This window comes from Gadus macrocephalus, chromosome 2 (assembly GCF_031168955.1).
Source record: "Gadus macrocephalus chromosome 2, ASM3116895v1".
Lineage (NCBI taxonomy): Eukaryota > Metazoa > Chordata > Actinopteri > Gadiformes > Gadidae > Gadus > Gadus macrocephalus.
Window position 1 is genome coordinate 13630797 of NC_082383.1, and position 142391 is coordinate 13773187.

Genomic DNA, 142391 nt, shown 5'->3' on the forward strand with positions numbered 1-142391 from the left:
TTTCCTCTTCCTCTAAATATATGTCCATTTTAATATATAGGCTATGTTGCACCTATTTATAAATAATGCTTTAGGCCTAATATTTAGCCTTCATACATAGATAGACGGCTTTTGTTTTTGTAATTAGGCCTTAGTGTTAGAAATAAAAAACGGAACTTTAAATGTTTAGTAATCCTACATTTTGTCCTTGTTGGTCATGTTAAGTTGAGGATGTGGCCTTATTGAGCTGTTGTCATCACCATACTATAAACCTGTATGTTTGGTCCTATGCTTAACTTTAAGTTTAATCTCTAATGTTTACTTTGAAAGAAAGTAAACTAATCCTCCACTGTATGGACTCTCTCATGCACTGAGCCAAATGTTAAATCATCCAAAGCCTGTTAAACAAAAGACCCCTTCATTCATAACCTCCCCCAACCCCCCTCTCTGTCTCTCTCAATATATCAAATATGTTCTCCAAAGTCTTACTGCGATGAGGCCCAAAATAATAAATCAATTAAATCTTATATATTACAACGTGGATGACCAGGGGGCATAATTCTGTGTACCATATTTCAGTTATAGCCTGTGGTCATAAATACCTTCTGTTTGTTGAGTGATATCCACAATGTTGCTATGATACCAACTAAATTATTTTTATTGCAAGAGGTATAGCAGGACTTTCATTCTTAATAGCTCACTGATTAACCTTCGTCATGTTGAGATCTCAGTGTCATGTGTTATTTTGTTTCTTGACCTTTTATTAGTTTAAATAGTATACTCCATCTCTGCTTAACTGAATGTTAGTGCAAATGTAGATGCAGAAAAAAGAATATATATTTATACATAATATATATACTGTATTTTGATGGGCTTCTTAGCCTTCATTCATAGGACAGTAGGTTGAAGGAGAAAGGGAATGAAATAAACCATTGTCAACCATCACAGTTATCTGGTGCTACATGAGCTCACTGATAACTCTTCGTCTTCATCTTCGTCTTCTTCTTCTTCTTGATCATCCTCTTCCGCTTCCTCTTCCTCTTCGTTTGCAGCGGAGACCCAGACAGGTGTGACATCTGGGGAAACACACCGTTGCACCACGCTGCCAACAATGGCCACATGCACATCCTCAGCTTTCTGGTCAACTTCAACGCCAACCTTTTCGCCCTGGACAACGAGTTCCACACGGCCATGGATGTGGCCGCGTCACGCGACCGCATGGACTGCGTGCGCTTCCTGGACGCCTCCGCCTCCCAGCGTACCACCAAGGACCCTAGGCGAGTGGCGAACCTGAAGAAGGAGGCCACCAAAGAGGCAGAGAAACGAGTGAAGCTCTGCGAGAAGGTCAAGAAACGCCACCAGACCAAGATGGACAAGATGTACCAGACCAACAGCGGGTCCATATCCAAACACGGCACCGGGGCGCAGACATCCACCACGGGCTCCTTGTCTAATGAGCAGTTCTCCAAGCTCATCAATTCCAAGCCGTCTGGTTCACTCTCTAAAAGCGTCATGGGAACCCTGCAGAGATTTGGGAAGAAAGATAAGGGGGGCACCTTACCAAAAGGGGGAGGGGACGGGAATGTCGTCTTCGGGAACCAGGGGAACCCAGAGTTTCTGGACGTCTTCAGCGAGCAGGAAGAGAACGAGGAGGAAACGGAGGACGCCCACAGGGGCGAGGATGACGCGGAAGGCGCCCAAAACAAACTTTCCATCTTCAACCGACCTGGCCTCGGGGGTCTGACCTTCATGAAAAAATTGGGTTCGGATGCCGACGACATGCCCAACGAGAGCAACGAGAACCTGGGCTTCCTCGTCCAAAACGAGATCTTCGGGGCGGGAGACGACGATGGAGGAGCCGGCGGCTTCGACGCCGACGTTCCCTGGGAGCAGGACGAGCTGGGGCTGGACGACGAGCTTGACGAGGAGACGTCCCCTTTGGACACCTTCTTGTCGACCCTCTCCCTGCAGGAGTTCACCATGGCGTTTAACCGGGAGAAGCTGGACCTGGAGGCACTCATGCTCTGCTCCGACGATGACCTCAAGGGCATTCGCATCCAGTTGGGCCCGAGGAAGAAGATTCTAGAGGCGGCTGCTCGCAGAACAAGTGCACTTTCAAGTCCTGGCAAAATGAAAGTCACCGTCCTGTGATAGGATCGGAACTATTGAACTGTTGATTAGCAATGCTGTTTAAATATAAAAAACAAATCAACCGCTGTGTTTTTCGGCATGACCCATGTGTCGGTATTTTAATAAAATAGTGAAAGTTGGTGACACAATTCATTTAATAAAACGTATTTAACAGATAATTTGTCAAATGTGTGAGGATGTTGATATTGTCAGAAACCCAGGAGGGTTTAAACCGCAATATGAATGTCATGTATTATTATACCTGGCATTAAGGTTAACCACAACATATGGCAAAAAGCCACATACAAGTAAAATGAAATAATCGACTTGATTGCGTGCTGATTTATTATTGAATAAAATGTATTTCACAGATGTTTTGTGAAATGTGTGATTATGTTGATAAGGTCAGGAACCCAGGAGGTTAAACCATGACATGAATATCGTACATCATTACACTTTACATTAATGTTAAGCATAACAGACGGTAAAAAGCTACAAGAACTTCTACATAATCTACTTTGTTGCTATGGCTACAATTTAAGAAAGTTATTATTTGATAGCAAAGAACATCGACAACTAGGAGTGTATCTTCAAACGGGGTCAGCACTATGTTCCCACAGCCCAATGGTCCCGCAGCCCAATGGTCCCACATTTCTAAGGATTCCTTTTCAATGAAAATTTAGTAAATTAGGCCCTAGTGTTCCCACAGCCCTAAGTTCCTAGATTTCTATGATTTTTATTATTTCTAATTTTTTTCTCAAAATTAAACCCTTTGGTCCCACATTTCTAGGACATTTTCAAAATGAGGTCTTGCGTTCCTTATATTTCCCTTCAATTCATGCCCTATCCTCTCACAAGATTTTTTGGAAGCACTTTATAGTAAATTAATGTGTATTTTTTCCGTCCATATTTGGTGAAAAGCATAGCAGACAGGGTTAGGGGTAACCCTAGCTCAATTTCAACAAGATGTTTTGGCTCAAATGAGGCAGGATCCAACGGTGCCAGTGAAATTTGGGATCATAAGGCCTAATTTTGAAAAAAAAACTTTTAAATGTGGGAACATAGGGCTGTGGGAACATAGGGCTGTGGGAACATAGGGCTGTGGGAACATAGGGCTGTGGGAACATAGGCACACTCCCGACTAGCCAATGACAAATGGGAACGCTATAAGTGCTGCAAACCAGGAAACTACATTCTCGCTAGAGCAGGTCGGACGTACCGGTGTACCATACAAATGGATAGCACCTTTACGTTCCCGTTTGTCTTTGTGATGTGTCATGTCATTGGTTAGTCATTGTTATTGATATCTTCATAAGCTAGGGACTGCAGATGGAAATGAGCTTTTAGCTATAATCTGGTACAGGCCATTTTTTTACTCCACGTAATTAATGAACATTGTACATGGTCCCTGTTTCAAATAAACCAATAAAATAATAAGCCTCTTTAGCAAACCAGCTCAAAAACAAACAACACAACTTTACATTGTAGCCTATTGCACGCACAGCAAGACCGTGCAATGCATAAATTGGTGACCGGAATAAAGTAGCAATATAATCAAGTGTGTAAGAGCATTTCAAATCGATATTAAAATTGTTAACCATTTATGTTGTCGAGTCGTATGGTCAGCCTCACTGAACTCGTTATACTCAGAATCCTGAGTATAACCTCCTTGAAATGCTGCAAGAAAGCTGGGAGATTTACACCTTACGACTCGTACGGGTGGGCGTACCATACAAATGGAAAGCAAAGTGCTACAAGTCAGGAAATTACGTCACAAGAGCGTCATGAGGCATCTGGAACACACAATCAGCCTGGAAGACTACGGTCATACGCAATGAGTCCACGGGCGCGCAAAGTTCTAGCAAATCTAATGACGCGTTCATGGTCCTGGTAATAATGAGACACCTCGTCAGTGATGACGCTCACGCTTCCGCGTGTTCCCGAAAGCGACCGTTCATGTGCACTGCGTTCGGAATCTAAAAGTTCCTCAGTCAGAACTAAACAGAATTTAGTAGGATCAGTTTCATGTTCGAATGCCTTTATTTCCTTGTAGCCTATCACCTCCTATCCACTGGTGTAGTCCAGGGTATACGCAGGTATATGGCGTATACCCACTTATTTTTCAGTCAGCATTGCGTATACCCACTTCTAAATCCCCCCAGATGTGCACCATTCAGTAGTATCTGCAAGCCAAATTGCCCACTTTTTCCCTAGTATGGTGAAGCCATGACCCACGCTACTCTGCCGCTTATTGGCTAATACTCGCTGCCTTTACTGATTAGATTGGTATCTGACCCACGCTACTCTGCCTCGTATTGGCTACTACTCGCTGCCTTTACTGATTAGATTGGTATCTGACCCACGCTACTCTGCCTCTTATTGGCTACTACTCGCTGCCTTTACTGATTAGATTGGCATGACGATGAATGAGCCAATCGGAGGGAGAGAAGGGCGGGTCATGCCGAGGTAAATATTGCTAAAGACAAATTTACTTTTACAAGTTTACTTTAAATAATTTGCCTTTAGGATTTATAATAATAATAATCCGGTCAAATGAAGCGAGCTATCCAAATAAAATTTTCATTTGACGATTTCAAACGTCCTCGCGAATCAATATCAGCCAGCAGCTCAGCTAATGTTAGCGATGCTACACCGGTACAACGCTGATGCCCGCTCTGCCCCCCACCCCCGCCGGAGAGGATGCTGTCAGTGAAGGAGATGCTGCCTCTCTGCCCACAGCCAAAGATGCCGGAACAACTTCGGATGAAGACGTCAACTACGGTAGGTGGGCGTGGGCCCTTTTTATTTTATTGCTGGACCTTGTAAATTATGTTAATAACATATCAGGGCTCGACAGTCACGGTTATAGCTACAGCTACTTCATGTGTAAGTTACATGACTTATTTTTGTTTAATTCGCGCGCGCGTGAGTTAAACAATGACAGCATCCATGTCACCTCCAGGGCTCCATAGTAATTGACTGTTTGGGGGGGGGGGGATAATAAAACGAATAAATAATAAAGGGATTATGCAACTTTACACTTTTGAATGAGTTGTGGTCATTGTTTCCCTTGCTACAGCCTGTTATTCAATCACTTTAGTTATTTTATAACCTGTAATTCAATCACTTTTGTTGTTTTTCTGTAGACATTAATAATGACTGGCTAGACTTGTGGACTGCCGAACAAAAATAAGATTTTAAATCCAAGAACCCCTGGTTGGGATCCAAAAACAAAAAAATGGGTAAGTTTAGGTAGATTGCTAGTTTGGGTAACTTCTGAAACAGTGGACACAGAGAAATATTGTGTGTGTGTGTGTGTGTGTGCGTGTGTGCGTGTGTGCGTGCGTGCGTGCGTGCGTGCGTGTGTGTGTCCTTGGATCCTTGGATGTATGTGGAAGAAATGGACCATGCACACATACAGCTGGGGATAAAGTACTTCAAGTTATCTCAGGACACTTTTCAAATAGAGTAGGTCAGAGACCCAACAGTACCACCATGAGCAAGCACTTGGCGACAGGGGCAAGGAAAAACTGCCTTTTAAGAGGCAGAAACCTAGGACAGATCCTACTGCTCTGGGTGGGAGAGAGAAAGAGAAAGAGAGAGAGAGAGAGAGAGAGAGAGAGAGAGAGAGAGAGAGAGAGAGAGAGAGAGAGAGAGAGAGAGAGAGAGAGAGAGAGAGAGAGAGAGAGAGAGAGAGAGAGAGAGAGAGTTGCACAGCAACGACACTAGCAAAAACTACACTAATAGTAGATGATGACGATGACAACAGCAACGTTGGGGGACAAAAAGCAGTGACAATAGAAACTGTAGTAATACATTTTTGTACTGTCTGTATGTATTTTTGCATTGTTTGTTTATGCTTCACAGGATGTCTGGTCTGTAGCAGTGTGAACTCCATTGGGATCAACAAGGAGCAAGGTGTATCACTCTCAAGAGAATGGATGAACTTTGAAATTCAAGTGTCTGGCCAGCGAAGTAGAACAACAAGTCTGTCTGCCTTGAGAAATAAGGTGAGGAAACATGCTTTGTCCAAGGCCCACACTCAGGCAGTGAACGTGGCAGAGCAACAGGACCAAGCTGCAATTGAGCAATGCTATGACTGAGTCCTACATGAAGGAAACTGAAGCTGTGTTTCGAACAGCCTACCATATTGCCAAAAAAACCGACCCTTTTCTGACCATGAGAGCCTCATCGAGCTGCAGGAAATGAATTCTCTAAAAATGGGCACAATACTTCATTCACGTTACAGTGCAACACAAATAATACATCTTGTTGCCAGTGAGATGCAGAGCAAAATCGTCAGGAACATTATTGCATTTTAAATTGCATCCAGTAAATTGGCTATCCTAATTGACGAGGCATCTTCTTTAAGTCACAAAGCTGTCATGACAGTTTCTATTAAAGCATCAATTCAAGAAGAAAGCCCTGAGTTCATATTCATTGAACTTGTTGAACTGGAAAATCAGAGAGCAGATGGCAGAGAACAGGCGTTACTCACCTGTTTAACTAATGCTGGCTTTACAGAAGAGCGGCTACCTGAAAACTGGGTAACATTTGTATCTGATGAAGCCAGTGTCATGTTAGGAAAGAAGTCAGGCGTAGCAACCAGGCTGAACTCGAGATTCCAAGCTTTTTGTATGGCACTGTATGAACCATAGACTTGAACTCGCTGTGTCAGATGCAGTTGATGAGGTAAACTCTGTCAATCACTTCAAAACTTTTATCCAGAAGTTATATTCTCTGTAGAGTACGTCAAACAAAAATGAGCGTGAACTCATAAATTCAGCAGCTGAAGTAGGCTCACAACTTCTTTGCATTTGCAGAATCTTGGATGTACGCTGCGGCCAGTAGCTGTCGGACTGTGCGTGCTGTTTGGACATCCAGCTCTTGTGCAGCACTTTAAAAATGATTGCTGTGATGAGACGAGGTCCACCAAAGACAGGCAAATGTACAGAGGTTTACTAGACCGTGTTCAAAGTCCAGAATTTATTTGTGACCTTGGGCTCATGTATGACACACTCCATGAACTAAGTCTCCTGTCACAGGAGCTTCAGTCTCGTTCGATAACTCTGCTCAGAGCTGAGCATCTGCTGAAACGCTCAATCAGAGTGATCCAGTCATTGATCCAGTCATCAGAAACGCTTGTCTTTTGAGGATGAGACCTTCAAGGACCTCAGCATCCTTGATCAGAGTAAATGGCCATCAAAGCCCAGCATCCACCATGGTGAAGAACAAATTAAGCGACTGTGCAAGCGATTTAACCTGTGCACAGACCAAGCACTGAATGGGATGCGGGACCTACTGGAACAGCCCACTAGTGAGCCCAAGGCTCTAAAACCACTCATGAACTGTATGAAAACATTCCCTGTCAGTACAGCAGAGTGTGAGAGGAACTTTAGCCTTATGAACAATATAAGCTCAGACAAAAGGGCTGTCCTACTGATCTCAAACATATCAAACTTAATGATGATTCATATCAACGGCCCGCCTACTTCCAAGTTTGATCCTATACAAGGACCTGCTTGAAGAGCCATCGTGCTGCCTCTTCTCTGCGTTCTAGACAGTGCAGTGTGAAAACTCCTGCAGAAAGCAAGTCTGTCTGGAATATACTGTGAGCAAGGTTAGAGGTACTGGGTTCAGAGAGTATATCACTATTGATGTGTTGTAAATGCATATATATTTTTTCTTTGTAAACTAAATATTGTTGTTTTGTTACATATTGTTTTGTTGAATAATTTGAATGATGATGTTCAATCATCATATGATATTTACATATATATTGATATTATATATATCTAAAGAGATGATTGATGTGGAAGAGAATGATGTGCGTTTTTTTAATCTAAGGTGAAATATGAACATGGATGCATTGTCAAATTCAGATCTAAAGTATTTTATTTAAATAAATGTTCAAATAATGACTGAAACACCATGTTTGCCTCATCGATATTTTAAATTCATGCAGGCTGCCTGTGTGACCAGTAATACCTACAAACTGCTCCTGGTCAGGTCATGTTAATTTAAGTGGCACACTCTGGCCCATCCAATGTGTTGCAAATCAGCTGTTCAAAGACACAGTTTACAAAATAAATGTCTGACTTGCCAAGTGAGAGAATAGATGTCATTCCAGGAATAAGGAATAGTTCACTCAAAATGCATAGTTGTCTCTCACTAGTAGGTGGGCCAGTATTGGTTTAGTAATTATAATTACATAATCCTTCCTCCCTGAGATCAAGCAGCAGAAATTATGCGACAATGAGAAAATACTACTGACGGATTTTCGGGTAAACTATAGTCTCACATGTCACTGTTTCTAAAACAGGGCGTTTTTCTGGGCTGCGTTAAAAAAAGGGCAAACATTTCGAGTATACCCACTTCTCCAATGACCACTACACCACTGCTCCTATCCTTTTGCTTTTATTTATGAGAAGCACATTTTATTGCCACTGCATGGAAGGCTACACTTGCAGAGAACTTTTAGTAGGATCAGTTTCGAGTCCAAATGCCTTTATTTCCTTGTATCATCTCCTATCCTTTTGCTTTTATTTATAAGAAGCACATTATATTGCCACTGTATGGAAGGCTATGCTTGCCCTTATCTAGAGCTGGTTTACCAGTACACAACGTTTAAAACTGAGTAAACACTAGTAAACCATACGTCACCAACTGGGTGTAATCAAAACCTGGCCCTAGTGGCCGAACGGAAACATAACCATAAGAGTGTCATGGGGTATCGTTCACGAGTACTTTCCGACATCGCAAACGTTTTCCCCATAATTCCCATAATTCCCCATAATAACATACTTTTTATTAAATGGTGGTCATTTCAGGTTATCGATGTCATAACAAATGAAACAAGCGTTTAGAAGTAATTTAAAAGTTTGCGTAAACGTTTATCCAAGCACGACTGGGTAAAGGTGGGCGGAGTTGAAAGACGTGTATTTAACGTGCCCTCGCATTTACGTGTCTGCTGTGCGACTTTGTAGAGTGTTTTGATTTTGACAGGTGTGAACAGGGTTATGCGTTACAGGTAGGTTGTATTGAATGCTATTCAAATTCTCACTAGAATAATTCCCTGCAATCCCATCACGCGGTACTAGTGAGACAGATACGTTTTGTGATCGACAGCCAAGATATGTCGTTAAGGAATAACGATGCTTTGCATGGCTAACTTTACATCTCTTTTCAAATCCACAGTTGGTAGTTTATATGCAGGCTACGTGTTACCTGGTCTTTTTGTTTCTGCATTGTTTTCTCTTGTTAGCTAAATGAGATGCTGGTGGCTGGTAGACTTAAGCCTATCTCTTTAGGTTTAATGTTTCATCATTGCATGAATGCAAAAAAAGATTGCTTATTGTAATTCAGGAGAAAACATTCGGGGCTGTAGCCCAGAAGTTAAGAGTCCTTTTTAAAACGTGGGTTCGGGGGGGGGGTTTCCCCCGAGAAAATTTGAACATCGGGCTGATGAACATGCAATTGTAACGTAATTTGAGAAGGAAAAGAAAGACCAATCGTCATGTCTGACTCACGTCGGGGCAGGCCTACTGAGTAGGTTAATGTTTACCTTAAGGATAGGGAAGTGCAACGCACACACCAGCAGCCAAAATGAGACATTAGAAAAGCCTGTAGCCAAGTAGTCATGCGCCTATACCCGATGTCAATGGAACCGGGTTCAATTCACTCTGCGTGTCTCCTGAATCTGTGCAAACTAGAGCATGGCACTAAACCGCAATATCGACGTGGTGCGCTATGCATAGAGAATACAATTTGCAACATTTTGCAACAAATTATTCTAAATTTGCCCATAAATCAGATTTTTGCAGGTTTCACTGGCTACAATATTGCATCTGTCAGTTGTCAAATTTGCTGAACAAAATGTTAAACTTCAATAATTGTTCATGGTCAACTTGTGTAGTCCATTTATTTAAGCTCTCTAAAGCATAACCATACAGGTCGCCACATCGACGGGAACACTGCACACGCAAAGTACGGAATCAGCCGTTCAAAACCAGTCTGCATGAATCACCAGTCTTAAAGGATAACTCCGGTTTAAAATGGATCTGGGATATGTTTAAGATGATAACGAGATGGGATGTTCGTTTTGGAGCACAAAAGCGCATGTAAACGCTTTCTTAAATAGGCTGTTTTTAGCCGATTCTACCAAAACAATATAAACTGGGAACCATGGGGGCATCTTGTCATGGTAAAAACGAAATCGTTATTTTAAACAACTTAAAAGGCTAGAAGTAGCCTGACACTTCTTTGATAGTATAATATGGGTCTTAAAATATAAAACGAGTCATTGAGAACTTTAAGTGTACAGATTGTTTATTAAAAAGTATATTTTATACACACAATACCATCAGTAGATCACCCGTCGACGCCATTTTGTTTTCAAGACTCGATAAGTAGATTGACGAACACAGAGATTGTATGTTGCTGACGGATGTCACAATCTCTGGCTGTTTCCCAAAGTGAAGGCTGCAGCCTTGCTAGGACGCGTCCTTGCTAGTCGCGTCCTATGGAGATGAGACTAGAGTGCTAGATCGAGTGCTTCCTAGCGTTTGTAACGTCGGACTTTGGGAACGACTTGGTAGTGTGGAAGCGCTTCCGCTTCCGCTTTTTAATACTGCGTGTCCGCTTGTAAACACATGTGCACTTTATGAATAAAACATGGCAGCAATCAAGCTGATCGATATTTATTTGACTTTTGTCTGTTATGAATGCGGTCATGTCTCCTTCGCATGGAGCCTCTTTGGGGAAGTCACAAAAGCTTTGTTGTGGGTGATCGAATTGTCTTTATTAAAAGGAAAATCCATTCAATTTTTATAAAACTAAGTGAAATTGTCTGAGAACTTAATTCATGCATCACATTTACAGTACGGTTGATTACTATTATGCAGGGGGAAAAAGACAAAGAAAGAGATGATAAACGTGTATTTATTTGGATATATTATTTAACTGATCTGATTCATTCATTCATATATGCCTACAATCTACCAGTGCTTTGAACACATAAGTATATCATATAAAATACAATTAAATACGTTCATTAAAAATTACAAACATTGCAAATGATCGGTTGTGCATTAATTGTACAACATTGGATAGTGGCACTATCCCTTCCACCGGTAAACAAATGTTTGTGCGCCACCCTAAGGCGCACAAAAGCCTCCGTTTGCTGGGCTGACCCTAAAAAAAAACCGATTCAACACAAACATAAATAGGTATACATAAATAATGTAATCTTGTGAGCGAGTAAATTTACATTGGTGACAGTGGTGTTTAACACCAGCTACGTCCATGCAAAATATAGCAACAGTGTTTCCCACAGAAATTTTGGAGACTATGGGGGGGGGGGGGGGTATGGAGCGATTGGCGATTGTTGACCCGGGGGGGGGGGGGGGGGGTGTATGGAGCGAAACACTGAGCAACGTATCATTAAGTTGCAAAAACGTTTGAAAAGTGGCACAGGTCTTTAGGCTTGTTTATTTGCATTAACATGATGAATCTATAAAAAGCAATACGGCACAAAATATTTCTGAAAACTAATATAACTTCACTTCGTTTGAATGTGTACTGCTCTGCCATTTTCAAGAACCCGCCCAGTGAACGCAGAGGATTGTGGGTAGTTTTGGCTCGTCTAGGATGCAGCGATGCATCCTTGAAAAATCTCGGAATTCTCAAAAACAAAGGACGCAAAAATGGCGCGGCTTTCGAGTGTCCTCAACATTGGAACAGTGCTTGTCGGCGTTCTATGACGTAGCGTCCTTAAAAGGGCGGCCGTTGAGCATGCTTCCTTGACATTGGGAAACAGCCTCTGTGTTTGTGTTAGGGTGTGTGTCTGTGCCGTAAAGCATTTTTGAAACTACAATCTGACTACATTCTCGAGGCGCGATTAGATACTTCCGCTGCGTCACATCCGGATTGTGTCGGTCCGAACAGAGCAAGTTGCATATGCGCTTTTTCCTTGGAGAGGTGACATGGGGCAATGACACACCCACCAAACGACCCAGAAATGGAATGCAGAACCATCAGAATAACTCTCAACCAGCATAATTAATGTAATTTTGGCTAAAAAAGTTGCATAGTGGGCCTTTAAAGCGTGGAATAAGCTGGATACGGAGCGTGTGCGTGCGTGCGAGCGCGTGCGAGCGTGTGTGTGCGTGTGTGTGCGTGTGCGTGGATTGCCTGGTAAACATGTAAGGTAATATTCAAACTGGTCTGAATAATACATTTGATAGTATTTCCCATTGTTGCTGAGCAAGAGTTTTTTTCGAAAGTTCAGTGATAGAAACAAATAAAAGCCTGGGCTATTGAAGTTTTACGGTAAGCCTACCACTGTCATGCACCTACCCGATGTCAAGTGGACCGTATACTGTATATCCATCTAACCAAAGATATTTTATTACTGTCCTTCTTCTCAACACTCTTTGATCCAACTAAAAGGCTAGAAGCACGAAATAGCATGATCGAGGAGATGCATCGCTATGCATCACTCGCTACAATGTTGCATCTATGGCTGCTGGTAATTCGACCACGAAGAAGTAAACTCTTCGGGGCTATTTTCAGCATTATGTTTGTTTTTTTTTTGATGGCACCGCGATCCGGGGCTATTCCCAAAAGATCCGTGGCTATAGCCTCGAATGCGCAGGTCTAACGATGCGCCTGTTGTAAGGCATGGACACGAATTACGATCATTAATATACATTCCTTACTCTACATTACAGGTTCGTCTAGAAAGTAGACATGGCAGCAATTGTTCCATTAAATGCCAACGCTGCGTCGTCAACGGTTGCAGACGTAACATTTGAAGAGGAAAACGACATTCATCAAGCCAATGCGGAGTGTGAAGACTTTATGTTTGTGGAAGCGACTCATCCCGACAAAGTCCTGCAGGGCCTAAATGGCATCCGTCTTAATAACGCCTTCTGTGATGTCACGCTGTGTTGTGGTGGACAGGAGTTCCCATGCCATCGCATTGTATTGGCGGCAATAAGCACCTACTTTCAGGTAAAAGCAACTCCCAAACTATGGTAGGCGTCCAAAAAACAACATGCAGCAAATGTCGTCAAAATGTCTCCCCTACTCAAACTGGCCTATAATTAAAGTGAGTTTGTGTGTTTTTTGAGAGCTTTGCCAAGAGCGAGACAACCCTTTTCTACTAGTCTCGACAACCCATTGCTATGGCCACAATTTATTTTAAAACGACAACAAAATAAGTTTCACCTTTTTGTCTTTAGGCAATGTTCTCTGTCGATTTGATAGAGTCCCGACAGGAAAGGGTAGCCCTCAATGGGTTGGAGCCACAGATGATTGGCATGTTGGTGAGCTACGCCTACACATCAAAGGTCTTCATCTCCAAAGCAAACGTTCAGGTAGTGTAAACTTCGGGGGACGGTGTCTCGCTCAGTTTGTTTACATCCACACATTTGTTTGTTTAAGGCTGAATAATCATGCACAGACGTTAGGTATTCGTATATATGCATTGCATGCTCACATGGCCACAAAGTCATGTTGTGAGAGCCAGTTTCAGTTTGATGTAATGTTTGATTTATTAATATACAAGATGGTTTTGGCTTGGTTATTTGAGTTAATTGTTTGTTTTATCTGTTTTCATTTAGTAAAAACATATTTTGCATTTGACATGTTGGGGATGCCGTATTTGGGTTAATGAAGCACACCTGTATTTATTTAGGAGAGGAGCCACAGGTGAATAGATGGACGGGAAGCCGTACAGTTGTTTTTTTTAATGAATGTCGTGACTTATTTTGCGATAATCAAAAATGTACATGTTCTTTCGGGATTGTGGGTTTTAGACATGATCCCTGCCTTTATTTTTTAATCTAAGGAGCGAGCGTGTCTAAATCCCGAAAGAACGTGCATATTTTTGATTAACAGCAAAATAAGCCATGATACATTGTTTTGAAAATTGTATTTTCATGACAAAAGTGCATAGATTGAGTTGTTCATTCATCGATCATCAGTTGTTCAGTCATATCAAATCCAGTAATCAAACTTCAATGGTTACACAACAAACAATTTCAACAATTACCTTCACCCGACTTGTATGTAAACATCGTCTCTTTTTTCATTGTCTCTGAAATAGCTTTGATCCTAATAAAAAAGAAAGCATGTCATATCAAACATCATATGCTATAGGGACTGCTAGCAGCCGCCAACTTGCTAGACATCATGCCTGTCCGGGAGGCGTGCTGTCGTTTCATGGAGCGCCAGATGGATGAGACCAACTGTGTGGGCATCCACTGTTTTGCTGAGGCCCACTCCTGTAAAACGCTGGAGAAACGCAGCATGGAATACATCTTGGCAAACTTCAAAACTGTCTACCAGCAGGTACATTTGTACCGGATCTGTGTGTGCTATCATGTGGGGGTGTGCCAGCTGTGATGTAACACAGACTGTTGAATCTTCTAGAGGTTGTTGAGTGTTTTTTATTCCTAATTACCTCATCCTTGAGCAAAGGGCCTGCCCTCTCCCCTCCTGCCAAATTCCTCTTCAATGTATCGCAGTCCTTTGGACAAAGTAAAAAAAAAAAAAAGATACAAACTTTATTTGTCACAGCTTGTCGTCTCTGAGCAGAACATCAACCTGGGACTGTTGAAGTAACATTGAGTTGCGGTCCTTGATGTGTTTCTGCCCTAACACAGGAAGAGTTCCTGTCTCTATGTCTGGACAAATTGACGCAGATCATAGCCAGCGATCAGCTCAACGTTCCTCAAGAGGAGATGGTGTTTGAGGCGGCCATGTTGTGGCTCAACAAATGTAGCAGCCGTAAGCCGAGCTTTGATAAGGTCAGTAATTGAAATGGTGTTTATTTGTTCCCTGAAACGAGGGCTAAATGGCTGCCAAGCCTACTCTTGATATGGGAACTCTTTCCAGGTTAATATTGTTATCTTTGCACACAAATGATTGACGTCTTTGGCTCATCGGTTTGAGCGTGGCATAATCTGGGCCATATGCCATGGGCCTTCCGCAGCAGTCATTAGCAGCGCCATAAACCTTTGACAATGGCCTTGGTGTGTAATCGTTAAGACTGCAAGCCCATGATCCATCCTGGCTCACTCATTGATTATCCATTTCTCACACCCTTTAACTCTTACCTGTAGTATAGTAGCAAGTAAAATATGACACACAAAAGACTTCTAACATACAAATGTAGGAGAAAATACCCATATACAGAGAAGTACCCATACCAATAAATGTATACACAAAAGGCATGCATGCCCATAAAGTGGTTGTGTGCGCAATTATTAAATATTGAAGGTTGCGATGTGGTTGCGATACTCCACATTGAAAATGGAACTATTGCACATAGGATAAGGTGGGGCGAGTTATGTCCCACCCCCCCCTTACTGATAGGGGGAGGAATTGGTAAGATGCCTACTAGTACTGGATGTGGGACCTAACGCCTCCCTCCCTCCCTCTGTCTTGGCGGTGAAGGTGCTGGAGCACATCCGCCTTCCCCTCATCAGTCCCTACTACCTGCACGACGTCATTGAGTCCCTGGACGTGGTGAGGGAGGACCAGGGCTGCCAGAGGCTCATCTCTGAGGCCAAGGACTACCTGCTGCTCCAGGACCGCCGCGGGGAGCTGCAGTGCCCGCGCACCCGGCCCCGCAGCTCCACAGGTGGGCCGTGGGTGGGTGGGTGGTTGTGCTCTACAAAGAGACCCCTAGGGTGACCCACAGAGGCGCCCATGTAGGACAAACGCTGGTGTCGCTCTTAACTATGGGCCTGCTACTTGTTTGTGCCAGTGCAGAGGTAGCTGACTGGCAAAGATAAGTCTGCCCTGGTACATAACGGTAGCAGACCCATTATGAGTGGTGTATACAAAAGACGATGTACTGATCAAGATTTTAATTCCATTTCAAGTGCATATTTCTTTGTAATCGTATTTTATGCTTTTAGAATGTAAACAATTAAAGTATACACCTCACCCACAATACACTCACAACATTACAAATTAAATGAATGCTACTAGCCCATCCTTTCATGCAAAAAAAAATGCTAAATGCTAAATCCACTGCATGACGAACCAAGCCCGCAGGTGGCACACTTCTCGCTTACGGCTCGCGCCGCTGCGCTGTCCCTATGGCAACAGGGATGGTGGAGGTGATCATAACGGTGGGTGGGGAGGACGACAAGGTGGTGCTGCGCAGCGTGGAGACCTACGATCCCAAGTTGAACCAGTGGAAGAACCTGGCCCTCCTGCCGTTCGCCATCAGCAAGCACGGCCTCGTCGTGTCGGGTGAGAGCGTGCCGTGCGCACTATTCATCCGGTAGTCTTTAAAACGAGGATAACGGAAGAGGCGGGTGTGTTTCTATGTTTGTTTCTCGGTGACCTTCTCCTCAATTAAATGAACAAAGAAAATGTATTTTCTTTAACATACGGTTAGAGGGACATCATCCACAATCAAATTAAGATCTTTTTTTTTTTCTCCAGGCATAAATATTTATATTTAGCATAGGCAAACTGACATGATCGCCTCCTTAAAAACAACCAAAGATGCTTGACGGCCATGATGCTCCCAAATTAACTTTAAATGTTTTACCTGCCGGTGCGGACTAATATACCGGCCAAGCAGTTGGGTTAACCCAGAATTGTTTCACATGCCAACTGATCAAATCTCTCCACCATTGGTGGCAGGTGTTCGTTTTGTTGCCCAGTGTTTCCCCTCCCCGTCTGTGCTCCGTCTTACCCCATACCTCTGTGCGGCGCTGCAGGCTCCATCATGTACCTTGCGGGCGGCGAGTTCCCTGATGGCTCAGCCAGCCGCGAGATGTGGCGCTACGACTCTTGCTTCGACTCGTGGCTGGAGATGGCGCACATGAATGTAGCTCGCTCTGAACTAGGTGAGGCCACGGCCGCCACCCAGATGCAAGACGGCTTCATCTCATACAAGGACATCTTGCTGTGGAGGGTATTTAACCTTCCAAAGGACAGAATGACACCGACGCATTTGATCCAAAGAAGTCCTAATTCTATTGGGAAATCGGCTGAAATCCAAACAGAGACTCACTACTCACTTTTCTCTTCAAATCTAATGGCCATGACAATTGCAGTCCATTCAGCTGTCACCTACTGGCATTTCCTCCCATACCACCACCACCTAACATAAAAATAACAATTGAAACTGAGGAAGGGGTGTGGTTGAAAGATAAATGGCGATACCTGCTGTTGGGAATGTGTAATGACAGCGTTTTAGAATAGTCTTGACGGCTTTCACTTCCCTTGCCTCCAGGCCTGGTGATGCTTGACGGCTTCTTGTTTGCGATGGGCGGCTGGGAGGGGCGTTCGCGTCTGGACTCGATGGAGTGTTACAACCCCCACAACAACACCTGGCAGTTCATGCAGTCTGTGAAGTTGGCAGTCACAAGTCCTGCCGTGGCCACGCTGGATGGCTTTCTTTATGTCACTGGTAGGACAGGGCTAATACACACAAGTGTAGCCATTTACGGTGAACATGACCTGGTCGGTATGCAATGATCTGGCTCATGTACTGTAGTTGATGAGTCTCATAATGTCAGCATGCTGGTTCCAAACCCAGTAAGGGATTAGTTGAATTTGGTTTGCAAAACTAACCTAGAGTAACGCAATTTGTTATTTAGCAGACCCTATTATCCAAAGCTTAAAGCACCCTTGGAAAATCATACTTCAACGATGTCTCACTTTTTTACTTTTGTATGAAATGTGATCCTTTTTTTTTTTTTTTTTATGTACGGTTAAACTTTTAAATAGACAGCTTTCTTATTTTTATGGGTGATCCATATCTGCCACACCTAGGCAAGGGACGTCTGGAGATCTATAATTTGCACTGCTGGTTTATCCTCCTGTGCCCCAGGTGGTGCTGTTCTGGAAGATGGTGACGGAACAGACCTGACCCAGGTGTACAACCCCAAAACGGCTATGTGGACAGAGGTGGCGCCCATGCAGATCGCCCGCTCCGGTTCGGCTGCATGTACTCTGAACGGAAAGATCTACGTCATAGGTAGGAGCCCGGTGGAATAAAATAATATACAAAAATAAGAATGTTCCATATCGAGAGATTTCTTACACAAACTTGTTTTACTCAATACCGTCGTTTTTATTAATTTATGTGATGAGATGACAGGGACTGAACTTGACAGCGAAAAGCCTCTTAACTCGATGACGTTCTTTGCGTGTCTTCATCGTTTGGCAGGCGGCTGGCACGCGTCTACAGAAAACACGGACAAGGTGGAGTGCTACAACCCCGAGACCAACAAGTGGACCAAGTGCGCCCCCATGAAGGAGCGCCGCTACCGGCCCGGCGTTGCCGTGGTGGAGGCCCACATCTACGTGTTGGGAGGAGAGGAGGGCTGGGACAGGTGAGGCGCTGCTGGGGGGCGGGGATTTACTTTTTAGTATAAATTCCATCCCATAATTCACACCAAAAGCAGTCTTGGTCGGGTCGCAAGAGCACTGAACCCCACAAAATTGTGAATTGTTTATTTACAAATTTTTACATTGTAATTCTTTTTTTTTTATGTGTTATCCAAATGTGTGGTGCAGTGGGTGGCAAGAATGGACTTCATTTCTTGATCGAATACCAAGCATGTGTTTGTACCAACCCCCCCCCCCCACCTCAGGTATCACGACACCATAGAGCGGTACTGCTCCAAGACTGACACGTGGGAGATAGTGGGCGAGATGCCGTCCAGCCGCAGCTGGCTCAGCTGCGTCACCCTGCCACTGCGGAGGGACTTGCAAAGCGAAGACTCCATGGAACTGACCGATACATAACGGTTCTCAGCTGAGGAAGAGGAGGGGGACGAAGAGGAGATACACTTCAAAGCTGTCATTTTAGGGATGAGAGCTATGCTTCATGCGTCTGTTGGACGTGTGACGTAGGCGTGCAGTGCTGCCAGAAACCTAACCGTGGGACACTGAAGATAAGCTTATAGGAATTGGTGGGCCACGTGCTGCGTGTATCTAGGTATTTTCCTTTATTTTTGTTATAGATTTTTTTTTTTGCTCTTTCAGTAGCAAAAGAAGAACCTGGACTCCCGTTCGACAACAGACAGCACTCGCCACATGAAACCATGGTTACCGTTGTGAAAGGACACGCCAAAACGAGTGTGGGTGATCAGCTATTGTCTGTGCAAAGTGAACAAGGTCTGAATGTCGTATTACGCATGTTTATGCACCTTTTTAGATCTGACTTTCAGCCAACACAGTGTATATTTGTATCCAACTTGAAGATCTAAATGTTTATTTTTGTGGTGTTTAGCCAAGTTTGAAGTATTTGCTATAGCAGAAGTTGCTCTATGGGCCAAATTAGAGAAATGTGAGTTCATATTTTTGAGGATTGCTTGACTGAAAAAAGGAAAACATTTGTATGTTCAGAATGTTACGTGTCATGTTTTTTAATGTATTGGGATTTATGTAATTTTAATAAAGATGTTTAATGCATTAAAACGGTTAATGTTTTTCAATTAAACATTTTATGATTGATTGCTTAAAATGGGCTAAACTGAACAAAGCAGGGAATGAAATGGTCCTGTGAGCATTGGATGGGCCTGGCCCTGCCGTAGTACAGACGGTAAATATTTTCTACACCTTTCAGTATGGGGCTGGTAGAAATGCATGTTGGTCATCATACTTATAAATGCGCTTGAAGGTCATGCATGAATTCAATCCGCAGGGTCTGTAAAACGATAGACTAGTTTTAAGGGTACTTCTATAAGAAGTACGCTACACTTTATCGTTCTGATTATATTTGGATCACAACCCCATACCGAAACCTGTTGAGCATCATTGGTTGGCATTCTGAGTCAATAATTGTACACTTTTCAGTTAGGAACAGCATAGGGCAGCAAAATGTCTTCTATCAACTACCAACTACAACCAGGTTGATCAAGTCTGAAGAAGACTAGTTATTCTTGGTCCCTTGCGGACAATGGACCATCCATGGAAAAATTATGCTAGCAATATGCATGGTTCATAGCACCAAGGGGCCGACTCATGATGGTGGGCTTGGTAGCAAAGCCAGCCTAAATCTTGCAAGCTCATTTCCAGTTTTGTCTCGAGCAAAGACTTTGTCTATGAGTCTTGGTCACGGTAGTTTGTAACTCCCTTTCATGTCTTTAAGAGTGGGAAATTGTTTACCCAATTCAAGAATACCCGATTTCAAATTGCAATACCTGTACTTTCTGGTGTTCCTAATTTCACATCAAGGATTAATGAAGCACCCCTGATGGCTCATAGGGGTCCCGACATAGGAAGATGCAGACAGAAACTACTTCAATGCATACTAAATAAGTACAAGACCAGTATTACAACAAAACAAGTTTGTGTGTGTTTTTACATGGGCAGTAAATCCTTCTCCGAGAGGACAGACCCCCAATGTCTTCAAATCAAAACAATTGGGATATCCAAACAGACATGAATAACACAAAGTCAACCCTACATGCAGGGGGCCAGAACCACGAAGCCCAAGCCTGTGCTTACTGGTCTGCGGTTGGAATAGAGTGCTGTGTTTGCAGCCTCCCCATCTCACCCCCCCCCCCCCCCCATACCCCGCTGTAGGGAGGAGCAGCAGGAAACAAGAACCTCTTAACAAAACCACTGTAGGGTTCATGAATCTCTCTCTCACACACACACACACACACACACACACACACACACACACACACACACACACACACACACACACACACACACACACACACACACACACACACACACACACAGGAATAGTAAGAGATGTGTTGGATTCGATATCTTGGGTATTATCAAATCTCTGCGGCATAGAAGGTGAGTATATGCTAAAAAAAAGTTTTATCTTGCTTAATGGTTTAGTTCAAAATGTTCAATTTCAGCTCAGTAAAGCACTTTGAACACCTTATTTTTCTTTTTATTTATAATTGTGCTTCAAATAAAGACACGCATTTCTCTACATCTTATTCTTGTTTAAAAATCATTCACATTATATGAAAGTTATGAACAGAGATATAAAGGTGACCTCATGGCGTCTGGAGCCCTGGGAAGTATTGATAAATGTAATGCATTCGTTAGCCCACCCACCCAAAATCACCACCAGCCGTCACTACGCCGGTAAGTGTGTGTGTGTGTGTATGTTGGGGATTCAACTGAATTATGAAGGAAGGAAAGCATACTGAATGACTGGCTGACTGACTAACCATTTGACCGACCGATCGATTGATTGGTGGAAATTGTATGAGCAGCAGTAGGGCTACACCACACTGTCATCAAAGGCTCAGTGAAGGTCTATAGAGAGTGGTAGTGTAGGGGGAAATGTTCTCCTGCTGTAAAGCACCCACACATCTCATGCGATTTGTAGTATTCTAGCTGCCAGAAGAAGCGGGATCATCTCATGCTCCATAGTTTGGTCTCCATAGATCCAAGTCTCACCTTCATAATCCATAGCCTTCACATGTCAGGGCAACATTAATTTGTTAATTATCTTGATTTACTTATATGCTTCCTATTCAAGTTTACCATTAAATCAATGAAACATTATTGTGTGTGTGTGTGTGTGTGTGTGTGTCGGTGTGGGTTTATCAATGTGTGTGTGTGTGTGTGTGTGTCTGTTTTTCAGTATTGGTGATCCTTTTACATTGAAAATGGGAAACAAATGACAGAAGACCAAGTACAAGTATTCCAGCTCCTCAAAGTATATTTCAAGGTATTGTAGTATTATCATTGAAGTTACATGACAGAACAGGTAAACTGTTTTTAAGAGCATGTAATGTGAAATGATTTATATTATTCCAAATGGTTGAATTCATAAATGTGGAGGATACCATATTTTGATAGGCCATAACGACTAATAACCATATTTATTGTTTTGTTTTTAACTGACCATTTGCTCAATGTATGTATTTATAACACAATTGCCCTTTGCATTATGCATTGCATTGAGGCCTCCTTTCAAATACCTTATAGCAAGACTATAAAATGCTTACAATGTATGACGTTTGACATAACAGATATTATCAAGGGATGTTCTTAAACAATGCATTTGCCAAGATGGCTACTGTGTTGTTGGGGGGTTTCTTTTTCTCCCACCAAGTGTGATTCTGATTAGCCATTAGAAGCAAATTCCAAATCAACCCGGTCGTGCAATCACACGTGGGAGTGTTTTAGCTAATCCCCATCACACCTGATGCTTGAATAGGCACCCTTTAATAAACATAACGCTCAAATCACCAAGTCAATATTTCTTGCCTCTGAATTAATATGAAGGTAACTTGATGAGGGAAATTGCTCTGTAGCTTTAGTTTTAGTTTTTTAATCTATAGATGGGTTGGGTCAGAGTCTAACACGGACACGGATGTTGTTTTTTCTCTTTTATTCAGTGATAAATAATCCCCTACGATCATAGGCTTTATGTGTAGACATCCGATCAAGGCAAAAGACAAATTAGGGGGCACTCATCCACCGCCATCTCAAAAGTATATGAGAAACAAATTACAAATAAGAAACAAAACAAAAAAACAATGAGGTAAGAAGTTATTTTGCTTTTATACAATTGTGGTGCTTCTTTTTGCGATGGTCTATCATGAATGCACAGTGCTTCCAAATACAGAAATCCTGTCTTGTGTTTCTATACATTATTACAAAAGAAAAAAAAATAGAACATCATAAGGTCATGGCATAATACTGACTCAATCCAAGAAAGGGAACTGTGAGCTGCAGTTAGCAGTAAACGTCCACACGCCAAAAGGGAGAAAGGTGAAACAAAACAAAAATCTGTTAGTGACAAGAGCCTCTGTAAAGACTAGACGCCAGAGCCTGTGACCGCCTACACACTTACAGGAAGATCCCGCTGTGTGCGGGATCTAAAGGTAGGACTGATATGTTTGCATGGGCTTTGTGTGTGTGTGTGTTTGTGTTTGTAATAACGATTTTTTGGACCAAAGAGTAGGGTCAGTTAAGGAACGTGCGTGCGTTTGTGCGCTCATGTGTAGGACAGTGAATCTAAAAGAATAGCCAGATAGATGGGTGTGCATGCATGCGTTTGTGAACAACACTTTGTGGTTTGAAGAGTTTAGGCTAATACAACGTGTACATGCATTAGTCTGTTAGTGCACAAGAAAAATCTTGTGGCTCTATAAGTATAGACGGATATAATGTATGTCCATGCATGTGTGCAAGAAATACTTATTGGATCCAAGAAATTGAAAAGAAAGTGTGTGCGTATGTGAGTGTGCACAGGCATCAGGAACAGCATGTCAAGGTCCAGCCCTTTGCATGGAACTGCCCAGCAGTCCCGGCTCTATTATTCTTAAAAAACAAAATACAAACAAAAGAAAAGAAACGCAAACCGAAATGCTCTTGGTTCCCATATTTCCCGCACTGCGTGTACAGATTTCTCAGGAGAACACCACTTCATTTGAGAGTACCTATGTCATTCTCATACCCCATCTCTCCCGCTTGTTTCACAACTCTACACACTACCTAGGATCCTATGAGTTTGCTGTGTCACTTTTTACCACCGTAGCAGACTTGTATACAGCTGCAGAGAGAGAAAAAAACATGTCAAAGGTCCCCATGTTTGGACCTTGTTAACTAATGCTACTGCTCTACAACTAATTGGAGTAACATGACTTTAGTTCACAGTCATCTATGCATTGTTCATCTGCATTTATTGTTGTAGTTTATGTTCACTAACGCATCATTATTGGTTGCTGCCCCATTTTGATACTTAAAATAACATGTGGATTCTTAAATTGAGTGGGATTCAACTTTACGGATCCGGCTCTTAGGAAAGATGTGCTCAAGCCCTTTCTCCTCACCCCCCCCTGCCCAGCCCATGTCTTTGTATCCCACGGATGGACTCCTCTCCCTGGCCAACCATCCTGTGGGTAGTGGATAAAGAGGCAACTCTCCACCAGAGGGTGTATGAGCCCCCCAGGGTCTACTTGACGGCACTGCCCCACCTTTCCTTGAGTGTGGCTCCCACCTCCCATTCAATGGCTCTCACCTCCAATTCACGTTCTGGATGCGTGCTCTCGTGGGATTCGCCAGGGATTATGGGAAGGCTAGATTGCGGGCGTTGGATTGTGGCGTGTTGAAGGGGCGGGACGAGATTTGAACTTCAGTTAACTTTATGCAAATGAGTGCGTCTTGCAGCGTTTGGCCATGCGATTGGCCATTCAACATCCAGTGAGTACTGGAGGACCATACGGACTCGTGGGGAATTTCATTTCCTGGTTTAAAGCATTTCCCTCCTCAAAAGTAGTTAGCTCCCACAAGCAGCCACTAGAGAGATTGCGGGGCGTTGCCATGCGTTGTCAAAAAGGTCACGCTTTGGGTGGGGCCCGAGCCATGACACAATAAGAGCGAGGGGCGGGGGTACACCCTGTGTTAATGCCTTGCTTTTTGTTTCGTCAGAGGCCCCGTCTCACCCGCCCTGACCTCCCACATCCAGCGCTTTCCCTCCCGTTTTGTTTGGGATAGAACATAACATGAAAAAATAGCATCTACAGTAAAACTGCTTCAGTGAAAATGCAGGGGAAGTAGGGGGGGGGGGGGGGGGGGTGAAAGTACCAAAAACAAACACACACAACTGAAAAAAATGCTTTGAGGAACCAGAAATAGCAACGGTGGTAACATCTATGGGGGGGGGCACCGTAACCATGACAGCAGCATTAATGCGCATAGCGGCCGCCAGATCCCACGACTCTCCCTCCCCTTCCCCCCCCTTCCCCACCACCACCACCGCTTGTTCTTGCTCCAACTGTTTTCCCCCCCGCCTCCACCCCGTCTCCCAGGAATGCCAGCTGTCTCCGAGATCACGCTCCAAAAAAAGTGCACCGAAAGAGAACAACCCAAAAAATACAAACATAGACCGAGATAAGGAGAGGACCAAAGTATGTTTTAAATAAACCTGGGCAGGGAAGGCCTAGGCTGTCCCCGCAGCCCTCCAGCGGTCTGAGTCCGGAGATCCCCTTCTCTCCCCCCCCCCCCCCCTCTCTCTCTCTCTCTCTCTCTCTCCGCTCCCTCGGTTCGTTTATTCCTTTTTCACGTCCGATGACGGCGAGCCAGCCTTCGGGAGATGTGGCCGACGTCCCTCTGCGCTTAAGACGTTTCCCTCCCCCCCCCCCGCGGAGCCGGCCACAAAACGGGGACGGGCTCGACTCGTTTGTTCTCCTCGTTTGTTTGTTGATATTCTTCTTTTTCGTCTGTTCTGTAAAAATTAACAGACAAAAAACAAACGCTCCTCCAAACGCCCCCCCTTCGGTAGCTCCAGGACGGCGGGCGTTGGCACGGCCGTCAGCCCGGGAGGCAGACCTTCCCAGCAAACAGTAGTCCCACAATGGTGAAGAAGATGGAGAGCACAAACAGCACGTAGGAGGAGCCCACCACCGTGTTGTTGGGCAGCTTGTACGGCTGGCCCCCCACCTCGTTGATGTAGAAGCCTATGGGGAAGATGAGCGCCGCCATGCAGAACAGGATCACTGTTTGGGGGTGGGGTGGGGGTGAGGAGGGAGAGGGGCGGGGGGAGGAGGGGGGGGGGGACAGAGATGAAATCAAAACAGTTTGGTTATTGTCTGATTGCGGTGTGTGTGTCACATACTGGTTAACCCATAACCTAACAAACCCATGCTGGTCATGTCATTTATAGTTGTTTTTAGAAGCATGACTCTCACACTGAGCCACTCGACCTCTGCCATTCCCTTTAGCATTAACGTCTCGTCGTAAGCAGAGAGATGAGAGAGCGAGGCGAGGCTGCGTCTGTAAATCATCTTCACGGTGCAGGACGGGTGGAGGAGGAGTGGTACAGGACACTGGAGGTACTGGTAGAGAACAGAGGTAAACTTGTTTCTGCTTACAACCAGATCACCTGGTCATCCAACAACAAGCCCTAAATGAACTATCCCTTCCTGACTGGCCCAGGTAGGCTGAATCCCTACCAAATCCATCCTGGCACCCATGGAACGCTGTCAGCTCGCTGACAGCGTTCATTAATCATAAGCATTCAGAGAGGGAGTGTGTGTAGCAGGTAAGAACGACTGGTCGGTTTCCCCACAGCCGTTTCCTCTTTCAGTCCATTGTTTTGGCCGTCCTGTTTTCTCCTCACTTTATTCTTTTGATCATTTTTCCACTGAAACAACAATTCACTGTTGTGGTATTCGTCTGTAAGCTGGGCTTGGAGTGCTACTTATGTAAAATATACACACTCACAGTCTGACCCTTGGTGGCATTGTCCCATTGTAATCAATCAAATACCGAAACACAAATCGGACACAAGTAACTATTTTCTTCAACTGCTCTCGTATCAAAAGCTAACCTTTAAATGTCGCCATGTGCCTGGAAAACCTCCATCATGTTGTCGGCTGCCGTCGAAATGAAACGGACTCCACAGACAATGGGGATGAAAAACAACCCAGTAGCTACGGCAACCATTCTTTCCGTTGTAATTCAGCCTCTGGCATCGCTTGTGATACCAATTTGTACATATATTTTCGTCACAGTGTATTCAATGGTTGCTCTCGAGTTTCAAGCGACGTTTAGGGTCTTGCATTCACAACAATTAGGCCCCTTGAGAAAATAAACTAGAGGCTATTCCACTAGGCATTTACTGTATGTGGGGACTTCACAGGCTTTGGAAAATAATTGCGTTCTCTAGTATTTAGCCGGTTCAATTGCTCGGTGCTAAAGGCCTCAAGCATAATGTATCTTGACAAGCCAACCAAGTTAACCTAGCATACCTAACCTAACCACACACTACCACCACATGTATTAATAATAATAAATTAAATTTATATAGCGCTTAATATGGTACTCTAAGACGCTTAAAGACAAGACTTATAGACTTATTAAGACAGCACATGTTTACCACCAGAAGTTCGCAACATGGCTATCAAAAGAGGAAGACACGACAGGCCGGGTGCAGGATCTTGAATGGGAAATCATTTAGCAGACACCTTTATCCAAAGCGATATAATAGTGATTTCAAATACATCGTCAATGTCATTAATGAGCAGGTACTGGTAACGAGATCTTGACTACAGATAGGTTGCAGACATCGGGGGTTGGAGCAGGTGCCTTCCGGCTTGGTGTCAGTACCCTTTCAACCCGGTATCACGCGATTTCGTGCTCATGCGCACAAACGTTAATCTGTGCGCATCGTGTCCCAGATCACGATAGTCCGACTTTTTTAGTGCTGCACAGAACGAAATGTAAACCAATGCATTCTGAATGGCAGCGTTCTCCGACAATTAACGTCGTTTTCGAGGAGGTCTGCTTACAAATCAGAAATGTTGACATATATATAACTAGATAATAATATAGACAGATATATAACTAGAGTCATCCAAGTACTGTAGTACACTGTACTATCTGCGCTCACCCCTTCTGAAGCTTCTCTCTCTCTCTGTCCCTCCCTTTCTCTCTTTCTCTCTCTCGTTTCGTTTTGTGGAGCACGTCAATTGTCGGAGAACGCTCCCATTCAGAATGCATTGGTTTACATTTCGTTCTGTGTAGCACTAAAAAAGTCGGACAATCGTAATCTGGGACACGATTCAATAGATTAATAACGTTTGTGCGCATGAGCACGAAATCGCGTGATACCGGGTTGACCCTTTGCCCCTACGCGGACCTTCCCTACAGACCCACACCGGTTCATCGATTAGCCTAGCCCAGCTAAATCCCCACATCGTTCATAACCCTCTAGATCTCACAAGAATCAGGATTTATTGTAACTGAATTTCACACAAGCACATTGCTTGCTCCCTAAACAATGTGAGTAGTAGTTAGTTTAGGGCTGTTCCATCAAGACGAACCACCATTACAACCACCATCAAAAAGTAGAAAAAAAAATTATATATCCTGTATCTCGCAAACCATGTCTTCATGTTAAAAATAGAATGCGCCACACCTCTATTGCTTTCAGTCATACAAGGTTACTAGAAAAACACAATAAGATAACATTAAGAAAACCTCATCGGCTCATCCTTAGGAAGACACATTATGAGCCCTGAGATTGAATAAAAAACCCTCCAGAAATAGAGAATAATACACAGTCATTTCCATTTGGCTATTCCATGAAACTGTAGTCTCGAGACTGCAGGAAACAACATCAAAGGTGTTTATTGGAAAATGCTCCAACTCCATCAGCGAGCCGATTGTATCAAAAAAGCCAATATGGAAGCCACTTCAAAAGAACTGCCATTGTGTAATGGTTAGTTTTGGTTCCAAACCAAGCCTGTGTACAAGGGGGTACCATCATTCAACTGAGTAACTCCTTAGCTCCCCCACAGCCGTCAGCATCGTGTGAGGGCTCCGTCAACTTTTACTTTCAGCCTGGGAAACACTGCCGTGATAGTAAACGGAAGGTGCTCCCATTGGTCCGAACAAAAGGTCGCCCCGGCTTCAATTCCCCCGGCGAATGCTAGCGGCCACTCACCGCCTTCACTCATAAATGACGACTGCATAACACTGAAAAGCATCAAAGTACAAAGAAATGGTTGCTTCCAATCCCTGTGGACCACATATGTAGCAGCATGTATAGTGGAGTCCAGGGGGTAAGAAAGAGTGTAAGTAAAGGAGTGATGTCAATTAATTTCATCCATTACCTCATTAGACCAAAAAGCCAACATTAAGACTTCATTGGACCCGACACAGTAGAATAGCAAACACCTGTTCTGACCAGCTCCTTCCTGCTCACACAGAGATTGGTCAAAACAACATTAGGACCAATAAACTGTGTGAGATAAAACAGACCCTTTAGGTGGGACTTCTTCACACGCCATCCCTGCCAATATTTACACTAGAATGTCCTTTGTCCCACAGAGGCTTAATGAACCACCTCCAGAGTGTGTGTCCGTTCCCCTCGTATCGCTGAGCAAACCGCATGCGGAACCATTACCGCTCTTCAGAGTCATCCCCAGCCCTGATATCACAACACCAAGGGCCGACACCGCGTTTCGTCACGTGCCACTTACTGCCGGTGAAGGCGATCCAGCGGGCGTACTTGGTGGCTTCGCGGCGCCAGTGTGACGCCACCAGGAGGCCACAGGTGACGGTGAGCGAGATGATGCCCATGATGATGAAGAACAGTGTGGTGACCCATTCGGGCGGGAGCCGCGGCGGGATGCAGGTCCGGTCCCGCCCGTGGATGGTCTGGCACTGCCGCACCAGACCCACCGTCAGCGCACCTGCGGACACAACAAGCAGCCCGTGAGATGGAACAGCTGTGTGGAGTGTTTGGAGTAGCGGCTGAAAGGTTCTGGGAGAGCCCCAACCCCAAAACCTGCCGATTAGAAAAATTGTATCTAAAAGAATATTGCTCAAAGTTTCTTTGGATCCAAGTATCTTTCTAAATGACTCCTTAAAATGCCCAAAACAAACACGGATGACGAGGAGCGGAAAGTGTATTTGCGAGTGCATTATATGTTGATGGTGTGATCTTCACAGCAAGGCACAGGTTATAATAGGGATTAATGTGAGTGGGATGGCCGGTGTACTTTATGGTTTCAAATATCATAATAGGATACTCGTCCCATACATACTTGGTGCATTAATGGATGTATACTAATGACTGCACATGGTGTCTATGAAAACCCAACAGCGTAGTTAGGACAGAGGTGGTAGGACAACATTCCCCCACAGTTTGTGAAAACAATGACTGTCCTGTTTTTTTAAATAGACATTGAAAACCCACAAATAGCACCCGAGGTGGTCAGAGACCGTACAAAATGTATTTCACGTCAACACAAGCACAGCTGCTAAGTGCCCCCTTTACAACACCAGAACTCTTGTTAGTTGGAGTAATATTATGGATTTGAATAAAGGATGGGATTTCCGTGAATTAACCAAAGAGAAATGTGTGCATATTTCAGATATATAACTGAATAAAATCAAAACGTAATTGTCAGCTGGGTTTTTCAAATGTTTGTGACCCTTGTTGGGTCCAAATGTGATAAAAGCAACAGTGGGTGTGAGCGTTTTCACATTTTTGTTAATATATACAGCATGTTTTCTCTCATGGACGCAATGTTCTGACTGCTGTCCTGAATCAGCCTAGATACATAACGCATTCCCATAACAAGGTCGACTGTAGGTCAGGGCCTTAGGAAATAATATTTTTACCGTAGCAGATTATTAGTAGAGTAGAAATAAGGTGTTATTAAATAAATAGGACTAATAATTTTGAATGAATAAATAAATGTGTTCTGGCATATACGCTTACGAAGCAATGATACCACTATTAACCTTGAAGAGGTCTCATGTCAACCATTTACTTTTGCAATAACTAATTTATTATATTTTTGTCCAAAACAACCCTCTAGCAATGTGCATTGCTAGAGGGTTGGTGGCCTCAGATTCAGCTGACACCAGAGTGAGTGAGTGAGTAGCCAGTCTGAAGGAGAACAAGGAGGTAAAGCAGGATGGATGGTAGATTGCTTCATAATCCGTTCAATGGTGGTGATGGATGCTCAGCTTTTCCATCTCTCAATCACTCACACACACACACACACACACACACACACACACACACACACACACACACACACACACACACACACACACACACACACACACACACACACACACACACACACACACACACACACACACACACACACACACACACACACACACAGTTTTAAATCAACTGAATGGCCACAATCCAAGATTAGGTTGATTCTCAAATACAATATCAATGTGTATAGATATACCTCCGGATATAGACACTTCCTTATCTATAGATGACATTACCTATGCATATATTATCTACTTACATTACCGATAAGCAAAGCAAAGTGTATTCTGGAGTCAGTGTATGGGGAAAGCCAGTCAATTAGTGTGCATCTTCTCTAAAGGAATTACTAGCAGAGTAAGCAAAACAATAAGCCATGATTCAGTTCCCTGCAGTCCTCGATCAATAGCAACCAAGTGGATGAGAATGAAGAAGCTCTTGGCAACCTGAGAGGTCTGAATTTCAGAAAGATTGCATGCTGCTTCAAAGTGAAGTGTTTCCATTGGATTGTCGTTCCTAATAGCTAAATTATTTACGTACTATGAAGACCAGAAAAGTTAACTTAATAAAAATGTCTGACAGTCACCAACATGGCTATGGAAGATGTGCTTTAGCAACAGCAACTCATTCTAGGTTTGTATATTGAATGTTGAGCACTAAACCGTTTAGTTTAATTCTGTTTAACCCATCTTAATCACAAAAACTGTTTTGTAAGACGTTTTGCCAATGCCATGAGTGTTATCATCCAGACTTTGATCAGTGTTACCCATCGTGCATTATTGAGTCTGTCATGTTGTGTAACACTATTTATAAGAAATAAGCAGCAAGAGATGTCCGCTATTGACATTATACCACTTCCTAACTCTCACTTCCCCTTTCAATTATTATTATTATTTTTTTTTTATTGTAGTCATGGTCACCATGTTAATGATAGCTTAAGTGGTGAAATAAAGTATAAAGCCAAATGTACCAGCGTCTAAAGCATTAAATAACCCATCAAGGCAGACTTCAGCCCTTGGCAGGGCACGCGTATATTCAAACAGACAATGGCACTCTTGCTCCTGAATTTTATAAAGTATATTTTTCACATAGCCTACATGGAACACAGAATTCAACAGAAAGACAAGCTCTACCAACACTGTTTCAAATGTGAAGATATGAACTACAGCAACATCAGATCAAAATACCAATTTGTTTTATATAACTCAGATAATGGCCATTGATAAGTATTATAAAAGTAGATTTCTGTAAAATGTGTCACTTTTTTGCTATCTTGGAAGGTATCTGACTTTAGGAATATTAATAGTTATACAAAAATAAATAGATTGACAGATGTTGCAGGCACCCTAGAAGGGGAGAATGCCGATATGCTCCAACTGAACTGTACGTGTGATCTGACATTGGAAACAAACTCATCAATGACAATATGCACAAGATTGTGGTAGGAATCTCCCAACAGAATACATTTGAACTCTGAAGACATAACCCCAGTTATAGAACGTGCTTGGTTTTTTTGTAACCAAGACTTATATTCTTCTTTAAATGGAAATTGGCCGATAAGGTTTCAGGAGGTAGAGTAAGAATGGTCCGCTTTTAGACTCACAAACTGCTTGAGCAAACATTCTCTCTAGGGTTGAAACGGACCAGAGCACTTCCTGAAGCTTCAAGGACATTTACCACGAGAAGAATACGCGTGGGAATTTAGACCAATCTATCTGGGATAATCACCACTTTAAAACCCAAGAAATTGAGCCAACACAGACCATCGCTCACCACCTATTTCCAACAAGAATAATTTAAACAAAAGAGCAAACAAATCAACACATAATATGGCAATAGTCCAAGGCCTATGTACTTCTGGGGTACAGATACATTATCACAGACAGCCTCCACTGTCCTTGCCCTGGTCACTGCTATGAAGTGCGTCACAGGGGAATCAGTGGGGTCCAATTGTACTGTCGTTCCCCCTATGCTGCATACTGTGCATTGAAGAGCCATATGGTATGTTTAATTAATACACCAATGTCATGTCGGCACTACAATGATCTGGTTAGCAAAATTAAACAAACACATTTTGCACAAACCTTACAACTGTCACATTTTCGGCCTGGCGTACACAATGTAAATCCTGTAGTGTTGGTTTAACTGAAAAGCAAGCAGCCAGAATAACCGGCCTATCTTTTATAACACACCATCTGTTCGTGTGGAGATGGCTTCGCTCAACGTGTCATTTCCTTCTTATTTCTCCAAATTGGCAATTGTGTATACTATAGCATGTGTTACTTACCAATGCATCACATCACAAGCTAAAAGGCAATCCCAATTATGACAGAAGCGTAAGTAGTTGACAAAAAAAGGCAGATATTACATTTACATTTTTGTTCTTGAGTCAGAAAGCGTTTTGTGATATGGTTGAGCTTGAATTTTAAAGATGAATAAATCAGCAATAGTGGTGTCAGATTATATTATTTTGTATGTTTAGGTTGATGCAAAATGTTCTTGATTAATATTACAAAATTAGGAGATAAATCACAACAAAATCAATCTAATCTAACACAAAAGGCCATGCTTTCTCTGACTTTTGAAAATTGTAACTGGTTTCCGACACCCATATAAATCCTTGTTGTCGTTTGTTTATTTTCTATTCTCAATAAAAAGGGGTCAGTAAATTTATACTAGGAGCATTCATGGTTTTCATTTTGTATAAATCGACAACTACCTACTACATAGCTAAATAGAAAATATATAATGTTGTAAAATAATCGTAAACAGTGATCTCTCTTTTAACTTATTCATTATTTGATGCCTCAAGACAACTTTTTAACAATTGAGCAGCCGTCGGCAAGCTCTCAAGAATAAGACCCCAAGTGAGTCCCTCTGCCAGTGTCATATCCAACACACCTCCGCGTTAAGAGAGGGGATCTTTTTTTAACCTGAAGTCTATTGATGTGCATGAACCAACAAAGCTCACATCGCTGTTGTCCCAAAAGGACATTAAAAGCCAAAGAACAATAATGTGGCTTCGGTCAGGGGAATACATCAAATTTGTGTTGCTCCGTAAATGAATAATCTTTTAAACGACCGCAATAGTTTCTGCTTACAAAAGCAAAACAGGGCTGCGGTGTGACATGTTAAAAAGTATTGAGGGGATAATGAAACTCTACCCCTCAGAATGCAAACGCAAAAAAAAAAGACAACACAACACAGAGAACTGTCAAAACAAACTAGGGCCCAGTGTAATTCACAAACTAAAGACTTATTAAACATAAACGGTATAGCACTGTGGAAACTAAGGCACAGCATACTTGCCATTGTTGGCAATGGCAAGGGGAGACCATGGGACTAGGAGTGTGAAGAAGAATTTAAACAACGATCAGTAAGGGCAATGGCATTATGCCTGATGTTAATAGCAGCACAGGTAACTCGCCAAAGACACCTCCTTGATGTCACATTTTGAGCAAAACAGTGGCATTTTTATGGATTTAAACTTAGGTTTCACCCAGGAAAAAACAGAGTAACCCTACCTAACTGTTTTCCATAGGTTTGGTACATAATGTATTGTGAAGTGTATGGGGGGGGATCACATTGCATAGCATGCGGTTTAATGAAGTGGAAGAGCGCCATCATATGTTAACAGTCACTGTACCAATCTTGCCTTCAATTATGTGGTGTTGAAATCGATTGATGCTACCATATATTTAAACAGCCATATAGGACAAAACGTAGAGGTATAGTGGTTCGTCATTGCAATATGTATAATGTTACGATTGTTTATGTAGGCTATATATACGGAAGAGAATTTTCGCCAACAAAAAGATGACTTAGATTCAGCAGGCCCGGGACTAAACACAACCTACACTTGTGTAACTAGTAGTTGTCCTTGTAGTTTGATCTAGTGACTGTGGCATAACGATTAACCGGGTAAACCTACAAAAGGAACCCTGTCTTATCAAAGTGTTATCCTGCAGATGACTCAAAAGAGAGCCAAGGCTATCAAACAGACTGGATGTTTTGACAACAATCTCTACTGGCGAATACCGTCTCATGTTTTGACCTTAAATTGACACACAATCACAAGGTCAGGCCTAGATTACAATACATAATTGGTTCTCATTTAAAAGTAAACTACTTAAGTAGTGACTGTGCATTCAAAGAACAGTAAAACATGTTACACTTCTGACTGATCACGAGTAACGGTTCCTGGTACACAACATGAGTCCTACTGTATCATTATGCAGGCAAAACAGTAGATGCTGCCGCAGACGAAACCTTATGGATGTGGATTTGTTCATTAGATGACCCCGCACAAAGCTTCGGAAAAAGACAGTTGTTGAAACAGCGGCAAGTAATGTTACACATTATACAAATGCAATACAAAGTGAGAAAGAGCAGTTAGCCGAATAGTTACCTGCCGATTCACCAGTGTTGATCCAATCCGGATTTGCAATACTGGCTATTGCAAAGATATCTGCAGCCAAAAAGAGGCACCCTGATATTATAGTCAGTTTATCCATATTTCCCCTTCAATTCTTGGTTCTACGTTATGTATATTATGAGGGGGAAAACGCGTGGCGCGATCAGTGTATCATAGACGTAGAAAGGTTGAACGAGCGACTTTTAGATACCAGCTGATTGTTCTCATTTAACTCGCCCGTTCGGACTGCTGTTGTTGGTGTTCTCCCTTGCACTATTTTGTCCACACATTGCAGCAAAACCCATTTTCCCACTGTATAGCAACGTTTGATCTGGCTAAAAGAACATGCAAAGCATCACATAACAAATAATTTCTCTGGGGATCTTCCTCCGATAAAGCAATAGCTCTCGCAACGCCAGGGCCCAAGACTCCAGCCGCTTGTGTTCCCGTGTGGATCCGCGCGATAGCAGCAGCATCGGGTAACTGCGGCTAGCACGGCTAGCTATCTAGTCCCCGAATTCGGACTCCGTACGCCAAACTGCGGCCCAGAGGCACTTTGACGCCCAAAAATCCATTCGGCAAAGCAATATACGCACACTGTCCCATCGCGAATCGGGGGAGGAAAAGTAACGGGTTCGCCTCACGATATCCACGTTTTTTCCGCAAGACAAACGTTATCCGTATGGAAAACGAGAACACATCCTCCCCTCCTTCTTATTCATGCCACCTTCTCCGCTGGGGCAGCATCTGTACAAGGTCCGCCAGTCCAGTCCAGCTATACGGGCAAACAGTGCGAACAGTGTTCGCAAAGCGTTTCCCTCAATGTCCGTTGTACGTCAAACCGTTGGTAATTAAAAATCAAACATGATCGGAACGACTCCCCCTCAAGACCACCAGTAGCATCAAGCGTTCACCCCCACGCAGAGTGCCTTCCACAGACACAACAGTGCTTGTGTTTTCACGTTCGGGTGGATTTCGGTCTCGTATCGCGATACTAAACGCTCACGAGCTGCGTGGGTCCCTCGGACATTTAATGCATGCATGACTATGCACTAAAAAAAAGGAAAAACATATTTGATTACCCACTTCTTTGGGGCGAATAAACAAGTCAAATGCATTGCACATTTAGGATATATACATTTAAATCACACATGATAAAAAAATAATTGTGTGTGTGTGTGTGTGTGTGTGTGTGTGTGTGTGTGTGTGTGTGTGTGTGTGTGTGTGTGTGTGTGTGTGTGTGTGTGTGTGTGTGTGTGTGTGTGTGTGTGTGTGTGTGTGTGGTTAGCGTTTCTGATCATCTTAGCCTACCTGCCATTTCAAAATCACAGAAATTCTTAGATCCTGTCAAATACATGTATTTGATAGGATCTAAGAATAATAGGTAGGCTATATGGAAGCAAATAGGAATCTTATTAACCCGTCTTCATGGATGAAGAATGAAAACCAAGGAAGAATAGTTGTTGAAAAGTATACTGTGTCTGGTTTCCAACTGTATCTCAAGGCCAGCTCAAATAGGTTACATGGTCTCCCCTTTTGTAAGTCTTGCATATATATTTCCAATACAATCAGGGGATAATGTTCTGTGCAATAAACAAGTCTGGATTTCAACTTCAACTTGCAAGTTGAAGTTGTATATAATAGGAAACATAGTCTATGTAATATGTATAATATATGTATGACTTACAAAAGGGGAGACCATGTAACCTATTTGAGCTGGCCTTGAGATACAGTTGGAAACCAGACACAGTATAATTTTCAACAACTATTCTTCCTTGGTTTTCATTCTTCATCCATGAAGACGGGTTAATAAGATTCCCATTTGCTGCCATATAGCCTACCTATTTCTCGCAGCCTGAGGACACTATGGAGAAGGAAAGTTACAGTTCAATATAAATGTTGTTAATGTCTAGCCAACAATTTTATCGCAATGAATGGATGAATGCTTTTGTCCTGCTTGTCGTCTAGTGATCTATGAAACCTTTAGTGAGATTTCCCTTGTCATCCAAAAACACATTAACCTGAGTGACAAACCCCTCTGTTACCAGCTCTGAAGAAATCCTTGTCACGATTTACCGGCCAATCAAACTTTTCCCTTCTACCCAGTTTGTTAAAGGCACCCAGTGCAACTTTATGTAAACATTCAATGAAAAATAAACATTCAATTTCTAGTCTTTTTTACACGTAGTAAGTTTCAATAACTCCATACCATTACATATCGACATTCAAGGAGCAAAGATGAGACGTCGTTGTGTGGTGAGAACTGATAGAAAAACAACAACAATCGCCGGTGGGGAGAAGCCATTTTTCCATTGACTGGAAGCCTGCTTTATTTATTGTAGGTTACAAAAAATAAAGAAAATGGCGGCATTGTTGTTGTTATCGATTTTGTATCAGTTCTCACCACACAACGACGTCTCATCTTTGCTGCTTAAATGTCGGTATGTAATGGTATGGAGTTATTGAAACTTACTACGTGTAAAAAAGACTAGAAATTGAATGTTTATTTTTAAGCCTCGAAAGTTGCACTGGGTGCCTTTAAGGCAGGGCAACTATGCTGCCAAAAAGACGACAAGCAGTTTGTACAATAAAATCAATCTTTAAGGACACATGTTTCACTTAAGTGTGATTTCCTGATTATTTCTGAGAATAAATTCAGCTGACTAAACCAAATTTTATGCAATCTGTGCCATTTTTTATTTTGTTTTAATGCATAGAACATTTTCATTTAACTTGCTATGTCAAGCCTTTATTTGCCCATCTCAATGCTACCATGATAATAGGGAGCAGGAGAAAATAATATTTCACTGGTGAAAATTTGAAATTAATACCGTAAGCCAGGTGGGAGGATATGAAGGACACAGACCTAGACTAGGTCAATAAGACCATTATATGGGACCTGGTAGGCTTTCTGGGGAAAGGGAGACACACACGCACACTCACACGCACACAGACACTTTACGCAAAGGCTAATAAGAACGAAATAAATAGTAAAGTCACTCTAGCCAATTGATTAAACTATTTATTTAGTCTTTCATAGCTTTAAGCTTTTAGCTTTCAGCAAATACCAACAATGAACAGAATAGAGTGCAGCTATGCCAACAACAGAGAAAACAACGAGAGCCTGTTATGGAGTATTAAAATCAAAAACTCACCTTATCCTAACAGGCTAAACAAGTTTGTTTGGAGCGATTAAGATCAGGCCGATTATAAAGTAATTTGTCCTCTGCATCCAAAACAGAATCACCACCCTCCTATCTTATTTTTTCTTGCACAGCAAGGCATTTATTATTACATGTTGAAACCTACATGATGACACCTATAAAACAACTGCATATCAACAAATCGTTCCTCACTTGGCAAAATAAAATTTGTTTGGGGGTTGGCTTGCTTTCCATGCTGTCTGAGAACCATCATCGTCTCCAAACGGTACTCAAGACTAATATGACAATCATCAAGTTTGTTTCTACTATATGTTCGATTTTGGGTTGCATGAACATGGCTATTCAAGGCTGACCAGCGACACAAAAAAAACCTGAAGAAACTTTGGTCGCCTAGCAACCACATGTGCCATGCTTCCCACACAGGCTTCAGTTGGAGTGGGAATGCTCACGTATGCCCAGTGTGTTTGCACACTCAGCTCATAGCACTTCCTAGAATGGTGGTTACTCGGGACTCAAAAGAGAGGCAGATTTTGCGGATGTATAGTCGACCATAAACATCTGATAAAATAATACTCTATATTGTATACTTGAGCAATTTAGAGTCCCTGGATACTGGTGTTGTTTAAGTATTGCCACTATTGATGTTAACCTATTATGGGATGCAGCACCATAGCATTTTCTGTCTTCACCCTGGTGGTCAGCTGCTCCAAGGCCACATCAACAAGCAATGCCAATACACCGTCCCTGGATGGGCAGGCATACACACACACACACACACACACACACACACACACACACACACACACACACACACACACACACACACACACACACACACACACACACACACACACACATACACACATACACATACACACGCACATACATATATATATATTTTTTTTATCATATATATATATATATATATATATATATATATATATATACATGTGATAACACACACAAACACACACAAGCTTAGAACAATGGAATTGCATTGCAAGCAATGACTGCTGCATTTTTGGTGAGCATTGGAGAAAATAAAGAACTTGAACACACAACCTACTAAAAACATTAATGGAGCACATGAACATCGCAAACAAATTAGTAGCCTAATTTAAAACAGAAAAAAATAATCATCCATCAGAAACTTTATACAGCAAAGAGATCTTCTCGGCTGACTTCTGAGCATCTCCCGCCAGTACCATGGCCAGCACGATCAGCTGAGAGGATGACGTCACATCCACATGCTTCTTCTTCTTCTCAGGATTATTTTAAGAAGGTATTAGTTGTTTTTTTTACGAGACACATTGTTGATTATTTGTATTTATTTTTTATTTATTTTTTTACCGTTTCAATATTATTCAGTATTTCTGGCATTGAGTGCTTTCCACGTGATGCAGCATCGCGCACTCGTCGAGCCAGTGTTCAGATGGGCCCTCCATAACGCTTGCCGACTCCGTAGATTTGGGGTGCAGAGCTCTCCAGCGAGTTCTTTACCTCATTACATACGACAGGGGGCACTGGATCCTTAGAGATTTGTGCCCCTGCATTCTGCAATCCGATATTGTTTTCTTTCTTGTTTGTTCATTAATCACTTGAATACTGCCAGCCAGTGGCGGTGGGTCAATAGAGGGCTCAACACTCGAATATATCTGCCGACTATGAATCAACCATTACAAATACGAAATAAATCATCAAAAATAAATAGGCTAGAATTAATTTGCAATTGCTGAAATGTTGTAGGCCTATAGGATAGTGATGACAATACGACTCAATATCAGAATAATAACCATGGGACAAATAGCGATGGCTGCAGTGGAATGGCCATAAAGTAGAAACCATTCTGTCCAATCATCTGAATCTATCTGAATACCCCCCAACCATCATACATTGTTTTAGTTAATTTCCAAATGAATGTTCTTCTTGGTTATTTATTTCTCTCTGTGGAAATGTGTATAACGTAATCCACTTTAGTGTTTATGCCAAATAGTTTAATTGAATAGTTTAATTGATTCAAATCAGTTCATTAATAGGTAAAAAATAATTGTAGGAGTTTTTTTGGCTTCATATTGTGAGTGGTCCCGCAACCTTACAGTAGGCGGCGACTTCCTTCAAGACAATTAGAGGTAATATAGGCCTACAGGCACGTCTAATTGTTACGTTGGGGATGATCTCACACACACTGTCCTCGGAAAAGGTCTCTCTCGCATACTGTATGCAACGGAACGATTATACGGTAAGATAATGATTACAATGTTAATTTATAGGCCCTTATTGGCTATAAGGACCTCTTATCACTATGGGTCAACGTTTTTTACTTTAAAAGTTTATTTTTTAAATGCATTATCAATGGGTCCGATTAAAATGAAATGAAAGAAATTGGCCGAGATCACAAAAATAATATATTTCTAAAAACATTGTCAATTGCTGACAATTTTAAAAACAAAACTTAATGTAAGCTAGTGCACCCATATGGATACAGCCTGCAACCGAATAGCATTTTATCAAACTTTTTCCAATTGTTTTGTCTGCTTATTATTTCTTTGATCAGCGCAAGTCGGTTGGATCTCTAAACTCAGGTGGATGCAGATCCCGTGCACAGGTGGCGCTGACCCCCTGCATTGGTGCTTCGACCCCGAGCGGCGTCGTGTGTCGCTTGCGAACGACCGTACCCCCACTCCGTCGCCTTCACCCTCACACCCACCCGGAGCCATGGGCCGACCCAATCGCTTCAAGACCACCGTGACCGGCTCTAAATCCACTTTTGCCAACCGACACGTGGCGAGCGGACCGGTGGGGGTCAGGTGCAGCAACAATAGCAGTAGCGGGGGGAAGGTGGAGGGGTCCGAGCGTGGAGAAAGGGCATCGCTGGCCAGTGGGAGCCCGGGAAAGGTGCTCGTGACAGGTGGAGGGGGATACTTTGGCTTCAAGCTGGGAAGAGAACTCGCGAGCAGGGGGATGAAAGTCATCCTGCTGGATATACAAACGCCCCAAGCGGATCTTCCGGATGGAGCAGTGTTTTATGAGGTTGGTTGTGACGATAGATTTCGTAATATTGATTGAACAGTGTAAAAAAAAAAAAAAAAAAGAACTTTCGTTTATTACTTAAAGTTGACATATAGCCATACACATTAGATATGTAAGCCACTCTGAAATGTGTTGTTTATGTGAGATATAACGTTATTATAACTAATATTTGTTCAGAACATTATGTATTTTTTCACGTTTCAATAACATTTAACTATGTTTGGAAGAATTATGTCAATGCTATTTAAATGAACTTTTATTGATGTGTAATAGACTATTGGCTGTTTAAATAGCATACGTTTTATAGAAACTTGCTGTGTATGCTGTGATTGGTTAAATTACTAAATGTACTAATGAACTACTAAGGTTTTCCTTAAAATAGCTTCGGTGTGTCTTTATGAGGCTGTGTTTGTTTGTGTGTGTGTGTGTGTGTGTGTGTGTGTGTGTGTGTGTGTGTGTGTGTGTGTGTGTGTGTGTGTGTGTGTGTGTGTGTGTGTTTGTGTGTGTGTGTGTGTGTGTGTGTGTGTGTGTGTGTGTGTGTGTGTGTGTGTGTGTGTGTGTGTGTGTGTGTGTGTGTGTGTGCCAGTGCGTTTCCTTTGTGCACGTCCTGGTGTGTGTCTGTGTGTGGGTGTGTGTGCGTGTAGCCGGCCTTAACTCGCATTGGCTAATTCTGCGTTGTATTTACAATGAGCCGGGAGACAACTGTTGCTATGCCACGAGAGCTTTTATTTTGTGTGGGAGCACATTAATCTAAACGTCAGTGCTGTCTGTCTCACACTCACTATCTCTCCAGCAGGGCATCTCTCCGACTCGCGAGCATGTTAAATTACAACATCTGAATTAACATACCCACTAAACAAATGAAATTAAACAAAAATACAAAAATTGATTAAAGGAATAAAAGGATCCTTGGTGAAATATAACATAACTATAAATACACTGGTTACATGCGCTCCCATCCATGTGTGGGTGTGTGAGTGTGTGAGGGGGACCAATACCTTAGTGAACACCAGGACCAGGTGAATGATCCACCCCAAGCAGCAGGTGCTAAGTGCCTGGGGCGGGGCCCTGATTCAGGTTACCAGGGCCAGACCCCGTGCCACTGAGCAAATGGGATCATGTCTTGTATCCAGCTCTCACCTTAATTATACGACCCTCGATTCTAACGCACCAGGTACTTGAGCCACTTAATACACCTCACAACCTCACCTCCACCGCTCCACAAACAACCTGCTGTTATCAATAAAGTCAAATCATTTAGAGGAGGCTTTTTATTCCAAAGTGACCTCTGATATAATAGATATGATAAGAGGCTGGTATACAGGAATGGGGCATCTTGCTCAAGAACGACTAAAGGCCCACTCTTTCTCATAGTGGACACATGTCATGATTAAAGGGTGTCAAGACAAATATGTAAGCCTGGTTTTCCTTATATTAAGGGGCATCACATGTTGGCCATTAACAATAACCATGACTGTAGAAGAACATAAGGACAGTTCTTTTGTCACTTTCAGGGAGACATCCGGGACTATGGATCGCTCTTCAGGGCGTGTGAAGGAGTGGAGTGTGTCTTCCACACAGCCTCCTGCGGCATGTCTGGTCCAGAACAGGTTAGGGAGTAGCGATGTTGACTCACTATTCCAGGATATGAATGGATGTGGAGTTTTTATGATTTCTTATGATTGTTTTTACCTTCTTGTGACGAAGCTGAGGAAGGAACTCGTTGAATCCATCAACGTCAGCGGTACAAACAACATCATCAATGGTAAGAAATCAGACCAAACCAATCTTGTTTTCAACACACATCATATGATGATATATTGAACGTGAATTAATGGTTGCTGTTACACATTTATTGTTTCAGTATACGTTGCAATCTTGTGGGATTCATTTTTGCAGCAATCAAACAGATATAGAAATTAAACCTTGAAGAATATGCATAAGTGCAGTAAAAGCATCAAGCGGGGTACCAAAGTAAAAGCGTGTGGCCGCAGCATCATCTCCACAGGATAATTCATATTTGTGGCTGTATTTTCTCTCCTTGTGGCTTCACAATTACAATCATACGAATATGAATACCATTGCCTTCTCCAATTAATTGACCTTTCCATGTTTTCTAGTTTGCAAGGAGCGAGGCATCTCTCGGCTGGTGTACACGAGCACCATCAACGTGGCCTTCACGGGCCAGCCGATCGAGGACGGGGACGAGGAGTCCCAGCCCTGCGTCCCACTGAACATGGTGAGTGGGTGAGTCCCAGTACAACATCTATGGGTTTGCCTACTAGGCAAAATAATGCATCTAAACCGTGTGAGTATGCTTTCTATTTCAGTATTTAGACCACTACTCAAGAACCAAATCTATTGCAGACCAGATGGTCCGTGAGGCCAACGGATGCGGGCTAAAAGGTTGGGGTGCATGAAACCACCATGACGAAACTTTTTGAAACATGTGATATGTTATTATTGTAATCTTTTGACCGCTCAATTACACTCTACACTTCATGCGTCCATTTCCTTAAAAAAGTCATTTTCCCACAGGGTTTGTGTGAGCCATTACTTGGTTAGCGCAGTGTAAAAATACAACTGCAGCCCATTTAGAACCTACATCTGATAAAGAGCTAAGCTTGACTGGAGATGAATTGACTTTTTGGCGGTCTGCGCTTCATTCATGGGCTACAATTCATTACCCAGCAGCAACGCCAAAAGAGAACAGCTGTTAAGCCTTTATTTCCTTTCTTTGTGGCAACTCTATACCTACTCACTGACTAGTCTCGCTAATGTATTCAATTATTCTAAAAACCAGTAGACCGGGTTTCGTTCGGCTATATATACGCACACACACCAGTCTACTGTTCCAGCTTCGCCCGCTGAGGATATGCTATTCATGCATTATTTAAATACGGTGCATTAATTATTACACGATTTGTGACATAGGTCTTGGATATAACATCTAAAAGGGTTATATAAAACCCTCTCCGGAGCTGTATAGATTTCACCTGGTGTGTATGGATTTACAATCATCTGCCTTTACACCTTTCTGTGTGTTTTTGTGTGTGTGCCTAAGTGAACAGATATGTTTGAAGTTTTCTTAGTTGTTGGTAGTTGTTGGTTGAAAATGAAAGAAAACGTCAATGGTAAAATGACTTGTTCTGCGCACCTTTTGCTGGAAGTTGCTGTAGCAATGGTTAATGTACATATATGTAATATGCCTTTGCATTGACAAAGGATTGTCAATGGAGATCAAAAACGAATTTTAAAGAAAGTGGGTACTTTCCCAGAATTATCTGGTAAATGATCCACTGGTGGCCACTCAAATCTTTTTTATTCATTATGAAAATGTGGACGGTGAGCAGTCAAGTGCCGGAGTAACAGAGATCCGGAAGGGAGTCTAGTTGCTGAGGAGCTCTGTGAGATACTGAGGGCAAGGGCGTCAGGGATCTGGGACTCGGAATCTTGGCCATTTATTTCTGCTAATACTGGAGCCTATCCAGGGTTCTGCCGGGAACCCCTGATAGGAATGCAAACACATAACTTCCTGTTTCCCAATGTAGATTGAACAAATATTTCCGGTTAATAAAAGGGTTCATAAATTGTATTATTCTTCTCATTTATGTTGAACACAGGTGGCGGTCGCTTGAGAAGTTGCGCCTTGCGTTCCTCTGGCATCTATGGGCCCGGAGAGAGGAGACATTTCCACAGAATGATGGTGAAGAACCCACACAGATAAACGAAACAACAAAACAAATCAACAAGACACATTTCAACTCATGTCTTATTCTATCCCAGTTGACGATGGGCTGTGGTGGCAGAATGTAGGTCTGCCTGGAGAATGTACATTATTAATCAGACGTTGGCAGGTATCCAGTTGCTGTCTGTTCTTTCATCCCGGTCTGTTTTCTGGTTTTCTAGATGGATGGGGGCGGGGTTGGGGGGGGCGGGGGTTGAGGAGTGTAGGGTTTGGACCGTGATGGAGCCCCGGTTCTGCTTGTGTCTTGTTGTTTGAGGCCAATGACTTCTTGGTGGAAAATATAGACATGTGTTGTAATGAAATGTACAGATAGCCCTATTTTTACGCATACACCTCCACCTCTCCATCCCACATAAGACTTGTTATCAATCTCTACCCCTTCCCTCTCCTCTGTTTCGCATTAAGCTTTTGAGGAGACACTTTCATCCAAAGCGACTTACAGAGGATTCTAAATACATCTCATTAATGTAGCAGGGTTAGGAGTTCAGCGATTGACTATAGGTAGGTTGCATCGACATTGGGGGGAACCGAAACCAGTACCGTAAGGCTGGTAGTCGAACACCCTAGTCACCACTACATAATCCTCCTCTCCTCCACCTCCTTCTACTCTCTGCAGGAGAACCTGAGGCGTGGGTTGATAGGCTTCCAGTTCGGTGAGGCCCGGGCTAAAATGAACTGGGTGCATGTTGACAACCTGGTGATGGCGCACGTGCTGGCGGCTGAGGCTCTCACAGCCCAGAAACATGGCATAGCTGTGAGTGACTTTATGCACCTCAGCTGGCTGACCAAAACAACTGGGCCATACATTAAACACTACGGAAATATGTATGTGTGTATGAATGAATGAATGGATGATTCATCTTTATTTTCAGTGTTTTTTACAGTTTTGGGACCAATCCACTGCGAAATTATAAGACATTTTAAATCAAATATATATTATTCAAATAATAATGATCATAAACATTGGCCGTACTTGTAGTTATAGGTTGTTGTAACACATGTTGGCCTATTACCCTGAGAGGAATGCAAGGTTGGAGTGAGCTGTGTTAGTGTGTTTGTGTTTGCGTTTGCGCATTCATGCATGCGTGTTTGTGTTTTTATTGCCCACATTTAATGGACTGGATTTTTCATCCTCTTTCAGAGTGGCCAGGCCTATTTTATTAACGACGGCGTGTCAGTCAATGTGTTTGAGTGGCTTAATCCATTGGTAAGTAACTATTCACTCCTACTATTTAGTCATTGATAAGATGCTTTTACCAAAGTGGCTCACTGTGAATTTAGACACAGGTCATTGAGGGATAGGTAGGGGGTCATGATCTGTTGGATATCAGGATGCAGACTGCTGACCTTGGTGATCAAACACAATACCTTTTGGCTGGAAATCAAACACCCAACATAATCAACAAGCTGCTATCAAACTTTATCAGTATCAATGTATTATTGAGGAGTCATCATTTTGTTTTATGACATGTATCTGCCCTGTTATCGTTGCAGTATAAAATGTTTGGTCACAGAAGACCAATGGTACACCTGCCAGTTTCACTGGTCTATTGGATAGGTAACTACTTTCTTGATGACCTTGTTTGTTTGCCTGTGTGTTTGATTGTCTTTTTAGTTTTGATAAGTTCATTTACTTTTTTTGATATTTGTTTTTTATTATTAGTTTGTTATTTTTAAGCAAAACTGTAAGACATGTGTATTTCCCCCCTGTCAGCCACCATTCTGGAATACCTTCATCTAGCCCTGAGACCAATCGCTGAAACCCCGCTTCTCTTCACAAGAAATGAGGTGAATAGACTCATTCAAAGCCAAACACAACTACCGCACTAACAATGCCTAATTTTCTCTATTTATAAAGGTTCACATGTTGCAAAACACCCAATGTGCTTGTCTGTGTAAGGGACCATTGTTGTACTTATTGACACATTGATCTCAGGTGAAATCCGTTGGTCTGTCATACCTGCTCTATAACCCATCTAGTCAAGCAATCAAGAATAGACATACCACTGCTATTAACATTGAAAAGTGTGTGTTCTTCTATTTGTTGGTATGTGTGTGTGTATATTTGTGTGTGCGTGTGTGTGTGTGTGTGTGTGTATGTGTGTGTATGTGTGTGTGTGTGTGTGTGTGTGTGTGTGTGTGCGTCTGTCTATGCATGTGTGTGTGTGTGTGTTTGTGTTTGCATGCATGTGTCTGTGCATTTGTGTGGGTATGAGTGCACGCATGTGTACTTGCATCTTTGTGTGTATCTGTGCATGCCTGCATGTGTCACTGTGGGCACGTGTCTGAGTGGAGCTGAAGAGTTTTGATTAATCCCTCAGTCTCACAGCTTTCCTCTTCTTAATGCCAGACTCTCTCCCCCCCCTATCCTTTAATTATGCAGAATTCTAAACCCAATTAAACTATGGATAGATAGGGAGTAACTGTTTATGATCGTTAGGCGGTGATTGGGTTGGTCTCAGCTAATGAAATACCGCCTTTCCTAGGCGTCATGCAGATACAGATACATGAGGTATCGTAACAAGGGGTGGTATGACACGACTGTGGTGTAGCTTGACACTAAAACATTAACGGTAACATTTCTCAACACCCTAACAAGACCATATTAAAGGGACCTGGTTGGCGACAAAGCCTCGGAGGGCTTCATGAATGTGTGATGAGTGGGGAAACTATAGCTGGGACTGCTGGTCTGAACCGTGCGCAATGCGTTCTCTAAGACATCTCCTGGCTGTTTGCTAGGATATCACTGTTTGCAGCATGAATAAAATATAAACTTGCTTGGGCCACAACGGAAAGCTTGTGACGGACACGAAGGGTGTGAGACAACTTTGGCGGGCAACCGACTTTATCTGCCAAATTTGAATTCAGGCTCGAACTTATGCTCCTCTCCCGGGAAGGGCAAACAAACCAGTAAATTTATCAGCAAGGTAGAGACCGGACAGAAGTAACATATGCCCAAGCCAGTCAGACAGGCCAAGGTCCCGCCCCAGGGTGACCTGTGTCCTTGAGTATCTGGCCTGTCCACGGGCTTCCGCCAGTATGTGTTCACTTTCCATTCAGTCACCCAATCCTGAGACAGTAAGTAGATAGGCCTGACGACGGAGATGCTGCAAGGTGACGTGAGGGCATTTCTAAGCTGAAGGCCCATGGATTACAAATTCATTAAATTAATGAAATTGAAGGTGCTATGTGCTTGTAGAGGGGGCTTTTGTTTTCAGGAATTAATTAATGCTAAAGACGAAATAACCCTTTTATAATGTAAGGGTTGAAGAGGTTGAAATCCATGTAAAGGGTAACATTCTGAGGTTTGATTGATTAATGGGACTAGGGCTACAACTAAGGGTGGCTTTACACGACAACGCTCCCGGGTGAAACCGACAAAATATTTTATCAGATGTGCCTTTCGTTTAGACGGCGACAGCGTTTTTGGGGCTTAAAAACGCAAAAAAATGAACCCACCCTCCAGAGTGGAAATCTTGAAAACGCTCCACCGTCACGTTCCCGTCTAAAGGGTTGAAAACGCAAAAGTGTGCTCTGAGCTGCGCACGCTGGCTATCCTTGCCTACGCGTTGACGTCATACCCATGTGCAGTACAGCCAAACACCAACAAACATCAGAATCAACATTATTTTAATGGCCACACATACAGGAAATTAACATGTCGGATTATATCCATCAGTCGGAGATTCTATCTGCTTTTATAACTATCCAGGAGTCATTTCAGCAAATAAGCCGAGTAGTAACACACATAACAGAACATAGAAGGCGCATTAATTACCTAGGCATAGGGCAATTGTTTGACGCTCCAATTCTATTGTGCTGGTGGCTGGCGACCCACCCCATATGTCATTGCATAAATCAAAAAAAAGTGAGATCACTCTCCCATGGCCACTCCGCCGTTGAGTATCGACAGCCTGCCTATATTCTGCCCGGACTCCTTTCAGTTTGGATCCGATTTGGGTTTTGCATATAGCCTCCTTCTCATGGGGATATGCCGTCCCTCCAGGTATAGGATACTGACGCAGAAATTCGGTCCATATATCCACATATTTTGTCTGACAGGACTCCCAGTCCACTCCCTCTTGTGCCTTTGTGGCTTTGTAATCAACTGTTGTATGCAGCAATAGCTCAACCTCCTCGTCTGTCCAGACAAAGTTTTCTGTTCGCTTCTTTGCCATGTTTTGGTTTTCCGAATTTCGATTTTGCGCTAAGGAGAGAAGTAGAAGGACGTTTCAACGCATGCGCGCGCTCTTGGTGTTGTTGTATGGCAGTGCTTCACAGTACCACCTAGCCACCTGGCATGCATACTACATCAAATTTCACACATTTTTGCGTCCCCGTGTGCATGCAGATTTCCACCCAAAGTCGCTCGTCTAAACGCGAAATAAAAAGTGGGAACGCAACGCCACTTTTGCGGTTTGTGTTCAGATCGTTGTCGTGTAAAGCTAGCCTAACAGTTATTATCTCTTTAGATTAATCTATCTATATTAGTCTTTCCAGGGGCGTTGCGAGGTAGTGTGGGGGCCCCAAGCAAGAATTCTTAGGGGGCCGATTGTTGACGGGGGGGGGGGGGGGGGGTACGGAGCGATTGTTGACGAGGGGGGGGGGGGGGGGGGTGAAGACGTAGCCAATAGATTAACTTTTTTTTTTTTTTTTTTTTTTTGGGGGGGCCTTTTGGGGGCCCTAGTAGTGGCCCGGGGCCCCAAGCAATTGCCTGGTATGCCTAATGGGACGCGGCGCCTCTGAGTCTTTCATTGTGTTACCTTGCCTTTTATGCAGTTAAGAATTTTACGTAGTCATCCAAAAAACTGAAGCATTTAAAAATGTGTGTTATTTTTACTGATCATTCAAAGAGTTACATTTAAAAGGGCTAATATACCTGCGAATGGGCAATTAAAAAAACATTTGAATCGATCAAGGTTAATCAATGTTTTCAGCGCGACTTGTGGCCCCCAGATATCCCTCAGCTAATCCAGATCCATAAATCTCCCGTGACGCCAGGTGAGGAATGTCGCTGTGAGCCACACCTTCAAGATCGACAAGGCCCGCAGAGAGCTGGGCTTCTGCCCCAAGCAACACGACCTGGGGGAGTCCGTGGAGCACTACGTCAAGACCCAGACGCTGACCTCCGACCCCTGGGACCTCAGCCTCCGCTGGAAGTTCCCCGCCTCATCTCACACCTTCGTCCTCCTCCTCTTCATGCTGGGTCTCAGCTTGGTGCTGATTCTGATGTAGTGATGACAATCACAGACCACCAAACGATCAATAACACATGTTCAATGGCCAACGTCTCTCTATAGAGGAAACATGGCATCTGTGTAATCCATTTGAATTTAAAATGCCGAATTAGGGGATTCATTACATTTGGAGTTGTGGAGAGGAGGGATCCATTATTTAGTGTCCATTTATTTCAGGGAGTAGGTAGAAGGACTTGAAGTCGGTGGCAGTACGTTGACTTCATCTTTTGGAATGATGAGCTGCATTTTGTGATTTGTTGTGATCAGATTGGGCACATGCATCTCAAAATCATGGCTTTTGTTGTTATTGATGCATGTATCAATATGATTGAAACCATTTAGAAATCGATATGGATTTGCTTGAATTTGAATATTTTTGCAAACTAAATGTGAAAATGCTATGCCGATAACAGTAATCAAATGTTAATATCAATAAACATGTTAATTTGAATCCTTAATTCACTGTGTTTTTTTAATGTGATATGCATGCAACAGTGATAAACAATGTGTTATTGAATATAATAGTGATATTGGCATTTTATTATTAGCATAGTATCATCTCATGATATACAATTAATAAGCTGTTCAGTATAGTGTGTTAGAGCGATATAAGCTTCCTTCCAATGCGGGTTGATTGAGGGAGTTATTATATAATAGATATTGACGTTTTGTCCAAATTTCTATTCGACAACATGTTAAATTTGTATCCTGAAAAAATAACTGGCAGCGGTGGGATTCGAACCCACGCCATCGAAATGACTGGAGCCTAAATCCAGCGCCTTAGACCACTCGGCCACGCTACCACAACATGATATAATGATATTGTCAAATATTAAACATATAGCTATATACCATATAGTCGTTTAACTAATATTGGCACTTATCTAAATAATAATAGATAGTTTGAGTATATAATTATTTTATTAATTGTAGTAGGCCTACTAACTGTCATTATTATAAAATTGCTGTTTTAATTTAGTTTATGAAATTGTATTTCTTGGTTAATCATTAATGTACCTGTATTCATATTAACATGAATGCATTATGAAGGCCTTGTTTTCTGTTGGCGGGTCGCCACCGTGGATAGTTGCTATGCAATCGCTGAAAACACAGCTATCAAATTACGTCAGTTCTAGGTAACGTTGACATAACTAGAAAATGCATTTCCTGCAGAAAATTAGGTGAATGCTGTAGTGCAAAGTGAGGTTGAAAATATGTTTGAATAAGTCACATAGTTTAAGACGTAAAGAAATGTTTAAAGTCTTTAATCGAGTGAAGGGATTTGATGTTCAAAAGTCTAAATGAAGTAAACAATGTAGGCCTACACCAAAATGTAAATGGTTGGAAACAAATAAAATGACAGCTGAATGAAAAGCCCAAAGCATTGCTAAAAATGCAATATTGCCTCACATTCACCATTCACGCACACATTCACACACCGACAGCGGAGTCAACCATGCAAGGCGACAGCCAGCACGTCGGGAGCTAACAGTCAGGGTTAGGTGCCTTGCTCAAGGACACCTCGACACTCAGCTAGGAGGAGCCGGGGATCGAACCAACTACCAGCCAACCCGCTCTACCTCCTGAGCTACTGCCGCCCTAGTAAGTAGTAGTAGTATTAGTAGTCGCTGAAATAGTAGTAGCTGAAATAATAGTGGTACTAACTGCACAAACTATATGCCTTAAAGGTCCCATGGCATGAAAATCTCACATTATGAGGTTTTCTAACATTAATATGAGTCCCCCCAGCCTGCTTATCGTCCCCCCAGCCTATCTATCGTCCCCCCACCGAACGCAGCTAAAACCTGCGTTCGGTGTAAAACGAGAACTAGGTATCCTGCTCGCCTTTGAAAAAATGGAAACTCAGGTGCGCTGATTTGGAATGAGGCCCCATATGTCGTAAAGGGGCCAAGTTACCTCCCCTTTCTCTGCCTTGCCTGCCCAGAGAATTTGGCCCGACCATGCGAGCGCCACATGTGTGTGTGTGTGTGTGTGTGTGTGTGTGTGTGTGTGTGTGTGTGTGTGTGTGTGTGTGTGTGTGATTACACCCACTGTAACGCAAGTGTTGTACACTTCCTTGTTGTTTGGATAACGGTTCTTTGACGTCTCTGGTATTTCCAGAACGAGACTGTAGTTGGGGTTATCTCTGCCATGGTTGTGAGGGAAGCGGGCAGCGGGCAGCGGGCAGCGGGCAGCGGGCAGTTTGTGGTTCAGTCTACTTCAGATTGATTTGGAAGTGGAAGAACCAGAGACGTCGGAGAACCTGACGCGGTCGTTTGTGATTAATAATATCGTCTGGAGGAGCACACAGCTTTAGGCCGTGATAATGTATAATATATTATATAGTTATCTATGTATAATATGATATTATTTAGATATAGAGCTCAAGGACTCCCGCCGGAGCAACCGGATTGTTCTAGAATATTTACAGAACACTGCCAAAGGCTGTGTGAGCCTCACCATTGGCATACATCCACTGTAAACAGAGCACATGGTACCGTGGCAGCAAGCTGCTCAGGGCCACACCCCCACTCTCCTATTTGACCAGCCTCTCTCCTCCTCATTTGCATTAATGCTACAGACACCGAAACGGCGCGTTTGGGGAAAGCTAAATGTGCGACAGGCTCGTAGTGGCTGTAATTTTGCACCACAGCTGAATTTCAGGAACATCTTCAAATACTGTGTTAGGGGCCCACTAATATCGATATTAAAGCATCCATAAAGTAGCATGCCATGGGACCTTTAAGAAAGGTATGGTATTGAATGATGTTTGTAGAAAGAATTATAATAATCCCGGCATTTTTTTTATTTTAAACCAGCCGAAATTGTATGTAGCCTACTCGCCAACTGCTAATTTTTCCAGCCTAACGTTATTAAATGAAGTCCAATTGGGCGGGGAAAATCGTGGACAGTGTTGTGCCTGAACGCGTTCATTGAACGATAGTTCATGAACTCGTTTATATTTTGGGCGGACGTGATCTGAACGTAGGCCTACTGTATTACTGCCTAATGAACGTTACTGTGAACTCGTTCATTCATTCTGGTGTCTGTGAACGGCACGTTCACTCGGTTTAACTTCATTCAATAGGGGGGTTATTTGTGTATCAACACGGCGGATGCGCACGCAGAACGCAGTGTTGCTTGACCATTAAATATGTACACTTTATGTTGAAAGTATAGACCGTCGCAATTTCCATTGAAACGAATGCTGCAGTGATTAGCTCAGCTATGAGCTGAGCTAAGAGCCAGAGAGCTAACGTTATGTATTGTACATATTTATAATTCGAAATTCTTCCCAGCCTTTAGACCAGAGATACTCTAGGGCAGGGCTATTCAACCTCCTTAACAAGTGGGCCGAAAAGGAAAACCACTGGGGGTTCATGGGCCAAACAGAGTAAAACTACGTGAATGAATCGCTACAAATAATTCGTACTTAAAGTAGTGTTAACTTAATATATATAGTACTACTACATGGAATAAACTTGTCAGACGCATTCCTTCCTTCTTCACTTTTAATCGTATCATTATAAAAGATTTTGTTCTCACATATTTTGGACACGTATTTAGAATTAAACAATGTTGTTTGAATCATCACAAAACAGAACTACTGTACATATGAGACATTTTGAGCCAGTGAGTCAGTGAGAAAGATTGCACTGCCTTGTTTGCCTAGTTTGGCTCATCCTGAGACACTCATGCAACTACTCACAGGTCATGGAGCAAAGTGCCCTTGTTCTGATGGCATTCATATGAGAAAAGCAAGACTCACACGTATCAGTTGAGCCAAACATTGTCAGAATAAGTGATGCCAGTTCCTGATTGTGGGGTACTGATACTGACTAGTATCAACGGCTACACACAGAAACCTGATTTGCATGCAACTATGTTTCTCCTTTATTTTTATTTATTTTTGCATGCAACCTTGCGGGCCAGAAAAAAATTAAGTGGGGCCGCATTTGGCCCACGGGTCGCTAGTTGAATAGGCCTGATCTAGAGTCTATAACCGCGTTTTCTGATTACAGTGTAATGCATTTTTCATAATTCACCAGCTCTTGTTTTGAAGGCTGAAAAGACAATTTGACTGGAACTACTTAGCAGGTGTCAATGTATCAGGGATTAATAAACACCCTGCACAGGCCCGGTTCCAGAACAGAATGCCTTGGGGTGCATCTGAGATTACAGGGGGTGCACTAGTACTATACTAAAACCAGCTACCCAGCTTCAGTTCAGACTTCGCTTTTTTACACACAGGCTTTTCCTACCATAGACAAGCACTTCTGCGTAGTTCTACTGACATGTTGGGACAACAAACAATTACTGTGCTTAAAAGATGGTATCATATCTTGTCTTGTGATGTGGAGAACATTTCAGCTGCAATATTAGCTTATTGATATCTTGGATAGCTTTGAATATGAGATAGGTTTTTGAGGTGTAAAAAAGAACAGAATTCTACACAAAAAAAAAAACATGTGACTGCAATTCAAAAATAACGTTTATTTTTTATAAATTGTGGCAGGATATTTGACGTAACAAATAATTGTACATTGCCACTTAAAAATAAAACAGATTTTAGCTGAACAAGGAAAGAACACTTTCAGACTTTGAACTTTGAACAAAAAGTAATCAGTATAATACTCTTAAAGTTAACACGATTGTAAATAAATGCAATAAAAAGAACATAATACATTTAATACATGTATTGGATATCCAACGGATATAGAGTGGCGAAGTCACGCCCCTTCCGGTAGGGCTCATGGGACCTATGAGATCGAAAAATATGAATGGGTGTCAATGGAGAGAAAATAATTATTTTCTGGTCCCAGTCTTTATATGCCCTGGATTACACATATGTTGTTTGTGGATTTAAATGATAATTTTTCATGCAAAGAAAACTAAAAATGTTCGTGAAGAAGTTTGATAATTTTAGGTTTTACGTGAGGCCGCTTTGTGAACTACAGCTCTTCGCTGCTCTAGACGCATATGATATACGTCACCACACCCGCCCTTGGAACTCGGCACAGAGATGGCGATCTCACTGCCCCACTTCACCGCTTTTTCCAAGGGGAGGATAAAAGCATCGAAAGAGGTGAAAACCATTATAAATCGGGGCACGTGCAGAGTTTCAGTTATGCCGATGGGAAGATTGTCGGTCTTCTCCACGCCAGTCGCAGGGAGTGTGACGTCACATACGAGCCGTGTAGTCTTTCTCGTTGTGTTTTCTCTACAGCCTTTATCTGAACAATTGCACAATAAACGGTCGAACTTTTTGCATGAAAAATTATCCTTTAAATCCACAAACAACATATGTGTAATCCAGGGCATATAAAGACCGGGACCAGAAAATAATTATTTTCTCTCCATTGACACCCATTCATATTTTTCGATCTCATAGGTCCCATGAGCCCTACCGGAAGAGGCGTGACTTCGCCACTCTATATAACTGTTGCTGCCGAAGAAGTTCAACGTCACTACCGTGCGCACCATAGATATATATGGGTGCGTGCATTTTGCACACGATGCCAGCCGGCAGCCAATCACAGCAGTGCTGATATAGAGCGACAACATTGCGACCTCGAGTGTGATATTGCTTTATACAACAGTTATACTAGTAAAATGTACTGTTAATAATAATAATTGACAATAGATTTTGATTTGTTTGTTTATTTAATCATATAAACGAATGAAATTGCTTCCGGCAACAAAAATAGATCCCCACTGAGCGGACTGTTGCCAAGCAACATATAAACAAAACACCATACATAAATGCGGAGTGATTTTGTCAGTTTGGTGAACAGTCAGAGTGATGTTGGATGCTGATATCTCAACGGTATTTAATGGAAATTGTCACAGGTTTCATTACAATTTGTTTTGTGAGAAAAAATAATATATATATTATTTTTTTTCAATTGAGGGTGCAAACATTTTTTTTGGGGGTGCAATGCATGCTTATGCACCCCCGTAGAACCGGGCCTGACCCTGCAGCTAATCGAGTATTCCAAAAAATACAAGCGGCGTAGTGATCTACTATTTGATGACGCTGCGCTCAGTCAGCAGCAAGTACAACCGACAAGTCAGCGGGCAATCTGCCGGGTTAATGCCCTCCTCACAGCCAATCAGAATCAAGCATTCTTAAATGAAGTAGAATAACGAGAAAATATTGATCAAGTTACGAAGTCGAAGTAGTAAGCGTCAGAGAATGTCCAATTAACTTCCAATGTAAGAAAGAATATCTTAAAAAGTCTCTAGTCTCTAGTGCCGCGTTTCCACTGCAGGGTGCGGATCGGATCGCAAAGGTGCGGTAGGGAGGGGGCGGTATAGCCCAGCTCAGTTCCGAGGTTGCGTTTCCACTGCCGACAGTACCCTTTGTGGTAGGCCGGATGTCGATCGCCGCGGCAGCTACGTAAACATCGTAAACAACGTCCTCCTCCCCAAGAATGCAGACGAACGTCTCCACCTCCTTGTTCGCCCAAGCAAGCGTTTTACGCGACATGTTAATTGTAAAGAATAATACCTCGAGGCTACTGTTTGTTTGTTTTTATCCCCGCGTCACCCGGAAGTGATGATTCTGTCGACCAATCAACGGAGGGGGTGTGTAGCTAGAATTTCCCGGGACCCTTTCAGGCGTCTCGTCTCGTTTTCAGTACCCCAACGGAGGAGTCCTGAAAACGAGGCCAAAATGGGTACGGCTAAGTCCGGGTCACACTCACTTTTGGCGGTGGAAACGCGACCCGATCCGCACCTTTGCGATCCGATCCGTTCCGCACCCTGCAGTGGAAACGCGCCATAGGTGTATAATTGTGGCAGGAGATAAGTCCCAATGTATGCAGAGAATAATAAACAAAAAATAATAAAACTTAAAGATCCCATGGCATGCTACTTTATGGATGCTTTTATAAGTGTGTTGGTGGTAATAATTAGTAACATGTAGGGTACATACGATGTACCCTACATGTTACTCCCGTATACCACAATGCAATGCGGTCGTGTTTTTCCGGGGGAGAAGAAGAAGCTGAATAACCGCGAAAACAAAAACATTTAATGATGGAGTCTCCGGCTTTCGTATAGAAATATCAACAATTTATTTGGGATTTAACATAGAAAATTTAACATTCGAAATTAGTTTAAAAAAAACTTGAACAAGGAAATGTAACATTCAACATCAATACAACCTCCAGCTTTCCTCTTGAGTGCCCGGTTTGTTTACATGATGTGGGCGCATCTGTCTGCGTCAGACAAATACCCGGCGCATTTACTGACGCAAATGACGTTTAGAAATGTTCAGCGTAGTGTCCGAATTCTCGTTCCCTATTCCCTATATATTGCACTATATCATGTACACTATATAGGGAATAGGGAACGAGTGTATAGGGAACGATTTCGAACACAGCTACAGTAGCTGTGCACAATGCAATGCGGTCGTGTTTTCCCGGAGGAGAAGAAGAAGCTGAATAACCGCGAAAACGAATACATTTAATGATGGAGTCTCCGGCTTTCGTTTAGAAATGTAAACAATTTATTTGGGATTTAACATAGAATATTTAACATTCAAAATGAATTAAACAAGGAAATGTAACATTCAACATCAATACAACCTCCAGCTTTCGTCGTGAGTGACCGGTTTGTTTACATGATGTTGGCGCATCTGTCTGCGTCACACAAATACTAATGCCGCTTTTCCACCGCACATGTAGCTCGACTGTAGCTCGACACATGGACAGAACCCACATAACAACAATGGAGGACATCGATCACATTACTATTATTAGCTGGCATGTTGAAGAAGTTGGAGAAGTGGAACATGTTGGCTGCGGCGCTGCTATGGATGTTACCAGCATGGTTGCCATGTCGCTCTCGTGACTTCGTCACACTCTGGCCAATCAGTCGCCGGCCGTCTGCCGACGTCACCTTTTAGCATCGGCTCAGCTCGCTTGGAACCTAGAGCGAGTAGGTACTAGAAAAAGCAGCCACTTCAGGTACCAGATACCATGGTACCGCGGTGGAAACGCAAAAAATGCGAGCTGAGTCGAGTCGTGTCGAGTCGTGTCGAGCTGGTACCATGCAGTGGAAAAGCGGCATTATGCCGCTTTTCCACCGCACATGTAGCTCGACTCGACACGACTCGACACGACACGACTCGACACGGTAGCAGCACGGGTGCTTTTCCACCGCAAATAGTACCTCCTGGACGTGGGCGGGGTCGGCTGCGCGAAAGGGCCGTGACGTATTTGTGTACGCGACGCAAACAACACATACGCAACCCACACATGGACAGAACCCACATAACAACAATGGAGGACATCGATCGCATTACTATTATTAGCTGGCATGTTGAAGAAGTTGGAGAAGTGGAACATGTTGGCTGCGGCGCTGCTATGGATGTTACCAGCATGGTTGCCATGTCGCTCTCGTGACTTCGTCACACTCTCTGGCCAATCAGTCGCCGGCCGTCTGCCGACGTCACCTTTTAGCATCGGCTCAGCTCGCTTGGAACCTAGAGCGAGTAGGTACTAGAAAAAGCAGCCACTTCAGGTACCAGATACCATGGTACCGCGGTGGAAACGCAAAAAATGCGAGCTGAGTCGAGTCGTGTCGAGTCGTGTCGAGCTGGTACCATGCAGTGGAAAAGCGGCATTAGTGTCCGAATTCTCGTTCCCTATTCCCTATATACAGGGACGCAGGAAGTCATATGAAGTGGGGGGTGCTGACTGCTTAATTGTTGAGCGGGGGTGGGGGGGGTGCAAACGATTGTTGACAGGGGGGGGGGTATGCACAACGTAGCGCTGTATGTAATCGGATGACGAAAAAAAAAAAAAACGCCGCATTGCCTGAGCACCCCACTTCCTGCGTCCCTGCCTATATAGTGCACTATATCATGTACACTATATAGGGAATAGGGAACGAGTGTATAGGGAACGATTTCGAACACAGCTAGGGAATAGTGAGTGAGTGGATAGGGAACGATTTCGAACACAGCTAGTGTGTGTATTATTCACACATACACACGTGGCGCTCGCACGGTGGTAGCTCATCGTCTCATTGCTGATTGGCAGGCCAAATTCTCGGGGCGGGCAAAGCATGGACCCATTAAAGGGGCAAAGCAGAGAAATGTCCCCATATGGCAAGTCTGAGCTTTGTTTTTTCAAAAGCAGAGCAGGATACCTAGTGCTTGTTTTACACCTAACGCTATTTCTAGCTACTGGGTACCATAGGCAGGCTAGGGGAACTCAAATTAATTGTAGCAAACTCACAAAGTGAAAAGTTCATGCCATGGGACCTTTTGGAAGAACAATAGTTGAGCACTGCATGCACTCACCTAATAATATCACTATGAAACACTGTTTGGTACCTATTTAAGTGTTTTCTATGTTATACAATAATACATTATTTATAAGACATTTTTAATCAAAACAACACATTGTTTATATTTCAAATCTTTGTTAAACTGTATTTCTACACTGAGGGACAAACGAAAAAGGTAGAGGCGTTTGCATAAGTGCTTTAATTATTGAACAGGACCCTAGAAGCAGTAATTCCTTCATCCACATCAAGCCCAACAACAACGTTATATTGCTGCAGTTATAGGCTACTGCACAAATTTGCATCTTAGAACAATGATCACCAGCAATAACAATCTGTATACTTCAACTGTAAATACTAGAAAGGCTTACAGCATTTTCTGAAGCACTTACCATCAGATACCATTTTTTAATCCACTACGAAATTGATAGGGCATAGGTTATTAATAATAATAAAAAAAAAGGTATAAATAGCATTTCCGAATAGAAACAACTATTGTCTAAGTACAGCAACAGTTATCTCTGACGACTATTTTGATATAGAAGATTTATTTAAATAAATTGAGTTAGGGTGTCGATTCAATGTTTATCCAACCAGGTAGGGATAATTACAGTAGTGTTAGTCTTATGAATAATAATCATACAAAAATATACTTTATTTAGTAAAAAATAATTTAAATACTAATTGGCCTCCAAACATTTGAGTAAAACGCTGTTCAAACAACAATAATTTAGTTTGTTAGGAGTGACTGTAAGACACATATGGAATTAAATAATTCCTTATTGTCGAATATCAATAAATACAACTGAACGGCATTCAGTATTGGTCAAATTTAAATCTTCAAAGTATTTTGAAGTCAGTATTTAGAAATAATAATCACATTAAAGATCAGGTACACAGTGACATCTTGAAAAGTCAATAAATCATTGAGAAAAATAAATAGTTTGACAATGATAAAAAAGCAAAAGTAGTATCCTATTGGCACTGGACTATAATCTTTTCGTCAGATGCAATTACTATAGCATACAGTGTCAAAACAAATCATCAGAACAATCAAGAGTTAGCATTTCTGATATAAAATCCACCTTGTGACCTATTAAGCAATTGTTACAGTCAGCCAATGCATTCTGACATGCATTCTGTGGGGTCTTTTTCTCTGTATTGCTGAGGAAAAAAAAAACACAGGTTTTTCCTCAGGAATACCCTTTGATAGTTACCAAACAACTTCAACAGTCCAACCTCTTAACTGTACAAAGCCCTCTATTCAGTCCAGTCCATGGTATTACGGTTTTTGCATTATAAAAAAAACCTGCATGTAATAAGCATTAGTGTGAACAAATGACCTTGATACACTGTTCATTGAACTATGCAGCAAAAGCTCAAATACTGGAATATAATACTTCTCGATTTTAAATACCGTAAGAGGAATTTCAAGCTTTTGCAAAACTATAAAATACAGCCCAACTCCCCTCTATCAATACATTGACTCAATATTGATAATAATACATATCTGGTGGAAGGAAGTATTCGGGTGACCTAAACAATTGAGGTGTATACCATCTGAGGAGACAACATCGATCAACATTCACGGATAATTTCAAGTGTGTGCCAAAAAAACACAATATAAAATAGTAGAAAGACCGGATTGCCAAACCTTTCACATCCATGGACATGGATGATGTGCATATCTACATACACAGTACAATCGGTGCACAGGGTCATTATTGGAGGTCTCTGAAACAATGGACATGGCATGTTATCCTTTCACCAAAACACTTAATAGTAAAAATGAGTGACACCCCGTGAAAGGTGTAGGAGAATCGTGCGCGAGTGCAGCCGTCAATCAGAACAGAGGACGGGGGCAGGGCCCTTCATCTGGGGCCCTCCGGCGGTTCTGACTCAGGTCCTCCTTGGTCTTCTGGATTCGGGAGAAGATCTCTGCGAAGAGGACCTTGTACTCAGCTGGCGGGCCGTCCTCCGGAACGATAGCCTGCGCTGAGGGGGAGAGGTCTGGGGGAGGCTGGCCGGCACCGGGGCCCCCCACCTGTGGAGTCTGCATCGCCTTGTGGCTGAGCACCCCCGCCGAGCCCCCCTGCTGGCATCGCTGCAGGAGCTCCTCATACTTCACCTGGGAAACACATTATGGGATGATAAATGTGAATCAAATATATATCGAGCAGCTACCTAACTCATGGCTCCTGGTTATCGTTAGGTTGCTTTCAAGCAGTAACAGTAAACGGCATTGTCAAAGAATACACTCTGTTTGTCAGGGAGTGTTAAGGATATAAGGATCACAATAATGATAAAAAAAAAGGATCCACACTGTTTAGCTATAAAACCTCGGCAATGTTGCTTTGTCATTTTTGTTACGATTTATTTGAAATCATGTATAACAATTATTAATTCACTGATTCACTTTTTTGTCTTTTCTTCTTGCAGGTAAAATAGGAACTCCCCCAATTTCCATTGCATGAACGTTTAAGGCAGCAATTATACAATCCGAGACAACACCAGTTATGTGTTAAGGGGCCCACACAAAGCCCAGACTCAAACCAACGGCCAACTGCCTTTATCCGACCAATCCTTTGCCTCTCTTCTGACCCGTTCGGCAGAAAAGTTGCATTGAGAGACACCGCGCAGATTCCAGCCAACTAAATATTAGTTTGTAGGTGTACGAGATGCAATAAGTCTCCTTACCATCGGGTGGCAATACTCTCATGGCGCTAGTTTGCCCCCTCCCAAACACTGTGCTGATTCACAGGTTGTGTGCGAGCAGCACAAAACCAATCAGAATATCTATTTGCTCCATTCCTCAGACCGCCAACGCTCTCAGACTTTGCATTTTCGGACCAGACACCGTCCGTGCGGTTCCAAAAGCTTCCAACACTGAATGCAACGCTGACTACACCAAACAGATTTGTTATCGAACTTGTCCGAGGCTCCCCAAACATTACTGATGGCTAACAGTTGGTTCAGTGTGTACCACACTTAAAACAACACCAGTATGAGGGTAGACAACACAAGTATGAAGTAAGATTACACCGGTATGGGGTTAAACAACACCAGCATGAGGCTACCTGCAGAGCACTGTACTGAGCGTCCACCTCGTTCAGCAGAGACACGCCCCTCTGCTTCACAGCCTCCGCCCGCCGGATACACATCTGGTCGTGTCTGCGGCTAAGCTCCTCCGCCAGCGCTCCACTCAGGAAACTGTCGCTGCTGCACCTCTGACGCCCCAGTCTGGCTCGCTGCAACTCATTCTCCGGATCCTCCTCCTTCTCTCTCGCTTTCTCCTCCTCCGGCTGCCCCACCTCGTCATCCTTCCTCTCCTGGCCGGGCTTGTCCTCCACCAGGGAGAAGAAGACGGTGTCTGGCAGGAGGCGGGTACTGCAGCGAGACAAGACGACAAAAACGTGCTTGATCGGTCATCCGACCAATCGGTGGTGTTCTCGGCCTGAACCCTCTTTATAACCCTCCTTATAATATTATAATTTCAAATAGAAGTTTTGACAGAATTATTATTATCTCCACTTTTTTCATTTACTAGCATGAGGGGGTTTGGAATGCCTTAACAAAGATGCAAAAAATAAGCTGCAGAAATGAGTAAGGTTGGCCAAGTTACCTCAAACCCTAGTTACCAGGAATAAAGTAAAAGAAAAGGTTTGCTTGGGAAGTCGATTCGACGGTTGATTCTCCCGTTTACAACTACCAGCCCATCCTCGTGACACATACCCATCCCTGGAAGACCTCACCTGCTGGCGCGTTCCGACCTCCATAGCAGTCGCATCTCCTCCACCTCTGCCTCCAGCTCCACCTGCCTGGCCTGGCAGCCCTCCAGCTTGGCCAGCTGCTCCTCCAGCGCCCCCTTCTCCCCGGCTGTCACCTCCGTCTCCCGCTCGGCCGCCTGCCGCCGGCTCCGCTCCGCACTCATCTGGCTCTGCAGGGTCTGGATGGAGCGCTGCAGCGCAGCCCGCTCCACCGCGGGGTCCGCGTCCAACAGAGAGTCCCTCCGCCATGGCGGTGGAGCGGGGGAGGACCAGGGCCAGTCGGAGTGCCACTCACCGTAGCCACTGTTGGACCTGGATCTGCATGGATGTAAAAGGAGCCTGCATCAGACCGCAGTGATGGAGCTGCTTGGGATAAAACAACGTGGCTGCAATTCAAGTTTATTTCATGACATTGGTGGCATGTGATAAATTATATTGGTATTTTTGTAGAGTGGAAATACAATACAAATAAGGATATTATATTCATACTATTTCTATATAATTTTATCTTGATAAATTAAAACATGGGTGTTTGCTGCCTTTTTAATACCATATCACGAGAACCACCATGATAGACAGAATAACAAACATGCACAACTATTATAGATACATCAGTTTACAGATAAATAACAAATACATGTCAAGCTCAAGAAATGTGTCCTATGAAAACTGTGAAGATTAGAACATGAATAGAACCTAACCTTAAAGTTATGTAACAAAATGTAAAACAAGAATGTGTGTTGTACATTTTGAAATACGTATTTATTGTTGTTACGCAAGAGGATTATCCAAAGGCCTTGGGTAGGACTAAGTGGCTCTGTGTTAGCAGGGAGGGGATAAACAGTACTCTGTTTACATGGAAGAATCCAGTGCCCCACTATGAAACACACTCACAATCTGAAATAAACTTCCTGGTGTAATCGCTTCACATTGTTTAAACTTCCTTCTTGAGAACAGTTCCTTCTTACCCTGATAATTGCACTGATATCTGATCATAACACACACACACACACACGCACACACACACACACACACACACACACACACACACACACACACACACACACACACACACACACACACACACACACACACACACACACACACACACACACACACACACACACACACACACACATATATACAGAAACACACAACACATTAAGGCACACACCCACACACCTGTATCAAACTATTCAATTGTTATTTGTGTTACTATTTCTATGAAAGTTCTATATCATAATCAATTGCCAGAGTGCTTGCCACACACACACACAGCAAACATTCTTCCTCTACCACTTGCATTCAAATACTCTCACACATAATGTTACCATTCTCTCTCCCTCCCTCCCTCCCTCCCTCCCTCCCTCCCTCCCTCTCCCTCTCTCTCTCTCTCTCTCTCTCTCTCTCTCACCTGTTTAGTTGCACGTTGTACAACTCCTTCAGACAGGACACACTCTGGGCCCCTATGGTGCGTTTCGGGTCAGCCAACTGCCTCTTGGCGCGCTCCACTTGGACCGCCTGCAGCTCCTCCATCTGGGTGTGCAGTTCCTCCATGTGGCCCTGGAGCCCTTCTACCGTGTCAGTCAGACTGACGAGGAGACAACAGTAGTGGGGGGGTATGCATTTAGCGCTTCAGGATCCAAAAGCAAAACATTCTTGCAATGCGCAATGTGAGCAGAATGATGGATCAAATCTTCGAAAGCATAATTTATAGATAATATATCATTGATATAATTTTTTGGATTCATTGATGCAACACAAATGAATAAACCTGTGTATCAAAAGACAATACACATCAGTGTAAAAAAACACATTACTATAATTGAGGAGCTATAACAGTAGCTTCAACTCAAGGAACTAAAGGAACTTTCATAGTGCAGGTTTAAATAGTTACTATGAGGGAACCACAGGCCTGCACCATGCCAGGGTTTGATCCAGACCTGTTGATCCTGTGCTGGGCCAGGCGGTTGTCCGTCACCAGCCTCTGGTTGCTGTGCTCCAGGTCCCTGGCCACGAGGTCCAGCTGCTCGTACACCTTGGCATGCTGTTCGTTCGTCTGCCGCAGGAGCTCCACCTGCTTGCTCAGGTACTGTCCGAGGGGTAGAGTCCCATTTTAAGTCGATTACGAAGCGCTCCACATACATAAATCAGATGTTGATGCCAAATTCTCAGGCCCATAGGGGAGAAGAGAGGAGTAAATAATTTCAGTCATCAAGTTTGGCGGTCCTTTATAAGCAGGTTGCCAAGTGCTACACAGATAGGCCTATACAAATCGGATATCGGTACAAAATTGTTGAATAAATGTTACTGTAAACGCAACAAATGTTGTTTTTTAACCGCAAAAAATATGGAGTTGTTTGGTCTTCAATGCTGGGGCATTATGGATAGCGGTGTGTAGCATTTCAACCACTTTATGGCCTAGCCTACAAAGGCTCTTAAGAAGTACAGTAGTTCACCCTATAGCTCTGCTTGCTACTTAGTATTTGAACATCCAACCACAGTGAATCACATATGATCATATGATAGAGTCCTCTCTTGATGCACTGAGGGCAGGTTTGGACATAGGCAAAAGTATTGACATTTTTTAAGTTCATATTCAAAGTTAATAATACAAATGTGAAATTCAGGAACCTCAGAAGTTGAAGCTGAGGTATGGAGGAAAAAAGTTGGATATTGGTCAAAATAAAATACTCAATAAAAAGGGACTTTAGTGTATATCGGTAGAACTGGGGTAAAGCGTGATACTAAACAACGTCACCACAGTGATGAAAAATATGAAAAATGTAAGAAAGATGACCGTAAACATGTATTTCAAGTACAGTTCTTTAAGTCAAGTCCATCAAAATGGTGACTATTTGATAAACCAGTCCAGTCTAGAGTCTAAATATCAACAGAACTAAACTTAAACCAACGATTGGCAGCTATCTAGGTGTGTATCAGCAGGGATAGGGGACTTACTCTGACCTTTACAGTATATGCTAAGGCTGGATGCTAGATAGGGGTCAGACAGTTATAGATAATCCTATTAAACTCAATCTCCCCTGAAGCCACCGGCCCACTTTCTGCATATTAAGGCTATTATCTCTGACGAATGGCCTGTCTTGCAACCAAGAGATTAATAGTCCAAAATAGGCTGTAGCGACGGCACAATGAATGAAAATAAATTAAGGTTAATTATGAATGTTGCAGGTATTCTGCATGTTACTAATGGAAACTGGTTAGCATGCCCACACTTGGGTTTCAGCTCTATCCTCTTATGGTAAACCACAAACTAGAACATGGATTAATACGGTTGAGCAATGTGGATTTGCATAGCAGCACTACAGATTGCTTCATATTCAGGACTTTGCAAACAATGTAATTTACAGATGGTTGTTTGTTCGGCCACCCGAGACAAAAGGTTATGCAATCTTCTCTTGCGCCAAGTAATAACTGGCATGATTGGCGACAAACACAGAATGTTTTTCTGTCTTTGAATGTCTCTTTTTTTTACCCGTTTAACTTGTAACAAGGTAAAGAAAAATACATTGTTTGAAGTATTTTAAGTATCATTTTCTGTGATGGTAATGAAGCACTCGTAAAGGTGTCGCTACCATGAAAGAGAATGGGGGTCTAGCATGGATCTGTCAATGCAATACTCTTCATCCCATAAAATGGGTTAAAGTAGGTTTAAATAGCCTACATCAAATGCATACATAAATACGTTCAAATTGGAAGAACAAACTGCCAGGTGTCATTATAAAAATGAAGGTTATTAATATGAGTTGACCAGAGAAGTATACAGATCCTTTGAATGTTGATAAGGCATCACTCTAGGCTGCCAAAACAACAACAACAACAACAACAACAACAACAACAACAACAACAACAACAACAAGACAACAACACCAAGACAGTATTCAGGTCACCTCTATCTCCTGAAGCTGTTCGCCGTTGGTTGCATACATCTCATGCAGAGATTGTTCCAGCTCATGGTTCCTGTCCAGTAAGGTCTTGCCCAGTTGGGCTGCCAATTGGAGATCTATGAAAACACACGGAGACACGGAAGAATCATTCATTCATTTCATTCTCAGAAGAAAACCTGAGAACGATATCAATCAGCTGATCAATCTAAAACGATTGACAATAAAGCGCTATGATCCGATAATAAAATGACAACCGTCAAAACAATACCATGACCAACATGAAAAAGAACTGCCTAGGGGAAAAGGGGAGAGAGAAGATAACTCTCACGGGTTATCAGTGAGCTCTCATGAATACAAAGTGTGACTTTCACAAGAGCTATAGTTCATGTAATCGATTTTTCATGATTAAAAGTACTATTTTATTGTTAATCTTTTTATAATGCGTAATTATCTGTAATAAGTACTATACATTACAAATGAATTATTACTATTATTATTATTATTATTATTATTATTATTATTATTATTATTATTATTAATAACTGTCGATAAAAAGCGCAGGATGTTTAACATTAAAGACTTGCAACTTTAGAAAACATTTTAAAAGGAGCAGCGGGTAGGATACAATGTTGACATTTGTAGGCTATTGAATCAATTGCTACACCAATCAGATGGTGTATTGCTATAGCAGAAACCCGTTATTATGATAACAATTGGCTGTAGGGCGCGACCGCCAAAGGTTCTTTACCATGTTCGAGATCCTGCCTTCCATACCAAGGCTCTTCATCCTTCTCAAATTCTTCTTCTACTATCATATCTGTTAACATTTTCGGAGGGAACTTTCGAGGATGCCTCCGACCATAATAAAACCAGTGGCCATAAAAATATAGATGTGTAGGCTATGTATAGCATTTCCCAAAGGAAGTAGTAGCCTGCCTACTACTTCTCCAGGCATCTCCCGCAACGTGGCAGACAAACGCTTATACAGGATAGACACCCGAAGTGGATTTCAACTCCATTTGACGTCAGCGAGGATAGAACGATGATTGACCAATTGATAATAACTGGGCGGGGCCAACAAATTCCCTTGTCCAATAGAATCTGTGTTGACAACTGGAAGCGGTGCACACATCCTATTTCCGCGTACATTCAACAGGATCTGCAAAGAATTGTCTGGTGAAAGTGTTTTCTACAAAGGTAAATAAAATAACTAAAACGCCGTTGCAAATAATTTATTACATTACTTTAACTGTTTCAAACGGTTCAAGAAATATAGAAGACGGAAGATGGATTTTTAACGACTGCATCCCATGCAGGACTAAAACGCTACTATGTAAATGTATCCAGAGGTAGGCCTAGATGTTTAAGAGCTGTATCCACAGTTAAATCTTTCATTAATCAATGGTGACGCTCTTGAAGATCAACGGTTCAAATTCTAACGTATACATTCTTTACCAATAGGTTACAGTGACTCTGTGGGACGTATGACATTTAACCACCGAACAGAGATACCCCGCATCAGAGATACCCCGCTCAGGTGCGCGCACCTACGGCGGAGGAATTAACGTCATGCGACACCTGATAAAACTCGGGGCCAACCCTGCAGCCGTGGCCTTCTCCATGACGACTCTCGGTGCTGGCATGATGAACAGTATATTCAGCTTCTATTATGTCAAACTCTTTCTCAATAAGTACCAAATATCAGAGGGTGCATTCCATCAGTCACAAGTATGTCATTTGTGTTAGCATATGTTTTTATTCAGAATATTTGCTGTGATGTGTAGCCTGTCCTTAATATATAATATATAACTTGTTTACAAGGACAAACAAAATCAGTATGTCTCTCTATGATATTTATCTCAGAATATTCTATTTGTTTATATGTTCATCAGAATAATGTGTCCTAATATACAGCACGATATATAACTGGTATACATGGACAAACTAAATCAGTGTCTCTGTATTTTATTAATGTCAGCATTTGTTATATGTTATTTAGAATAGTGTGTAGCCTAGCCTGTTAATAATAAACAGAACGATATCTAACATTTCAAGGTCTTTTTTTTTTAACGGAAACATGTTATGCTCAGAACAATATACCAACCCTGAAGGATATGGCCCTAAGAGTATTTGGTCATAGCCTTTGTATCTTACTCTTAACGTATCCAGTGGACTGTAAGATCGAAAGTGGATAGATAAAGGTCACATATGTTTCCTGTCTGTTTTTGTTGTCTCTTTGTTGAATACTGATTCATGCTGCTTGACCTGGCCAAGATATATATGTATATATTTTAAGGCTTTCATTTCCTTCCTGTTGTCCATCAGGTCGTGTACATGATCTGGAACGCGGTGAACGACCCTCTCTTCGGTTACCTCCAGGACAACTCCAAAGTGCAATGCTGCTCACGCCGCCGCCTCGCCATCCTGTACGGCGCGCCGCTCTACTCCCTCGCCTTTCTTCTGGCCTGGTATCCATGGCGAGAGTACAGCCCCGGCGACTGGATGTGTGGCCTGCATCTCACAGTGGCGTTGTGCGCGTTCGACGGCATGCTGACCTTTGTGCTGCTCTCCCAGTGCGCCCTGTTCGCCGAGATATCCGGCCACCATCAGAGCCGCTTGAGACTCATTAAGTACAACCAGGTGAACAACTTAACAACAAATCAATGACATTTTTGTGCATGCATGTAAAACAATTCATTTAGACATTGACTGTATCCAAAGAAACAGACATTTAGTTCAAATTAATTTCATTAGGAATGGATGCTTAACTTGGTGCCCATCTAACTCCTTAGCCACACCAATATCATACATACATACATCCATACATGTATGTATGTATGTATAAGAGAGAACAACCACACCATTCAAAGGATCCACCTCTCCTATCTTTCATCCCTCTCTTCTGTCTTCCCCCCAGGTGGCGTCTCTGATTGGCTCATCCAGCGTGCTGTTCTGTGGCCTCTATTCCAGGAACATGGAGGACTACTCGGCCTTCCAGAGCGCTATGGTTTTGGTGGCGGTGCTGAGCTGCGGCTGCATGCTCTACACTGGCCTCCACAGCGAGAGCCGCTTTGACAACAAGGGCTCCGGCACGTCATCGCCGTCGTCGGCACCGACAGAACCCGGTGACGACAAAGCATCCGGCCAACCGGCCCTCTCGTTCGCCGCGGTGGTCTCTATGACATGCCAGATCCTGTCTGACCGCAACTTCCAGCTGTTTGTGGTCATGAACTTCTTCCAGGTGTTCATGTTGGCGTTCTTCAATAACTTCACCATGATAATCACCGAGCACCTCATTCCACTAAATGTGCTCCCGCCGCTGGCGAAGAGTCTGATGTACGGCGCTGGATTCATGTGTCCACAGGTAACCGTGCATCTCTCTATCTCTCTTACTCTCACTCTCCCCTCTCTATCTCTCTCCCTCCCCCCAAGGTCTTTTTGCGACCCCGACTTCTTCCACTGTACTTCTGCTTCTGTTTCCATACACATCCTTATCACTCAATCAACATCTGCCCATTATTTCACTGTCCCAGCCAAGGTTTGCACATTGCACAACGCTGTTTCCATTGTGGCTATGAATCATTAGGGGGACTGTTTTATATACAGGATTGTTTTGCATTAAACATATCATTACGTATTTGTAGATTATAAGACTGACCACATATGCATATCAGGCGACCCCAAATGGTTTTGGTAAACTCTGAGATTGGACAGTAGGATCGATATTTTGTGTCATTCGTGCTGTAGACCCCACAAAAATCAAACAGGACTCAAACAGTAACCCCTGACAAAATCTTGGGACTGTCGCCTATTATTTTTTCACTTAACAATACTACAATTTGGGGATCAGTTTGTGTTTAATTTCTCTGTCGCACATTCAAGACATCAGTCATTTCTTTGTCATGCGTGTACAATTCTTAAACACTACCTCTTTCCTCCTCAGATCCTAGTGCTGAGCAGCCAGAAGCTGCTCCTTGATCTTGGGTACTACAAGATGATTCTGTACACCTTCTATGTAGAGGGGGTCATGGCCATGGTGATGCTGGCCCTCGGTCCCCAGCACCACTACGTCCTGGCGGTCTTTCTCTCCGTCAACATGTAGGACATTGATGTTACATTGTTGTTACAGTCAGGAGTCACACACAGTTGAATTGGTGCGGATTGTTCCAAAGCAAGAGTTTAGATAGAGGCAAAGGATGTTGTGGTTAAGGTCCTATTTAATTGGACCACATAGTCCAATATATGTGCACTCAATGTGTGTGTATGTTGTCAATATGCCTAGCATTTAATGTGTATTTAATCCATGTATGTCTGCTATGTTTTTGCTATCCATGAAAGTACTCCATGAATTTGTTTCTTCTCAATAGGGTTTTAATACAGGCATCGTTCAGTTTGTTCAACTTGCCTTTGGCTGACATCATCGACTCAGACCTACAGAAGTATAAACGCAGGTAGGATTTGTGTGTGCAAGTGCGCGCACGTATTGGTCGTACATTTAAACTAATCACTCATGGTGATAATTGGAACAATGCAGCAACTTTCAAAGAATCTAGTCTTGTAATCCCAAATGTAAAGTTGAAATGATGTGGTTGTCATTCATTGACATTGCTGCTATCCGACATGATGTATACTGTATATACTGCGAAAGATTATTCATTTCCCCCCCTCCCCATCTGCAGCTCTCCTCTCTCATCAATGGTGTTCGGAACCAATGCTTTGTTCACCAAACCCGCCCAGTCTCTGGCCCCTATGCTCGTGGTGACCATCCTCAACCAGTTTAACTATGAAGACCTGAAGGTTATCACCAAGACCTCCAACCCAGAGTAAGAACACAAAGATATTTCATAAGAAAGCCTACAGAATATGTAATTTCCTCTTTCTAAGGGAGTTACCGTTTTTAACGGAATGTCCACTCTGTGCTAAGTTTGTGACTTGCAAAACAGCTCTGTCTGGTTGGTGTCCGTCTTGGTCTTTGGTTTATCTTGTATATCTTGTCTCTACAACATTCACAATCTTTAAGTATAACAGAGAGCAAGCCGCAAGTATTTTAAAATAATTATATAATTAAGAAAAAAAGATGGATACATGTTTAAACAATGCTGACTCATTATAACGCTAACGACTTTTATAATCACGTCTGCTCTCGTCTTACTTCCAGAGCCACGGAGAGCCTGCACAGCGTCATGTTCTACCTCGTGTGTTTGATCCCCCTGATAATCTCCACCACACAAGCCCTGGCCTGGAGACCGTTCTCCATCCGCAACAGTCACACAGTCGACACAAAGTACATCGACGGATAACTTCAGCCGCAGTTTAACCTTAGACAACTAGTTTACAGTTGTAGGTGACGTCAATGTAATGTAGCATTTTAGAGGACAAGGGATCTTTGTAATTTACTGTGGGGGGTTTTCTGTTGTTACAAAGGGAACTTTTATATTACCAGCCCCCATGTTGAAATTAGTCTGTGAATGTTATCTATGTTCTTCAAAGCTCTGGAGCCGGTCTGTGCCTTCTTTAGTTATCTACTACAATGTAGTAGACGTACATATCTTGATTTGTTTTTGTGAATGAGGGAGAATGTGGGTTGGTTTTGTATTTTTTTTTTGTGTCTTTTTATAAATCAAATCAAACAATCGCCTAATTTGACTTTGTATTTGTTTATTAAGAAAAATTTATGAAACTAAATTAATATACAATAATATATAATGCTGCATTAATAGTTTGACCACATCTTGACTGGATCTGTGCTGACTTATTTGATGGTGAAGCAAAACAATAAAGGATGTGATTTGGGGAAAAATAGTTAATGTCATTATTTGACCCTTCCATCCTTCCAGAAAACTATTTTCAAAGCCTGTCTGACACAATCTAAAAACATCCTAGATTCTGTAACAACCCTTTCAATATACATATTGAGATGTGATTGATAGTACACATCTCCAAATTTTCTTTCATTTATTTCGATAGAAAACACCAATGCGTAACTTGTTTGGGATTTTGGTGTCACCTGCGTATTTCATTTCCTCGGGTCGGTCGGGAACGGTGCTTAGACATTTTGATAGATGTCATCATTGGATGCCTGTCAAAAGATGTTGTTAATTGTTTAGTAATTAATTGTGACATTTTTTTTAATGCATGCTTGTTGCCACAGTGTTTCTCATGTGAGTCGAGGCAAAACAAAGTTTTATTTAGGTAACACTATCATTAAATGCCACTTTAGGATTTTACAGTAATTTAAGAAAACCCTCTTGAGTCCTCTCTCAATGGAGGAGTATCAACAAAAAAAATCCATGATGCATTGTGTGATGTCAAAGCTCTTTAAAGGTGCCATGACATGCTATTTTATGGATGCTGTAATATAGGTATTAGTGGGCCACTAACACAGTATTCAAAGATGTTCCCGAAATTCAGCCATGGTGCAGAGTTACAGCCACTCCGAGCCAGTCGCACATTGAGCTTCCCCCAAATGCGCTGTTTTGGTGTCTGCAGCTATAATGCAAATGAGGAGGAGCGAGGCGGGTCAAGGAGGAGAGTGGGGGTGTGGCCCTGAGCAGCTTGCAGCCACCGTACCATGCGCTCTGTTTACAGTGGATGTATCCAATACATCCAATACGCGGCGCACACAGCCTTTAGCCGTGTTCTGTAAATATTCTAGAACACACGGGAGTCCTTGAGCTCTATATCTAAATAATTATGTAGCAGAAACTATACCCGAGTTCTCTAACACTTCGACTAACTGAGAGATAGCAAAAGAAATCGAGGAGTCCGGAGCAAGTATTGACAGAGACTTTACTGTTACCCGCAAACAAGCAATAACAAAGCCGAGTGAGGTTTGCAAAGACACTAACGATCATAAGATCCCGGGCTATTTATCCTCACAAACAGAGCTGTTCTCCATATCGTATGCCTGCCCACAGCCGGTCAGTCATACATTACTAGCTATGTGGTCAACATCCTCAGCAAATCTAATCCAAACATTAGGTTGACGCTAATCTGAACATTAGGTTGACTAATCTAAGCATTAGGTTGAGCTAATCTAAACATCTGGTGGACGCAAATCTAATCTAAAGAGGGTTGACGTACGCCTTGACCCCAGACTCTCGGGCACCATGCCGAGTCCCGTAGTATGCCTATGAATTCAGAGATGATTTTAGCTGCTTTCCACCATTAATGTATCTATATGATATATATGTAACGGGTATAAGAAATACTTTAATTATTTTATTGAAATTCCTGCTAAAATGTGTATATAGCCTGTATATTGAATTGTCCTGCAATGAGTTTAATTGCGCCATCTACTGTTACCTTTAAATCTATATATATGATCGCAAACCGGATGCTCTTCCAGTTTTCAAGCTCTCTGCTGGGGTAAGCCACTGTAATGTATTGTTTGATTTACTCCCATGACTACGGTCTGTTCTGTCCCTCCTGGGTACCCGTAGTGCCGTTTGTACGCATGCGCAGTTTAATAAACCTACTGTTCGTCAAAAAACTGCACCAAGTGTGGAAAAGACCTAGCCTGGTTCTACCAGACTCTCGTACTTCACTTCATTTCATTTCATTTGTACAGAGAGTCTGGACCTAATCAATTGACAAACGTTAACTCACTTGAAGGCGGGTGTCTGTTGAAGTTTAAAATGATTGGATCTGCCCAGTGCCACTCTGGATCTGCCATAACCAATCGCTAACGTTTGGTTTTGACGTATGCCATGCGCCGGGAATCACGCGCAGGTTGTACACAAACCAAACACCTTGCGCGTCTGCACGAAAATGTCCGTCAACGACAGCTGCAGGTTTTGTTCGTCGATTTTAATTTATCAGGGAAAAATTGCACATTGTAAATTAACTACCGACCTACAACAACAACTCAAACTGGCGTACGACTTTATCGTCATTGTTCTCAGACACGCCCTCTGTTCGCTGATTGGCGGCCGCTGTGGCGGCACCAGAAAACCAAATTACATACAGCAGGTCCAGACCTAGTACTGAAGGGAAATTCAAATTGAGCGGAAGTACTTAGGCGGGCGGAGCCAGGCTAGAAAAGACCCGCAGCACAAGTGGAACCAAGGAAAGTGTCCAGCAAAAGGCTCTGTTTGTTCCTACTCCCACAAACCCAACCACTGGGTGGCAGTGTGCCACAAGCGTGCAGTAAACACTACTATTGACTCGGACCAAGACTCACCAGATGATGAGGGAATGCTGAGCATAAATATGATGCAGCCCGAAGACCCCAGTCAGGTGGCTTAACGAGTATTTTCGACATTACCGTTACCGGGCGGACAAAAGCACCAAATTTTGCATGAGGCTTCCTTAGGGCTTGGTAGTCACTTTTAGCCTAGGAGCCACCCCTCCCCCCTCCCTATTTAATATTTAAGGGTATTTTTCAGAATTCGGGCCCATTTTTCAGAATTCGGCCCATTTCTGTCCACAGACAGGGTGTAATTATATTAAAAACGAATTACATCTAATACATTTTAGATCCATTAATTAGTATAAACAAAAACAAGCCTAGACTTTTTTTATGGTTGCTCTTACTAATGATTTTAACACATTTAATTGGTGTTTAGCAGTACAATATCTGTGTTTTGGTGTTGTCCGCCACCATAGTTTTCACATGTCGTGCCATATCTCAAACATTATTTATCACCAGAGGGTGGGGGAGAGTCTGTGGGGGAGGGGGAGTTCGGGGGAGGGGGCAGCAGGGCATGTTTGGTGCTTTTGTCCAGCCTGTGTTAAGAATTGCAGGAAGGGACTCAAACGCAGACCCAATGCAGGAAAGAACTCAGAATTTATTCAAAAACAGTTAACACTCTCAGAAGTCCAGAACACATTTACATTTGCAAAGTGGTGAACAGTCCAGGTTTGCTTTGCCACAGCTGCAGTTGGAACAGTCTCCTTTGCAGGAACATTTAATGAGCTCCCTGCACGCTCTTGAAACTTCTGGAGTTGTCATCCAAACAGGCACCCATAAGTTGGATACCTTGTTCCAGGCATACTGTTGTGGAGAAGGAACCACCTGCTGTGTTTGTGTGCTGGTAGTCCAGATTCCTGCTTGATACACTGCTCGTCTCAGGTGCTGGAGCAGTGCATCCTGGGTGGGTGGCAATTTGTCCATTGCCAGATTCTTCTTGCAGAAAAGTTCCTTTCTTGCTTCATTGACTGAGGTCAAAGGGCTGGTTTTGTCATACAGAATAACAGTCAGTCTCTCGAGCTTCTGGAATGATTCATCATCCAGTTCGAGCTGCTGGAAGGGATGGTTGGCCAGAAATACAAATGTCTCTGTAACATCTTCATAAGACTGCCAGGCTTGCCATACTGACTTCTTGCCTTTTCCATTGAATGCAGAGGTCGTGTCACAGCCAGAGTATGCATGGAACACAGGTAGGCCTTTTGATCGTGACTCCCCGAGGCTTGCACAGATGGTGTTGATGTGGTAAAACCTGTAATTCTTGCCCATACCAAAAGCAACCCAGATGTCGACCAAAGGTTGAGTCGCAAGCATGTCATGGAAGGTGCCAACAAGTATGACAATGACATCTGTATCCACTGTACGTACCAGGAACTTCGTCTCCCCTTGTTCCAGTGCATGAAGAATGTGGACTACAAGCCTCGTGTCTGCTTCCTCCTGATTGCAGTTGTTCATGGGGCTGCTGGAACCAATGGATACCACAGCTGGCCCTGATGTGGCGTAGACAGCCTTGTCTAGTGGCCAGCTAAACTCTTTAATCTTGGAAGTCAAAAAACCAAACAGTTCCTCCTTGTTCATTGAGTCCCGAAGGAAGTCCATCCAATTGCCAGGAAGCTTGGTATGACTTGATACTTTCCTTCGTACACCTGTGCCTCGCTTTTCTCGGGTAGACTCTTTCAAACTGTCTGTGGTGTAAGTGTCCCAAACAAGATCCAATCTTTTTGCATCCCGAAGCTGACTCTCTAGGTAAGGGATGAATATTGCATCTGCATACTCATCAAATGTGCTTACTCTGGTTGTGGGCAAGCAGTGGACGATGACGGCACCATCTAGGACTTTGCAGTTGTAGGTTGAAGGTGGCTCTGCTTGCCCAGGCTGGTCAAGACATTGGAGCAGGTGAGACTTTGTGTTTGGTAAGTGAAGTGCGCCAAGGTCTGAGAGAGAAGGTGGGAAGGATTGTATCTCATGTGCAAAGAAATCATCCAAGTTTCCATCCCGGCTTTGCATTGAAATGTACAGCCTGCCAAAGAGGGCTACATTATTCTGAAGCACTTTGATCTTCTTTCCCTGCTTAGATGTTTGCTTGTGATGACATTTTCTGAAGAGCGGCAGAGAATTTCTCTTGATTTGGTCATGGATAGAGTGGGTGCGGTCATCAAGCACCTTCTTGACAAAGTCTTGGTACTTTTCCTTGCCTGTGGACTCCAAAGTGCGCACTGTGGCTATTACTGATTCATCTGTGCAGTTGCGATTGTCAAGAGTTACTAAATCAGGGAAGTCATCCAAGAAGGGATTGCCCATTCGCTTGATGGTTTCTGAAAGGCTGGAAACTTGTCTCTGGAAAGTCTTTTGTGTCGAGAGACCCTGCTCATGGTGCTGGAAGTTCGTGGAGATCTCTGTTTCCTCATCAGGGAGGTATACTCCTTCAAACTGCTTCACTAGTCTGGCTAATTCTGGTCCAGAGAGCATCCACCGTCTGAAGGCAGCAGGATTCTCTGTAAGCCCAACAGCACCACCTGAACCTTTGACAATCTTGTTTTCTTGTTCATGTGCTTGGTCGAAAGGAATTGAAGAGAATGTACAGAATCTACATTTGTCAGAAATGATGTGTATGCATCATTCTTGTCACTACTGGTTCCAGGACATTTTAGGGGACACTTCAATGGTTCTCGAGTGTCTTGCTGGCAAATAACAGAGATCCCAGTTTAGATCCATTTTCAAGTCTCACAATCTGAAACGATAGAAAAGTTTACATTAATTAAAAATTTTAATTTAAAAATCAATATAAGGGCATTTCTCAGATTAAGGGCCAAATTGGGTTGCTGAAAATTTTAAAATTAAAATTCCAAATTTGACTAATTGGTATACATTAAATTATGCTAACATTAATTGTCCTTCAGTCAGAAGCAACGTTATGAGCTGGGTTGAGACCAAAAGATAAGGGAATTTCAGATTTTTTGCCACTTTCTTAACTATGTCAAGTAAATGTGTCATTACCATCACATCATCGAATATAGTCAAGTAGTAAAGTAAATGCCAAGTAAATGTCATATGTCTCAACTTTTGTTTTATACAGTGATCATTTAGACTGTCCAACATTGTCCAAAATAAATAATTGTTGGATGTTTTGTAATTTATACATAGGTTGCGATCACTTATCGTAACCTATTGTAATGTGCTGGTAATGACTGTGCTGGTAATGACATTTTTGCCAAAAATCTAGCCTTACTAGCAAAGAGGATGGCTAATCAAGTGAAGCTAGCTTTCTACATGTAATGAACACCATTTAAACTATTAAAGTCATAAAAATGTTTTTAAAAAAATCGAAAATACAGAAATAGAACACATATGGTAATGACGCATAATAAGTGTATATGCCCCACACAAAGAATAAAGAGTAGATTTACTTACTTTTCTGGACATCAAGGCATCAGTCTTACAGCTTGAAGTACAGAAGCTCCACTATGATATTAAGTTACCATGGCAACCAAATAAACATTTGATGAAAAAACAGTAGTAAAGTGCCTTTATGCAGAGTGTGTTGGTAATGACGGCTAAACCATGGGACAGGTAGAAATTAGCCAAAATAAAGTACAAAATGCATATATATATGCTTAATCTGTGCATGTAGTTTATTAGTTCAAGTAACATTAAATCCATATGCATATTTTTATTATTAATTTGTGATAAATAATGTTTGAGATATGGCACGACATGTGAAAACTATGGTGGCGGACAACACCAAAACATAGATATTGTACCACTAAACACCAATAAAATGTGTTAAAATCATTAGTAAGAGCAACCATAAAAAAAGTCTAGGCTTGTTTTTGTTTATACTAATTAATGGATCTAAAATGTATTAGATGTAATTCGTTTTTAATATAATTACACCCTGTCTGTGGACAGAAATGGGCCGAATTCTGAAAAGTGGGCCCGAATTCTGAAAAATACCCTTAAATATTAAATAGGGAGGGGGGAGGGGTGGCTCCTAGGCTAAATTTGACTACTAAGCCCTAAGGAAGACCCATGCAAAGTTTGGTGCTTTTGTCCAGTCGGTATCGGTATTTTCGTTAAGCCACCTGACTACTGTTGATAAATGGGTGGTCAAATTGGAAATTCTGTCTAAAGAAGTGAAATTCAGAATTGATACAGGCGCAAAGTGTGACACATTGACTCTAAATAGCTACGTTGCTTGCCCACACAGGTGAGCTGCAGCGCTCTGAGACAGTGCTCCGCTCATACTCCAATCACCGGCTAAGGCCTGTAGCTGCTGTTAATCTACAAGTCAAGTCAAAAAAGTGTAAAGAGACCACAGTGTTTGAAATTTGGACATCGCTCAGGAGAATGTGCTCAGTGGCGCTTCAGCTGAAGCGTTGGGGCTGATTGTGCGCCTTGACTTACTGGAGAGTGATGCAGATAGGCGCTACACACGAAACTCTGACAATACTGAAACACAGCGTATTCCTGCTGGACTTCTTGAGTTCCCAGAGCTGACGCGCACCACTGGAACCATGCCAGGTAAATACACCATAAAGCTTGAACCAGGTGCAAAAGGTGTAGTTCATCCTGTACGGAGGTAACCAGCCGCTCTCAGAGGCAAGATACTGGAGAAACTGCATGAAATGGAAGAAGATGGCTACATTACCAAAGTTGAGCAGCCTACTGAGTGGGTGAGTTCCATGGTCGCCGTAGTAAAAATTGGCAAGGTGAGAATCTGCATAGACCCAAGTGACCTAAATAAAGTCATAAAGAGAGAACATCACCCCATGCGAACCGTAGAGGAGGTTGTCTCAATGATACCAGGTGCTTAAGTCTTCTCAGTCCTAGATGCGAAATCAGGATTTCTGCAGATAGAGTTGGATGAATCATTGTCCTTCCTCACAACTTTCAATACACCAATAGGTCGGTTTAGATGGCTTAGACTCGGTTTAGAATGCGCGCCTGAAATCTACCAGTGCATCATGGACCAGATGCTCGAGGGCATTGAAGGAGCTGTAAGCGTGATGGACGACATCCTTATAGCTGCCCCCACAGTGCAGGAGCACGATGCAATTCTGCGCAGAGTGGTCGAGAAAGCTACGAGCTACAACCTGAAGCTTAACTTCAATAAATGCCACATACGCCAGCCTTCTGTGCCATATGTGGGACAACTGATAACAGCTGATGGTCTGAAGCCTGACCCAGCGAATGTGGAAGCTGTTCAGGGCATTGTCGCCACCGTTGGATAAAGAAGGTGTCCACCGCTTCTTGGGCTTCGTTACTTCGTTACTTGTCGAAGTTCATCCCTAACCTCAGTGAAGTGGATGCGCCGCTGCGCCAGCTCCTAAAGAGATATGTGGAGTTTGCATGGCAGCCAGCTCAGCAACAGGCGTTTGACAAACTAAAAGAGCTGTGCACACATCCCCCAGTGCTGAAGTATTTTGATCCTGCAAAGCCTGTTGTGATATTCTGAAAAAAACCAACTCTTAATACCACCGACATCCAGAACTACAGACCGGTATCTCTTCTTTCGTTCCTGTCTAAAACACTGGAACGTGCCGTTGCTAACCAACTGTCCTCCTATCTCTCATCTAACAACCTCCTTGACCCTCACCAGTCAGGCTTCAAGAAAGCACACTCCACCGAGACGGCTCTCCTCGCGGTGACTGAGTCCCTCCGTGCTGCCAGAGCCTCGTCCCTCTCATCGGTCCTCATTCTGCTCGACCTGTCAGCAGCATTTGACACGGTGAACCACCAGATCCTTCTTGCCACTCTTGCCGAACTTGGAATCGCTGAATCTGCTCTTTCCTGGTTCACATCCTACCTGACGAACCGCACCTATCAAGTGACATGGAATGGCTCCTTGTCCAAACCTTGCATGCTCGAAACTGGTGTCCCTCAAGGCTCTGTACTGGGGCCTCTTCTGTTCTCCCTCTATACCAGGTCTCTGGGCTCGGTAATTGCATCACACGGCTTTTCCTATCACTGCTATGCTGACGACACTCAGCTATTTCTCTCTTTCCCCTCATCTGAGAAAACCCTGATTGCAACACGCATATCGGAATGTCTGGCGGATGTCAGCACCTGGACAACTGCCCATCACCTGAGGCTTAACCTCAACAAAACCGAGCTTCTCCTAATCCCAGGGAAAGACTGCCCACACATGGACTTACTGGTCACCGTCGAGAACATTACTGTATCTCCCTCTCCCACTGCCAGAAACCTCGGTGTGGTATTGGACAACCAGTTATGCTGCACTGCAAACATCACTGCGGTCGCCCGATCCTGCAGATTTGCACTTTACAACATCCGCAGAATCCGGCCCTTCCTCACAAGGGAAGCAGCTCAGCTTCTAGTCCAATCACTGGTCATCTCCCGCCTCGACTACTGCAACTCACTCCTGGCTGGACTTCCTGCCTCTGCGATTAAACCTTTGCAGCACATCCAGAATGCGGCAGCGCGCCTCGTGTTCAACCTACCAAAGTTCTCCCATGTGACCCCCCTCTTCCGGGACCTCCACTGGCTCCCTGTAGTAGCTCGCATCAAATTTAAGACGATGGTACTGGCATACAAGGCAGTCGATGGAACTGCCCCTGCCTACCTCCAAGCATTGCTAAAGCCACACACCCCGGCTCGATCCCTCCGCTCGACTACCTAAGCTGGAGGACTGGAACCACCATCGCTAAGAGCTAGCAAAGGTCGATCAGCAAAGTCACAACTTTTCTCGGTTTTGGGGCCTCAGTGGTGGAACGAGCTCCCTGCCGCTCTCAGGACCGCAGAGTCGCTCACTATCTTCCGAAAAGGACTCAAGACTCACCTGTTCAGAGTTCACCTCGACTCTGCATAGCCACCTTTCCTCTTCTGACCACCATTGTACACTGTATTGTAGTGTATTGTATTGTATTGTATTGTAGCACATAACTGTGTAGCAACTGCAGCAGCTGCTATCATGTCTGTAATACGGGGAATTGATTAACCTAGCGATTGTGGTACTTGTACTTGGTTCTATGAACATCCTTTCTGTACCGACAGCGATATATTGATGCACTTCTTATGACAAATGTACTTATTGTAAGTCGCTTTGGATAAAAGCGTCTGCTAAATGCCCTAAATGTAAATGTAAAAATATTCTGTGATGCCAGCAGCAGCAGACTAGAAGCGGTCCTGCTGCAAGAGGATCAGCCCATCGCTTTCTCCTCAAGGTCACTCACTGACGCAGAGACGCGCTATGTGCAAATTGAAAAAGAGACACTCTCCATTGTCCATGCCTGCACTAAGTTCCACAATTACATATTTGGCGCACATGTCACAGTGTACAACGATCACAAACCTCTCGAAGACATCTTCAAGAAATCCCTGTTGTCTACACCATGCGGATTCAGAGAATGCGTCTTCGCTTGCAGTGGTATGATCTCACAAAAGTATAGAAGAGGAAAAGACATGGAGCTCCCGGACACACTGTCCAGAGCACAGCTATCGGAGAACACACCAGAGATGGATGGCTTAGAGTGCATCTCCAAGCTGAACTTTGTCTCTGTCAGTGATCAGAAATATACAGAACTACAAGTACGCACAAAAGGAGAGCTCAGCTGTCTCCAACAGATTATTCAGTGTGGCTGGCCAGAGCACAGGCGGGAGGTGCCTGTTCAGATTCAGCCATATTGGGACTCGAGAAGCCAGCTCGCGTTGTCCAATGGACTCATCTTCAAGGGACTCCAAATAGTAGTACCCCCCACCATGCGTGAGCACATGCTGAGGCTCATACACCAATCACACCTGGGTGTTAAAAGCATAGTTAAAAGCAAACAGCGAGCTTGTGAAGCCCTCTACTGGCCAGGTATGAGTGCACAAATTGAAGAAGTAGTCAGAAACTGCAGTTTGTGTGCCGATTTTCAAAATAAACTGACCAGACAACTGCTAAAAACCAACTGAAACACCCAACCTTGCCTTTGAGAAGGTAGCATCAGGCCTCTTCGAATTCGAAGGGAAACAGTACATACTGCTTGTGGACTACTACTCAAAGTTCATTGAAGTGGACGGATTGAGAGACACGCGCAGTCGCACTGTCATAGACACACTTAAGGCGCAGTTTGGCAGGCACGGCATCCCTGCAACCATGAGGACAGACAATGGCCCACAGTGCTCCTCAGAGGAGTTTAAAGACTTTTGCAAGAGTTACAGCATCCTACACGTCACGTCTTCCCCACAAACGCCACACTCAAACGGTGAAGCGGAGCGTGCCGTGCAAACTGTGAAGAGGCTCTGGATCAAGGCACCAGACAAACATCTTGCACTACTGGATTACAGGACTACTCCCCTTGAGTCAGTAGGCCTTTCACCAGCTCAACTGCTCATGGGAAGGAGGCCACGCAACAAGCTGCCTATGGCACGTGATCTCCTTGCACCAATGGCCTATGACCCACTGAAAGTTAAGCGTCTGCTAGTTCAGACTAAGGACAATCAAAAGTACTATTATGACCGCAAGAGAGCAGGCAAACCTCGTGTCGCTCTCAAGCCTGGAGATGAGGTCAGAATGCAGCCTTATCCTGGTAGCCACACATGGTCCCCAGCGGTTGTAGTCAGACAGCAAAGTGCTCCGCGAGCCTATATCGTGGACAGTGGAAACAAGGAGTACCGCCGCAACAGCCAACATCTTCGCACAAGCACTCCAGCCGCCAACCGTCCACGCCACTGGATACGTAATGAGTTATGGACTGAGCCGCCAGAGCAGACAGCTGAAAAGGAACTGACAGCTGAAAAGGAACAGCTGTCTCCTACCCCATCTGAACAGCCTCGCTCGCCTCCCAGAGAACCCTTGAGCCATGCTCAGGCCCGGGCAGGTGAACTGTACATCACCAGGCGAGGCAGAGCGGTCAAGCCGCCCGACAGACTGACTTTATGAGTTGTGTGCATGAAGTTAGTTAGGGACAAGGTGTAGTAAAGACACCTATGGAAGTGAAGTGCTGGTAACCTCTCCTTCCAAGTTAGCCTGATCAAAAGTTTAAAGTATTAACTTCCAAGTTAGTGTGATCAGAGTTAAAGTTAAAGTGTTTGTTACTTTGTTTACTTAAGTCAAATGGATGTCAAGGTTAATTTGACATGAAGTCAGGACATTTAATTTGCTAACATGTTTCTGAGTTGTTCCTAGATTGTATGCCTTTACTTTGATAAGAAGGGAGATGTAATGTATTGTTTGATTTACTCCCATAACTACGGTCTGTTCTGTCCCGCCTGGGTACCCGTAGTGCCGTTTGTACGCATGCGCAGTTTAATAAACCTACTGTCAACTCCAAGACTAAAGCGTATCTGTTGACCAGAGTATCTAACAGCCACGATTGGATGTCGCTCTGCAAAAGTATTATAAATTACACTTAAAGGGACACTGCGTAAAAATTACTCCCATCTAGTGGTACAATTGTATATTGCATTCAAACTAATAGTGCTCGCTTGTTCAAAAACTACGGTGGGCAGTATGTGCCAAGAAGCTGTGTCATGACATCCAATACTACCTCATCGAGTCATTCGAGTGATGATGAGGTTCGTTATTTCAAACAAATTTCAAACTGCATTGAATCATTAGTGTAAGCTAATGATGTATGAGTAATTATTCCTCGAGCAAGATAGTGAATTATTTCAGTCATCATTCACGCTGGCTCAGAGTGAAAACGCGTTTGCATTTCCTGTACCACGTAGTGCTTTTTGTCCCCCTCGGCAGTTCATAGACCGGAAGAACATGGAAGCCTCCATGAAGCTTACCCGTCCTATGCTCCATGGTCCTATGTAACAACATATTAATTATTCTTCGCTCAGGAGGATTAGTGAGATTTTTGGCAGAGATAATTTTACACCAATGACGACTTATTTATGAATGAATACGTTGATTTGAGGTAATAAATGACTTTAAATATGACACAGTGTCCCTTTAAGCTAACGTGAGACTAGTTACCATGTCATGTAACAGCAAATATCGAGATGTTATCTTGGTGCATTTCCGTTGTTGCTCATGTTAGTAGTAGTATTATTTTGCACTGAAGTTATTGTTATTCCCCCCTGTAGATGTTGAATCCTGTGAAAGTGATAAATCATATATCGTGTGTGCGCATCTACCTCATTGCAGGTAATAATTGCTGAACTATGTGTGTTAAATATGCCATGAAGTTACGTTTCGTTCAATTTGTCCGCCATATTCCACACGGCGCCACGTGGCCTGTTAAATTTGATAGTCACCACTAACGCCTCGTTTCCACATACGTACATTCTCGTATGCGATCCAACCGTCTCCGACCGAAAATCCATTCATTCCTATGTGATTCTCCGTAATGTCCGTTTTTCCTCCGAGACTCCTCCCCTCCGTAAAATTTCTGTCCGGTATGTCCGTAATATACGTTCAAAAAATTTAACTTTCGCCGTCGTTTTACGGAGATAACGTATGGAAGTTTTTATGTTTTTCACGAAACATGTAAGTACCTGGCAGGCCAAACTCCTCGCCGATCTCTTTCCAAGCCTGGTTGGTTTTGTTTTTATCTCTGTATATGTCGATCCTCATGTTCCAAAGTACCGTTCTCCTAAAAACGGCCATTATCATACGCTCCCCCATCTTTTGTCTGTAAATAAATTCATGTCCGTACGTAAAACACTAGCGACTCCTTCCGTAAATTTACGGAAGCACGGATACGAAAAACATACGTATGTGGAAACGAGGCGTAAGGGGTGCCGTTACATAGTTTAATTATTCATTTAATGTTGCGTTTTGCATTTGGTATTTTTCTATTGTATTTTTTTCTATCTTACTTTTCTATTTCATAAATATTTAATAAAAGGATGATGTTTGTTAAAGAAATAAGTTAAGAATATATTGTATTGTTATGTTAAAACCACTATACGATCACATGTTAAAAAGTATTCTGTTAAAAATCATTATATTGTATTAAGTCACATCTTGAAATTCCTTTCCTGTAATCGTAGAATGTCAAGATGTGATGTACTTGGGCAGTTTTCCAGCTCTCTGCTTGGGATGTCGAATCTCATTGCAGCTACCACATAAAGAACCATCATCCAATCCAGCCTGTTTGTGGGTTCTTGGCGGGACGGGTACATACAGGGCCGTTGCACCAAATCCTGGGCCCTGTATAGAGGTACTGATGCCCCCCCCCCCCCCCCCCCCCCTCCCCGGGGGGAGACGTGGCCGTGTGCGACTCCTAACACTATGGGCTGGTGGATAATTCAACAGATTATTATTATTTATTTTTTTTAATTGCCATGGGCCCCCCCTCTGCCTTGGGCCCCCCCACGACTGCCTCACTTTCCCCCGCAGTCCGTCGGCCCTGGGTACATACACAGCAGTTACATATAGGCCTGATAATACTCATAATTAATATAAAAGTAATGGTTAATTTCTCCCATAATATCATATAGCCTACATAGATATATATATCATATAATATATATCATCACGGCCAAAAGCTGTGTGAGCCGATATTATGAATAGCGTTGAGTTCGACCGCGTTGAGTTCTCCGACGTTCCTGGTTCTTCCACTACCACATCTGTGTGAAGTAGACTGAACCGCGTTTAGGAGGAGAAAGGGATTGTTACAGGTTGTGCCGAATCTCGATCCCAGCATATTACAACCCCCCCTTCGCGTGAACGCGCATTCCCTTATTGTCAACGCCCCATACTTTCATTTAGTTCGAGGCGCTCTACCTTCTGACAATATTAGTCAAAATTAGTGTTTATATTATATCAGAACATCACAAGTTGAGCAACTTATCACAGAAAGCGATGGCATATTTTAGGTTGTACGTTTTAAGACGAACACATCGCAATGGAACCTCCGATGACCCATGTACGCTACACCATTCACGATAATGAACTACGAGAGCACTTAAATACGTAATAGTTAAATTGTTAAAAGTAATACATTTATGCATTATGTTATTTACTCATTAATTTTGACAACCTCTTGGTAGCCTACCCTATAAGCACATTTAACTGTGACTGATCCAAAACTAAGGAAATCCTGTACAGACTCAGTGAGCACAGCCTCGCCATCGAGAGAGGCCTCTCGATGAGGGATATATTCAATATATATTCAATATATATTCAATATATCCAATATATATTTTGGATGTATTGAATATATATATACTGGATATATTCAGTATCCAGCCAATTTAGCTTGCCATATTCATCACCCCTCTCCTATTTCTTGTTTGCAAAGTCTGAGAAACTTCAAATTGATTGGTGTTACATCGTTAGGTCACTGGATGTGACTGTAGAAATTTCAGAGGCGTAGTCAAAACAGGGGACATTTGGCAGGGGGGGTTGTATTCTGGCAGGCTAAATTGCCTGCCAGAATACGTCTGAAATTTCTAGTCACATCCAGTGACCTAACAATGTAACCCCAATAAATTTGAAGTGTCTCAGACTTTGCAAACAATAAATAGGCCTAGGAGGTTTTTTTTTATAAACCCCCCCCCCCCACACACACACACACACACACCTCCGCCAAATGTCTCCTGTTGCGACTACCCGTCTGAAATTTCTACAGTTACATCCAGTGACCAAACGATGTAACCCCAATAAATTTGAAGTTTCTCAGACTTCGAAAACAAGAAATAGGAGAGGGGTGATGAATATGGCAGTCTAAATTGGCTGGATATTGAATATATCCAGTATATATATATTCAATACATCCAAAATATATATTGGATATATTCAATATATTTTGAATATATATTCAATATATCCAATATCCTTCACAGGCCTCTGGTGGCCTCTCTCGGTGGCGAGGCTGTCCTCACTGAGTCTGTACATTGTAAAGGATTTCCTTAGTTTTGGATCAGTTACAGTTAAATGTGCTTATAGGGTAGGCTACCAAGAGGTTGTCAAAAATAATATGAGTAAATAACATAATGCATGAATGTATTACTTTTAACAATTTAACTATTACGTATTTAAGTGCTCTCGTAGTTCATTATCGTGAATGTTGTAGCGTACATGGGTCGTCGGAGGTTCCATTGCGATGTGTTCGTCTTAAAACTTACAACCTAAAATATGCCATTGCTTTCTGTAATAAGTTGCTCAACTTGTGATGTTCTGATATAATATAAACACAAATTTTGACTAATATTGTCAGAAGGAAGAGCGCCTCGAACTAAATTAAAATATGGGGCGTTGACAATAAGCAAATGCGTGTTCACGCGAAGGGGGGGTTGTAATATGTGGGGGGGGGGGTCGAGATTCGGCACAACACCGGGTGGTGGGGCTTCGTGGCGGTGTCACGTTAAAATTGTACCGGGGGCGAAAATTGTACCGGCCTACGTCATCGTTTGTTTACATCCTGACAACCTGCCCGGCAACAGACTACGCGATGCAGAAAACATGTTTCCGAACGACGAAATAACATAATACAGATAGCGGATCGCTATCTGTATTATGATAGATAGCGATAACAATTGTTTTTACTTTATATTTGTATTGTATTTAATTGTTTAATCGAAACAATAAAAAAATTTGCCCGCGAAACAGCCGAACGCGTCAAATGACAAATGTTTTGCCCGCGAAACGGGCGATTGCGTCAAATGACGTAGGAAGGTTCTTGAAACATAATACAGATAACGGATCGCTAGATAACACTTGTTTTTACTTTATATTTGTATTGTATTGAATTGTTTAATCGAATTTAGCTAGTAAATAAAGTAAAAACAAGTGTTATCTAGCGATCCGTTATCTGTATTATGTTTCAAGAACCTTCCTACGTCATTTGACGCGATCGCCCGTTTCGCGGGCAAAACATTTGTCATTTGACGCGTTCGGCCGTTTCGCGGGCAAATTTTTTTATTGTTTCGATTAAACAATTAAATACAATACAAATATAAAGTAAAAACAATTGTTATCGCTATCTATCATAATACAGATAGCGATCCGCTATCTGTATTATGTTATTTCGTCGTTTGGAAACATGTTTTCTGCATCGCGTAGTCTGTTGCCGGGCAGGTTGTCAGGATGTAAACAAACGATGACGTAGGCCGGTACAATTTTCGCCCCCGGTACAATTTTAATGTGACAGCGGCGGTGCCTCGCGGCAACCGGCTATGGAAACCAAGAAGGCCGGACACTAGCCCAAGAATGGCGCGGTAAAAGTGCTAAACCGCACTTGCGGTAAAAGTGCTAAAGTGCTAAACGGTTTAGCACTTTTACCGCACCATTCTAGGGGCCAGTTTGTGGCCTTCTTGGCTTTCCATAACCGGCGGCATGTCGCAGTTCATGTACTTCAGGGAGTCAAAGCCAAAGTTCCTCTCCCCCAATTCCTTCTCAACCATGGCTGAGATAACCCCCACTGCAGTCTTGTTGTGGAAATACTAGAGAAGTCAAAGAACCGACAAGAAACACTTTACACACGTTACAGTGTAGTACACACATGTGGCGCTCGCACGGTCGTGTCTCATTGGCGGGCCAAGTCTCTGGGCGGGCAAGGCAGAGTAAGGGGAGGGGCTTACTGCAGTGTGACGACATAAGAAACCAAATTCCAAATCAGCGCGCTTGAGCCTCCGTTTTCTTCAAAGGCGAGCAGAACACCTATAGTGCTCGTTTTACACCAAACTCATGTTTTAGCCACTGGGGGACCATAGGCAGGCTAGGGGAACTCGTATTTATGTTAGAAAACCTCATAAAGTGAGATTTTTATGCCATGGCACCATCAGGAGGGCCTGACGAGGCTAATTTCTTTCAAAACAAGCTGAAACACCGATGTCTTGATGCAACATCAGTGGGTGGGAAATTTCTCACCTTGCCTGGCGGCTCTTCTCCGCTACCATCATCTGAACCTTTGCCGTGCAAGTTCCTCCTGTTGTACAACTCTTCCACCACACTCCGGAACTGCACTCTTGTTGTTGAGGAACTCTATAACAAATGAATAACAAACAATATATCTTTGTCGGTTCATAACAAGCATTCACTTAACATTGAGGAACTTTGAAGTTTGAGGAAGGAAACAGTCTCATAAAGGACTCTGAAAAATAATGATTAACCACAGCCATAGTTTTTCTTCCTAAGTCTCTGCCAATGGACTTACCTTTCAGGCCGATTGCGTCGAGATTGCTCTATAGGCCCGAATAACCACAACACACAAGATACCATCGATTAACTTACCTTTTTAGGCGACTCACACTTTCCTATAGAAGAATTCCGGTGAGGACCTGCCTGAAATGTAGATAAAAAAAAACAGTGCATTGCTGTGAGTTTGATGGTTTGAGGCTTATGAAATGGTTGCGTCACCGTTACAATGGAAACGTGAAATAAACAAACAATGACCTTCTTGCGGAAAATCAGGATTATTAATATAAGGTTGTAAATGGCCAACAGGGTGAAGAGCAGCCACAGCAGGCTATGCCAGACTTTGTGCATGACTTCCCCTGAAAGCACAGAAAGACAACAGCAAACATTGCTCAAAACTCAGCAGCAGATAATTCAGACTAAGTTAATTTAGCCCACATTAACTTAAGAGCAGGATGTACGGAGTTCAGTAAACATAAGTTTGGTTGAAAGTCCATTCCTGTTCCACCACCTACCTACCAATCACCACCTATATTTAAACCCTCATTTATCCACGTTTCTTTTAGTGTTTTTCACTCGCACCCATCAACTCCCCGTCTCCTCCCTACTATCTCCTTCTCCCGGTCCAGAAGGTGGATCCATACATGGAGCGCAGGCCACCAGACGTCCACCCTTGGGCTACAGGCCAATCTTCACTGAGTTCTCATCCTCCCACTACCTGGCTCGTACTTTCAGAATCTATAAACTAACTCAATTAACACACTGTTGAAGACATGGTCTCTACTCGTGAAATGTCTTTTGGCTAAGGTGTTCCCTGCTGGAAATTTCTGGGTTTGAGCCCCAACGCCCGCTGTCCAACCTAAGTCGTCCTTGGTTAAGCTGCCCAATCCCCAACCTTCACAACTACGTATCTAAAATTCACTCTAAAAGTGTCTTGGATAACAGGGTTTTCTAAATGACTATACATGTAAATATCTGGGGATACTCTTACCTCTCACGACGAGAGTAGTGACTGTACCCATCACCACCTGTAAGGGGGTCGACTTGCTCCGTACTGCACAGAGGTAGTAGCCACTGTCATCTGGGCTGAGCGAGTGAATGGTTAGCTTCTCCGCTTGGAGGGTATAGCTTGACCCTGGAGACATTCTCAGCTCGTGATGGCTTCTCTTCGCGTCAAACACAAACCACAGGACATCGGGGGTCCCCTCTTTACATTGTAAGTCGACGTTGCAGCGGATGGAGGTGGATTTCCCTGTCTCTGTCCAGATCACCCCACTCGGGGGCAACAAGGATAAGCAACCTTTCTGAGAGATGTCTGTGGGGAGTCCATGTGCACTTACTGTCATTGTAATAGAAGACCGGAGAGAAATACGTTTTAGTAGAGTAACTGAGTTAAAATGGTTTAAACATTTTTTTTTAATATTGTCAGACCTCAATCATTCTCCCTCCATCTATTGCGGATGAGAGTCTAAAGCAGGATAGGGCAGCACTCTTACCTGCTACAGGGTAGTAGGTGAGAATGAGGGAAATCCACAACATCAAGCTCATTTCTGAAGACTGAAAGGGTGTGATTGTCAAGGAACTCACGAGTTGTTTCACATAGACAACCCTCCGCGACAAGAAGTGGGGAAGTCTGAAAGTCCCCTCCCATTTCCTTCTTAGTACTTCCCTTGCGTGACCTGTTGGTCATTGTTGCATTGGATGATATTGAGGAAATATGTGTCTGTGTGTGTGTTGGTGTATGTGTGGTGTATGTGTGTTTGTGTGTGTGTGTGTGTGTGTGTGTGTGTGTGTGTGTGTGTGTGTGTGTGTGTGTGTGTGTGAGTGTGTGTGTGTGTGTGTGTGTGTGTGTGTGTGTGTGTGTGTGTGTGTGTGTGTGTGTGTTTGTGTGTACATAATAGGATAGCTCAATGCGCTTGGTCACAGCTTTCATTTAATATGAATTTCATGTAGTTCCATTCGTGCTCTTTTACTTATATATATATATATACATATATATATATATATATATATATATATATATATATATATATACATTGCATTAAAGAAATGTAGCCACATTTAGCTTACTAATTATATGCTAACTTACTTACTGTATTCCAACCATGGTCCTATTAAAGAAGATTCAAACCAATACACATTACCATTAATACGGTTAATAGTTTAACAAAATACAGATGTTTCATTTAAACCTCAGTAAGTTTAAAACTAAATGTCTAGGCTTACTTGTGTATTGTTTTTATATTGAACAATCTATTATGTTGTCCATAGTGTACATAGATAGACAGACAGACAGACAGACAGACAGACAGACAGACAGACAGACAGACAGACAGACAGACAGACAGACAGACAGACAGACAGACAGACAGACAGACAGACAGACAGACAGACAGACAGACAGACAGACAGACAGACAGACAGACCGATAGATAACAACTTTATTAATCCCCCTTTGTTAAATTCCTTTGTTAAAGCATGACTTCTACTTGCAACTGCACAATATATATATATACAGAATACTCATACCATATTCTACTGGTATTCCTACTTATGTTCATATTATTCTACTGTGTGTATCTTATTATATTAATCACCACGGTGATACTATCAATTCTGTTCATGCTTTATAATGTTTGTCTTAATATTTGTATACTCCGATACTTATGTACACTTTTGGCACTTCTGGTTAGATGCTTAACTTCATTTTGATCTCTCAGTACTTGTACTGAGAGAACAATAAATTTGAAACTAACGTTAAATAAATTTGAAACTAACGTTATCTAATTAATGTGTGTTTGAAATGAAGGCCTATCTTTTCTTAGTTGAAATGTATTTGCGGGAGAACCTCTTAATTTTTATTTTCATATAGGCTATACATTGTTGTAAACAAATGTCCAAGATAACACATTATTTTGAAAATAATATTAAAGATTGAGTAGAATTGTAGAAATAATATAAATGAATCACTGCCTAAAGTCTAGTTAACGTCATCATACTTTTTTTTATCGATTGAAACAACATGCACACAGCGTCAACTTGTATACTAAACTTGCGTTTATTATCCACTAGTGGGCAGCGTTGCTCATCATGAATTTTCTATTTTATCAAACGAAATATTCTGGTGTTGTTTGGTAGGCTATTATTATTATTCATTTTTAAATAAAAATGTATTTTTTACAGTATGGACCAAGGTCATATGATGTTTCCATGTCCGTAGCATAGCCTATATTTGTCTAATTTAGCGCCTTTTTTTTTTTTTTAACCATTCAATCCATGGGCTTCCAAGACGCGCATGTCTATGGCACTAGGTCCGCCTGCACTGCCTGCACTGTCTTGGGGACTTGTGAAACAACAGCGTCAGACCTGAGAAGCTCGGCTGGTTTTTATCGGATAGGCCTACCGCTTCTTCCCTGCAGGATCACACTCAGGTAAATATACAACTTTTAAATTTATCAGCCTTTTACATTTACCAATCCTTCTAATTTTGATAATGCCGTTACAGGGTCTTGACCAACATGTGAGCACTCAATTGCAACTTGAATCGGTGGGCTACTCCTGGACTATACATTTGTAATATAATTTAAAGAGTCCATAATCGATAGTATATTTACATTAACTAATGTTAGTTATGCTAATGTACCATTATGTTTATGATAAAGAAAACGCAAATTGTCCCTCCGATTTATTTTTTCTTTCTTTCTCTCGTTCTTTCTTTCTCTCTTTCTTACTTTCTTTATTTCTTCCTCTATTTCCTCCCTTCCTTCTTTCCTGTCTTCCTTCTTTATTTCATTTTCTTCTTTTATTTATATTTCTCCATTTCTTTCCATCTCTCTTGAGTGTAATTGCTAAATGTGACGTGTTGAGAGAAGTAAGCCGTAAACCCAAACCAGACACCACCACACAGCAGGGTAGAAGAAGATCGTTTAGCGGGCTTGTGCGCCGCAGAAACGGCTGCGGCTTGCTCCTCACGAGGCCTTTACATAATCAAGAGAAGTTTAATTCAATATCTTAATTAATGCGGAACATCAATGGATCACTTACTTTATTGCACCGAATAGCTTTTTCCGGTTGTGTCACTGCTGTTAAAGCTATACTGTACGATGTGAGAGAGCTAGCATGATTTGAAATTAGCTTCTCTTTGGAGTTCCGTTTAACTCCTCCCCCACCCTTCAGGACTCCCTGCCCCAACCCCTCGACACAGAGCCGTGCACGAGCGCTAATGCTGCTTACGGCTTACTTCAACGGCAACCATTGCGTCACTTTTCAGGCCATTCAACTCCCTCAGCTGTCGCCATCGCTGAAAAGCGAATCCAATATTTATTCTCGTTTTTCCTCGAACATTCTCCAACTTTTTTTTTGTTGCTGCCTTTTCATTTTCTGTCTTTCCTTTTCTTGCCTTTTTAAAAGGATGAACCGGGGCAAGTAACGGTGGCAGTGGTAACTTCTGTTTTTTTTCTTCCATCGTGTTAACGTTGTAGGCTCACTAGGTCTAGTCCACTGTCATGAACTACTATGATAACAACGCTTTCTTTGCCCTCCGTGGACGCGCTCAGGCCGGCTCAGGCTCGTACACAGAGGGGAGAGAACGCGCAGGCTTGTGATTGGTTCTTTAGATTCGGGTACAATGTCTCCGATTGGTAAGCATTTTAACAGGTTTATAGCAGATACAGAATTCGTTTTTTTTTCGCTTCTTTTTCATTGCCCATAAGTTATTTATTGCTGTCTGGATGTATAAACCAATTTCAACAACATATTAAAAAGTGCATATCACTGAAAATCGTACAATATGCCTTTAAGTCACACGTTGTTGGAGCAAAAGTGTAACCTTTAAATAAATGAATAACCTATAGGTCTGGATAATAATGAGTTTGACCATTCGTAGCAGCAATAACACATCAAGAAATTAAATGTGTAAAATCCTAGATTTACAGTAGATAAAAGGTTGTCAATTTCAAGAAAGTAAATCGGACAATCCAAAAAATGCTCAAACGAGTTTATGGCTGCGGAAGTCTATCGTAGTATTTACTAATAATGCTGATCAAGGAAGTAATAAAAAAAAAAAAACATCCCCACAAAAATCGGTATAATATTGTTGTCTCATGAAAGAAAAGTAAGCTAACACACACACACACACACACACACACACACACACACACACACACACACACACACACACACACACACACACACACATGCAGTTATGACTATTGAATTGAAGTGATTCTTTTCCTCTTCACAGGAGGCCTCCCCCCACAGCAGACATCAATTACATCACCTGACATTTCCCAGATCTGAGGAGAGAGAGGATCAGACTTTAGGCCACCTGCTCTCTTCCTTCTTCTCTAGTCCACTGCAGCGCCACTTCAAGACACAACGAAGTCAGCTGGATCCTTGGTCTAAACATTGTTGACATGTTTGACGATCATTTAACGGGAATGCAATCTCAGTCCCCACGGCGATAACCGTGCATTAATCCAAGTCACGGCTGGTATCATTAAGTAAAGTTAGTCGTTCATTTGGAAGGCCTAAAGGAGACATTTAAAGCAACATATTTTTCTCTCCGAGCACTTGTACCCGATCAGAAAATACTGTGAATGGACCATAACTCTCTTCCCATCACTGTGACGACCTGAAATGGGAAGTGTGAGGTCTCTCATGGGACTGGTTTGGCTGTGGATGCACCGCTCATTCGTCTTATAAAAGGCCACTTTAAAGGCTTGTTCGCTGCTGTTTGCGCTTGTCTACAATGAGTGAGGAGATGGACTAGCTGAAATAAGCGCCGTTTCAGAAGCGTTTTTGCTAATGAGTGGTTTCCAACCGAAACACAGGTCAATAATTGGACTCTCAACAAAGGAGTTTCTCAGTGGATGAACTTTTTTTGTGTTTTCCTACTTCATATTTTGAGCTGCTCTATGAACCTCAAATGAAAATCACGGCACCCTTGCGCAAAAGAACATGGGTAGCTTAAAATCTCTCTTTAGGGGTTAGAATCATGATGTTACATAGAAAGATCTTGATCTGCTTCTCTTAAACAAAGGGGATATCCTTTTCCCCCCATAATGCATCACCATGCAGTTCATTGGATAATTTTCACATCTTCTTTTGTGGACTTAATGTTGATGATTGTTCTCCTGCGGCCCACAATTGTTATGACATCGTCCACTGTGGCCCTCTTGCGCCATGGCGATGACATGCCTGTAGTCATGGTTACAAGTGATGGCTGCTACCAGTCCAGGACAGAGGAAGGGGCAATGACTGTACGCTGCAGTTGGATGGGGTTGACACAGGTGAATGTGTGTGTGTGCGTTTTAGGTAGAGGAGTGAGTGTTGGAGACGGTGTGTGTGTCTGTGTGTATGTGTGTGTGTTTGTAATTTGTGTGTGGTGGAGGAGGGGGGCCAATAAATCTGTACGTGGGTGATTGTAGTGTAAGGGGGAACTGTCTGTTTGTGTTTGTTAGTGTGCTTGTGCTCGTAAGTTTGTGTTTGTGTGTGCGTGTGTGTGTGTGCGTGCAACATGTGTCCGAAAAGAGTAAAAACTCTGAATTACTGTAATGAATTTTGCATGCAAAAACATTACAGCCGACAATTCTCGCCTCACCCCACCCGCAAAAAATGTATGCATGTTGAAGTCGAGCAGGCATAATGTTGTCAGTCAGGCATATTGCAGACGGCCAGGATAGATAGGATGGGGCTGCTCGGCTGCCTCATAATAAGTGAATAATAATAAGTACAAATGTGGACAGGGCTAAAAGGAATGGGAGCTGTGGAAGTGTGCCCTCACTGATGCACAGATCCCAGCACAGGCCGAAGGCCCAGGCTGGACTCCTCCTGGACATTATGATGTTCAGCCAGACCTCGTTCCGAACTCCATTCCACCCAAGCCTGGAGGGCCACTTCATCACAACGTGGCCCACAAGACAGGTTTCCGTCAATCTGTCATAGTGAACCCTAGCGCTGGGAAATATCCAATAGGCGAGGAGCATGGGCCTTTTCTGCAACAAAAGAGGATCAACCTTTATTGATCAGTGTAAAGAAAACAAGCAAGAAATTAACATAATCATGTTGCTAATACATTTACTATTATTATTACTTTTAGTTTTTTTATTATCAATGCTAGTTTTAGTATAATTGACTGTTCTCATTTTTACGTGTGCGTTTCAACCCAGGTCCCTGCGGGCATTCCTAACCTGACCTTTCACCTGTTACTGGATAACAACCAGCTCAGCTCGCTCCCTTCAAACTCCTTGTTTGGTCTCAGAGTGCTACACAAGCTCGACCTCTCACACAACCAGGTACACACACACGGGATGGTACACCAACCACTGCAGGTCCCGCTGGAGCTGCCTGAAACTTTTTAAGGGTTTTGCTGATACTTTACGTTTGCGACTTGCTGTTTAGACTCTGACGTACCAACCCACCGAGTTCACTGTGTTTACAGAATACAAAAACATGGGACATTATAGAGTATAAATAATTTTTCTTTATTCCGCCTGTTCTCTTTTCTTTTGAATTATCTGCAGTTATTTAATGTTATTTTTAGCACCCCTATCAACCATCCCGGCTGAAGCTGTTGCTCACATGTCCCACCATGCCATGCATGACCCATCATCACTGACTCCTGTTCTCCTTCCTTGCAGCTAACCCTTTTGGAACCAGGCTGCTTCCGTGATTCAACACCCACGTTGCGCTTCCTGGATCTGTCGTCCAATAGACTTTCAACTCTCGATCCGGCTGCCCTGGGGGGGCTGCGAGCCCACGCTAACCTCACAAGCAACCCCTGGCACTGTGACTGCAAGCTACAGGTAGGGGAGGGCTCGTCCAGTTCGGATTGGCTTGGGTGTATGCGTAAAAGATCAATTGCTATCTTTGTACACCTCTGCTCTCTCTCTCTCTCTCTCTCTCTCTCTCTCTCTCTCTCTCTCTCTCTCTCTCTCTCTCTCTCTCTTTAAGGTGTCTATGCCCAAGTTGGATCTGGACCCCTCCTCCCTGGCAGATGTCATATGTCACAGTTCGGATGTTCCTGAAATGGGTATGTTATTCTCTTGACCTTTGACCTCCTCCACATGGTTCAGCCAGGGAACCAATGACCATTATATCATAAGAAGACTGAGAGCAGGACATTAGAAATTTGAACCAAGAGGATGGACTGAGACGCAGCCCTAGATACATTACATTATATTTATTTAGCTGACATTTTTGTCCCTAAGAAAACTGTAAAGAAGTATCTGTAAAGGTTTCAAACAGCACTGTACAAATACGCATTTGAATCCCTTATTGAAAGCTTCATCCATTCTCAATTCTCACGCAAATTAGTTTCCTGTTTAGAACATCTCTGTAATGAAACAGAAACAAGGCAAAACCTAACCCTTTGTTGTCTCTGGTTTCTGGCGCAGGCTCTGTGTTGGCTCCCCCGTAAAGTTGTAGTGTAACATAGTAGGGCGGCTGGATCCGACATGACCAGTGCAAGGTGTTCAATCTAAAGCCCATGCAGTGCTAACACCCCCTACTTCCTCCTCCTCCTGGCCTCAGGTGGGGTGGGGGTGCCGTTTGTCCTGCTGGCGGAGGAGTTGGACCTGTGTCTCTCCATGAGGAGAACCACGGACGTGGCCATGCTGGTCACCATGTTCCTGTGGTTCTCCATGGTCATCTCTTACTTGGTGCACTACGTACGTCACAACCAGGAGGACGCTCGCCGGCATCTGGAGTACCTCAAATCCTTGCCCATGCCCCAAGTGCAACTTTAACCCTGGGTGGGTCGATGGATGGATTGGTGAATGGGTGGATGGGTAGATGGGTAGATGGGTGGATGGATGGATGGATGGATGGATGGATGGATGGATGGATGGATGGATGGATGGATGGATGGATGGATGGATGGATGGATGGATGGATGGATGGATGGATGGATGGATGGATGGATGGATGGATGGATGGATGGATGGATGGATGGATGGATGGATGGATGGATGGATGGATGGATAGATAGATAGATAGATAGATAGATAGATAGATAGATAGATAGATAGATAGATAGATAGATAGATAGATAGATAGATAGATAGATAGATAGATAGATAGATAGATAGAGATGATGTAACTTTGCATGATTTCTCTTTCGAATATACCCACTCCAATACATCTATCTATTAGTTCCAGAAAGTAGCCGGTCATGTATATTTTTTAATCTTTTATGTGCTGAAAACAAATAGTCTTGTGCCATGAATGTATGAGCAACAATGTTTAATGTCTGAGTAATGTATAAAGTTATATACGTTTAAAGAATAAAGAGTTAATTTCCATGATCTGGGTTCAGGCAAGGCACTGTCAAAATATGGGCAACATTTTATGAATAATTTCAGTAATACATTTTGCCCCACCAATATGAATTGAAACACTTTAAAGAAGAGTGTTTGTTTGTGTTTGCATAAACAGAATAGAATAAAAAACGATGCTGAAAATAAAATGTCATCCTATCATTCTTAAATACTCTTTTTGCATTGAATGTAAATTCAAAAGCTTAAATACATTTTGAAATGTACACATTTAAATTATTCTTTTACATAAAATACAATGGGAACCCATTTGGCTGTGGAAAGGACAGTTCTTTCCTGAACCACAAAGCCTGCACGTATCTGCTGGGTATTTTCAATTTGCCTGGTGTCCCGCTGGTGTCCCTCTGTCACAACAACTTTAATGTCTCTATTAAAAGTTCACAGTGTTCAGGTTCTCCGCAGCTGGCTCTGTCCTATGAGCTGAGTGACGTCAGCCGATGGGCTATTATTCCGTTGTCCAGGCAACAGAAAAAGACAGAGTTGCGGACATTAGAGATAATGTCCTGAGTCGTGGTTTATTTCGCGATATGACCAGCTCACTGTAAATTACCCGCTGGTTACATGGCTACTTACTAAAGAAATCAATAATTTGAGGCAAAATATTTAAAATAGATTATTTGAATGATTTGAAAATTATGTAATTGCTTCCACTGAAAACATAGTCTGTTAAATTCCATGGTTAGAAATATTTGATTCAAGACCCCTCCGCTTCGGTTTATTACATGATAATAAGCGGTTTATTATTATTATTATTAATCCTCTTCGTCCCAGGTGGGACATAAGGCCTCCACAATCTGCTTCCATCGGGCCCTGTCTTGCGCTGCATGCTGTGCCTCGCCCCATGTAAGATTCATCTCCTTCAGCTCAGCGGTCACGGTTCGTCGCCAGGTTGTTTTTGGTCGACCTTGACTCCTTTTCCCAGTTGGGGTCTATCTCAGTACGACCTTTGGGATACGATCCTGGTCCATCCTGAGTACATGTCCCAGCCATCGTCATCGGCAACGTTTGATTTCCGACATAACAGGAGTGCACTTGGTCTTCCTGTGCAGTACATTGTTGGAGTTCGTCTCAGGCCAGAAGATGCGGCAGATTTTCCGGAGACATTTATTGTGGAAGGCATCGATCCTCTTCATGATGTGCATTGTCACTCGCCAGCATTCCGAGCTGTACTACAGCACAGAGTCGACATTGCTGTTATACAGTTGGATCTTTGTTTTGAGGCTGTACTGCTTTGACTTCCATTTAGGATGAAGCCTTGCAAAAGCACCGTGGGCCTTCCCTAGCCTTGCTCTGATGTCCTTTGATGTTGAGTTGTCTTTGCTGGCAAGACTTCCCAGTTAGCGAACACTTCGACATTGTCGAGGGTTTCTTCATCCACTGTGATTGGTGCATCTGGAATGTCATTTATGCACATAATTTGTGTTCTGGAGGTGTTGATGTTCAAACCTGTTTGTTTTGCATACCGGTTAAGTCTGTCAGTCTTCTCCTGCAGGTGAGTGTATTTAGAGGAGAGAACAGCAAGGACATCGGCAAAGTCTTGGTCTTCGAGTTGGGGGAACAAAGTCAACTGAATGTCCCTGGGTTTATCGGCAGTTGTCTTCCTCATTACCCAGTCGATGGCCATCAGGAAGAGAATGGGAGACATGGTACACCCCTGTCGCACACCTGACTCTACGGTGAACCAGTCCGATGGTATTCCATTGACGATGACATTCGAAGCGGCGATAGAACAGCCCCATTAGTGTGACCATCTTTGGAGAAATTCCACATGCTCTCACGATCTTCCATAGGGTGCCGCAGTGAAGGCTGTCAAAGGCTTTCCGGAAGTCTATAACGTTGATGTGCAGTGGGGCGTTCCATTCTACACACTGTACGAAGATGTTCCTCAGAGCAAAGATCTGGTCTGTGCAGCCCCTCTCTCTCCTAAAACCAGAGTCAATTCTGCCGAGTAGAATCCTACTTTCGATGGTATCGACTGCAGCTTGATCCCCCTCCAGTTGTCACCGTTTTGGAGGTTGCCTTTCTTGGGCAGTTTGACAATGAGGCCCTTGTCCCAGTCATCAGGTATTGTTTCCTTATCCCAGATGTTTCTGAAGAGTTCTGTGAGCACCTTAGTAGAAGTGGTAAGGTCTGCTTTCAGCATCTCGGCGTGGATGGCATCTATGCCGGCAGCTTTCCCACCCTTCATGGCTTGGATTGCACACTTTACCTCTTCATGAGTTGGGGGACTGGTGTCGATGTTATGTGCATCCTCTGCTAGTGGAGGGTTAGCAGGATCGTCTGGCTCGGGAAAGCTGAGTACCTCACATAAATGTTTACCCATCTCGTGGTTTGTTCTTGTTCTGTCCTGAGGATGTTACCATCCTTGTCTTTGACAGGGGTCGCCTGGCTGGTGTATTTGCCACTGGGTTTCTTGATGATGTTGTATACCGTACTCATCTCGCCCCTTATAGCAGCTTGCTCTACTTTTTATGCTAAGTCCTCTATGAAGGCCCTTTTGTCACTTCTGGCACTCTTCTTCACCTGACTGTCTTTGTCTTTGGAGGCTTTTTGAGCCCGCTCTAGGAGCCTGGGTGATTTGGCGCACAACATCTTGGTCTTAAGTTGTTTTCGTTCCTCTATTTTTTAGGTGCCAGGAGTAAGCCATTCCTTGTTGTTTTTCTTTCTGTAGCCAAGGACCTTAGTGGCTGCCTCTACATAGACTGTTTTGATTGCCTCCCACTTGTTTTTAATATCTGGGTCTGGGTCTTCTGTATAGTCGGGAAAAGGCACTGAGGAGGTTTCTCAGCTCTATTCCGAAATCTCTGTTGGTGTTAGGCCATTTCAGCTTTGCTACATCAAGGTGTTGTCTGTGTTTGCTCTTCTTTGCCACCTCCCTTAACTTCAGCTTAACTACGGCAGTTAGTAGGTAGTGGTCGCTGTTCACATCGGCTCCGCGGCAAGCTCGAACATCTTGGAGGGACCTGCGCCACTTTCCAGTGATCAGGATGTGGTCTATCTGGTTGATTGTGGAACCATCAGGCGACTTCCATGTGAGCTTGTGAATGGATTTGTGTGGGAAGATGGTACCGCCGATTACACAGTCGTTGTTCAGGCAGAAGTCAAAAAGGCGTTTGCCGTTGTTGTACATCACACCGCATCCGTGTCTTCCCATAGCTCTCACACAGTTGGAGTTGTCATCGCCAACTTTGGCATTAATATCTCCCATGATCAGTAACATATCGTGCTGAGGATCTCTGGAGACTGCCTGCTGTAACTACTCATACCAATCATCTTTGTCCTTCTCCTCCGCTTCGTTAGTTGGTGCATAGCACTGGATGATGGTGAGTTTGCAGTGCTTGGAGTTGAAGCGAGCTCTCATCAGGCATTCGCTAATTCCTAGTATGTCCAGCTTGTATCTACTAATTTCCCCAATGACCTGTGCTGCTTTGGATGTCTCGAACATCGTGCACACTTTCTTTCCCTCTCCTGACTTCCTGCTGGAGGCTTTCATCAGGAGAGATCATGCTGCCAACGAGTTGGCTCAAGTCCACTGCTTGGTCCGTGATGGTAGTAGTGATTGTCTTAGTTTCCGTAACATGTAGTGTTTTTTACAGGATGGGGGCATTGTCCTCACGCCAAACCCCCAACCTGCCGGACCACACGCTGATTTTTGTCTGGCCTCTACCTGGGATGCCTCTCAAACATGGTTGAACCTGCTGGGGGCTAAGTCCCCGTCGGTATAGGTACCCAGGTCATAGAGACACACAAGCTTCCCCACCACGACAAGGTAAGCAGCACAAGGGGAAGAATAAGCGGTTTGCTGTAGCTATATCATCTCGTACATGTTGAGCATTATTTAGTCTTAGTCAGGGGTGTCAAACGTACGGCCCGCGGGCCGGATCAGGCCCGCGAACGGGTTTAATCCGGCCCGCGAGATGATTTTGTGAAGTACAGTATTGTAAAAAAATATAGGATATAAAAATCCTTCCTAGCATTACATGGATTGCATTGACTGGCACTGATTAATTTGTTGTACATTGAACTACTGGACAATTGTGTGTAACTGGAAGTCGCTTTGAAATGTAACGTAAAATGATCTGCTATTTTTCAATGAAGGAAACTGCTGTTCTTAATGTGTCCACTAGAAGTCGCAATAGCAATTATGTTAAGCAAGCAAACTTTATACCGGGGCTGAGCAGGGAGCAAGTATAAACAGGTAGTGCAGCTAGCCCGGAGCTACCTTGTCGTTCTGCCTTATACTTTCAACATTATGCGCTTTGGCACTCTCATTGCCCCAAAATATCTCTGTCAAAAAGACGAAAGGTGGACACAGAATGCAGAGTTTTCCAAGAAAAATGGTCATCGTCCTTTTTATTCACGGAAGTAAATGGGAAACCTGTGTTTGGTGTGCTCACAGCATGTTTAATTTTACATAATTATGCCATATTTTTACCGGTCCGGCCCACTTGGAAATAGATTATCCTCCATGTGGCCCCTGAGCTAAAATGAGTTTGACACCCCTGGTCTTAGTGATTAGCATCGATTTTTAGAAGTTCAAGATCTGTGGTGCATTAAAACATATGTGGTGCATAAAGGCTGGGTCATCATGCTTGGTTCAAACCCTAGGAAAAGGGAACGGTTAAATCATAAATGTGTACAGTTAATAATGATCTGTTGGTTGTCCTAGGCCCAGCAGGATATTGCTAGTTGGCAGTTCTTTAAACGTTACATCAAATGTTTTTTTTTATGAAGAACATTCTTTCAAGGAAAACAAGAACCATGCATTAATTCAAACATAATTAGGCTCCCTGTAAGGAAACAAAAACAAGAAAATGTCTAGAGCCGGAATGGGACTTTATTGACCAAGGAACATTGACGAGTTCCCTGGTGTGTCCCTAAAATGAGAATGTTTAGGATTGGATCTGGTTCTCCTGCTGAGCTGTGTGACGATTTCCCTCTAACGATCAGGTGTTCAACACGCAGAACACTCCAATAATACATTCACATCCTCTCTCTCTCCTTTTCTCTCTCTCTCATTCTCTCTCTCTCCCCCTCTCTCTCTCTCTCTCTCTCTCTCTCTCTCTAACTCTCTCCATTCATTCCCCTCCTTCTCTCTCTTTCCCTTAATTTCTATCTCCATCCTTTCATCTCTCTCTCTCTCTCTCTCTCTCTCTCTCTCTCTCTCTCTCTCTCTCTCTCTCTCTCTAGTAGTGTAGTGCAAAGACAGAGCCTTTCCCAGCTCTAAAGACATGTAATTGTAGTCAGGAGTGAAATTTACCATTAGAACAACTTCGGGGGCTGAGTTACTGCAGATGGTGTTTGACTCACAGCTGAAAGATGTCTCATCCCCTACCTGCTCCTTAAGGACTGACTGTTAGGCAAGGATTGACCTAATTGGGAGTCTGAGTGCAGGACCTTCATGATTTGAACCAATGAGGCACTTCTCTGTGCGATCGTCATTCGAATTCACATCCTTTCGAACAAAAAGTTTGTAGTAATACCACTGATGTACTTTGTAATCAAGACGGGACATTTGAGAACTCGGAGGAGAAAGTAAATACAACTACATAAAGCGATTTACTATTAGACAAATATTGCTACAATAATGCATACCTTTGTCAAACTAATTTTGAGAAATAGACAATGATATACCAGGGAATGCAAATGCATGGTCTTGTTAGATATGAGTAAGCAAGCTTTACTTTATGAGATGCAAAACACTGCTGTTGTCTTGTTATGTTCTGTTTATTAATGTTACCAAATGCTTTCCAATCACAAACCTGACCTTTGGCACGACTCACTTGAATAAATGGCTTCAATTACAGCACAACCATCCTGCTTATACTCACTCTCAATTCATTGAGATGTAGGACGATGGGCCCATAATGTATTCGACATAAGACCCAATATGTGTAGCCTTTCTAAATAGGCTCTGCTTGTTGCCTAAATTTAAACCAACTCACCAATAAATGCAATAGGTTATTCCGCTACTGGTTTTAAATACAATGATATTTTATATGCAAGAGTGCTACATCCGTAAGATATATATGATCATTATTTCTAAGGCATCTCAGCCATGACATTGAAATTCTAATGAGAGGGGAAAGAGTGAAACAGGGGGTTTATTTCCTTATAACATCTCTCTAAAGCAGCTCCTTGCTTGGTTTCATTCTGTTGCAGTCTGGGTAATGATCTGTGGAAAGGATAGAATGGTGGTAGAATGCTAAATGTGATTTTCCTGGATTTCCTCTTTTTCCTTTCTTTTCTATCCGTCTTTCTATATTTTTCTTTCTTTCTTTCTTTCTTTCTTTCTTTCTTTCTTTCTTTCTTTCTTTCTTCAATTAGTTTTCTTTCTTCATTCCATTTTGTCTTTGATTCTATTTATTTATATATAATTTTTTTAATTAATTCGTTCTTCCTTTTTGCTTTATTTTTTTCTTCCTTCCTTTCTTGTCGTCTTGAATTCTGTATTTCTTTGATGTTTTTCTTTTCCTTCTTCTTTCCTTCTCTTCTGCCTATTCTCTTCTCTATTTCCCTTCTTATAGGGTCATTACCCTAAACTCTCTTCCATTCTTTTCCCCTACTCCTGTTTTTTGTTCATCCCCCTGATTGCTAGCAGAATCACTGTTATTTCACCTGATTATCTGCTGTAATCAACAGCTGACGGCTTCCGATTGCATCCTCCCAGCTGCACACAGTGCCTTCAGAAGACTCTCCTACACATGTCCTTCCTTCTAATTTTTCTTGTGAAATCATTGTGAATGTCTGCATGGGCTTGCACATGCATGAGTGCATGCATTTGTGCGTGTGCTTGGGTGTGAGTATGTGTGTGTGTGTGTGTGTGTGTGTGTGTGTGTGTGTGTGTGTGCGTGCGTGCGTGCGTGCGTGCGTGCGTGCGTGCGTGCGTGCGTGTGTGTGTCTCTGTGTGTGTGTGTGTGTGTGTGTGTGTGTGTGTGTGTGTGTGTGAGTGAGTGAGTGTATCAATTTGTGGAATAGCATTAACAAAAGTGTATGTGCATGTGTATAGGATGTGTGCAACTTCCAATTAAATGTACAACACCAATACCCAGCTAATGTAGCTTAATCAATGCAGCCATCTTGGTTTGTTGCTGCCAAGCATCACAAACCCTTTCAGTGTGATCATTGACTGCATTCCCAACCTACGCAACAAAGTCAATATGCAGTTGTGGTCGTTTTACCACAGTAAAATCATGCCATCTTCGGCCATTAAAGACAATGGTCTGAAACCTGGAATGGGTAACTTAGCCCTTTCTTCTTCCGTCTCCAGGGTCTTGATTGGTACTTAGAAACAGAAACACAAGAAATACATTGAGAATTGATTTGAACATTATTTTTGGTTTGCTTGCTACAACATCATAGACATCATGTTTACACAAACAAACACACACACACACGCACGCACGCACGCACACACACACACACACACACATACACACACACACACACACACACACACACACACACACACACACACACACACACACACACACACACACACACACTAAATGTACACACAAATACACAAACACATAAACACTAATCTCATCCAAGGTGGTTATTCAAATAATCCTTAATATGTTTTGTCTGCATTACTAATAATAAAAAAAAGCAGAGCTGCAGGTGATTTTTAATATTGAGTTACACGTTGCACAGTGATTGTGCCAAATGATGATAATATCAACTCCCTCAACCAAATTATTTAAATTCACCTATGTAACAATAGCTTTTAACAAGATACATGAGAGTCATGGAAGTAGCTCAAACCGGAACATGCGGGAGACTTATTTGCTTCAGGGTGATTCATCCAGTGGAATGGCTGTTTAAGGGAATTAATTAATGAATTAACAGTTTTAAAACAAATCGAATGCTCGCAGTGAGGGGAAGTGGGAATGAGACAGTATAATAACAGGATGAAACTGTTCAATTAATGTGTATGACTGGTTGTGACTTAGTACACAACACAGCGCGGGGGACAGGCCATTTGTAATTAGAATTAGCTCCAACTTAACAAAACAAAAGAGGAGGAAGTATCTGGGAAGACAGATAAAGACAGAAACAGAGAGACGATGAAAGCATCAGCGGTGTGCTCCATTTTCTACAGTGTTCAATGTTGTTTAAAGGGAAATCAAACAGTCTTTTGATGGACTATAAACCAACCCAATCAGGGCCACAAAAAGGGAGCAAGGAGCAGAAAGACAGAAAGATGGAGAAAGGGTCCTGAATATAAAGATTGAGCTATAAGGAGAATGATCAATTAAAGTAGAGAGAGAGAAAAAAAGGGAGAGAGAGAGCATACAGAGTAAGAGAAGGAGGAAGGCAGAATGAGAAACATAGAGAGAGAAAGAGAAAGAAAGAGGGAGAACAAAAATATGTGATACACACGTCCCAGTGGGGGGTATTTACTGTGACCATGTCCTCCCCTCAGCTCCTCATCACTGCCTCATTCCCCAGCGCTATGCTTATAACTGATGTCTGTAGTCGCATGACTTTGCTGACTCTTCCCGGCTCGCGGCTCATCCTTTGTTGCTATGGAAACAGGTGGCCCCTAAAAACGCACAGACTCAACACGCACGCACGCACGCACGCACGCACGCACGCACGCACGCACGCACGCACGCACGCACGCACGCACGCACGCACGCACGCACGCACGCACGCACGCACGCACGCACGCACACACACACACACACACACACACACACACACACACACACACACACACACACACACACACACACACACACACACACACACACACACACACACACACACACACACATTTTCCTCCACTTGCACCACCAGTGTATCATTAAGAAGTCATGATCAATCAAACAACCTCTTCCCTCTCTGGTGAAGAAATGTCTGTGTTTTCGTCTCTGCACTCCCAATATACTGTTTCCCTCTCCCCAAGCATACCCTTAAAATGGACATTTACACACACTCTTGTGGTTTTCTAAATGTATAACTTTTGATTGATGCACAGAAGTAATTAGGACATTTTTCACCCCAAAAAGTACATATCTGATTAAAAATACAGACAGTCCGGTATCACACAACAGGCACAAATTAGAGAAAAAAATAATGCATAAAATAAATAGATGCAAGAGAGTAATTGGGGATGGAATATTCACAATGGTTATCCATTTAGTCCTGTTTTGCTTTTTAGATTTTCCAAAGTGAATTGTGCATTTATTAAAGATAATCCATTTTTGTAGATCATTGCATCATTGTATATTTGTTTGTCAAAATATTTCAAACTTGTGCTGCATGACAATTGCAAACACAGAAGACGAAATTAAAGGTATGAACTGAATCTGATATCCACTAGTTGCGACTGTTTATCCTGTATTGACCAGTAGGGTCTGTATCCCAGAGTCCTTTGCGCACCACAATAGTTGCCAGTCATCGCCGAACGAAACGAGCGAACGTGAGTTATGACTTGCTGATAAAAACAACCAGAACCTTTTATGCCCCATTCAGATCTATATTTGAAAGGTTTTATAAATAGATAATACTGTTTTCACAGACACTATGAAGGAGACAACAGCGAAACGACGCGAGAAACCCAAGGACTCCAAAGCCGACAAGCAGAAGGATGCGGGCCCCGACCCGCAGGACGTGGAGATGCCCGAGGAAGATGCAGCTAACGCCGTCAAACTACCCAAGGAACTGGATAACCTCACTCTCGACGGTAGGATCGGGTCGTAATTACAAATAACCCAGGGAAATCACACAGTTCACAGTAACTTGGTTTAACCTCTCGCATGTTTACCATGGTATTGAGCTACTACATAGCATAGCCAGCTAGCAAACTAGCAGTCGAAAAACTGTCTGTAGTCTTTTCAGACTGTACACATGAACTTCCAAATCTGAAATAAGGTACCCATTACCTGTACATGTTAATTGAAATGTGTTCTGATAAGAATGTGATGCTTATGGCGAAAGATCTTATGCGTCACTCAACAAATACAAGTCACTGTTATGACTGACAGCAATTGGAGACCCGTTTTAGCTAAGCTAACATTAGCTATGTTTCTGCTGTGCTTGTGTCAGTGACTTATGTCCTCGTTGTCTGCGTATATTGTTGGGCTGGATTTTGAGAAAACCTTCTATTCTGTTTTTATATGAACTGTGGTTTTTACCTTGTAATTTGAAATGTATGCATTAAAGCAGTGATTCTTAAGTTTACAATGGCATTTCTATAACCTTTAGATTAAGTGTCAATGTTATTTTTGTGCTGCCCATTTATTGAAATTCATATGCCATGTGTCTCTAAACATTTATTCACAGTACTCTTTACCATCCCACATCCCACTACTACCTTTAGTCTCATTGTCTCGTCTCACATATTGCCCTGTTGCCACAAACCACAAACGTTCCCTCCCTTTCTCATCCCCGCTCTCTTTATCTCACTCTCTTACTCTCTGCCTCGTTCCAACCTCCTCAGACATCAAGGAGCATGTGAAGCAGATAGAGAAGGCGGTGTCTGGGAAGGAGCCGCGCTTCGTACTGCGCGCTCTCCGGGCGCTCCCCTCCACCAGCCGCCGTCTCAATGCTAATGTGCTGCACAAGGCCCTCGCCGGCTTCTACACCAGCAACGCCACGGCCCGGGACTACCTGCTGGGTTTCCTGGAAGAGGTAGGGTCTGGCAGGAGAGGCACTGCAGCCTGTGAGCTGAAGGGAAGGGATACACCAGGGCTTTCATAAGATGTTCAGCAGTTATCGGATTAGATTCACTGGACCTGATTTATAGTGGGATCCCCTAAAGTGGTTCTGGGTCGAATCATGTATTTAGAGAATCACCACTCACTTAAAGAAAAATGTAGCCAGGAATACTACAAGCTGTTTTGTCTGACTTTTTCAGACTTTTGGTGTTCATTGAAAGGTTTGAAATTCAATTCATTACTTGGCCTGCTGTACAGAAATTAGCTGTACCCTCCACTAGCTTGACGGCAAGCATCTGTTAGTCTCTGTCTTTACATCAAACAACATCCTATTCATTATGCTATGATATGCAGGGAGCTGCCAGTTCTACATCCTGATAGTGATGTAGATCTGGGGAGGGAAGCAAGACTTGGAGCTCCTCATTATTCTTAATTGATGTCTATCCCTCCATCCTCTTCTCCTTCGTCCCACATCAGCCCATGGAGACAGTGGAGGGGGACATCCCCTTCCGGCCCAGGACAGGGAAGGCAGCCGCCACACCTCTGCTGCCTGAGGTGGAGGCCTACCTCCAGCTTCTGGTGGTGGTCCACCTCACCAACAACAAGAGCTACACAGAGGTGGGTTGTCTTTATGAATATGTCCTATTGAAATGTGTCTGTGCAAATGGAACCTAAGGCATGGGTTTTCATTGTTACCTTGGCTTACGTTTTGAAGAGGGCCGAATCAAAACCACTTTCGACAAGTTTTCCAACTGCTTGAGCACTTTGAACCATAATAACATCATTGTATTGGTAATCCTGCAGGCCCAGAGAGTGTCTGACGACCTGCTCCAGAGGGTCGGCTCTCAGAACCGCCGGGCTTTGGACCTGGTGGCCGCCAAGTGTTATTACTATCACTCACGCGTCTACGAGTTCCTCAACCAGCTTGACACCATCCGCAGGTACGCACATACACACACATACTGCGGACATAAAGGATCGAGCCAGGTACATTCTGGGAGTGCAAAGGCCCTGGCCACTACACTATATAAAGCATTGCTAGCCATCATTAGTGGCTATTGAAGCACTACATGATTACAGGCGGCTTACCCAGACTAACCCTAGCAAAACGTCTCCCTCTCTCTCTGCCTCCCAACCAGTTTCCTCCACACCCGGCTGCGTACGGCCACGCTACGTCACGACGCAGACGGGCAGGCCGTGCTTCTCAACCTTCTGCTGAGGAACTACCTCCAGTTCAACCTCTACGACCAGGCCGAGAAGCTGGTGTCCAAGTCGGTGTTCCCCGAGCTGGCCAACAACAACGAGTGGGCCAGATACCTCTACTACACCGGTCAGTGGTGGGGGTGCTACCAAGTCCCTTCGCTCGAAGAAAGGCGTGTGGTGTTGGTTTTTCCACTGTACATACGCTGTGTGTGCAAAGTGGTACCAACAAATCACCAGCTTGTAGGTGGCCCAGATTATGAAATTGTTGGGATGGATTGAGATGTTGGAGTAGTTGGGATGGACTGAGCTGTTGGGTTAATTAAGGAGACCCAGACGTGGATATACATCCAAATACCCTGGTAGCATTGGATAAATTAGTTCAAATTTTCCTTTTGAACCCGCAAGGTCTGCGATTGAGAAGTTACATAGAATCGGTTGGGGTTTAATCTAGAACACTGACTCTTAACATCCTCTGAAGAGAAATTCGGCCTGCAAGTGGCTCAGAAGATCAGCATTGGCTCCCTTGATTGCCGCCCAACATGTCAGTCCAGGTCCGGCGCTTGGCATAGGCACCTAGGCGGTCGCCTGGGGCGGTAAATGTGTTGGGCGCGCCCTCTGGTGGCATCTTTAATTAATTAAAATATACGAAACAGGCAAAATGAAACCAAACATGGTCCCAAATGGAACGGAGAAGGGAGGGGGTGGGGGAGTAATTGTTTGGGCACACTGAAACCCTCAATAAGCCCCCCCCCCCCCCTGTGTCAGTCAAGGAACGAGTGCATTAGAAGCCGGCTGATGGGATTCCCCCCTCCTGTCTGCCCAGGTCGCATCAAGTCCATCCAGCTGGAGTACACCGAAGCCAGGCGGACGCTGACCAACGCCCTCAGGAAGGCTCCTCAACACACTGCCGTGGGCTTCAAACAGACAGTGAGCCCAGCACCCCGCGCATGCATGGGGAGGGGGTCAGCCTACATGTGCTCATCATATAACCTTGAATTGATACTGTTTAAAGGACAGTCCTGGTCTCGGTAAACACACCATTGTCTCCCCCGGCTTCACTTATCAATGCGCTCCAGTCAGTACAGAGTCTTTGGACAAAATAAAAGTAAATCCCCACTAGGGTTGCCGCGGTATACAGTATTACCGGTGTTGAGGCCAACACCGATTACTCTGTGTTGCACACCGGCAACACCAAGTTTTTTTTTTTCAGTAATAAAAAACAAATTCAGTAAAAATGAATAATATAATTAAGAAAATTAAAATGTGTAGAATAGGCCACAGTTCTGCTCTGTGCGGAAGAGAATTGGCGCGCTTCCTTACAAGACCGGTAACCATAGCAACGCCGGTAAACAAACCCTGCAAAGCCCAATCCCTACATGAGCTCCACGCGCTACGGCCATCCGGAGGCGAACAGAGCTTTTGGCCTAGATATTATGTTATGTAAAATTATATTATACTATTATATATAGAACGTTACAAGACGCCGAGAATTGGCGCGCTGTCACCGAGTGTGAGAGGAGAGTTGACGGAGAAGATGGCGGTTGACCTAGTTTCAAAGTTAATACCGTTTATACCGGTAATACCGGTGTTGACACAAGCGTATTACTCGGTGTGAAAATGTCCACACCGCGGCAAACCTAATCCCCACACAATTACTTCACAAAGAAGTGCTGTACTGCCATTGTTTACATTAGGGGCAGGCAGGTGCAAGCAAAATGCTCTTTGGTTGAACCGGTACAACAACGGGAAGAAGTTATATTGTTAACGGAAGGGTCAGTGAAGCAAGGGGCGAAAGTTGCGATGCTTTGATCACCAAGACCGGTATTGTTCTTCAATGTTATGGTGAAGAGATTAAGTTATCTCTGACTGAGTGAAAGGATGGGTAATGCATTTAACAATGTTACCCATGTTGTGTTCTCCTAATCCATTGGTTTGGTATTAAATATCAAAGTCTAGACTGCAGTGGGTTCCGTATCATTGATATCGGGTCAATAACGGTAATCAGTATTTTTAACAGCTCGATGGGTCATATGGTTTCGCTTTATCCTTTTCAAATAAATGTATGTTTGTATTTCACGCAGGGTACACGTTAGGGTTCCATAAAGGCAAGAGAAGAGATGTACTTGCATGCCACTCAAACATGTCACATCTGCTTCTCAGGTCCACAAGCTGTTGATTGTGGTGGAGCTGTTGCTAGGGGAGATTCCAGACAGACTGCAGTTTAGACAGCCCTCACTCAAGAGGTCCCTCATGCCGTACTTCCTTCTCACGCAAGGTAACTCACTCGCTCACCTACACTCGCTCACTCCCTCCCTCTATGTTGGCCCTAAACATAACGTGAAAAAGGGAAACAAAGAAACAAAACAACAAATTAAATCTGTTTTTTAAAGGACACCTAAATATTATTACTTATCCGAATCAAGGTGTGTGAGTAAGAGTGTATCGTGGGTTTGTGTCTTGCAGCGGTGAGGATGGGTAACCTGGCCAAGTTCAACCAGGTTCTGGAGGAATTTGGGGAGAAGTTCCAGGTGGATGGGACATACACACTCATCATCCGCCTGCGCCACAACGTCATCAAGACCGGTGGGTCACCGGGCTCCAGCACCAACTGGTTCAGTGTCATGGTCGTTGTTGGGATTATTGTGGGTTTTGAAGTGGATCTGTAAACTCCACTTAGAATCAAGTAATCGGTTGTATGGTTGGACGAATTATTTTGAAAGCATTTTTGGTTCTCCAATACATTTTAATTTGTATCTATGAATAGAATAACCTATACCAAATTAAATTCATCAAATTAATCGCTTACAAGTGATGTATTTGATTAGCCCTAACCCTTTCTGTACCAAAATTATACATTAATGTATGACATAACATTTTGCTTTACTCTTACTCTGTACACCGCCAGCGCTAGTTTAAATTAATTCCTGTAGTTTGGGATTATAGATTCTTTACATATACTTTCCAGGTGTGCGTATGATCAGCCTGTCCTACTCTCGCATCTCATTGGCCGACATCGCCCAGAAGCTGCAGCTTGACAGTCCAGAGGATGCCGAGTTCATTGTTGCCAAGGTAACATTCACTCTCCCAAAAAGAAACTCGCACACACATTTGCACAGGGACATGGAACAAATTGTATGCGAATTGCAGGTGTACTCGTTGTGAAACTCAAATGGTATATAGGTCATAAAATGCAGTTAAATTAAGCTATTTGTTTTGAGATAATTGGAAGTTATCCTACTCTTATTCTATGCAATCCTTTGTGATATTTTATTTAAATTTTTTCCAATATTAAAATGATATTAGAAATTAAAAGGAAAGACGATCTACAGAAGAACTTGATTCTGCCGAATTGGTCTTCACTCCTATTCGTATTTGTTTGGATGTGACAATTATACAAAGCTTAAAGCTATGTTCACAAGCCATCCCAGAAGCTGAACAACAAGCCAAATTGACTACACAAATGTCCTTCCTACCTGCTTTGGAATTGTGAGTGCAGCGCCTGAACATGGAGTGCTTATTTTTAGGAAAGGAGGGTAGAAGAGTTGGACGCAGAAATATTTAGGTTGACTGCGATCGGGACGTTTGTATGACTTGTCTGCGATCATCAGTCAGTTATACAAAAATTTGGCTTAGCCCTTGTAGTTGCATAATGAAGGGGGAAAGCTGCCCTATAGACATCGGAAGAATAAGTCCCGCCCTCGAGGCACCGGTATCATCGGTACAATGTCTATAGGAAAAAACATGTTTTTCCGACCGATATATCGGCAGGCCGATATTATCGGCCGATATTAGGCATTTTTCAAACTATTCGGTATCAGCATTTATAATGGCCGATAAATGAATATAAAAAAAAGAAGAAAAAAAAGTTTGTCCACCAGAGGGCGCTCTAACGCCCCAAACCCGCTGATTCAGGCAGAGTGAATGACGGAGATCGACGGAGATCATCGGTGTTGTTCATAGCTGTGTTCGAAATCATTCCCTATCACGGATATAGTGCACTATATAGGGTGCTCGCCATTTTGTGTTCTAATTCTCAGTGGTTAATTTCATGCACTAAAATTTGAGTGTACATACGATGTTCCCTACATGTTACTCCGTATACCACAATGCAATGCGGTAGTGTTCTTCCGGAGGAGAAGAAGAAGCTGAATAACCGCGAAAACTAATACATTTAATGATGGAGTCTCCGGCTTTCGTTTAGAAATGTCAACAATTTAATTGGGAGTTAACGCATAGAAAATGTAACATTCAAAATTAATAAAAAAAACTTGATCAAGGAAATGTTGCATTCAACATCAATACAAGCTCCAGCTTTCCTCGGGATTGCCCGGTTTGTTTACATGATGTGGGAGCATCTGTCTGCGTCACACAAATACCCGGCGCATTTACTGACGCAAATGACGCTTAGAAATGTTCAGCGTAGTGTCCGAATTCTCGTTTGTTCGTTCCCTATATAGTGCACTATATCATAAACACTATATAGGGAATAGTGAGGGAGTGAATGGGGAATGATTTCGAACACAGCTCATGTGTGCAAGTGTGTTCATGGTAAATTGGCAACTGTCACAAGACATACATTGCTTGAATAACAATTAAAAGAACATCCCCATCAATTCTCTAAAGTCGATAAGCATGACTTAATTCATGACTACCATGTCCAGTTTTGCTGTTGTTACGTGTTAGCTGAGAGTGAAAAGGATTTAAAGGATAACTACAAATAACCAATGTTAGGGAAATCTGTTTGTTTTGTTGCACGTTTCTGGATTTTTTTTTTAAATATATATCGGCCAATATATCGGCATATCAGATTTTTTAATCACAAAATATTCATATCGGTATCGGCCTTAAAAATCCTATATCGGTCGGGCTCTAGATCGTACACAACAAACTGTAGGTGGCGAAGCTACTCACGTTTTGAACTACACACTTTATCCATCTAGATTCCACTTGGGTTTTGGATTGTCAGTGCCGTTAAGGTAGTAAATGATTATAAATGCTACTTTTTACGGCAATCCAAAACCCAAGTGGAAACTAGATGGTAAAAGTGTGTAGTTCAAAACGTGAGCAGGTTTTACTTCGCAACCTACAGAATTTGAAGCTCAGCTTTTGTGCTCAGTGTAGCTCCTGGGTTACACAATGCAATTACATTTTATCATACTATTCACCAATGGTTGCGCATTGGAACAATGTGTTTATTTGCGATGCAGGCCATCCGCGACGGAGTGATCGAGGCCAGTATTAACCATGAGAAGGGCTACGTGCAGTCCAAGGAGACCATGGACATCTATGGCACCAGGGAGCCTCAGCTGGCCTTCCACCAGAGGATCTCCTTCTGTCTGGACATCCACAACATGTCTGTCAAGGTCAGAGTCCATGCACTGAGCAGCACACAGACTCACTCACTCACATGCTGTAGTGAAAATAGGGAGCATTTAATTATTATTTAACAAGATTTAAATTCAACTACTCTTAAAACGTCTGTTTCCAGAATGTTCCCATGTGCATATTAATCGAGCCCTTATGAGCCAACTTGATCTATATATGGAGTCATGGACGATGTCTGACCTATGTGCATGTTAAACAAGCTTGAATCATGCAAGGCCTTAGGAGCTCTTGGCCCTGAGGTTGGGGAAACACTGTTGGAAATGTCTCCTGTTAACCGGCTTGACTCAGTGTTTTATCTCCCACTACAGGCCATGCGCTTCCCCCCCAAAGCCTACAACAAGGACCTGGAGTCAGCCGAGGTAATGGTTTCGTTCTTTACCTTTTATTTTACTCCATCTCTTAATTTCTCAATGTAGACGTTTAGTTGGGTGTAGCGGTTAGGGTGTTTTACTCCCAGCCCATTGATTCTGGGTTCGTTCCCCAATGTCTGCAGTCGACCATGCCTTACATCTACCTGCTGTTTAATAAGGATTAGGATTAGGGATCGACCGATATGGATTTTTTAATTGCCGACACCGATTTTTTTTTCAGCAGCCTTAGCCGATAACCGATATGCCGATACTGATTTTCTTGAGCCGACACTATCCTGGAAATCCAGAGCAAATATTGACCGATTATATCGGCCGGCCGTTATATCGGTCGATCACTAGTTAGGATTATAGTGGGTGCTGTATGAACGTGAACGTTCATACATTCTCTGAACGTGTTTCCTATTCGGTCATCAGGAACGTCGGGAGCGCGAGCAACAGGACCTGGAGTTCGCTAAAGAGATGGCTGAGGATGACGACGACAGTTTCCCTTAGTTAGAATCCTGCTTCCTGTGGCCGCAGGATGTTTGTTTTGTTCCGTTCCGTTTGTACGCTGCCATCCATCGGTAGTTCATAAACACCCACAATACCTTTTATCGTCCTTCCTCCTTTTCTTTTGGCTCTGTATTTTCCTGCCTTACCGTTGCACAGTTGACCGTAGAGCGAGCTAAATCTGGCCTGACATGGTCCATCCGACTAATCTAACCTATAGCATGTGTCTATCTGTGAGGCAGGGCTTGAACTGAAATAAAATGTTTTGTTTTTTTTGTCTAAATAAACTTGTTTGTGTATGATGTTCATGCTGTTAAGGGGTATGTTTAGCCTATTTATGGTCAGCTAGTGCTGCAGTCCCACGTGTCAATAGGTAGGTTAAGGGTAAAGAATGCAAAGAATTAACATGTATTGGACTATGTATGGAAATTGTATATTTTAATGTAACTGGTGGGGTGGCATTGAGAATTAACATATTGTATCCAGTCTCACATCCTATACAAACACATCTGCTGCCCTGTTGCTCCTGAACAAATATATCATTGACCTCGTTGAAACGTCTGTAACAGTTCAAATGGCCATTTCTAGGGTTAGGGAATTAGTCCGGTTGATGTTGCCAACGCTGTTTATCACACTAATATAGCACACCGACCTCTACCAATGCTCAATATGTGCATGCATCGCTTTGCCAGTGATTGTCATTGGAAATGACTTACATAGTACGTTATATTTTATTGGTGCGTTCACATCGCTGGAAATTATGGGGAAAACATTTCCGCGACGTCGGAAAGTTTGCGTGAACGACACCTCATGTCATGACTGTTATGATTCTACTTCCGTTTGGCAACTTGGGACAAATTTAGATAACAGTTGCCCAGTGGGTGATGTACGGTTTACTAGTGACGCGCATGAACAAGCGGAACATGAACGTTTTACTCAATATAAAAGAACCATCCATCATATCACATACTTTACTATTGATTGACGTTGTAACGTCTGTTGGAATCGACTTTGCTCAGTTTTAAATGTTTACTGGTAAACCAGCTCTAGATAAGGGGAAGTGTTGCCTTCCATACAGTGGCAATACTACTGTAGGCTATGTGCTTCTCATAATTAAAAACAAAATGATGGAAGGTGATAGGCATCAAGGGACAAAGGGCATGCAAACTTGAAACTGATCCTAAGTTCTGTTTAGTTCTGACTGGTTTTTATCGGAACCCCCCCCTGCTGTGTAGAACTTAGATTCCCAACCGGCTGTTTCCCAAGTGCACATGAACGGTCGCTGTCGGGAAACCGCGTAAAGCGTGACCGTCATCACTGGCGAGCGTTCTCGTTATCACCAGGGGGGTATACCACGAACCTCGCTGAACATACCCAGGCTTTCTTGGGAAAACCTGGCTTGACAGAGACGCGACTCGCAATCAGAGTTAAATGGTACCACTACTACCACGACGCTCACTTTTGATTAAATTAAGTCGAACCAGTTTTTCTAAGTCGAACCAGTTTTCCCGCTTTAGGTTAAATGCGCGTTCACTTAAAAGGGGCGTTTATCGCGTCATTTGACTCACCCATATGCAAAATGAATCGAGCGAGAGCGGTATATTTCACCCAAGACGAGGAGCAGTGCATTATTATGAATTCCTACGAGGAATTCAAAGTCCAAATCACAGCCAAGGGGTACACGGTTGCCCATAATAAGGCTAGGGTGGCGTGCTGGCAAAAAAAGCTGACCGTGTTAATTCGTAAGTGAAAAGATTCTGCATATTGTCTAAAAATATCATGTATCATCATGCCTTTTACCTCCATATATGTGGTGCCAGCACGCTCCTACAAACATGGGGCCAAGTCAAAAATAATTATAAAAATATTATTCAATGTGGTAAGTTCACATGACTCTTCCTTTTGATCATTTATAGAGAAATGGCACTGGATGGGCCACCTCCACCCCCTCAAGAGACGGACAGGGTTTTTATTCAGGTTATTCCAAGGTGCGCCACAAGGCTTTGACCATGGTAACTGAATTACGATTTTAACCCATCATTTCTTTAGATTGGAACAGACACTATAGGACACTGTACAAGCGCAACTTGGAGCTGGACAACGATATTAAAGTCTTGGTGAAAAAAAAAAAAAAAGATCGAGATCCAGCTCGGAAATTTTTTATTGCCTAGATTTTCTTTGGTTAAGCTCGACTGACTACTGAATTAATGTTATTTTTTCTACTTTCACAGCAAATGCATGGCGATGCGACGGCTAATAAATAAAATAATTCAACACGAGCAAATGTTTTTCTGTCCATTGTATTTATTGAACAAAAGTCATGAAGTTAAATGAGACTATCAAATGGAATGACACATTATCATTCATACCAAATGTAACCTACTTAATAAGCAAAAACCAGACAAAGTGATCCAGAGTTATATTGACTCACTCAGTGTGTGGGATGAATATGAAATTTACGGAACACCACAAATTAGGGAATTGTAAACGGGCGGTCACTTAGGACCCTGCAAGTTTAATTGAATGTAAAGTAAGTGGAACTAAACTAAATCATTTCTGATACGAATGTTGACATTCTGTGGGCAAGACCTTGTAATATCTAGGCCTAAATGAAAAAAAAATAGGCTACAAAAGAGAATGTGCGTCAATTTGGATTAGTCCCGTTAAATAAATCGCGCAATTAAAGCGTTGACTTGCCCAGCCCTAATGTCTGTCTGTCCCGTCCTCAACACGTATGGGCTTCAGCGGCTGCGCGCGCAGCCTAAGCTCACTTCACTTGTTCAGTTCAACAGTAGTGTCACACTATGAGCTCAGCTCAACCTGACACTCCAGGGGAGAATGATGACTGTTTTTAAACTGGCAGATAAAGTTGTTGCATTTAAAGCCAAGCTTGATTTGTGGGGACGACGAGTGGACAGGGGAGTATTCGATATGTTCCAAACATTAGTGGGGATTTTGGGAGAGACTGAGGCCCCGTTCACACGAAGCCGATTTCATGAAGAAACCGCAAAGGTCTTGTACGGTTTGGCCTTCCGTCCACACGAAGCCGGCGAATCCGCTGACCGAAACTGCAAACTTCTGAAACCACCCTCGGAGGTGGTTTCAAATCTACCCGGTTTCGTTTTGGATTCGTGTGTACGCCTGAAACCGACTGAAACCGCAAACCATGACGTCATCGCCCCACCCCTCGACCTCCTAGCCAATGGCTCTTAAGCCCGCGGAGTCTCAGAAATCACATGTGAGTATGCGCATAAGGGCAGCCTTTATGCGCATGCTCGCCTCTTCTTCTTATTTCATTTCTTCTGGATTTCTGTACCAGAAACAGCGCCCCTTATGGGCCTGGAATGTGTACTAGAGCGTTTCTACAGATCTACCCGGTTTCGCTTGGCTTCGTCTTTACGGAGATACTTCTAAACCGGATAGATCGAAACCGTAACGGTTTCGCCCGTTTCGGCTTCGTGTGAACGGGGCCTGAGGCAGGGCCCATTCTCTCGCAGCTGGTGCGCGATCACCTTGTTGCGCTTTCAAATGAATTCGAACGTTACTTCCCATCCTCCAAAAGATCCACGGCGAACGAATGAGTGGATCCGCAACCCATTTGTCAATCTCCCGAATCACTTGTCAGTGCAGGAGGAAAATCAAATGATCGAAATAGCTAATGATGGTGGTCTTAAAAGTGTGTTTGAGCAAACCTCTCTGGCTGGTTTTTGGATCAAAACCAAAGTATCCCGAGATATCCGTAAAAGCGCTGAAAACGTTGCTTCCATTTCCCACTACGTACCTATGCGAGGCCGGGTTTTCGGCAATGACTGCAACTAAAACAAAATTGTGCAATCGATTGGTTGGCTAACTGTACGTCCACACCAGAAGCGAATTGAGCGACCAAATCGCCGGAAGTCATTCACTTTCTATGGGCAAGAGCGACCAAAGCGACCAAAGCGATAAACGCTACCAGCGGCCAAAGTTGAGCGACCAGAGCGTCAAAAAAAAGTTGAAAACTTTTTAACTTTATGCAAATGAATATGACGCGCTTCAGCGGCCAAACACTGACAGCCAATCGGAATGTAGACGCTCTTCGCTTGCGTGGATCCCAGGGAACACCGGCAGGCACTTTGGTTCCTACCTACCTTTATTCACTCACTGAACAAAATGTCGGCTGAAGTATTAATCGCGGCTGTAACTGGGCACCCGGTGTTGTACGACCCAACCCTTTTTCAGTTCAGAGATTGAAACGCCATAGTGGTTTGGATACCAAGTGATGATAAGCGGGAGTATTTATACATCTAGAACGTTTGTATTTAAGCGGGAATCATTTTCATTTGCTCTCCATGCCACCAATCTAACCAACCAATCGCGTGTAGCATGCTTTAAACAAAACCAAAAAAGTTTTTGAAATCGTCGCATAAACAAACTAATCGACAAGACGAGGGATAAATGACAAGGGATATATCTCTTGTCTTTTATCCCTCTATTCCCCACTATTCATGGAGCCTGAGGTGAAATTTTTTTAATTAAATGGTCTAGATAGATATATAGCCTAGTCAAGTCTTTATTAATACCAAACGACACAAATCGTCGGGAATCCATTTAGGTGGTTCGGCCCACACAGGACAGTAGCCTACAAGACCACACAGAACAAGTCTGACTGGACATACACACAATACATCACATTAAAACTAGACACGCGTTGATAGATAGTTAGACAGATAGGCCTAGATAGATAGATATGTTCCATTATTTGCCTTGCGGAGCCAACCAGTCCTGTGCACGTATGCAAATTAGCCAATTAGCAGATTCGTGCGACGAGTGAGTGCAGATCATGATTTGCAGATGCAGATCAGTGAAACATATTTTAACTAGCCTACTACAGCACGCAGGGTTTTTTGTTCTCGGTTGTAATTAGCCTACATTTTAGGAGTTTTTATATATTGGGGGGAATCACTGTCCTACTTGTTGTCGAAGCACTTTATCCAACAAGCAAAACCGTCTCGGCAATATGGCCAAAGTGTATGGGAGAGTTCACTCTTTGATATGGCTGTCTGTACTAAAAGCATACGGCTCCTTTAAATGCGTCTGCATAATTGAATTGTACGTCATGAGCGACTTGAGCGACCAAAGCGAACAGAAACATTCGCAGCGAAACTTTGTGACGCTTTGGTCGCTCCTGGTGTGGACGTACGGTAACTGTCTTCCATCACCCCCAGATGGAACCTTCTTGTTGCAGGGAAACAAGCACAGGGCTCCCACTGATTAAAATGAATTGTAAACTATTCTGTTCCCTTACTGACATTTTGTGTTGTGCATGTTTACACTTGATAGATTTTACTTCAAGTTTAGTTCAATATAATTATGTTGTTAATTTTTCACTTGTTCAAGTTCACATTCTTTTTTAAGAGTTTGTTACCTTCACTGTTCATAAATAACTGGAACTAGTCATTTTAAATGAATGCATGCACAACACTATATGAAAATATCAACAAATTGGCAACCTCTGGCGGGCCCGCCCCGCCCCCCCGCCCCGTGAAATTTTTTGGAGAATCAAACCGGTCCTTGGTGCTGAAAAGGTTGGGGACCCCTGGCCTACATGACATAGAACCCTCTGTCTCCGGAGTATGGAAAGCCAAGAAGGCCACAATCCGGCCCTAGAATGGCGCAGTAAAAGTGCAAAACCGCACGGAAACCGTACGGATTCCGTGCGGTTTGGCAAGAATTCCGTACGGTTTTGAATGAATAATAGCTTCCCAAGAGGCCAGAGAGGGGTTGAGAGAAGCTGCAAGGAAGCTGGCGGCCGACGCAGGGCTGTCTTCTTTTCCCGCGCGCCCGGAGCGGGAGCCTGCGGCTCGGGATGTAAACAGACATGGCGGCGCCCATGTTCCGGTTGCCGCCCCCCATGTCCCAGTTGCCGCCGTTTCGGGTTAAGACGCCTAAGTACTCCGGTAGGGCTGACTGGGAGGCGTTTCATGCTCAATTTGAACTGCTGGCTGACGCTGGGGGATGGACAGTAGAGGCTAAAGCATTGCAGCTGGCTTTGTGCCTCACAGACGACGCGTTGTCGTGCCTGCTGCTGCTTTCACCGGGGGAGAGACGGGAGTACGGAGCTTTAGTGGGGGCCTTGCAGAGGCGGTTTGGACAATGTGTGAAGCCGGAGCTCCTTCGTAATGAGCTTGGTAACCGCTGCAGGAAGCCGGGGGAGTCGCTGAGGGTGTTGGCTAATGACATTGAGAGCCTGACACGTAGGGCATATGCACACATGCCCCCCAGCGTGCAGAGCGAGTTGGCACGGGACCAGTTCATCAGAGCCCTCCTTCCTCTGGAGCTGCGGGTTCAAGTACAATTACAGCACCCAATTTCTCTTCAGTCGGCTTTGGAGATGGCCGTGGAGAGGGAAATCGTGTGGGGCACGGTCGCTGAGGGGGGCCCAAGAGGGAGTTATCCGGCAGGGGGAGCAGCCCGGGGCCCGGCGGCAGAGGAAAAGCCGGCGTGGGCGACAGAAATTACGGAACTGATAAGGGCCGTATCACTGCAGCCGTCACGCATTCGACAGCGTCCCGACCAAAGAGCCTGTTGGGGGTGTGGCCAACCCGCACAGGGGGGGAAGTGCGGACCTTAAACAGTTCTTCCCCCGCTCCCCCCGCCCCAGCTGTTCCTGAAACGGAGGGGCCACGTCAGCACAGGCAGGGGAGCCAAGACCCACTTCCCCCAGAAGCAGACGTCATCGAAGCTTCAAGGATGGCGGTGGTGGTGGGTCGACTCGGTGACGGGGATTCATGCTACATTCCTGTGGCCGTGGAGGGGGTGGCGTGTTCGGCCCTGGTGGATACCGGTTCATCAGTGACTGTGCTCAGACCAGACGTATGCCCGGAGTGGATTCGGTTGGAGCCCACTGACGTGCAGCTGCGCACGGCCACAGGGGGGCTGGCCCCGATGAAAGGTACGGGGCTACTTACATTGACTTTGGGGGGAAAGGACGTACGTCACCCAGTGTGGGTAGCAGCGGTGCAGGACCCATGTATTCTGGGCTGTGACTTTTTGAAGGCCACAGGTTGTCGACTCGATCTGGACGGGGGCACGGTGAGCTTCCGAGGGGGGCCTGTGATCGCTTTGTTGCCCATCTCGCCGGCAGTGTGTGCAGTAGAGCCCGAAGTCAGCGATCCCCTGCCCGTGGCGTCCGTAACCTTTCCCATGACTTATGTGCCCCAAGCAGCCCAGGCCCAGTCACGACGACTGGAGGGGGGGGCGTCGCCGCCGACCGTGAGGGAGATATGGCTAAAGAACCGGGAGGGGCTGGACGACCAGCAGCAGGAGCGGTTGTGGCAGTTGCTGCTGGAGTTCCAAGACAGTTTTGCTATGGGGGAGGATGACGTGGGCCGGACTCCCTTGGTGCTACACGAGATCGACACTGGGGAGGCCAGGCCTATCAAGTGTCGGCCGCGTCGTCTCCCTTTGGCACGTCAGGAGGCGTGTGACCAAGCGGTGGAGGACATGCTGCAGGCAGGCGTAATTGAGCCTTGTGACAGTCCTTGGGCGTCCGCTGTCGTCATGGTCCCCAAAAAGAACGGCACCTGGCGGCTCTGCCCAGACTACAGGCCGGTGAATGGGGTGACCAAAAAAGATTTGTACCCGCTGCCACGCATCGACGAGTCCCTGGACTTGGTCTCGGGATCGTCCTGGTTCTCTGCCTTGGACCTCCGCAGTGGGTACTACCAGGTGCCCCTCTCCCCAGAAGCAAGACCCAAGACAGCGTTCTGCACGGGCCGGGGTTTGTGGCAGTTCCAAGTCCTTAGTTTTGGACTGTGTAACGCTCCAGCTACCTTCGCCCGCCTGATGGACCGGGTTTTGTCAGGCATCCCCCGCAAACAGTGCCTGGTATACCTGGACGATATCTTGGCGCATGGCAGCTCCTTTGACTCCGCCCTTGAGTCCCTGCGCCGGGTGCTGGAACGGATCCGTGCAGCGGGCCTGAAGCTGCATCCAGATAAGTGTCACTTCATGCGCAGAGAGGTACAGTTCTTGGGGCACACAGTGGGGGGGAGGGCATCAGCACAATGGAAGCGAAAGTGCAGGCGGTTGCCGACTGGCCCACCCCGGCTAATCAGAGGCAGCTCAAGAGCTTCCTGGGCCTGTCTTCCTATTACCGGAAGTTTGTGCGGGGTTTTTCATGCTTGGCTGCTCCTCTTTACAGGCTGCTACAAAAGGACAGTGTCTTCCTGTGGACTGAGCAGTGCCAGGGGGCGTTCACCAGCCTTCAGCGTGCCCTGAGCGAGTCCCCCGTGCTGGCCCCAGATGACCCCTCGCTGCCGTTCATGCTGGACACCGATGCTAGTGGCGTCGGGGTGGGAGGGGTGCTCTCCCAAGTGGGGCCTGATGGAGAGAGAGTGGTGGCGTACTTTAGCCGGGCCTTTAACAAGGCGGAGCGGCGTTACTGCGTTACCCGCAGAGAGCTCTTGGCCGTAGTGCTCTCCATCCGTCACTTCAGGTACTACCTCTGCGGCCTGCCTTTTACAGTGAGGACCGACCACTCTGCTCTCCAGTGGCTCATGACCTTCAAAGAGCCGGAAGGGCAGGTGGCCAGGTGGTTGGAGGAACTCCAGGCCTACGTCTTCCGAGTGGAACACCGGGCTGGAGCCCGACACACCAACGCCGACGCACTCTCTCGGCGGCCCTGCGCTGCCGAGGGGTGTCGCTGCTGCGAGAGGAAGGAGGCCCGCGAGAGAGAGCTGCGGGCAGAGGAGGAGGGATGCGCCGCGGTGCAGCAGTTGGAGGTCGTCTGCCGAGGGTTGGAGACCATAGATGGAGGAGATTGGAGAAAGCAGCAGGAGCAGGATACCGACCTTCAGCCGGTGTTGCAGTGGGTGGAGGCGCAGCGAAAACCACCGTGGGAGGAGGTGGCCGCCCTCTCCAGAGATGTCAAGGGACTGTGGACCAAGTTCGAGGCCCTGCGCCTCTGCCGGGGCGTGCTGCAGCAGGCCTGGAAGGAGCCGGCCACGGGCGAAGAGAGGTGGCAGGTCGTGGTTCCCAAGGGCCTACAGGGGGCAGGGCTCGAGGCCATGCATGGAGCCGCAGGGTCGGGGCACTTTGGGGTTGCTAAGACACTCCGACGCCTACGCCAGGGTTTTTACTGGGGCCGATCCCGGAGAGATGTTGAGGACTTTTGCCGTCGGTGTGACCCCTGCACCGCACGGAAGGGCCCCACCGGGCGCTCACATGCTCCCCTTCAGCAGTTTCTGGTAGGCGCACCTATGGAGAGGGTGGCGGTGGATGTGGTGGGGCCGCTGCCCCGCTCGGACCGTGGCAACCGCTTCGTTCTCACTGCCATCGACTACTTCTCCAAGTGACCCGAAGCCTATGCCATCCCCGATCAGGAAGCCGAGACCGTGTCCGACGCCCTGTTGGAGGGCATGTTCAGCCGTTTTGGGGTGCCAGAGACATTGCATAGCGACCAGGGGAGAAACTTCGAGTCCCGGGTGTTCTCCGCTATGTGTGAGCGCCTGGGCATCCATAAGACCCGCACCACTCCCCAGAGGCCGCAGAGTGATGGACTGGTGGAGCGCTTCCACCGCACCATGGGCCAACAGCTGGCCATCCTCACCTCCCAGCACCAGAGAGACTGGGATAACCACCTTCCCCTGGTTCTCATGGCTTGCCGCACCGCCGTGCAGGAGTCTACGGCATGCACGCCGTCCCTTCTCATGCTGGGAAGGGAGCTTCGTACCCCGGCGGAGTTAGCATTCGGTCGTCCACCGGATGCCCCAGACTGTTCCCCTGGCCCTGAGTATGCCAGGAGACTCCAAGACCGCCTGGAGTCGGCCCACCTATTTGCCCAGGAGCAACAGCAGAGGGCAGGGGTGAGGCAGAAAATAAATTACGACATAAAAAGCAAAGGCCGGCATTTCCAGGCGGGAGAGCTAGTTTGGGTGTTCAATCCCCAAAGGAAGAAGGGGAGATGTCCTAAACTGGACAGTCCTTGGGTGGGCCCCTGTCGAGTTCTGGAGAGGCTGGGTGAGGTGGTGTACCGGTTGCACCTACCACCTAAAGGAAGGAGGGTGGCACTGCACAGAGACAGACTGGCTCCGTACCAAGGGGGTGCCTCCCCACTGGCCCAGGGGGGTCCCGTTACCCCTCGCTGCCGCCCTGCCGCCTCAAAGCCCACCCCCCCGGCGACACCGGCGGGGCCTCGGTCTGACGCCTTGCCCCCAACTGCCGGGGATAACCGGCCCTCCCCTGTATCCGATACCCTTGGCCCCCCGTCCCCCCTTCCCCTCCCAGGTGCTGAAGACCCCGTACCCTTTACACCGGAGTCCCGGGGAGGGGGCTCTCGACGGCCCAGGGGGCCACCAGGGCACTTAAAAGACTTTGTTTGCTATCTGTAGGAGGGGTTTAGTAATGTTGTTCAGCGTTGTTCCTGTTGTTATGTGGGGGGGGGGGGGGTTGAAGCACGTTATGTTAAAGAGAAGTTACGTTATTCTGAGGGCTGTTTTTTAGTTTTTTCTGTGATTCCTCGGGGCAAGGAACTTTGTGAAGGGGGGGTAATGTAGCGTCACAGGGTTTGGGAGGAAGGGGCGGGCTGTCTGAGGTGGGGTCCCTGGGGGTTTCCTTCCGGGCGGGAGTTTCGGGTGTTGTGCTTTCCAGTTGAGCTGCGCCTGTCGGTCCGATTGTGGAATCTAATAAACCTGATATCAACGTACTTCGCTCACTACCTCGCCTGTGGTCATTACAGTATATTACGGACATACCGGACAGAAATTTCACGGAGGGGAGGAGTCTCGGAGGAAAAACGGACATTACGGAGAATCACATAGGAATGAATGGACTTTCGGTCGGAGACGGTTGGATCGCATACGAGAATGTACGTATGTGGAAACGAGGCTCCGGCTATTAGTTATTCACTCCGGCAGAATGAGCCCCTCCCTCTTCTTTGCTGACCACTAAGTTTGAAGGCTGTCTAACCAATCAGTGAAGAGAAATACCAGACGCAATGCAATTCTGCTGAATTATTTGGAGGACTTATAGCCTACTTGTAGTGAAGTATTTTTAACAGTATGTGGAATCTACAGCTGATCACTTTCACTGGCTAAGCAAAATGAATCCCGAACAGTTGAACCTCTGAATTGATCCTGAAAGCCTATGTCCTAGAATAATTCATTTGTATTCCGTTTTAGGCCATCTCACTAAAGGTCACTTAAATGTAGCCTATTTAAGCTCACCAAGTCCAGTATTCAGAATTCAAAGCATTTATTCACAAATACGTTCTATTTTTTTGACTAGCGGGGCCGACAGTCCTGTGCAAGTATGCAAATTAGCCATGTGCGCCAAACAGAAGATAGACGCAATGTATAGAACTGATTGTTGTGCATTGTTGTGGATATGTAGGCTGGTTACTTGTGGTTGTTTGTGGTCTTAGTGAAACAGCCTTGCCTTGGAGTTGGAGAAGTTGGAGTGATTGTGTGAATGTGTGAGAGAGAGCGCACCTGCCGTGGTGATGTTGGGCTTGTTGTGGGCTTATATGTGATCAATGATGTATCTGTCTGATCGTATTAGCTGTAGATGGATGGTCACAAGATCGGTCATACTGCATACTCCGATATGCTGTCTGTCTGTCTGTCTGTCTGTCTGTCTGTCTGTCTGTCTGTCTGTCTGTCTGTCTGTCTGTCTGTCTGTCTGTCTGTCTGTCTGTCTGTCTGTCTGTCTGTCTGTCTGTCTGTCTGTCTGTCTGTCTGTCTGTCTGTCTGTCTGTCTGTCTGTCTGTCTGTCTGTCTGTCTGTCTGTCTGTCTGTCTGTCTGTCTGTCTGTCTGTCTGTCTGTCTGTCTGTCTGTCTGTCTGTCTGTCTGTCTGTCTGTCTGTCTGTCTGTCTGTCTGTCTGTCTGTCTGTCTGTCTGTCTGTCTGTCTGTCTGTCTGTCTGTCTGTCTGTCTGTCTGTCTGTCTGTCTGTCTGTCTGTCTGTCTGTCTGTCTGTCTGTCTGTCTGTCTGTCTGTCTGTCTGTCTGTCTGTCTGTCTGTCTGTCTGTCTGTCTGTCTGTCTGTCTGTCTGTCTGTCTGTCTGTCTGTCTGTCTGTCTGTCTGTCTGTCTGTCTGTCTGTCTGTCTGTCTGTCTGTCTGTCTGTCTGTCTGTCTGTCTGTCTGTCTGTCTGTCTGTCTGTCTGTCTGTCTGTCTGTCTGTCTGTCTGTCTGTCTGTCTGTCTGTCTGTCTGTCTGTCTGTCTGTCTGTCTGTCTGTCTGTCTGTCTGTCTGTCTGTCTGTCTGTCTGTCTGTCTGTCTGTCTGTCTGTCTGTCTGTCTGTCTGTCTGTCTGTCTGTCTGTCTGTCTGTCTGTCTGTCTGTCTGTCTGTCTGTCTGTCTGTCTGTCTGTCTGTCTGTCTGTCTGTCTGTCTGTCTGTCTGTCTGTCTGTCTGTCTGTCTGTCTGTCTGTCTGTCTGTCTGTCTGTCTGTCTGTCTGTCTGTCTGTCTGTCTGTCTGTCTGTCTGTCTGTCTGTCTGTCTGTCTGTCTGTCTGTCTGTCTGTCTGTCTGTCTGTCTGTCTGTCTGTCTGTCTGTCTGTCTGTCTGTCTGTCTGTCTGTCTGTCTGTCTGTCTGTCTGTCTGTCTGTCTGTCTGTCTGTCTGTCTGTCTGTCTGTCTGTCTGTCTGTCTGTCTGTCTGTCTGTCTGTCTGTCTGTCTGTCTGTCTGTCTGTCTGTCTGTCTGTCTGTCTGTCTGTCTGTCTGTCTGTCTGTCTGTCTGTCTGTCTGTCTGTCTGTCTGTCTGTCTGTCTGTCTGTCTGTCTGTCTGTCTGTCTGTCTGTCTGTCTGTTCTGCATACCTAATAGCCGGAGTGAATAACTAATAGCCGGAGTGAATGACTAATAGCCGCGGCTATAGTCATTAAAAACCGTAGTGCGGTTTTGCACTTTTACCGCGCCATTCTAAGCTGAAAACCTGCTCCCGACCAGGTTTGGTTGCAAGTATTAGTCACCATGGTGATACAGCGACGCTAAAAGAGATCGACTTTCGCCATTTTTGAAAGAGCCATTGTTGTTGAGAGCGTCATCAATGCTCTCCTCTCGGTCTACTCTCAAGGCTCGATTCCACCGGAGGCGTACGCGCCGCGGTCACCGCTGCTGATCGCTTCCACTCTAATCAATGAGACCATTTCCACCGGGCACGCCGTGGAACGTTTCAGCAGCGTCCCAGGAGCGGCGTGTCGCGCCGCGGCGCCATCTTTCCGTCGCACTTGCCGCGAGCCACTGCTAAACCGCGTCAATTTCAACAGAACAGATCGAGCAGGGCAGGAAGTGAAAAAGTAAAAGCCGTGGAGCATCCGGTCAATTTTCCAAATAAAACACAATACTCAGCTCATGTAACTTCACATCAACATTATTACGTCATGACCGGTGGCACCAGGTCAGCAGTCAATCAATCAAAGGGTCTCAGAGGGTCGGCAACATGGACGACGAGAGACTCATTGTCGAAGTTCAGCAACATCAAGTCATTTATGTACCAAATCATCCTTTTTATAATGAAAATGTCAGAAAGGACAAAGCGTGGCATTTAATTGCAATAGTTTTGGGAGTGGAAGGTGAGTACATTAGGTTTAGGATTATCGCGTGATCTCGTGATCTCGCGTGAATACGGCTGGCTCGCAAGGCAGCGCTACGCTGCCGTTACGCTCCCGGTAGGAATGGACGCAGGGCAGAGGACGCAGCCATTCCGCGGCGCAGCCGTTCCACGGCGCGTACGCGTCCGGTGGAATCCCGTTGTCAGAATTCCGAGATGAAGACAAAAAGGGGGCGTGCCACCGAGAAATGCCGCGAGAAAGCTGGGAGATCTTTGAGTTCCAGCTTTCTAGCGGCATTTCTCGGAGGCGTGCCGCCTTTTTGTCTTCATCTCGGAATTCTGAGAGTAGACCGAGAGCAGTGATGACGTTCTCAACAAAAATGGCTGCGCCCGTGAAGAGATTTATTTTCTTTCTATTTGTACCACGTTGGTCATTTTAATGTCGATTTCATTACATTGCTAATTCATTTCGGGCATTGCACGGCCTTGCTGTGCGTGCAATACAATGTAAAGTTGTGTTGTTCGTTTTCGGGATGGTTTGCTGAAGAGGCTAATGTAGCTAAATAAACATCGACTAGCCAATTTCATGACACAATCACAAAGACGAACGGGAACGCTATAAATGCTCCAAGACCAAGGTGCAACTCGGAAGGCTGGCGTCCGAGGGTTCAGAAACACACCAAAAAGTGAATTTGCAGCAAGCACTAACTGTGTGTTCACACCAAACGCGACGGGGCAAAAGGATCCCATACAAAGTGAATGTGTAGACGCGTTTCAGGCGAATTTTTCACGAGAGAAAAAGGGCGACAAGTTTTGATTTGTCGCGCCACACTTTTGCCGTGCACAGGCGAATTTGTCGCGCGAAAAATTCGCTCAAGTTCAAATATTTGAACTTTGACGTGAATTTCGCGTGATGACAGCCAATCAGCGTTCAACAGCGTGGCCACTGAGTCACATGTGTAACGTAACAGCCAATCAGCGTTCAACCGTCAAACTCAGTGCAGTGCAGTCCGGGGTGAACTGCAGCATGGAGGAGAATGTGAATGTTGCCGTTTGCGACTCCCGGAGCTCTCTATATAATATAATATTTGTATGCATAATATCACGGCCAAAAGCTTTGTGCGCCTCCGGATGGCCGTAGCGCGGGGAGCGCTCATAGGGATTGGGCTTCTCGGGGTTTGTTTACCGGCGTTGCTATGTTTCCGGTCTTGTGTTTTCCAAAGGTTTATTAGATAGGCCTATCTAATAAATCTCTGTCTATTCAATACTTCATTCACTGCCTCTTCTGTGGTCATTACAATATTATGAATATACTGCGTTGGGTCCTCCGACGGTCCTCTTCCACAAAATGTAAAGACATGCAATGGTGGTTACCTTGTTGTGGCGCGACAAATTCGACAAAACTTGCACAGCGACAGATTATGATGTGTGGCGCGACAAAACGCGAACGGGCGAAAAATTTCGCGTTTGGTGTGAACACACAGTTAAGAGGCAAACTTAACACCCATTCTAACATTTGCATTACGATACATTATACATCACAATTATATACATTACCTGATCAATTCTCACAATGTCTTGTTTTTAAAAGATTTATGATGACTTTATGCTCTGTAAGGTGACCTTGGGTGCCTTGAAAGGCGCCTCTAAATTAAATGTATTATCATTATTATTATTCGTAGTGTTGATCAGCAGTGCAATAATAAATTGTCCGCAAAGACGGTGACGTCACTTAGCAACGGAAGACACTGGGGTTAACAAGTCACCGGACTAGCTTCCAAAGTGAACGGAGCGTTCCACGGCATTGAGAAGACCTGTGTAATAAAGGCCTATAATATTTCTGTTTATGGCATCGATTTCTCCTCAGATTAGGCCAATAAACCAATGATACAAATAAAAATCAAAACGCTCGATCAAAGGCCCGGCCTGACCCAGCCCGAGGATAGTGGTGGGAAATATCGGAGAAGGATGCACTTATTGTACAGCAGGACGCAGGGTGCAAGTGCAGTTGGAAGTGGTCATCAAGGCTAAAATTAGAAGGCACAGACATAGGATTGAGCACCGAAACTCAGTTCCAGTAGGGAACCGGTTCCGACGTAAACGGTTCTAACGAGATCGAATAAGAACGCATATTTCGGTTCCTCATAACGGTGCCTGGCGTTTTTTAACGCCCCCTGCCCCGCCCCCATGGTGTTGCAGCGTCAATTTGCGTTAGTGCTGCGCGCTATACCGGTTCACACTGAATAACGGTGTGTATTTTCGTTAGGATATGATTTTTTTATAGACTGCCATACCGGTGTATTTGATTACACAACGTTCGGAACGCAGCGCTGCGCGACACTGTTTCAGACGGGACCCTTTTCAATGTTGCGCTAAACACGCATGGTACGACTACGACTTTCTTTATAGGTCCAGGACAGGCCCCCAGGACAGGCATATACTTCCGCAATCCACCCGTGCTCAGAGGCCAAGCCTGGTATTACAGCTGTTTAGCTGGGAGTGGACGGGGGTCCGTCATTTCATGCGGCCCAGAAGTAGATATCGCCGTCCACTCCAATACAAGTGGGGAACAGGATTGTGTCTCCGCAAGAAATGTCTGGATATCAATCAAAGGCTCATAATTATATTTCTACCCTGTTCTAAAAAAATGTAAGTTTTTTCTTTTCAAAACGCCTCCTCAAGCGTTTTATTAGCAGTTTACGTTGGGTACGCAGCTGAAAGGAGCCGTACTGAAACAAACGGCTCCTTGCTATGATCCTATTTTGAAGTGCACGGCTCCATTAACTTCCGAATTAAATTAAATTCCGAATTAACTTCCATTAACTCCATTAACTTCCAAAGTCTGAGATTTGTCCTTTACTTGACATGAATGGCGTTGAACACGGATAGATAACACACATATCATTGAAATAGCTGGAACAGGCACGCACGTATTGATTACCTGAATGATTATTCAGGTAATTTTCATAATATTGTAAATTGTCTGATATTAACATTTCAGTTGCGTTGGTAGGTATTTCATTTTCATTTGCTTGTATGACAGGGTTATGGTTAGCTATGTATGACAGTTGACAATGTTGGTGTATTACAATTCAATATTTGGGTAGGCTACTCCAACTTCGTTGCTGGTCGATATGTAAACATTTACTTTTATATAAATGATTGATTGCATTCTTCATAAAATCAGCGCCTACCCAGCTGCATCTTATTCCATTTTGAAAAAGCGAGCATCTCACCAAGCAAAGTTTTGCTAATGCCTGCTCAAGTTATTTAAATACTTCATTCTATGGATATCTGAAAATATTTACAGATGGTTCTAAAGATCCCAAAGGACAATGTGGTATTGGCATATATATTCCAGAATTTGAAAAAAGGATATGGATATAGAGTGGGTGACTTTATCATACTCAATCGAGATGGCCACAATAATAACCGCTCTTAGATGGGTTGTAGATACTAAGTTTTATAACAAATAATTCAATACGTGAAGATTTGGTGATAGAGGTAAAGCATCTTCTTTTAAATATTATAAGCCTTGGTTTAGTTATTCAGTTCTGTTGGATTCCAGCCCACCATGGAATATATGGCAATGAAATTGCTGATAAATTAGATACATGTTGTGACTGTCTGAGTTTGTGATGTGAGTCTTTGTTCTATGTTCCCACTCTTGGCCTGCACCTTGACGTGGTGAGTGGGCTTTAAACTAAGCCAGGCCTTTTATATTTTTTCGTTTGTTATTCACAGTCTATCTTATTAATGATACAAAGCCTTAATTAAACCCCTTCTCTTCTGTTTGCAGAAAATGGAAACTTCAGAGTATATTTTATCTTAAGTTAGATAATCTTTTTTTGTTTCCTCATCAGATCTCAGTCCATCATGCTCCTCTACTTGTCTGCCGTGCCACCATCATGCCTCATGCATCACCTCTCAGCGCCTACCCAGCTGCATCTTATTCCATTTCGAAAAAGCGAGCATCTCACCAAGCAAAGTTTTGCTAATGCCTGCTCAAGTTATTTAAATACTTCATTCTATGGATATCTGAAAATATTTACAGATGGTTCTAAAGATCCCAAAGGACAATGTGGTATTGGCATATATATTCCAGAATTTGAAAAAGGATATGGATATAGAGTGGGTGACTTTATCAGTATACTCAATCGAGATGGCCACAATAATAACCGCTCTTAGATGGGTTGTAGATACTAAGTTTTATAACAAATAATTCAATACGTGAAGATTTGGTGATAGAGGTAAAGCATCTTCTTTTAAATATTATAAGCCTTGGTTTAGTTATTCAGTTCTGTTGGATTCCAGCCCACCATGGAATATATGGCAATGAAATTGCTGATAAATTAGATAAAAGATACTAACCTAATTAGAAGAATTTAACCTTAAGTATATATATTTTTTATTTTTATTTATTCATTTCTTTTGTTAGTTTGTTTTATTTTGTTTATTTTGTTTCGTTAGTTTGGTTTTTTCTTTGAATTTATTTGTATGATTTAAAGTATGATTTGCCAACGTCCTTGTCCTTGTCAACGTCCTTGTCACAAACTCCTGTGTAGTAGTCCAGTAGGTCGCGGTATATGGGGAAAAACTATGATCCGCCACTAAACTAGAAGAAGAAGAAGATCTCTGCATCCGGTACGTCACGGACTAGGTCACGTGTCCTGGCCACATAATGCGGAAGCAAATCGCTCCTGTATGTTACCCTGCGCCACTGAGCAGTTTGCATAGGAATGAATGGGCGGCCATTTTCCAGTCCGTGGTCCATCCTTTATTATGTCCATGGTCCAGGACCATGACTGCAAGGCGTGGTATTTCAGGTGGTAAAAGAGTGTGTCACGGCTTTCAAACATATAAACCATAAAGCCTATGGGCGCCTCGAGACTCGGGACGGACTTGTCAACGCGCTGCGGCATCGCTTACTTGATGTTGTTTTGATTGAAGATCGGTAGGTTGTAGTGGGTGAACGTGAATGAACGTGTGTGTGTGTGTGTGTTGCGAGCGAATGTAATTTTAAAGTAACAAACAAACAAACTCAAAGCCTATGCATGCATCCAAAACTTTCTGTTCAAAACCAAATAAACAAATCAAAAACAGAGTCGTTATTCGCTTCAAATACTTTTTCTTTTCAAAACTTGGGAATTAATACAGCGCGGTACTGAGCGGTTGGAAACAATGTTGGCGTCTCCTGTGGCTGCCTTGCGCACATGAGTAATACTATTTAATATGACTTTGGCAGTAATGTTGCGCCATGATGCGTGCCTGCCTGATTTCAGCGAGTAATTCATATTATTTGTAATTATTTTTTAAAAAGATATTTATCAGTCACAGCACTCACAGCAGCCTCTTCGGGTAAGTCAAGTAATTTAATGCCAACCGTAAATCTTGCATATCAAGTAGGCTAGCAAACACCGTTGCCATTCAACTCAGTGTCCGCTGACTTTCTGCTTAATGTGAAACTCATAACAAGTCGTGCATGTATGCAAGTGTGTGCGGTTTCGTTTTTTTAAGTACCGGTTCGAGAACCGTTTGAGCACCGGAACCGTTTGAAAAGTACCGAGTAGGCACCGGTATCGGATAAAACCCAAACGATACCCAACCCTACTTGAGACAACATATGTGTAATCCAGGGCATATAAAGACCGGGACCAGAAAATAATTATTTTCTCTCCATTGACACCCATTCATATTTTTCGATCTCATAGGTCCCATGAGCCCTACCGGAAGGGGCGTGACTTCGCCACTCTATTGCCTAGCGTCGGATTTGGCCGCGACTCCTCCCGTTCCGGTTGCTGGCGTTCCCGTCAAACTCGGAAACTAGGCAGTATGGCGAGTTTTGAAGAGGACTTTGACGGCGCTGTAAAGTTGGCATGTTTGGCTCTTTCCGTCGAAAATTGCAAAGAACTGCAAAAGATTTGCTTACAGCATTTGCTGAGGAAGAAAGATGTTCTATTTTACATGGACACCGCTGCTGCTTCCCGGGCTTAGCCCCGCCCTAGACGATTGTGATTGGTTTAAAGAAATAAAAACAGGCCCGCCCAGTTTCCCCACGGATAGACGGCTCGAGGTAGCGTGGCTCCAGACCATTCTACTTGCTGTAGTTTGGTCTGGCTTTGCGAGACTAGGGAGGGCGTAGCCCAACTAGTTTGCGACAGACCCAGAGGAACGCAACGCAAATTAAATGTGGACATGTATTGAGGCTTTAATAAAATCCCGAACGATTTAGAAATTTCACACGGACGCATTTTCCTACCCTTCCACTGTTAAATAGCGGCGCAAGTTGTGTGGCGTGTGAGCGTGTGCATGGGTTGAATTGCGTTCGTCTCACGGAGAGCCCTGCGCAATGTTCAGCTGTCAGAAATGTGTTGTAATCACTTGTATTCCTCATAGCTCTCAGGCTGTGAGGAAATCAGCAGCCCCGCGATCGCAGCTCCTTTGATGCGAACGCGCACAGAGCGCATAGTTCAGAGCCGGACAATGATGTCGTAGTAAAGCCCTCAGGTCTATTCTGCATGTATTAACTGCGGCTAAACATCAACTGCACTGAAGTCATCATAACTTCATAAGTTCTCATTGTCAAATGATTATGAACACTATTATTGTTATTTGAAGCCGTGTCAGTCTTGACTGTGGGTGGTGTGGTCCTCTGTGTCTGCTAGTGTCTATAATAAAGTAATATTTTTGTCGACATTATCAAACGGAAGAACTTTTATCATGAAGAGCACAGGTCAATGAAGCACGCTAGCCAATAAGAGGACCCGCCCACCGGCGGAAACCAGATATTGAGTGGTAAATTCGTTTCGCTCGGTAAGAACCAAAAAACGAATAAACGAACTGAAATATTGATTTTCGTTTTTTGGACAAAAGGTAGAAACGAATAAACGAACTGAAATCTTGATTTTCGTTTTCTTGTCAAAACGAAAAAACGGCTTGTTTTCTGGTTTCTGCTTGCGTCAATTATTCCCAGAAAACAGAGTAATAAAACGTACCTTGCTCCTCCATACCCCGGAAGTAGGCTGCAAAAAAAACATGCAAAAAACGAGAGTCCAATGGAAGTGTCGCCACTCGGTTATATCACTCTGGTCTAGCGAACTATCTGTTTTTCCGGTGTGATGTCATAGCCTAAGCAATTCTGATGGGTGTTTCCTGAACGCTCTTATTTCTGAAGAAGGGAAGATTTACGCTAAGGCTTTTACCTTTCAATATGAGTAATTTCTACAATTGGTTGTAAGATGAATGAATCATGTGGAATTACAATTCACCCTTCTCCTTCTTGAAGGGCGTTAATGTGGACAATATTGTAATATTGAATACCCAGTGGTAGGCTACATCTTTATCACATGATACATTAATTAACCATTAACACTATGCATTAAATAATTTATGAATGAATACCTTGGTAAACATGAACTACATTAATTAACATGAACATTATGGCCGATGTCCAAATACAGTAACGTAGGCCCGCCCAATTCAGCTACGCACAATTCACGCAGGAAAACCCATTTATTCCTTAAAATTATATTATTTATTGTTAGCTGTAGCTGCTGTTGTAGCTGCTGTTGTAGCACAATAACTGACACACGCACGATTCCAAGGTAATATTAACATTTTAAAAGTAGAATGGAGTCTCTAGCTGAAAAATTGTGGAAGGTGTAGGGTCCCAAGATTTGTAGGTAACAATAAAGGAAAAAAGAAAGAAAGAAAGAAAGAAAGAAAGAAAGAAAGAAAGAAAGAAAGAAAGAAAGAAAGAAAGAAAGAAAGAAAGAAAGAAAGAAAGAAAGAAAGAAAGAAGAAAGCCTATAACAATAGTTGAGAGCTGCTTGCAGCACTCACCTTATAAAGCCTAAATAGCAATAGTTGACCGCTTCTTGCAGCACTCAACAAATTTTTACTATAGCCTACCTTTAGTTCACTATTGACTGTTGTTAGTTAACTTATAAATGCATTAACTCATGTTAATAATGATTATAATGAACCCTCATTATATGTTGTTACCCCAGTAATAACTTTGAGTGAGGATTTTATTGTCTATTTACCTGTGAGTCAGCATGCAGGATTCGCATGTGGGTGGAAGGGGATTGGGTTTTATGGAGCGTTCTTCAAATGTCTTTAATGACTAGCCTACAACCATATGCCTTATATGATTATTTTATGCCTACTTCTTCCGTTGAGGAGAACCTGTCACGTCTGGTACTACCGGAAACGTTCGTCGTATTTCGGCGGGGTGGGGTGAAACTAATCGTGGGAATTTTGGATACCGATTACCTAACCGGTAGTGGAGCCAGAGCTCGTGTACGTCTTCATATTAGACATTCTCTAGTGCTTCGTAATTTTCCTTGTCTTTGCGCAAGATACAAGACTTCTTAAAAGGATGGAGACAATTCTATAATTAAATACACCCACGCGCCCGCGCGCGCGCGCGCGCACACACACACACACACACACACACACACACACACACACACACACACACACACACACACACACACACACACACACACACAGACAGACAGACAGACAGACAGACAGACAGACAGACAGACAGACAGACAGACAGACAGACAGACAGACAGACAGACAGACAGACAGACATCCGTTATAATTGTAATATGACGAATAGATTAATTGAAATCAATCCACAATTTTTTAGTTAATCGCATCGATTCGATTAATCATCTAAAAAACAAAATCTTAGTAGGCTACATTGGACCTTGATTTTTATTAATTGGTTAAAATGTAATTGTTGAATGGCCTCTAGATAGCCTTATGCATTTCGTCCCCTTGACTTCACTCTTTTGACGCATGCCGTTCCCACTTCGTCACCGAGGAGTCATCCACTTTACTCCAACTAGGCTTATTAATCCTTCTTCATAATGCATGATCGCCGTCAGTGGGGAAATCCCATGTCCTGAATATTTCAACATAAATAGTACATCTGTAAAGCAAATGGAAGACAAGACACTTATTGTTAGCCGTGGTGATAACGAAGGTATAGGCTATTACAACCAACTGACACGGAATGAACCTTCTTCATTGTAAGTGAATATCCCTTTGTGCATTTGCAATCATTTAAGGTCTTTCCTATGAGTGTATACGTCTATTTTGCGCTTTATAAAACATGCGGTGTACCATTTGCTGATACTTTGTATTTGAAATGCTGCATGATTGGCATTTTTGTTATTTTTATATTTGTGATTGCAAATGCGTGCAAAACGATCTTAACCCATTGATGCAATGAGACGTAAACAACTTTTGGTGTCTGACAGATTATGTGCGAAAAATTGCGCCCTTTTTACGCGTACCGTGGGCACTCGAAGTTCATTCTAGAGAGTTCTATGATCTTGTGCAGAACCTAGTGTAACCTCGCGGTTAAAACTATGTTGGTAACTTTATTTCCTTCTGCGCAGTTTTAGCCCTGCAATGCTGTCTGGCTTTGTTGGTCCTGTCTGCACCATTACAAGACAGTCGACTCACCCTTGCTGATCCGGAGTTTAAACTGGCAGTTGTACGCTCAAATACTTTAGTAGAGAAGATCCTTGAGGACATACCTGTCGTGCACAAGAACACCATTCACAGTACGGTAAGTTTAGAATAAAACTTTTTTGAATGAGGAATTAGCAGTCATTTACCGGAATAGATGGGTGGTCACCTCAAAATCGTATTATGTAAAAAACAAGCAGGTAATTAGAAATGTTTAAATCAATGTTGAACTTAAAGGGGACACATAATGAAAACAACATTTGTCCTGGGATTTGGGGTGTTGTTTGAACATTTTGAAAAAAGTCTATATATGATTTTTTGAGTGAGGTATGCATTTCTGAAAGCCTACAGTTACCAAACGAGCGAGTCAGTTTCGGCGCCCCCTCCTACGTAGGAAGGGGGCACAGTTGAATATTACCTCCCACTTCCCCACTCCGCTCCGCTCCAATCAGAGCATAGCTAAGATTTTGTGGACCAGCGGATGAGCAGCTCCGGCGGGGGGAACTCGACGGCAGCCCGGCAGCTCAGCTCCGGGACTACAATCTCTTTCTCTGCCACACTGCCGCCGAGCTCCCCACGCCGGAGTTGCCGGAGTCCGGAGGAGGAGACATGGAGGAGAAAGGGATTGCACTCAAGGAGCTGAGCTGCCAGACTGCCGCCGAGCTACCCCTGCTGACCTGCTGCCGAAACTTAAGCGGCAGTTCAGCTCCCGGAGTACACTGCCGGAGCTGCCGGATTGCCGCCGAAGCTTCCGCGGCGGCCAAACGGCTTTGATGGTGGCCGGGGTGGCAGTCCAGCAGCTACGGCGCGGGGAGCTCGGCGGCAGTCCTGCAGCTCAGCTCCCGGAGTACAATCCCTTTCTCCTCCATGTCACGGTTCATGGACTTCAGAGAGTCCAGGCCAAAGTTCCTTTCCCCCAATTCTTCTCAACCATGGCCGATATATCCCCCACTACTAGTCTTTACTTGTTGTGGAAGTACCAGAGATGACAGACGCAGTCTTTATGATTAATAATATTACCCGAGGCACACATAGCTTTTGGCGTGATATTAGATATAGGTTGCAAACTGCAACAATCCTTTCTCCTCCATGCTGTGGTTCAGTCTGACAGCTCATTGGTCAATGGGCAGCAGCTCATTTGCATTGAAGCTACAGACACCAGAAACATTCAGAAGCATTCTGAAGGGACTGAAACAGAAGAGAATAGCGGTAGGCGTGATTTTCTTTCCTAAAAGCTATTTCCAGCAAACAGCTTCAAAATCATGTTTTCTGGAACTCAAACGAGTAGGCATACTTGTGGCTGCAAGTCCAGGCACGTGTATTCCTTAAACACTGCCCAACTGTGCCATGCTTTGATTAAATCGACATAAATATGTGCGGCATGCCATGTGCCCCTGCATCCCAACCAGGAACATTAGTTATGAGAAAGTCAAGAGTTTAGTGGATGCTAGTATGTTCAATTGCCAGCCAAACTGTTCGGGCTCTGATCTCCAGCATCCACAGTCGACGAACCAGGGATAATTTTAGCCTCGTTGC

General features: G+C 43.7%; 11 protein-coding genes and 1 non-coding gene across 23 annotated transcripts in view; 7 read left to right on the plus strand and 5 right to left on the minus strand.

The window, feature by feature from the left end:
• The window catches only part of anks4b (ankyrin repeat and sterile alpha motif domain containing 4B), a 2895-nt gene extending 414 nt beyond the window's left edge, over positions 1–2481 (plus strand). The window contains exon 2 of the mRNA XM_060042318.1: positions 1032–2481. Coding sequence (XP_059898301.1) covers positions 1032–2130 — 1099 coding nt within the window. The 3' untranslated portion in view covers positions 2131–2481. The remainder of the gene's footprint in view (positions 1–1031) is intronic.
• A 6550-nt stretch (positions 2482–9031) lies between these two features.
• si:ch211-256e16.3 (kelch-like protein 20) lies at positions 9032–19566 on the plus strand. The gene is made up of 12 exons (XM_060042383.1): positions 9032–9139; positions 12840–13122; positions 13353–13487; positions 14272–14463; positions 14778–14921; positions 15571–15757; positions 16231–16377; positions 16854–16982; positions 17372–17548; positions 17972–18118; positions 18311–18476; positions 18738–19566. Exons 2-12 carry the CDS (start codon positions 12859–12861, stop codon positions 18889–18891), a joined length of 1842 nt encoding a protein of 613 aa, XP_059898366.1. The 5' UTR covers positions 9032–9139; positions 12840–12858; the 3' UTR covers positions 18892–19566.
• Positions 19567–22447: 2881 nt separating this feature from the next.
• LOC132450310 (uncharacterized protein C16orf52 homolog B) lies at positions 22448–36006 on the minus strand. The gene is made up of 3 exons (XM_060042393.1): positions 35010–36006; positions 29064–29276; positions 22448–25574 (listed from the first exon to the last, which is right to left on the minus strand). Exons 1-3 carry the CDS (start codon positions 35113–35115, stop codon positions 25390–25392), a joined length of 504 nt encoding a protein of 167 aa, XP_059898376.1. The 5' UTR covers positions 35116–36006; the 3' UTR covers positions 22448–25389.
• A 4347-nt stretch (positions 36007–40353) lies between these two features.
• sdr42e2 (short chain dehydrogenase/reductase family 42E, member 2) lies at positions 40354–50645 on the plus strand. The gene is made up of 12 exons (XM_060042405.1): positions 40354–40418; positions 40734–41209; positions 42724–42819; positions 42917–42974; positions 43330–43448; positions 43540–43615; positions 44833–44915; positions 45574–45711; positions 46099–46164; positions 46452–46515; positions 46672–46745; positions 49959–50645. Exons 2-12 carry the CDS (start codon positions 40766–40768, stop codon positions 50190–50192), a joined length of 1452 nt encoding a protein of 483 aa, XP_059898388.1. The 5' UTR covers positions 40354–40418; positions 40734–40765; the 3' UTR covers positions 50193–50645.
• A 270-nt stretch (positions 50646–50915) lies between these two features.
• On the minus strand, positions 50916–50997 carry trnal-uag (transfer RNA leucine (anticodon UAG)). Its single transcript has one exon. It is a non-coding gene; the product is annotated as a tRNA-Leu (tRNA).
• An 8677-nt stretch (positions 50998–59674) lies between these two features.
• cdr2a (cerebellar degeneration-related protein 2a) lies at positions 59675–68142 on the minus strand. The gene is made up of 7 exons (XM_060042466.1): positions 67915–68142; positions 67170–67282; positions 65202–65350; positions 64673–64849; positions 63244–63576; positions 62569–62878; positions 59675–61619 (listed from the first exon to the last, which is right to left on the minus strand). The coding sequence occupies exons 1-7, from the start codon at positions 67991–67993 to the stop codon at positions 61335–61337; spliced, it is 1446 nt and encodes a 481-aa protein (XP_059898449.1). The 5' UTR covers positions 67994–68142; the 3' UTR covers positions 59675–61334.
• An 87-nt stretch (positions 68143–68229) lies between these two features.
• mfsd13al (major facilitator superfamily domain containing 13a-like) lies at positions 68230–72968 on the plus strand. Of its 6 annotated transcripts, none has more exons than XM_060042432.1 (9): positions 68277–68363; positions 68435–68515; positions 68628–68894; positions 69492–69806; positions 70084–70530; positions 71110–71264; positions 71534–71617; positions 71846–71989; positions 72325–72968. In XM_060042432.1, exons 3-9 carry the CDS (start codon positions 68736–68738, stop codon positions 72464–72466), a joined length of 1446 nt encoding a protein of 481 aa, XP_059898415.1. In that variant the 5' UTR covers positions 68277–68363; positions 68435–68515; positions 68628–68735; the 3' UTR covers positions 72467–72968. The 6 variants fall into 6 exon arrangements, with proteins under 6 accessions (XP_059898400.1, XP_059898438.1, XP_059898415.1 ...); XM_060042440.1 differs by having other exon boundaries at positions 68289–68363; positions 68483–68515; XM_060042417.1 differs by lacking the exon at positions 68435–68515 and having other exon boundaries at positions 68230–68363.
• A 138-nt stretch (positions 72969–73106) lies between these two features.
• On the minus strand, positions 73107–92033 carry LOC132450393 (immunoglobulin superfamily member 6-like). 5 transcript variants are annotated; one of them, XM_060042492.1, is made up of 8 exons: positions 91888–92033; positions 91377–91730; positions 90650–90744; positions 90488–90538; positions 90125–90238; positions 89750–89799; positions 80003–80099; positions 73107–73245 (listed from the first exon to the last, which is right to left on the minus strand). In XM_060042492.1, the coding sequence occupies exons 1-8, from the start codon at positions 91937–91939 to the stop codon at positions 73213–73215; spliced, it is 846 nt and encodes a 281-aa protein (XP_059898475.1). In that variant the 5' UTR covers positions 91940–92033; the 3' UTR covers positions 73107–73212. The 5 variants fall into 5 exon arrangements, with proteins under 5 accessions (XP_059898475.1, XP_059898485.1, XP_059898495.1 ...); XM_060042502.1 differs by having other exon boundaries at positions 91377–91706; positions 91888–92029; XM_060042512.1 differs by lacking the exon at positions 89750–89799 and having other exon boundaries at positions 80003–80090.
• A 1352-nt stretch (positions 92034–93385) lies between these two features.
• LOC132450429 (leucine-rich repeat-containing protein 3-like) lies at positions 93386–99845 on the plus strand. The gene is made up of 6 exons (XM_060042561.1): positions 93386–93822; positions 95634–96681; positions 97561–97686; positions 98032–98196; positions 98345–98423; positions 98924–99845. The coding sequence occupies exons 2-6, from the start codon at positions 96454–96456 to the stop codon at positions 99136–99138; spliced, it is 813 nt and encodes a 270-aa protein (XP_059898544.1). The 5' UTR covers positions 93386–93822; positions 95634–96453; the 3' UTR covers positions 99139–99845.
• A 2609-nt stretch (positions 99846–102454) lies between these two features.
• Positions 102455–103171, minus strand: LOC132474550 (craniofacial development protein 2-like). Its single transcript, XM_060075325.1, is given in 1 exon segment — positions 102455–103171. A coding segment is annotated over 1 exon segment (717 nt).
• A 5873-nt stretch (positions 103172–109044) lies between these two features.
• On the plus strand, positions 109045–118147 carry psmd3 (proteasome 26S subunit, non-ATPase 3). 2 transcript variants are annotated; one of them, XM_060042567.1, is made up of 13 exons: positions 109045–109156; positions 109256–109420; positions 110177–110367; positions 110871–111011; positions 111198–111334; positions 111533–111723; positions 112420–112523; positions 113757–113871; positions 114060–114179; positions 114562–114665; positions 116804–116959; positions 117290–117340; positions 117767–118147. In XM_060042567.1, exons 2-13 carry the CDS (start codon positions 109261–109263, stop codon positions 117842–117844), a joined length of 1548 nt encoding a protein of 515 aa, XP_059898550.1. In that variant the 5' UTR covers positions 109045–109156; positions 109256–109260; the 3' UTR covers positions 117845–118147. The 2 variants fall into 2 exon arrangements, with proteins under 2 accessions (XP_059898550.1, XP_059898559.1); XM_060042576.1 differs by having other exon boundaries at positions 109070–109156; positions 109238–109420.
• Positions 118148–140099: 21952 nt separating this feature from the next.
• The window catches only part of LOC132450450 (uncharacterized), a 6797-nt gene continuing 4505 nt past the window's right edge, over positions 140100–142391 (plus strand). The window contains exons 1-2 of one of the 2 annotated variants that reach the window (XM_060042601.1): positions 140100–140410; positions 140783–140955. In XM_060042601.1, the coding sequence (XP_059898584.1) occupies positions 140395–140410; positions 140783–140955 (189 nt within the window). In that variant the 5' untranslated portion in view covers positions 140100–140394. The remainder of the gene's footprint in view (positions 140411–140782; positions 140956–142391) is intronic. The other variant, XM_060042590.1, reaches the window with a different exon arrangement.

Bases quoted from the DNA above. Each gene is read 5' to 3' on its own strand.
- si:ch211-256e16.3 (XM_060042383.1), top strand. From the start codon at position 12,859: ATGGCAGCAATTGTTCCATTAAATGCCAACGCTGCGTCGTCAACGGTT. The intron at 13,123-13,352 runs GTAAAAGCAACT...TTTTGTCTTTAG, and splicing joins CAATAAGCACCTACTTTCAG to GCAATGTTCTCTGTCGATTT. The intron at 14,922-15,570 runs GTCAGTAATTGA...TTGGCGGTGAAG, and splicing joins GTAAGCCGAGCTTTGATAAG to GTGCTGGAGCACATCCGCCT.
- LOC132450310 (XM_060042393.1), bottom strand. From the start codon at position 35,115: ATGGATAAACTGACTATAATATCAGGGTGCCTCTTTTTGGCTGCAGAT. The intron at 29,277-35,009 runs GTAACTATTCGG...TTGTGTCCGCAG, and splicing joins CAACACTGGTGAATCGGCAG to GTGCGCTGACGGTGGGTCTG. The intron at 25,575-29,063 runs GTAAGTGGCACG...ACCCCCAAACAG, and splicing joins CTGGATCGCCTTCACCGGCA to TGATCCTGTTCTGCATGGCG.
- sdr42e2 (XM_060042405.1), top strand. From the start codon at position 40,766: ATGCAGATCCCGTGCACAGGTGGCGCTGACCCCCTGCATTGGTGCTTC. The intron at 41,210-42,723 runs GTTGGTTGTGAC...TGTCACTTTCAG, and splicing joins ATGGAGCAGTGTTTTATGAG to GGAGACATCCGGGACTATGG. The intron at 42,975-43,329 runs GTAAGAAATCAG...CATGTTTTCTAG, and splicing joins TACAAACAACATCATCAATG to TTTGCAAGGAGCGAGGCATC.
- cdr2a (XM_060042466.1), bottom strand. From the start codon at position 67,993: ATGTTAACAGATATGATAGTAGAAGAAGAATTTGAGAAGGATGAAGAG. The intron at 63,577-64,672 runs GTGAGAGAGAGA...ACATCCATGCAG, and splicing joins TACAACGTGCAACTAAACAG to ATCCAGGTCCAACAGTGGCT. The intron at 62,879-63,243 runs GTGAGGTCTTCC...GTCTCGCTGCAG, and splicing joins AGGTCGGAACGCGCCAGCAG to TACCCGCCTCCTGCCAGACA.
- mfsd13al (XM_060042417.1), top strand. From the start codon at position 68,736: ATGCGACACCTGATAAAACTCGGGGCCAACCCTGCAGCCGTGGCCTTC. The intron at 69,807-70,083 runs GTGAACAACTTA...TCTTCCCCCCAG, and splicing joins GACTCATTAAGTACAACCAG to GTGGCGTCTCTGATTGGCTC. The intron at 71,990-72,324 runs GTAAGAACACAA...TCTTACTTCCAG, and splicing joins ACCAAGACCTCCAACCCAGA to AGCCACGGAGAGCCTGCACA.
- LOC132450393 (XM_060042492.1), bottom strand. From the start codon at position 91,939: ATGAGCTTGATGTTGTGGATTTCCCTCATTCTCACCTACTACCCTGTA. The intron at 90,539-90,649 runs GTCATTGTTTGT...TCTACATTTCAG, and splicing joins TCCTGATTTTCCGCAAGAAG to GCAGGTCCTCACCGGAATTC. The intron at 89,800-90,124 runs GTGAGAAATTTC...TTGCCCGCCCAG, and splicing joins GAGAAGAGCCGCCAGGCAAG to AGACTTGGCCCGCCAATGAG.
- LOC132450429 (XM_060042561.1), top strand. From the start codon at position 96,454: ATGCATCACCATGCAGTTCATTGGATAATTTTCACATCTTCTTTTGTG. The intron at 98,197-98,344 runs GTAGGGGAGGGC...TCTCTCTTTAAG, and splicing joins ACTGTGACTGCAAGCTACAG to GTGTCTATGCCCAAGTTGGA. The intron at 98,424-98,923 runs GTATGTTATTCT...TCCTGGCCTCAG, and splicing joins TTCGGATGTTCCTGAAATGG to GTGGGGTGGGGGTGCCGTTT.
- psmd3 (XM_060042567.1), top strand. From the start codon at position 109,261: ATGAAGGAGACAACAGCGAAACGACGCGAGAAACCCAAGGACTCCAAA. The intron at 111,335-111,532 runs GTACGCACATAC...CCTCCCAACCAG, and splicing joins CAGCTTGACACCATCCGCAG to TTTCCTCCACACCCGGCTGC. The intron at 114,180-114,561 runs GTGGGTCACCGG...TATACTTTCCAG, and splicing joins CCACAACGTCATCAAGACCG to GTGTGCGTATGATCAGCCTG.